At 40.1% G+C, this 144179-nt stretch overlaps 4 protein-coding genes across 4 annotated transcripts in view; 1 reads left to right on the forward strand and 3 right to left on the reverse strand.

Annotated features, from left to right (window-relative positions):
* Nucleotides 1-13979, reverse strand: part of gareml (GRB2 associated, regulator of MAPK1-like) — a 16383-nt gene extending 2404 nt beyond the window's left edge. Inside the window, exons 1-6 of the mRNA XM_078274644.1 lie at nucleotides 13711-13979; nucleotides 8909-9049; nucleotides 5258-5388; nucleotides 5007-5172; nucleotides 2867-3717; nucleotides 434-603 (exon numbers count right to left, since the gene is read on the reverse strand). Coding sequence (XP_078130770.1) covers nucleotides 434-603; nucleotides 2867-3717; nucleotides 5007-5172; nucleotides 5258-5388; nucleotides 8909-9049; nucleotides 13711-13822 — 1571 coding nt within the window. The 5' untranslated portion in view covers nucleotides 13823-13979. The remainder of the gene's footprint in view (nucleotides 1-433; nucleotides 604-2866; nucleotides 3718-5006; nucleotides 5173-5257; nucleotides 5389-8908; nucleotides 9050-13710) is intronic.
* A 5707-nt stretch (nucleotides 13980-19686) lies between these two features.
* On the reverse strand, nucleotides 19687-22714 carry atp5mj (ATP synthase membrane subunit j). The gene is made up of 4 exons (XM_078275248.1): nucleotides 22608-22714; nucleotides 20933-21056; nucleotides 20484-20504; nucleotides 19687-19824 (listed from the first exon to the last, which is right to left on the reverse strand). Exons 2-4 carry the CDS (start codon nucleotides 21054-21056, stop codon nucleotides 19811-19813), a joined length of 159 nt encoding a protein of 52 aa, XP_078131374.1. The 5' UTR covers nucleotides 22608-22714; the 3' UTR covers nucleotides 19687-19810.
* Nucleotides 22715-24802: 2088 nt separating this feature from the next.
* Nucleotides 24803-120305, forward strand: syne2a (spectrin repeat containing, nuclear envelope 2a). Its single transcript, XM_078274639.1, has 114 exons — nucleotides 24803-24971; nucleotides 25376-25484; nucleotides 27851-27912; nucleotides 29920-30015; nucleotides 30208-30285; nucleotides 30366-30458; nucleotides 30697-30893; nucleotides 31499-31698; nucleotides 32131-32231; nucleotides 32993-33106; nucleotides 33207-33344; nucleotides 33547-33711; nucleotides 33908-34020; nucleotides 34195-34363; nucleotides 34514-34610; nucleotides 34750-34955; nucleotides 35094-35246; nucleotides 35503-35640; nucleotides 35768-35869; nucleotides 36187-36354; nucleotides 36913-37071; nucleotides 37169-37939; nucleotides 38433-38567; nucleotides 38910-39065; nucleotides 39182-39336; nucleotides 40298-40619; nucleotides 41498-41613; nucleotides 42041-42161; nucleotides 42406-42572; nucleotides 43261-43411; nucleotides 43504-44420; nucleotides 44814-44972; nucleotides 45083-45233; nucleotides 45478-45636; nucleotides 46031-46198; nucleotides 46331-46432; nucleotides 46536-46739; nucleotides 47001-47206; nucleotides 48079-48186; nucleotides 50228-50525; nucleotides 50953-51131; nucleotides 52041-52356; nucleotides 53211-53375; nucleotides 53558-53884; nucleotides 54001-54137; nucleotides 54511-54640; nucleotides 56116-56283; nucleotides 56378-58102; nucleotides 61895-62065; nucleotides 62998-63153; nucleotides 63276-63517; nucleotides 64023-66057; nucleotides 66177-66511; nucleotides 66629-66773; nucleotides 67272-67472; nucleotides 67804-68063; nucleotides 68143-68293; nucleotides 68894-69025; nucleotides 69124-69255; nucleotides 69814-69996; nucleotides 70272-70409; nucleotides 71208-71393; nucleotides 71708-71830; nucleotides 74323-74505; nucleotides 74804-74905; nucleotides 76436-76537; nucleotides 77079-77156; nucleotides 77822-78226; nucleotides 78497-78600; nucleotides 78717-78858; nucleotides 79437-79523; nucleotides 79828-79959; nucleotides 80126-80326; nucleotides 80844-80936; nucleotides 81442-81627; nucleotides 81868-82038; nucleotides 82173-82304; nucleotides 84376-84575; nucleotides 85489-85621; nucleotides 85965-86147; nucleotides 87165-87314; nucleotides 87981-88157; nucleotides 88499-88654; nucleotides 88746-88901; nucleotides 89949-90113; nucleotides 90347-90480; nucleotides 91031-91220; nucleotides 92266-92448; nucleotides 92687-92800; nucleotides 93048-93199; nucleotides 93510-93657; nucleotides 94659-94753; nucleotides 96072-96303; nucleotides 96447-96644; nucleotides 98188-98298; nucleotides 99356-99511; nucleotides 102009-102167; nucleotides 103620-103786; nucleotides 106899-107061; nucleotides 107524-107714; nucleotides 108284-108434; nucleotides 109041-109223; nucleotides 109381-109518; nucleotides 110222-110413; nucleotides 111081-111369; nucleotides 111815-111883; nucleotides 113365-113501; nucleotides 113649-113775; nucleotides 113959-114161; nucleotides 114248-114424; nucleotides 114588-114716; nucleotides 114800-114991; nucleotides 118800-118861; nucleotides 118991-120305. Exons 2-114 carry the CDS (start codon nucleotides 25409-25411, stop codon nucleotides 119196-119198), a joined length of 23016 nt encoding a protein of 7671 aa, XP_078130765.1. The 5' UTR covers nucleotides 24803-24971; nucleotides 25376-25408; the 3' UTR covers nucleotides 119199-120305.
* A 1342-nt stretch (nucleotides 120306-121647) lies between these two features.
* On the reverse strand, nucleotides 121648-141618 carry esr2a (estrogen receptor 2a). The gene is made up of 9 exons (XM_078274640.1): nucleotides 141482-141618; nucleotides 134108-134921; nucleotides 133242-133408; nucleotides 131442-131558; nucleotides 129993-130301; nucleotides 126711-126849; nucleotides 124818-124951; nucleotides 123636-123819; nucleotides 121648-123378 (listed from the first exon to the last, which is right to left on the reverse strand). The coding sequence occupies exons 2-9, from the start codon at nucleotides 134515-134517 to the stop codon at nucleotides 123171-123173; spliced, it is 1668 nt and encodes a 555-aa protein (XP_078130766.1). The 5' UTR covers nucleotides 134518-134921; nucleotides 141482-141618; the 3' UTR covers nucleotides 121648-123170.
* Nucleotides 141619-144179: the final 2561 nt, after the last annotated feature.

Below are 144179 nucleotides of genomic sequence, written 5' to 3' on the forward strand. Positions count from 1 at the left end.
TTTGTGTGACGCCCTGTTGTGTACTCCCCCCCCCCCCAATGTAGCACAAGTAGACTTTATACTTCAAAATCATTGTTTTCCGTCAGACCATGCGACAGAGACGAGCGACTGTGTTTTGGGCTGGACCTTGTTGCAGTAGGCAGTAAAGTGCTTGTGTTTCGTTTTTTTACCCTTATCGGGGTTTTTTTTACTTTTTTGTGGCAGCGATAAAGGCAGGGAGGTTTACTGTTTACTGTACGAGCCTTTCACACCGCCTCAAAATGGGATGCATTTCTGCAAAAGTTGAATCCGTCTTAACTTCTCGCGCAGTCTATGTGAACCCAGCCTAAAATGTGTCGAGGCCAAAAAAGGCTGCCAATCCTTTCATAATTATACTAATATTTCCAAATAAATGTGATAATGATTAGCACAAGCTAAAACATTCACACTGTACCTGTCCTGAAGTCCAGAGGAGTAGAAGGAGAGGTTGGGTCTCGGGGAGGTGGAGGTTTTGGGGAAGCGAGGTGGGACGGGAGGGCTTGGGACCGGACTGGAGATGGAGCCTCCTTTAGAGCAGCGAGGGGGAACTGGAGGGGCGATCAAGTAGCGACACTCCTCTCTCACCTACACACACACACACACACACACACACACACACACACAGAAAATGAGAGCTACAAAACAGCAAAAAAGTAAACTCGTAAAACTTGACTTCTCAGAAGGCTTTGTGTGTGTGTGTGTGTGTGTGTGTGTGTGTGTGTGTGTGTGTGTGTGTGTGTGTGTGTGTGTCTCTCTCTCTCTGCTGGGTTGTCTCAATGCTCTGCTTGGTAAATGTCAAACTTGGTGACCTTTACACCTCAAACAAACTCCCTCACACACAGTAGCAAGCTCTTCACACACATACACACGCGCACACACACACACACACACACACACACACACACACACACACACACACACACACACACACAGACAGTGTCTTGGCAGGCTAAATATCATGGGAATGAAGAATGCTGTGTGTGACAGGGTATAATTCTGCTGCATAGCAGACATTAACACCCACACACTCTCTGTACCGCTTCTAGCTGCCATCACTTTGAAAGAAAAAAGTTAATTAAGCAAAACAAAGCGTGATAATTTCCCCCTTACAAACACAGATGCCATATACACTTGGATGTGAGTACTAACGTTGAAGAACAACCTAACAACTCCAAAGTGAGAACAGATCAGCAAAGAATACAACCTTGTTTTTAACTTGACACACCATGTCCTGTTTTAAAAAAACATTTGTATTTTGAAATGGTTTCATATATCTTATAGAGGAACATAAGAGCCTCCAGTTGAACATGAGAAGCGTGAAACAATAAGTGGATAGAGTACAATGTTTAGACTGAGCTTTGTCAGAGCACATACGATCCTGAACTCAACAAGTTAAAAAAAAATAAAAAAATAAAAAGAACTTCAAAGAAAATTCAAATTCAGAAATTCAGTTACACGTCATATATTACACGCTGCACTTGAGCACTATGAAAGAAAACAATTCCACAACTTTCTCATATATGTCAAATAAAAATCGATCAAACAAAGCTTTCTATCAAGTGATGTACCACAGTAACGTTACGACCACATGTTGTTTTTGAAGGATGGTAGTTTTACAGTTCTAAATACTCACTGTTTGGTTGCAACGTCATGCAGTGGAACACATTTTTGTAAAAAAAAAAAAACTATTAATTGTAATAAAGCTATTAATTCAAGTACTCTGGATTGAGTTGCCGTGCCTTTCCTCTACAAGAAATTATAGAATAATTATAAAATAATTATGAGGTGCTCAAATTGTCTATCGAGGTAGCTTAAAATACAGACAGGAGACCCCCGGGAATAGGTTTTAGCTTTTCATCAGGAAATCCTGATAAATGAACTAATGACTGAACTAGGGGTGCACGATTCAGAAAATGTCACGATTCGATTCACAGTATGTAAATGTAGTTACTTTTCCCGTGTGACTGTGGTAGACATACGATTTTAAAATGTTGTATTTAAAAAAAAAATAAAAATATGAATCGATTTTTGGAATTCTATGAATCGATGTTGAATCGGTAGAGCTTGAATCGCACACCCCTAGACTGAACCCTCCATGAGGCTGGGTAGGAGGAGGGTGTACCATTGTAGTGTTGTCATTAAACTAAACTCAAAATATGGTTCGATATGCTGCATTAATGCATTCATAATTACTCTATCAAATGAATTATGGACCATTTTTAGATTTGTCGTTTAAGTATTAACAAAATTACCAGCTGTTCTTTCTTGCCAACATGGCTGAGCAGACAAAAAAAAGAAAAAGAAAAGAGTGCCCACCCTTTTTGATTGACAAGTGATTTTCATGATGATCAATCGCCATCTTTTGTTTTCTGTTCTAATCATCAGAAATGGTTGTGGCCATCTTCGATCGTGAAATCGATAATAATTTGGTCATTCTTAAGACCAAAGGCTCCATCAGTATTCTACTCTACCATCAAGACTGAACTGGCTCTTTTCTATTTATTGAATTATTGTATTCCAGCGCACATGTACCTGCATCCTTGGTGATATGTATTCATGTGTATTGGTGTGTGGCTGTGAGTGTGTGCGTGCACGCCTGTGTGTGTGCCTGTGTGTGTGCCTGTGTGTGTATGTGTGTGTGTGTGTGTGTGTGTGTGTGTGTGTGTGTGTGTGTGTGTGTGTGTGTGTGTTTGTGTGTGTGTGTCCAGTGAGGTTTAAAAGCTGTAATGTATGAATAATTCAAACCAGGCATCCTGACTTCTAACAAGCGGATGCTGCTGTGGACCGATAAGAGGAATGAGAGACAGAGGGGTGAAAGTAAGGACAGGAGGTGAAGACTGAAACTCACAGCATCAGATTTGGGAGGTACGGGTGGCGGGGTAGACACTCTCGTCACCATGGTACCAAGAGATCCGTCCAATGAGGCAGACGAATGAAAGGAGATGAGATTTGGCTCCTTCCCCAAACCCTCTGCGTTCTGATTGGTCCAGAGTTCCTCGTAAGGGATTTCCTCACTGGTCCTCATTTCAGCCTCAGTCCACTCAGGAGTGAAATACTCCCGCTCCTCACCTGGTCCCTCCCCCAGCCGCTCTCCAAGAGAGTCCCTGCAGCGCTGTGATAAGCTGTCCGAAACCCCGCCCCCGTATCCGCACATGGAGAGGCGCTGCAGCGCCGGTGCCAAGGAGTCCTGACCCGACACACACATGCGAGAGCGCCGCGGGCTCACACACTCCTCTGTCATACACTCCAGCTCTGGCCGGGTTTCTCTAACAGCTCGAGAGTAGGCATCCGGGTCGAATGCGTGTCGCAATAGGAGGCTTTCCAGCGCTGCCGTGTGGACAGAGGCCTCGGCCACGTTGAACCGGGGCATGCAGCGCAGCAGCAGGAAGTGGGAGGGGGAGACTTCCTGCTGGCGGAGTACCATGCAGAGCACCACCGTCTTGCTGACGATGTTGAGCAGCTTGTAGCGGTGGCCCTCTCGGACCGCATGACGGTCGTAGGGGTTTCGTGGCGGTCGCGAAGGCACGGACACATTGACGGGGAGGCGAACCCTCTCGATGATACTGCGTACCGTGTGCTCCCCTCCCAGCATGCCTTGCTCTAGAGGGGAGCGTGTGCAAAAGCGTCCACGGCAACCAAAGGGTAGGCTGACGCTCTGATTGGTGCGATGGTTCATACAGACCAGGCATGGAGTTTTACCTGAAGTGCAGAGACATTTAGATTAGTCAAGGGTCTTCTGTTCAATGATATTTCTCAAATGTTAATAACGTGATGTACTAAGCATGGTGATGAAAAACACTAGAATGATTAACTTAAAGGTCCCATGGCATGAAAATTTCACTTTATGGAGGTTTTTTATGAGTTCCCCCAGCCTGCCTGTGGTCCCCCAGTGGCTAGAAATGGCGATAGGTGTAAACCGAGCCCTGTGTATCCTGCTCTGCCTTTGAGAAAATGAAAGCTCAGATGGGCCGATCTGGAATCTTTCTCCTTATGAGCTCATAAGGAGGAAGGTTACCTCCCCTTTCTCTGCTTTGCCCGCCCAGAGAATTTGGCCCGCCCATGAGAAAGAGAGAGACATCATGGCTTTCAAATGAGCAAAGTGGCAGTTGGTCAAGGCCACACCCCCACTCTCCACCTTGCCCCCCCCCCCCCCAGAAATGGCACATCCTAAAGAAAGCTCATTGTGGGACTGGCTCTAGTGGCTGTAATTCTGCACCCAGGCTGAATTTCGGGAAAGAGACTTCAGATACAGTATTAGGGGACCACTAAGGTCTATATAAAAGAGACTTCAGATACAGTATTAGGGGACCACTAAGGCCTATATAAAAGAGACTTCAGATACAGTATTAGGGGACCACTAAGGCCTATATAAAAGAGACTTCAGATACAGTATTAGGGGACCACTAAGGCCTATATAAAAGCATCCAAAAAGCACCATGTCATGGGACCTTTAATTTCCAGATACAGTGCATCACTGCTTCTATAGGCCGACAATGCACAGTTGCAAGTTGAACAAACAAGTCACTGGAACTGAAACAGGCAACGCATGCTTAGAAGTGAATGGGAGTGAATATTAGTGGGATGGAAGTGTAATGTGACCACAGTATATAGAAAAAAGTTTTAAATTTTGAACCGAAACCAACCAGCGTCAAAGCAAAAACATCCATATCAACTTCCAAAATAGACAAAAACTTTTTTTTTCTTATTTTTTTCTGTTTTAGGGCTTTTCCCTTTTAATTTTGATAGTGATAGACAGGAAATGGGGGGGGAGAGAAAGAGAAGGGGATGACACGCACCAAAGGACTAAGCCCACATGGGGTGCACGCTCTTACTGGGGAAGCTAGAGGTCGCCCCGGAATGAACGTTCTTTTCCAATACAGTATTACCAATGATGTCACCGATTGTCACCCTTTTCATTCTCATGTCATGAACAACCCCTGAAATAGGACTCCATAAAACATAGAACCCAAAAGTTTGGCCTCACGTACTTCTAGGAGTCTTTCCCAGGCGTCTCAAGAGCGCGCTCAGTCCAGTCTTGTCCTTAGAGGGCGTGGCACACAGAAGCTCCGCCTTCCCCATGAGTGACAGCTCATCTCCAGCCTGCAGAGTGAAGCTGTAGGGCTCACTGTCCTCACTGAACTCGCCTGAAACCACCTGCAGCATACACATGTATGGATGCGTGGATAGGATATTGCATGACAGAAACGTTTTAAGTATGATATTCTTATGTTACTCAAACCTTGACACTAAAAGTGATCGTCTCCATGACAAAGACCCGGTCAGGGAAGACTCCGGCAACTTCCTCCACACTGGAAAAATACTGGACCGGATCCCTGACGTCTCGGTCTTCATCCAACAACTTGAACTTCCCTACAGAGAGGATGGGAGCGGGATAGTGGAAAGAGAAGAGAAGGGTGAAGGAGTTGTACGAAGGGAGGTACAAAGATGGAAGGAGGAAGGGGAAGTGAGTTGGAAAAGGAAGTGAAGAAAAGCATGAGAGAAGAATAAGGTGGAGGGAGCCCAGAGGAAAGAGGAATATGAAGTAAAGGGGGGAAAGGGGGGGAAAGGGGAGGAAAGGAGGATGAAGGAATGTAGGAGAGAAGAGTAGAGGCGAGAGACGACAAGAAGGGAGAAGAGGAAGGAAAGAGAGGAAAAAGGAGAGGTGAAACCGTTTTTTTCCTACAGTCTTACTTCAAACTCTCTCTCTCTCTCTCACACAAACGCACACGCACACGCACACACACACACACACACACACACACACACACACACGCACGCACACACACACACACACACACACACACACACACAAACACACAAACCCTTGCTGGACACTGTTTGGACGAGAAGAATACAAAGACACCTCCGTGACCTATGACCTGGCACCAGCTCTCGACCAATCAACAGCCGACGGGGTTGGCATGGCAACCAATACAGGACCCCCATTCTCACGCAGAGCAGAGACACATCACCATGGAGACACTCACACATACACTCACACTTTCACCCTTTCTTTCCCTTGCTCATCCCCTCCTCCGTCTGTAAATTTTTCACCCGATCTTTAAACTGCTCTTCTTTTTGGTTTGTGCCACTTTTTGACGTGTAGAGACGTTTCAGGAATGCAAAATTGGCTCCAAATCAGCCTTTTTAAAATCACATTATCCTTTCTTCTTATTTACCAGTTTATCGGATTGCATTTAACTACTACGACCCCTCGAAGGATCCTCCTTTTTCTCACAGTCTAAATGTTTGTTTGTGTGTGTGAGGGAAAGAGACATGAGAAAGTTTTTTTTTTGTCTGGGAGGCAGAGCAGAATACCAAACTCCAACATCCTCCTCGCCAGCGCCTCCCTCCCTTTCTCTCCTCCTCTTTCTCCCACCCCCCACCTTCCAATTCAAACAGACCCCCAGGATCAGGAGCTTCCACCCACCGAACAATACCAGCAAGTGCTGATTTTCCGCACAACCCACCACCACCTCTCCTAAAGAAGTGAGACTCCTAACAGAACTGAGGCGTAACAAGCTATTACTACGTTTCAAGAAATAAAAACGGAACCACTCAGGCTTTTAAATCCCGACACACAAGGCTTTGGCCACCAGTTCCACATTACCAGGGTGGCTGTGGCGCCACTTACTTTGCTGAAACCCATTCATTCAGCTTTTCTGTCCTCTACCCTTCAGTCATCCTTGGCTCTCTCACTGATGGACAGAGGAGGATACAGACAGAGAGAGAGAGAGAGAGAGAGAGAGAGAGAGAGAGAGAGAGAGAGAGAGAGGTTAAGAAGGACGGAGCATCCTGTTGTCTATCCCCATGGGGAAACCTATATCGCTCTCCTCCTAAGCTTATTTAGACTTCCTGTATGAAGTCATCACACAGACATTAGCTCATCACTGGCAGTGGACTCTGATTCAACAACAACTCACCTGTCATGTTTAAAGAGACAAAAAGCGTCCTAAAAGTATGCATACATTTAAATTGTTTTTTTTTGGCTAGCTTTTCCTTTGCTACTGGAATGCATCAGTAAAATTGGTTCACAACTGATGTCGGGTTGATGGACTGCTGCAGGGTCCAGCGACAGAAATGCCCCCAACCATACAACTATCACAATGCCATATGGCAGCCCTTACAAGGCTGTTATTGAAACCTTTTTAAACTATGTTACAGTGAAGCCTCTTTTCCACCAGTGCAACCATTTTAGTTTCCTGTCTACAGTTACCGCTACCTAAAAAAAAAAAAAAGGTGGAAATAAATCATGGACCTGCTGCTTTGTATCTTTTAAAGCTGGTCAGACACTCAAATTCCTGCCAAGCCAGAGGTCCATCTGATCACCCAACAGCCACATGATGGTTCAGACAAGTAACAGTGACCCCCTAAAACTGGATGTCAAATGAGAACCAATCTGGCAGGAATAAAATTGGTTTGGGCGACCCATTCAGGGTTAAAATCGGGCTTAATCTGTACAGTGTCTGCCCACCTTTAAGAGAAGGAGATTTAGAGTGTGAGACATTAAATAAGGCTACAGTACAAAGGTTCACCTATTCCCAATGTGCTTATTCTTGGTAGCTCTTTTTGAATGTGTGTGTCTTTATGGAAGTGCAATACTAAATCACTGGAACGCCCTTTAAGATACCCTGGTTACACTACAGCCCATTGTTATGCTGAGACATCCCTTATTGGACTTGGACTTAATTAAAGTCCTTCTGCTATAGTGAAACCAAGAGAGCTCCTGTTGAGGCAGTACATCTGTTACATTTATATACTGTATGTTGGTTTTTGAGCTGTTTACTTCTTGCTGCGAACTGCTTATATTGCCAGTAATGATGGTCACATGATTCCGCAAGCGGAAATGTCTAAAATGACAATGACCTCAATGCACCCCCTCCCTTCCAAGTTTTCTTTCATTCTTCCGAAAAGGAGCCTGCGAGGCGGCAGCAGTGTGAGGTGACATCAGCACTCCATCGGTGGAGGAAATGAATGAAGAGGAGGCATTAGGATCCAGTTACACAGCGAATAATGTGACTGGTCGGACAGTCTGAACTGTGGGATTGTGGGGATTGAGCTCCGGTGAGATCATACTGACTGGACTCATTCAGCAGGAAGACGACAGGTCAATAGACCAGGAGGAGTCAGGGAAGGTCACATCTACAGTAGCTGGTTGGATGTGGGCATTTGGCTGCGCATCAATCAATATTGTTAAATGTAACCACTTACAGTAGGCCTACATGTTGAAAAATGATTTTTTAATTCATGATTTTCCAATTTCACCCAAATCAGTTTGTTTTTTTTTTTTGTTTTTTTTGCGTAAGCATGAGTTTGTAGTGCCTAGCTTGAGATAAAGGCTTAGACAAGATAAATGGCAGGGGTATCTCTAATACCTGGCATGCATGCCTTTTGGAAGAAGCAGCCAGAGGACGGTCACACAAACTCAGAAAGAACGTGCAAACTCTACAAAGAAAGATCCCAGGCAACCCTGGTGGGGTTTGAACCCTCGACCCTGCAAAATGCAAATGTACCATTTCACCGTTCAAATTACAGTAAATCATAGATTGGGATGATAATGCGAAACGCACCTTTCTTGATTCTGGGAGTTTACGTATATTTTGCTTCTGTGTTATGTCACACTGTTATGTCATAAGGTCTTAAGGTCTTAAGTTTTTGAATGTTATCTGCCAAGTTCATGATGAATCACCAAGGAGGAGACTGTTCCTCTATATTATAAATATGTGTCTCTGTTGTATTTAAGCTGGACTTACACAAATTCTTATCAACTACGTTTACATGAGAATAAAGTATTTAACTTGAACTTGTTTTATTTCATCTTTAGAATGTATCTTTAGAGCGTGTGCAGTGTGTGTGTGTGTGTGTGTGGTGTGTGCGCGCGTGCGCTCACCCTGGTATTGCAGAGGGATGTCTATCTTGGGTCCAATAACGTAGTGTCCCTCCTCTAAGCTGTGAGCAGTCACAGTGGTCCACTGACGGCAGGAGTGTAACAGCACCACATCCTCCTCCGAAAGCCCCTCCACACATTCACCTGGAACAAACACACATTAACACACAGAAATGGATTAGGATTAACAACAAATTTAATTCAAAAAACGGTTTTTAACTTCTAAAATCAGACTACAGTAGGTAGCTAAGCAATGAAAAACACTAAAACACTCCCCACACACAAACACCCACATGCATTCAGGATTCAGAGTCTGTAATTACCACTATCAGTGACAGTTCACCACCCCTAACCTACTCATCAGGATCCTGCTGTGCAACTGGCAACCCACTATTACACAGCCCACACACACACACACACACACACACACACGCACACACACACGCACGTCTCCCTCACAGACTCACACGGATGCACATCTGTTTATGTTGCTGACTGATAGCTGTTACTACCTTTTAATCTAACAATCATGTTGATGGATGGCTGAATACAAACACAGGACAGACGATGAGATGACATGTCAAAGGTTTTGCTGCATGTTAAAGGGTCAGTTCGCCCAAATCACAAAACAACACATTTTCCCTCTTATGCCTTTCCCCCACCGCTAAGACTACAGCTACCGTCCAAGAGCAATGAAGGGGACTTTTTGTGTTGTTACGCTCAAAGCAAAAATTGTACACAACAGTAATGCCTTTTTCCATAAACACATGGTTACTCTGGATGACTCACAGACGTTGCTGTCAACGGTTTTCAGGAGTTGCCGCAAATTACCACGAGTCAGAAGGATACTGGATGTAAAAAGAGTCAGTGAAAAGAAGTCAACTGCACAGTTGACTCCATTGCAAACACCCACAATATTATTTATATAAGTCCAATATTTAATGGTTTATTTTCATTGGATTTATTCCACACTAAAAGTAAAAAACAGTGCAGAGTGAGGTGGATATTTTAAGTAACCGCGAATCTGTTAGAACAAGTAGCAATACCACACAATAAAAATATAAGAGTAGTCCCACCTTCAACAGTACACGACTATTATCAGCAACATGTACTCAGGCTATTAAGTATCAACAGTGAAAGTACTCCTTATGCAGAATGGCTCCTTATTAAGTATTATCATTATAATATATTGTGTTATCATATTATGCACTTTACATACCATTGGGTGATTGAATCTATAACAATGCATTGTATCTTTAATCTTAATCTGATATGTTTTGTATGTAAAACCTTAATCTGCAAAATCAATGGTACCCGTCAAATGGAGTAACAAGTACAACATTTCCCTATGAAATGTAGTGGGGTAGAAGTATAAAATAGCATTAATAGGAATAGGGTACAAGCACCTCAAACATGCAAGTATGTTTACAGTAAGAGAAAATGTATAGTTACTTTCCACCACTGGTTACAGCCACAGATAATTCCACCTGGGTTATATGAGAGCATGTTTTCATGTGATTTGAGTTAACTGCCACTTAGTGTACGACATCAATTGCCTTTGTGTAGCATAATGTAGCCTACTTTTCCATCATGGCTATACATTATCTGTTATGCGAGTATGTTTTAGCATGCAGTCTGGATCATTCATAAATTGAATAAACTCATCACACTAAATTACACCCCCACGCTCACACTGAACCACAGTCTCTCCATGCAGACAAAACACTGTTGTTGTACTGTTTTTAATGTTAAATGGAGGGGTTAAAAGCTTAAACGAAATGCTGACATCAAGCCTTGTTGTAAATAACTAACCACCAACTGGGTTGGCTGGTTGTGCAAACACGTGCTACAGTGCAGTTAATGAACATCTACGGGTTCTCTTTCTCTCTCTCTCTCTCTCTCTCTCTCTCTCTCTCTCTCTCTCTCTCTCTCTCTCGCTCTCTCTCTCGCTATACAATGCACGCGCGCGGCCAGAAGTAAGGTGCGTAATTTTCGGCGAACGTGACACGGCTCGGGTGCGCGCTTTTGTCCGAGAAGGAAAGTCGGAGGTTTTCCTCCTCGTCGCTGCTCGTTAGTATTCACCACATTCACCGACAGATTACAGCATTTACATATGAAAAGAATTGAGCAGCACTTCAGCAGCACAACAGATACTTTGTGGCTTTCCGGGCCCTCGCTGGACAGGAACAACTTTGGCCATGACGTTCCCAAAGTAAAGACACCAAATCTGGTGATGCAGAGAATCATTTTGGCGGCAAAAACATGAAACAAATAAATAGAAAAACTGAACACAAATGTTACTCAATGGTTGGTGTGAACTAGGAAAGTCGGCGTCTGAGAGTAAATGCAGCAGCTGCGTCAAGACAGCCAGATTTAATCAAAATAATAACGGAAATAAAGCGGCGTTGATTTCAAAATAAGAGCACCAATTGTGCCGGGGCAGCTGGGCCAGTGTATAAAACGTGTCGTTATATTCCATACTTTAGCCCCCAATAGTGGCTTCTCCAATATTTTGTCGAACTACATCAATAATGTCCAAAATGTTGCCCGTGATGAAAAAACTCTATAACGATTGATTGACTGTGACAAATTTGCTTTGACAGCACAGCTCATTTTAAAAGAAACGTAATTTGACTAATGCCTGCACTGTAAAGCTATTTTAATTGAAAGCAAATCTGAGCTACATCTTTATTGAACCCGTCAGCCAAAATAATAATAAAAATGGTACTACAATAGACACCCGTACTACAATACACCCGAGATCATAGATTCAGGCGGCTCGATTTCAGCCAGTTCCTGGGGTCTGATATGGACCTCCCTGACGAATCCGCAAACTTTCTTTTATTGCCGTTAGGTTTAGGTTGCTGTAGTTGTTGGCTGGGGGGGGGGGGATATCAATAAATTAGGTCCCTACTGTATTACAGTGTTGCAAAGTGGCATGTAATTAATGAAAAAATGCTGCTATGTGGCAGAAAGATTATGTATTACTGAGTATAATTCTGTAACATTATGATTTACAATTACTCTCTAACGTCATCTAAGGATTTCGGGCGTTTCCCCTTTTTTGCATTAAGTAATAGCAACTTGAGGGGATAAAGGTTATATGACAGGCATCCAAACGACACGCTCCGTGTCATTGATAAAAATTACAGAATTTTCTGTGTTTGAACATAGTTGGAAACATTTGGGATAATGTAAGTACACAACAACAAAAGATATAACATATAGTTGTTTTTAGACATTTTACTGAGAAATATTACATATATCTTCAAAGGTATACTGTGTAGTGTTTTAAGTATTTTATTAGCTAAAATCAATGTCTTCATTCATAAATATGTCCTCATTGGTGTAAAATGACCTCTGCCAATGATCTGACTTATCCTCGTAAACGAAGAATTTTTTTCCTGTATTTACATTAGACGGGCAAGTCCAAGGAGGCTTCCATGTCGTTCCGCCATTTTGAAAAACTATAATCGCTGAGAGGGACATAAAGCACTAGTTGTCTAGCTAATCCACAACACGTTTTCGTTCAGAGCCAGCGTCACGTGACTGAAACCAGCTGAAACGGAGAAGGAGATCAGTGAGAGGTGCTTGTCACCGCCCAGGCAAATTTGAAAGCCTGCACTGCACTTTAGTTCATAATGGAAGATCATACTTATGCCGAGCCACAGGAGAAGGAATCATTGTCGCCAAAAAAGCGAAAATTGGAAGACATGTTTTCATAGCTTCTTGGTACTAACGGCTAGGGGTGGGGTGGGGGGGGAAATAGATACAACACAGTATCGTGATATTTTTCCGTGGCAATACTGTATCGATACACAGACGCCAAGTATCGATATTTTATTATATATGTGTTGGTCAGTTGTCCACTTGACAATCCCATTTTGCAGCAATACAACTGAAGTGAGATGAACAAACAAAGAAATGTATCTTTTTAGATAAAACAGATGTTGACAAAGTTTCCTTTTTGGGACGTCGTTTGAAATTGGGAAAAAAATTGAAGTGGAAAAAAAGGTCATAAATTGCAATATATATGTATAAAATTGAAATAATATGATATCGTGACATAAGTATCGTGATGATATCGTATCATGAGGCCTCTGGTGATTCCCACCCCTACTAACGGCTACCGTAGTTGCAACACACATTTGAAAAAGCAAGGTGCAAGAGAGCACTATTCGTTTGAATGCAAAATACAATTTCACCGCTAGATGGGAGAAATTCCTACACAGTGTACCTTTAAAAGACACAAGCCTTTTATGTACTCTTTAACTGTTTAAATTCATTAAAATTCCCGCTTTAAACTATTAGCCTACCACTATTATCTTTCTCAAAATGTCTGCCTAAATTAGCTAGGGTAATTTGATTTGTTTTGCTAATAGAGGCTGTTCCCTCAACATTATTCCCAACTAGGTTATGCTCTAAGCTACTGATAACTGATAATGATTATTTATTAATGTTATTATTCAAAATGTTAGTTAATCTCGAAAAAGTGGTTTCCTTATTGACAACGGCCAAGGTTAAACATTTATTTTGAAAACATTGACCGGAAACTGTGATTTCTCCTGCCAATCTTGACACTGTTGAGATACTCTTCAGTAAATTGTTACACTTGTTCTTACATGCCAGTGTCGTAATACTAAAAACCTAAGAACACACACTTCCCTCGATGAAAGTTTGAGTTGACCTCTTTTACTGACTGGAAAACCATATTTACCGCCATGTATCATCATTAGCCTGCTGTCAGTTAGCCTACTTTAACCCTGGTGATATGAACCGACGGAGGAGCGAGTTCTGTCTCTTACCGTGGGCCAGACGGACCAGAGTGGGCAGACGGAACTTGCTGACCACCGCGTCCAACGGCAGCGCCAACGGGCTCCAAGTGATCTCCGACAGGCTCGCCGACAACTTCTCCATCCTCCCGGGTCATCACGTTACCGGAGATAATGGTGATAGTGATGGTGAAGATAGTGATGGTGGTGGTGATGACGATGAACTGGAGGAAGGTGATGGTGGCGGTGGTATAATGGCAAAGAGTTTCGCCATGTTTGAATGGAGGAGAGGGAGCGCAGTCACAGTCGGTGCGCACGAGTGGTGGGAGGGAGCGCGAGCCCTCTCTCTTTCTTCCTCTCTGTCATTCAGTGTTTGTCGAGCACCACCACCCCCACACATAAACCATAACAGGGTAGCAAAGTCAGTCAAATTTTGATTTTGTAGAGTTTATCATTATAATGGAGATCATATATCAAGCATAGATGTCACAAAGCCTTTCTTTTTATCTTCCCACGCTTATTGTTTGATAACCTGCCCTGTACTTCATGTTTTCCACATTAATTATTGCACCGCTTTGTCCACAGAGGTTAATCTGAGCTAGTGTGTGGGCGGAAAGTGATAGATGCAGGGACTTTTTAGCCAGGATTTCTCAACATTTGGCCTGCTGAGGCCAGAAATTATGGAGATGGTATGCAAGTGATGAGATTGCGTTTGGCAATTGGGTGGAATGTAACGGGGACATGTACTTAAGGCGTGTATTGAAGTACAATGTTGATGTACAGTGCTTTACTATAGTGTTTCTATTGTATTCTACTGTATATTTCGAATTCACTACTTTTTTCCCCACTGTAGGCCCTAATACATTTATTTCACAGCTATAGCTAACCCTCACTTTGCAGATTAAAACTTTACATACAAAACCAATATTGAGCTCATAAAATGTAATACAAAATCCAATTCCAATGAAGTTAGGACTTTGTATAAAACGTAAATAAAAACAGAATGCAATGATTTGCAAATCGTTTCCAACCTATATTGAATTGAATACACTACAAAGACAAGATATTATAAGATATAATATATAAGATTATATATTTTTTTTTGCAAATATTCACTCATTTTGAATTTGATTTGAACACGTTCCAAAAAAGCTGGGACAGGGGCATGTTTACCATGGTGTTACATCACCTTTTCCTTTTAACAACACTCAAGTGTTTGTGAACTGAGGACACTAATTGTTGAAGCTTTGTAGGTGGAATTATTTCTCATTCTTGCTTGATGTATGACTTCAGTGGCTCAACAGTCCGGGGTCTCCGTTGTCGTATTTTGCACTTCATAATGCGCCACACATTTTGAATGGGAGACAGGTCTGGGCTGCAGGCAGGCCAGTCTAGTACCTGCACTCTTTTACTACGAAGCCACGTGGTTGTTACACGTGCAGGATGTGGCTTAGCATTGTCTTGCTGAAAGAAGCAGGGACGTCCCTGAAAAAGACATTGCTTGGATGGCAGCATATGTTGCTCCAAAACCTGTATGTACCTTTCAGCATTAATGGTGCCTTCACAGATATGCAAGTTACCCATGCCATGGGCACTAACACACCCCCATACCATCACAGATGCTGACTTTTGAACTTTGCGCTGATAACAATCTGGATGGTCCTTTTCCTCTTTGGCCCAGAGGACATGAAGTCCATGATTTCCAAAAACTATTTGAAATTTGGACTCGTCAGACCACAGCACACTTTTCCCCTTTGCGTCAGTCTATCTCAGATGAGCTCGGGCCCAGAGAAGCCAGCGGTGTTTCTGGGTATTGTTGATATATGGCTTTCGCTTTGCATGGTAGAGTTTTAACTTGCACTTGTAGATGTAGTGACAAACTGTGTTAACTGACAATGGTTTTCCGAAGTGTTCCTGAGCCCACGTGGTAATATTCTTTACATAATGTCAGTTTTTTAATGCAGTGCCGCCTGAGGGATCGAAGCTCACGGGCATTCAATGTTGGTTTTCGGCATAGCCGCTTACGTGTAGAGATTTCTCCAGATTCTCTGGATCTTTTGATGAGATTATGGACTGTAGATGACGAAATCCCAAAATCCCAATTGAGAAATGTTTTGGACTATTGGACTATTTGCTCATGCAGTTGTTCACAATGTGGTGAACCTCGCCCCATCCTTGCTTGTGAACAACTGAGCCTTTTGGGGATGCTCCTTTTATACCCAATTATGACCAATGAACCTGTTCATCTGTGGAATGTTCCAAACAGGTGTTTTTTTTTAGCATTCCTCAACTTTCCTAGTCTTTTGTTGCCCCTGTCCCAGCTTTTTTGGAACGTGTTGCAGGCATCAAATTCAAAATGAGTGAATATTTGCAACAAAAGAATAAAGTTTATCAGTTTGAACATGAAATATATTGTCTTTGTAGTGTATTCAATACAGGATCTGAAAATCATTGTATTGTTTTTATTTACGTTTTACACAACATCCCAACTTCTTTGGAATTGGGGTTTGTACATTTTATTGAAATGAAACAATCTGAGAAGGAAATAATCAATCTTTACAACTAGACACTGCTTCATTTTCAGGGGCCATAAGCTAGAAAGGTTACTAACAACTGAGGTATACTGCCAACGGTATGCAGTTGTTAAAAAAGCTCCACCTTGGCCAACTGCAATATTAAAGTGTTAATACAGCCTACCTTATCACATCAGTGAGATGTTACAATCCCTAAAAGACCACCATTACTCACATACAATACTTAAAGTTAAAAAAAACAATCTGTACAAGTTGTGGTAATACTTTATTTTTGCCGATTGACTTGATTAAGATTATATGTAGAAAATGTAACTTATAGGCCAAAACGTGTTTTTTCATGGGGGATCCAAGGAAGGTTAAAAATCAAGGGCATCTGGACTTGTTTAAAGCCGCTCGAAGACGTTTCGTTTCTTATCAGAGAGACTTCTTCAGTTTAACCAAGTCCAGTTGCCCTTGATTTTTAACCTTCTTTGGATAACTATGACCCGGATGACTGGGAAGCTTCACAGACTTCAAGGGGGATGCACTTTGTATATTTAGGCATACATGGCAGGGTAACCATGGCACTAAAAGCAGGAAGCAATCATGACAGCTCGTCCAGACACTCAGGCCAGACATTTACTTAATGATGTAGCATTACGTTAGAACATATTCATGAACGCCTACACACCAGACAAGCATCTCATCCCTCCCATCAAAAGTAGATTCATCTCAGTAATCTCATCTCAGAGCAACTCTACAAAGGATCTAAAATGTAATCAATGGACAAAGTTGTATGATTCTTAGATTTGAAAGGGTTATAAAAATGTTCATATTGTCGGTTTTGGAGTGGATTTTATGTTTAGTTTAAACACAACTAATGAGATAGTACAGATATATGGCTTCTAACTAAACGTGTTGAAACAAGACAATTTTTCAACAAGTTCAGAATAGAAAATTGACAGATTTTAAATCATTAGCTTTACTATCAGAAGAGTGGAAATACCATCTTCTATACACCAATATTGTGCAGATGTTTACGAATTATGGACACTGTTAATATTCATATAGTCCAATCACTAGACAGTAGTGATGTTGTGGAAATGGAGTCAGCTGGTCAACTCTAAACAGAAACTGATTTATTTGATATTGAGTTGACCAAACCAGTTGTGATGCTACAGTCCTTTGTGCCAAAACCCAGAGTGAGCAGTTCAAAAATAATTATATAACCGGTGTTAAATCTACCATTGTAAGTTAGAGCACTATTCAAATATCTAATGTAAAAGTAGGGTTTAGCGTGCAAATGCAGGTTATCTTATCAAGTGGGCTCATGCCATCACAAATATTTGGTTAAATTAGTAATGTCTGGCTTTCCAGTGGCCAACCACACCCACTCAGTTATGTGGTTTATTCTCATGGTTCAATTAGGTAAAACCCAAAATGTGATTCATTTGCTATTAATAGCTCACTCATTCTACCACAACTGGATATGGCAAACACAAATAAGTCTAAAATGATGACATAATCTGGACTAAACCAAAGAGCTTTAATAACAAATATAAAAAATATATTTCATTCTATAATCAGTTATTAAGCTCTTTGGTTCAGTCCAGATTATGTCATCATTTTAGACTTTTATTTGTGTTTGCCATATCCAGTTGCGGTAGAATGAGCTAGCTATATATATATATATATATATACAGTTGTGTTCAAAATAATAGCAGTCCAACATCACTCAACATTTGGTAGAAGTGATATTTCTACATGGCAAATCATTTACTAGTAAGTGTTATAGAGTCATAGAAAACCAACAGTCATGACATGCATGCTGCTCATTCTGTGTAATTGAATCTGTAATTGAAAGGGGCATGTTCAAAATAATAGCAGTGTTGTGTTCAGTTAGTGAGGTGATTGATTCTGTGAAGAAACAGGTGTCAGTTATGGCCCATATTTAAGGAAGGAAGGAAGCAAATGTTGTGCATGCTGGTTATAGTGCATTTCACACTGAAATACTCAGCAAAATGGGTCGTTCCAGACATTGCTCTGAGGAACAGCGGACTTTGATTAAAAAGTTGATTGGAGAGGGGAAAACATATAAAGAAGTGCAGAAAAGTATAGGCTGCTCAGCCAAAATGATTTCAAATGCCTTGAAATGGCATCCAAAGCCTGAACGACGTGGTAAAAAACGGTCAACTACCATTCGAATGGATCGAAGAATAGCCAAAATGGCAAAGGCTCAACCAATGATCAGCTCCAGGAAAATCAAAGAAGACTTTAAGTTACCTGTGAGTACTGTTACGATCAGAAGAAGGCCATGTGAAGCAAAGCTATCAGCTAGAAGCCCCCGCAAAGTCCCATTGCTGAAAAAAAGACATGTACTGAATAGGTTGAAATTTGCCAAAGGACACATTGACTGGCCAAAGGAGAAATGGTGCAACATTCTGTAGACTGATGAGAGCAAAATTGTTCTTTTTGGGTCTAGGGGCCGCAGACAGTTTGTCCGACGACCCCCATGCACTGAATTCAAGCCACAGTACACTGTGAAGACAGTAAACCATGGTGGTGCAAAAATCATATCATGGGGATGTTTCTCATACTGTGGTGTTGGGCCTATTTATCGCATACCAGGGATCATGGATCAGTTTCAATACATCAAAATACTTGAAGAGGTCATGTTGCCTTATGCTGAAGAGGAAATGCCTTTGAAATGGGTCTTTCAACAAGACAATGACCCAAAACGCACTAGTAAGCGAGCAAAGTCTTGGTTCCAGATGAACAAGATTGATGTTATAGAGTAGCCAGCCCAATCCTCAGACTTCAATCCCATAGAAAACTTGTGGGGTGACATCAAAAATGCTGTTTCTCAGGCAAAACCCAGTAATGCAGAGGAATTGTGGAATGTAGTTCAATCGTCCTGGGCTGGAATACCTGTTCACAGGTGCCAGAAGTTGGTCGACTCCATGCAACACAGATGTGAAGCAGTTCTCAGAAATAAATGGTTATGTAACTAAATATTAGTGCAGTGATTCAAAGTAAAGCAAACCCTTGAGACTAATACTCCTTTTTCTTCACTTTCTGTAAAAGGTATAACACAAACTTGATCAATTTTGGTCAAGTTTTAATTTGGAATTGAATGTGCAGTGTTCCCAATGCATTGATATTATGGAATTAAAAGCTATTCTAAAGGATTTTGAGCATTATTCACTTTTTTTAAACACACTATTATTCTGAACACAACTGTATATATAGCTAGCTCATGCTAAAATGATGACATAATCTGGACTGAACCAAAGAGCTATACATTTTATTTTTGTTGTGGGGACACTCATCTGCTCCCACTTGTTTAGAGAAGGGTCTAATGTAAGTTCCCATACCTTTTTGATAACATTTTATTAATAGCCTTTTCAGCCTACAGTCATTGATACATGAGAGCTCATGTGACATTACTCTATAGCCACAACAATATACAAATAAAGCCAACAATGAAATGATAAAAAAGTGTTGGATAGCAACTTTATTCCATATTAACAAAAATTCAAATATGAAGCTGGACTTCTGGACTAACGATTGGGCCTTATTTCACAGCAGGTGGAGGGGTGGTGGTCGGCATGGTGGAAAACTCAATGGGCAGGCTCTGTAGAAAGAGAGGAGCACAAAAAAATGGCACATTTAATGACAAATCCATCAAATAAACCCTGTCCAACCAAGCATGGGAATAATGGGACTATAGTGAATTTCTTCCAGCACCAAAATACCAGCTGTAATGACCTTTGTAGCACATCTGACACGTGGTTTTCTAGCCTTTATTTCCTGCAGTATACCTAATGTTCACTGCTGCAACGTTTCTCCATAAAAAACAAACATTGATTGCAGGATCCCAGGACATACAGGGTAATGACCGATGCTTACCCAACCACTCGTGTTTAAAATGAACACACCTTTATTTTATCAAATGAGTACACAAGGGTGGTGTTACTGCTAATAATGTTTGTTCCCTCAACACATTTACATCTAAGGTACATTCTAATATTGTGCTTATAGATACCATACCTGGGTAGAAGGGTATATTTAGCTACTGTAATACAGTTAACTAAATAGTTTATTTATGAAAACTCATAACTGCATATATCAGTTCTGCTCATTGGTTGCCGACAATGGCCAAAACACCCAAAGATCAGAGGTCATTAGGGACAGTTACCAATGAGCAAAATGTGATGGTAGAAAAATGCATATTGTCTCATAGTATATACAGTATGATCATTGCCAAAATAAACAAAATGTTTGGCTACTTACTGTCCTTCACAGCCTTCTTGCCTGTAATAGAAAGAAACACACGTTACATTAGTCACATTAACCCAAACCCCTGAGACACCATGCATTTAAAATATATCTAAGTAACTACAGCTGCTTACATGTATTCAGCACTATGAAAGCCAAATGCATTTCCTTTTTCCAACTTCGTTGAATGGACACTGAATACAGTTGCCTTTGTTGTGCTATAGTTATCGGTGATTTTTACAGATTCATCCAACTCTGCTTGCATGTACATGTAAGTACAAAGAATGATCGATTTTCAATCTTTTCCAACCACTAAAAGTTATTTCAACTACAATGCTGCCAAATTTGAAAGCAGATGTCATATTCTGTAATACAAGACCAGCTACATTACTCCACATTCAGTTTGCATAGGAGTGCAGCTGCATTTTCAACATGTTGTACAAATCATTCATTCTTGAACTCACCTCCATAGGAAACTTTGTAGTACAGGTATGTCATGATGCCAATGCCCACCCATATCTCCTGGTATGCCTTAGTGTAGTAAGGGCTCATCTTGCCCCACCAACTTGCCAACGCGCGTCCAGCCATCTGTGGGAGAAAGCAACAGCATAGTCTCAAAACGGTGCTCATGTACTCGGTCAATATAACACACCTTCAAATAGCAAGCAGTTTAATTCAGCGCAGGTATGACTGGAACAAAAGCCAAACCTAGCCAAAGTGTCATGCATTAATCTCAAAGTGGAGTCTGTGGCACTCTGCCGGGGGTTGGGGGTTACGTGAAAAGTCTACAAATTCATTAATTTAAAATATTTTTTTCTTCCAAACAGCTTCATAGTGAAACAAATATTTAAATTTGTAATCTATAATAGTTCATAGCTTCATTCTAATTTAACAAATCTATAAAGAATCTGCAAATACTGTATGTTTAATACATTACATACATTTCTCTTGTGTTGTTCTTTCACATAACTAAGACTATAGAAGTGTAAAAACATAGGCTACTTCAAATTGTTTCAAGGGACATAAAAGAGGGGGTCCCCAGTAGATTCTATCTTGAAAGGTTGACCTTCGCACACAAAACTGTAGTTCACAAAACGTACCTGGTAGACCTAAGTTTGGATCCTTTTTAGGAATTTATTCCTAAAAGTCTATACTTCAATATGCATAGTTTAATAAGTTAGGCTGCACTAATGTTGATTGAAGCCAAGTTTCAGAAAATCATGGTTCCTTCATTCAGACAATGTTGTCAATCAACATAAAGTTAACGATATACGTGCAGTTTAGTGTCCCAAATTCCCCATACAATGTCCTTAATTAATTATGAACCTGCTAAACCACTGTGCTACCCTAACCTTACCCCTAACCTGTCTCAAATAAGACCCTCATCATTTGGGACACTTAGCTTTCGGAAAATAACTTGACACTAAATTGCACGTAAGCCAAAGTTAACTTGGTTCCTTGGACTTGTTTTTTTATTTTCTAATTCTCTTTAATTATTGTTTTAATTGCTCTTAAATGTTTTATGTAAAGCACTTTGAAATGTGCTACATAAATAAAGCTGCCTTGCCTTGAATGCTCCCGTAACCCTCAGCTGTGTCAGGCCTAGCTAATGACTTTGGCCACCTAGGAAATACTGATTAAAAGAGAAGGCACCATTTTACTTTTCTTTACTGTTAGTGTTAAGAGACATCGGGGTTTTTTTTTCCATTGACGTGTGTAATAACTTATCTTTACAAAAGATAACGTATTTGGCTAATGTTAACCTTACAACCTCGTATCTTTAACGTTAATCAAGTCAGCCGAGCATTAGCATTAAATGTATACACGTCGGTTAAACTAAGGAAGATAATGTTAACAAGCCATATATACATTACGGATTTACATTGCGTTCATTTAACTTGACTAGCTTACTACTTTAATCAATGAATGGCTAGCATCTTCACTGCCGTAGAAGCATAACTATAACTAGCCTTAGCAGGAGGCTAACGTTAGCTAGCTGAGTACACCTGCAAAAGTAGCACACACAACCACAGTAAGTAGAGATGATAGCTTCATTTTAAATTGCTGACGTGAGCCAACTACTGTTTTTCTGTTATGAATGAAGCAACTGTACTAAATAAGCGTAAACGTTTCTCTTACCTTTTCAGTTTGTCACGCTGCAGTGAGAAGGTCAGGACAGACGCTGCTGCTAAACGTCAAAGTCGTGTCTACTTCTTCTACTCTCAACTGTGTAGTATTCCATTCATGTTTTGCTATGTAGCGCCACCAAATGGATGTACACAATTAACGCATTTGACACCTATCCAGCTATTTCTTGGCTCTACATTGAGCACTTGACCATACGTTAAACCTAGTAAACAGTTTTCCCTTATTTTTATTTAAATCAGGATGAGATTTATTGACAAAGTAAGTTTTCACTTGCATAGAATTTGCTTTGGCGTGTTTGGTGCTTACAATAAATCTATGAAAAGGGAATAAACATGTCAAGGACACTTCATATTATCACATAACACATCACTTTTCAAATATGTAGGCTACCATATAACTGAAGGCTGTACGGGTTTGTGCAGGGTGTGCACAAATGTTAATTAGGGAATATACAACAAATCACAATATATAATGGATTATTGATTACATCTGAAATCTGGGGATTAGCTCACAAAATCAGATTCATTGATTAAATATATTTAATACAATAATAAGATAGTGTAGATATAATGTTATAACCTGCTTAAATTCATTAATTATAGTTAAAACTTAATTTATAGGTCTCTGATTGAAAGTCATATAACCTATATATCACTAAAATTATAATACCTATCTGACAATGGAAAGTGTAATGATAAGAAGAAGAAGAATCATGGGTTTGAAGCTCATTTTGGTCATTCTCAAGATTCCTTCTAATAATAATTAACAAAGAAAAAGCCATACTTTATTAATCCCAGAGGGGAAATTTAATTGTTTCGCTCTGTTATTAAAACGCACATAACACACACATAGGCCAGACATACACACACACACACACACACACACACACACACACACACACACACACATGCAAACAGGACCTATACATATTCATTAAATGGAGAGATGTCACTCAGAGCCAGGGTGCTTCCCATGGACAGGCGGTTCTGTGCCTTGCTCAAGGGCACCTCGGCATTACCTGGGAGGTGAACTGGCACCTCTCCAGCTACCAGTCCACACTCAGACCCTCCAAGCCACCCCTATTACATATTATACCCCGATTACTGAGCAAAGCCAACAGTATGTTATAAAAAAATATTCTGTAGTTAGGACAATATCAGATGTTTTTTTTTTTTTTTTAAATAATTACTCTGGTGGCACACTTGAGCCTTTTATGATTTAAAATAAGGACATGCAAAATTGACATGTCAGGGGTACTAAGAGTTTGATGACTGTCACATAGTTGTTCATGCAATTCAACCTGAGATCAGTTTCCTTTAATTATGCTTTCTACATCTAAACACAGTGGACATACACTACAATAACCTTTTAAAATGAAATTAAAAATGTTTTTTTTCACAAAGTTTTTTTTCCTAACTTCTTGTAATGTTACACAGTTTTAGACTTTCCAGAGGGACAATTCAATCTTATATCTTGTTCTGCTTTTTGGTGCCTGTGCCACTGCCATAACAGAGGTGTGAATTTGAGGTGAGGGTGCAGCTGCTACATGGCACACAGACTGTCCACCAGCTCTGTCTGCTCACCATAGTGAAACAACAAATAAAACAGTGGCACTGCTCTCAAGGGTAAATATAACATTGTGGAACATGCTCTACTGTTGGTGCAACCTGTTTCTCTTCAAGTGAATGGGCATGTCTTAGAAGATTGCTATAACTCAATATGACACAGACTGAGAAAGTGAACGCAGAAGTGAATCTTTGTTAAATACCGTATGTTGCAGAGTCATGACTTGGCTCGACCCCTGAAAGGAACCTGAAACAGTTTCACATTAATGCATCAAACTAAAGGTCTTTCCCAGTGTCCTTGTTTCTCAGCTGTTACATTATTGCACTAGCTCACAAGAAATATAAAAGGAAAGTATGATATAAGTAGAGACACTTGTTGTGTTTGTGTTTCCTGAAATGTCAGTAACAAGGATCTGCTTGAGCAAACAAAGGTGGAAACCAAACGAATCAACTCTGGGATTTGTGAGCATATGATTACTCTTTAGCAAAGGGATACTAAGTTTGTACGAGAGCCGGCAGGAGGGATTTGGGCCTGCAGTGAGTGTGGGCGGGACTTTCCACCCTTGTTTGTCCTCACACTCCAACAGGCAAGAGGCACCTTGTTTCATTTATGAGCAACTAAGCCCAAGTCCTATTTGAAGGGACTCAACACAGTGAACCATCACAGAGTTGTGCCAATATGAAAGGACACAGCTGAGGACATTTATTGGACATGGTACACACTCTACTGGGTTCTTCATTGTAATACAGTATGCACTAGCTGTCTTCAGTGACTACAGCCCTACTACAGGTATGTTAAAGATTTGTGACCAAGCCATTTATTTTTTGTATATCTACGTTATGGCAGTGTGGTAGCCTACTGGCTCTTTCCATACTTCCTCCTCTTTGAGCTCTTTGTCTGAGTGTTTGCATGTGTGTGCTTGTGTGTGTGTGTGTGTGTGTGTGTGTGTGTGTGTGTGTGTGTGTGTGTGTGTGTGTGTGTGTGTGTGTGTGTGTGTGTGTGTGTGTGTGTGTGTGTGTGTGTGTGTGTGTGGTAATGTAAGGGTGTGTATAGGCATGTTCTTAACATGACTAATCACTCAGTGGCGGCTAACTCAAATGTTTTGGAAGAAACTATGACACTGCACTTTTTGGCATTGTGGATTTCTCTTGAGTTGATGATCTACTAATCCATGTCTCCTGGTCCTTTCTGAGGTTGATTTTGTGCGGTGGTTGGAGCACAAACACATGGCTTCAGGGGGAGCAGAGGAAGACGATGGAGGCATTCCATTGGACATCGACAACGTGCACATGCTCCTCCAAGGTCAGTCTATTCCTGTGCTTTTATACATGTTGTGATGTCATGTGCTGTAGTGGGGAATCACAGTGGCGACCAAACTTTGAAATGTGTTGAAGAGATACTGTTTTAATGTGTCTTGCGTCACTCTGATGTGACGTATAATATGTACTATAAATTTAAAAAGTGGTGGGAAAAAAAACACTGCCTCACTTTCACACAGTGTTATCATCAAGACGTGCAGAACCTTGTCATTATGTAGTGCTGTAAAATAGTGTGCTTTTAAATACAGCTGCAGTTTCATCAGTGTCCATAATCAGTAAATGTACTTACACATTTTTTGAAAGTAAGGTTTGTACTATGAATCAAGGAATACTGCTGTTTGTACTGGGCATGTCAGGTGAACAGGGTGGAGTGGAGTGATTAAATTGCTCAGGAGTTGCCTGCCTTGGCATGCTCTTAAACAAAGAGCACACTCACTTATTATGATTCATAGCCAAACCTGATATCTGCAATTGTGAATTCATAAATCTGAAAGTGACTGTGTGCTTTTCTGATTGCCTCAGACAAAACATCAAGTTTCTTTATTTACTGCAGACTGAGTCTAAAATAGACTCAACAGCTTGTTTGTAACCATAGCCATGTTCAGTCTGCAGGAACAGAGACAATTTTATTCATAATACTTAAAGTACTTTGAGTCGATAATTGACACCAATTATTTCTTGTGATGGAAATCACAAGATTGATAGAAATTGACTCCATTTACCCTGTCAATATACCCTTCAAGCTAAATGTGAGCAAACAGGCAATTTCCCAAAGTACTTGCGTATTTCTTTAAGATTTCTGTGTTTATAGTGTTACATATAGTAAAAGGTTCATGTTTTGGTAGTCTATATCCTCAACGTTCCACTTCCGGGATTGCTCCGGTGCCGCAGGAAATTCCGCCGGATGTGTGTCTTTTCGCCGATGACCGTTTCCTTACGCTTTCCTGTGTTGGAATTTTAAACTCCGGTGGATTTATGAGGACTATGGTTGACTCCTCAGATCTCTGCAGGGTAAATCCAGACAGCTAGCTGGACTATCTGTCCAATCTGAGTTTTCTCTCACACAACTAAAACAACTTTTGAACGTGCACATGTTCCACAAAAACAAGTTCCTTCCCGAGGCTATTTTGCAGCGGCTCCATGCGGAGCTTAGCGCCGCCCATGACGGTGGTGATTGGTTTAAAGAAATGCCAATAAACCAGAGCACGTTTTTTTCCCATCCCGGAATGCTATATGGACTAGCCAGACCCTCCTCCACAGCTCCGCAGAGTGTGGAGGATAGTCTGGCAAATCGAGACTAATGTTTTGGCAACAGAAGCTTAGGATCTGGTCTAGAACTTCTCAAGAACCATGTATGCCCAAAATCCCCTCACTGTGTGTGTGCATATGTCTGTCTGGGAGTTCATCATCGCTGTGAGTGTGTCTATATGTATATTTGCTGTGTGTGTCAGCCTCAGTATCTATGTCTGTCACTGTCTTGGAAGCCATCCCGTCTTGTAGCCAGATCCAGGCCGGTAGCCGGTTACTTCAGCTTAAAGAGGAAGCCTGCCACTCCGGGTCACCTAGTGTTTGAGAAGGCAGTTATACGTTGGTTAAAGTAGAACCTTCACTCATTATAAATGGATTTATTGACTATTAGTCCTAAGCATGGAGGGTCGGAAAGTCCTTCAGTCCTCTGATGTTGGTGAGTATCATATGAGAGAACTGTTGCTGAGATCAGGGTTCCCCCTGGTCTTGTGAAATTTCTGGATTATTATTGATTTGACTGGAGCATCAGGACAGAGAAAGTCAGGTTGCTTTTGATGAATATACTTTAATGAACTTGTGTGTGTTTTTTTTTGCATTTGTTTGCATTAGTTGGTGTTTTCAGTCCAGCTGGAGTTGAAACAATATGGTTTACAGAATTAGAAAAAACAAGCATTTTAGATTAAATGCTTTAATTATGAATGAGTGGAGCTTTTGTATAATTCAGTTTGATGGACTTATTCGCTGTTTGCAAAACATGATTGCATGCGTGTCACTTTGCCCAGTGTGAACCAAAATAAGAAGTGACACATACACTGCCATGTTAAGGGGACTGAAACAAACAAGGGGTGCAATTTAATTTACTAATTGATTTCTGTGTACACCTTTTTGCTACTGCCAGCAAACACAAGCTTCCAAAACCCTTAAAGAAATCATAGTTTACAGCATACTACAGCAATCAAATATCATCTGAGAAAGAGGATTTTAGTATCCAGTACTCAACATAACTGCATTGATGCCAGAGATCAGAAACCAGCTCATTTAAATACATCTTGTCCTGAATGTGTATAGACGACAATTTGTTTTTTCCTGTTTCCTCAACAGTGGAGCATGAACAGATTCAGAAAAGAACATTCACCAACTGGATAAATGCTCAACTCGCTAAGGTATGTTGAGAACTCATGTTTATGTGTGATGATAGATGCTTATAAGATACATTAATATGAACTTTTGTTGCATTTGAAAAAGCCCTGGATGGTTATTATCTCTTTTTCCCTCGTCAAAGCAGTATATCTACTGTAGGTAATGTCGAAGAGCTGATTTTTATTAAATGAAGCTCTGGTGCTTTATCAGAGACACCCCCACACAAAGGTTTACATTCAGCTGTCAAATAGGATACATCTTTTGGAGATTATCTTTATGGCAGTTGGAGTATATTAGTGAGTTTATTAAAGAGAGGCTGGAGTAGTGATGCAGAAAGTGACTGATGAGAAAATGTTACACAAGGCTGGAGGTGTATATGCTTTGCATGTATTGCACGGCTTTATTTTTCCTAATAGTTTAAATACGTTACCTGTTGGCCTTTTATTTTCACTTAAGCTTCAGTAAAGGTTTGAGATATTTTGTCTTCCATTTTTTTCCAAAACCTCCCTTTAATTTGGAAGACGTCGCACGCAAAACCTGTTCACAAGTGTGCATGTATTATGCTCATAGTTTACCTGCTTGCCAATATGCTCTATTTGGAAAAGAAAATGTTAATAAAAAATATTTTGGAGAACTCTACATGACATCATGCTGTGGTAGGGCTGTAAATGATATAAAGCAAGCTGTAGACATGCTGACTCATTGTTGAGACAGTGAGGTGCAGTGAAGAAGCTCACCATGGATTGTTGTAAAGAGACCTTGAGCTGCTTGTGACACTCGGCTGGAGTATAAATAGTGGTTGAGTGAAGCAGAACAGCACGTAATTTGAATCCAGCCAACTCTTCATAACCTCATGTCCATATGACTGCGCTCTAAAACTCACTGGTTCATAACCTGCCATCTGTTACACCAACCACTGACAACTTCCAACAGGAGATACTTCCTTTATGTCTAGAGGACAAGGTTTGCTGTTATGACTTGGCCTAAAGCTTTGACCCAGAAACATTTGAATGAATTCACTGCAGCAGGGGTCTTCAACGTTTTTTAAGCCAAGGACCCCTTAACTGAAAGAGAGACAGAGCAGGGACCCCCCTACTACATACTGTATATTGTATAAAATGAAGTTGCATATAAAACTGGGCCTAAAATAACATGTAGGGCGGCCTAAAACCTTTATACATACATTTTTTGCATATAATATTAAGCTGTTAAAATACCCTAAACATTGTTGGCATGATTTATGAAACCTGTATCTGTGGATGACGACCTTAGTGACTACCTTACCTACAGTATAGGCCAGTAACCCTATCATCAGTGGGGATTCATATTTGCTAATAATATGTTAGATTCATGTTAAGACTTAAGACTACAAAAATTAAGACTAATTTGGAGGCCCCCCTGCATTGACTCTGAGGATCACCTAGGGGTCCCGGACCCCCTGTTGAAGATCCCTGCACTACAGTTTCATGGCTGCAAGTTTTGAATGAAGGACAATTTGTAGGCTCTGACCTTTTGTAAAGGAGCTATATTGTAGCATTTCAAAAATCATGTCACTGCAAAAATAAATGTTGATCCATAGTACTGTGTTTACCACAAAGTGGATCACATTTCCCAGAAAACACTTTGCTTCCTGTTGCACTAAAGGAAACCTTTTCTTTCTATCAGCCTTTTACTTTTTACCACAACATCAGCAAACCCTGAACGACTTCTTGTTTTGTATAAAATTATGCAACACATTTCTCACCAAGTATGACCCAGGGTTATTTATACACAGCTGTCTCATTTGCCATCTATTTGATATTTTGCAAGGCCCCAAATGAATGTGGTGCAATGATACATTTATCTTGATGCTGTCATTGAACACAGCACAATTGACAATATGTGTATGGTGGGTGCTTCATGGCTAGAACTCTGTAGCATAGTTTAGATGCTTTTGTAAGCTACTTCCTACAGTATAAGAGTAGTTTTCACCTGAACTCACCTAGTCCTTTGTCTGTATTATTAAAACTTAATGTTGTGCGTTGTTACAGAGATGCCCTCCCTCATTTGTGTCAGACCTCTTCTCTGACCTCAGAGATGGGTCACAGCTGCTTGACCTGTTGGAGGCAATGAGTGGCCAACCTATGGTGAGTTACTACAATGTTCTTCTGATATTAGTGAGTTAAAAAGATTCTAAATTCCTCCCAGAGTTATATATTTAATCAGCAGACAAGTATTGGTGAGGTAAAAAACAAAAACAAACAAAAAAACAGCACAAAAATGTGCTAAAATGAACATTGCTATTACAATATATTTGATGTTGTGATTTGTCTCCACAGAAAAGACAAAGGGGCCGAGGGGTTTTCCAGCAGAGGGCCAACATTGAGACAGCATTGAACTTTCTCAGGAGAAAATCTGTAAGTTTCCACAAAAAAAACAAGGCATCTGAATCTGCAGTGTTTTTTTATTAACAATTTGTTGTGGTCGGTTGGTGTAGATCAAAATGGTGAATATAAACATCCCAGATATCATAGATGGACGGCCCTCCATCATCCTCGGACTCATATGGACCATCATCCTCCACTGTCATGTGAGTGTCAATGGTAAACTCATGCCAAAACATTATTAATCTGCTACTGCTATTGTGAAAAATAGTAGAAGGAGAAACAGAAGAAAATTAAGAAACAGACGCAGCAGCATCTTGTGACATATCATTTTTCCTTCAAATAAAATACTTGGGCACGGCACTGGTTTCAAATATGTAGGAACCATTTTAAAGATACTGATAATTTGATAGCCAGTATTTTGTTTCACTGGCTCTGTTTTAGATTGAGGAGCTGGCCAGCACTCTCTCCTACAGTTCTTGTCATTCCTCGCTCGACTCTCTGGCCAGCCTGGACTCCTGGTCTGGCAGCCCAGTTCCAGCTAGTCCAGTCCCTGCAGGTCGGACGTCGCCTCTCCACAAACGCTTCCGAATATCAGCCAAGAAGGCCCTGCTCATGTGGGTCAGGGACCAATGCCAAAAGTAAGATATCCACCATATATGTGAATGTTTGAACCAAAGGCATGACACAGGTGTGCAATTTATTTAATAAAAAAAACAAAAAACGTTTGGGGCGCTGTGGTAGCTCACCTTGTGGAACGGCCAGGCCCAGGTTTCGAATCCGGCCTGCGGCCCTTTGCTGCAGGTTTCCTCCTCTCTCTCCGCCCTTTCCTATCTACAACTGTCCTATTAATTCAAGGCTGAAATGCCCAGAAAATAATCTTAAAAAAAAAAAGGGAAGAAAAAAAAACATTGTTCAACACTGGCAACCTGAAAACTGTAATAGGCATCATGCTGCCTTCTTACAGGAGGAATGCCAGCCAGTCCTCCATCTTTCTTTGGAGGGTTTGCATGTTTTCCCTGTGTTTGCATGACTTAATCGTCCTCTGCCACCCTACAGTTCAAAGACATGCAAAACTTTCGGATAAACTGAATTGCTCATTGGCGTGAGTGTTACAGTCAAAGCAATGACTGAAGTTTTGCTGTTTCTACACGACGGACTGGCTCAGACCCTCTTTGGTTTTTCAAACATTCTGCTGGTCTTCATAAAAGTGTCGCTTTCTCTTTCTTCATCTTTCTCGCTCTAGGGTTGGTTGCTCCGTCAGTGTAAAGAACTTTAAGTCGAGCTGGAGAAGTGGAGAGGCCTTCTTGGCCATCCTGTGCTCTCTCAGACCACAGCTGGCGGATCTCTCACGGGTCCGGTCCAGAAGCAACCAGGAGAACCTGGAGGAGGCGTTTCACCTGGCCGAGAGGGAGCTCCACATCCCCCGCCTGCTGGATCCCCAGGGTGAGGCTAACTAAGTAGTATTGTTGAGTAGTTCTAAATAGTGTTTTAAACTCTTTCCAAATAGCAAGTAGCATAACAAATGACTTAAACCAATCAGAAAAAAAGTGTTAACAAGGATTCTTGATTTTTTAAATAAAATCCTTTGGCTATGGTAGTTATAACAGGGCATTTTCACTGAATATAACTTTGTTTAGTTATTTTACTACAGCCATAGCTGTGTTACCTTGTTTTTTGTATGTAGGAGAAGGTGCAGTAATTATTGTGAATAAGCAAATTACAGCTCCTAGGAAAGCACTGAGAAAAAGCTGTGGTTTTATTTTTCATTATTTTCTAATATATTACATTAGACACACCAAAAACTGAAAATGACAGCTGAGTTGCTGCCACACTGAACCACAATAAAGCCTTTCTGTGTATTTACCTGCTCCTCAGATGTGGATGTTACAGACCCTGATGAGAAGTCCATTATGACGTATGTGGCCCAGTTTCTTCAGTACTCCAATGACATGCCGGCACCTGATGACCATCTGCAGGTGGACAATCAAACCACTCTTTGGAGTCACAGTGTCACATTGACTTTCACACCTTCTAAAGACTTTACTGCAGAACGGATAGCATTGCTTTCAGTCAAGTCTACATCTTTTCTCTTTAAACTTGAGTAACTGCAGAGTAATAGTGCTACTGTTTCATGCTGCGTCCCTTCCCTGTTTAGAGCTTGAACCAACAATCTCCTGCATGAAACTTATTCATTTTCTCTGTTCTCCTCTGGTGGCGGTGGTGTAGCTGTTTCCTCTGGTGCAGCCCTTTTCTCTCTCACCTGTGAACTTGCCTGCTCACTTCACTCCAGCAATTGCTGTCTCACCGTTACGTCAGGTAGCTAATGCACCAGGCAAAGATATCCTCCTTCACTTGATATTTGTCTTCGTCTCACTCTGTAGTTTGCAATAATAATGCAAATTTAATTGACAAACAGTTCAACTGTTAATAAGATGCATGGCTATTCCTGTAAAAGACTTGCAAAAAAATGGTTTTCCGCAGCTGTTTCTAGGGGTCAAAATCTCAAAAACTGCCTATCCAGGGTCAAGTTACTGGGGCAGCAGCTCAAGCAAGCACAAATCTTTGTTGTCATGTAGCTGAAACATAGTTAAGGTTTATCTCATAGGTCTGAATGATTGTAGCACAAATCTCTCTTACATTTGTCCACTGATTGTGCAGCTCTAAATTGATTTATTTTTTTTATACCTCGGTTAAAACAGAAGTGTTGGTCCTAACAGTTTAAATTTTGAAAACGTAGGTCTCTCCAAGTGAGCGAGCGCTAGAGGTGACTCGCTGGCTGCAGCAAACCTACGAGGAACTGTCAGAGGCACGGACGGCTACAGAGAAATCAAGCTTTGCAGAAAAGTACCATGTAAGCACAAGAGCTCAAAGGAAGAAAAAAAAACATTCATTGGTGTGTATTTTTTGTATTGTACAGTGATTAGAAATTGTTTCTGTGTTTGGTTCGTCAGGTGTTTCAGAACCTCGCTGGCTCCTTCACAGAGCAAAGGAGACCAGTGATGACCCTCCTTGCTTCCATAAGACGCTGCCCTGAGCTGAGCCAAGAGCAGTGCGCTCTCAGGACAGCGTGGGATTGTCTGGAAAAGGAGGTGAGGAATAACGCGAAGAGCGTTTGCTCCCAAGTTTGCTTTCAGTCTGGAAAATGGCTTCTGCTGATTCACTTCCTTTGTCTCTCTCTCCAGAGGAACGAGAAATGCGTACAGAGCGTTCATTAAACTACATTACAATGACGAGGTTTTGTGTGTATGTGTGTGTGTGTGTGTGTGTGTGTGTGTGTGTGTCAATCCCCAGCTGAAGAGATGTAAAGCAGACCTGGACTCAAGCCTTCCTCCTCCTCTGGACTCAGTTGTCGCGTGGCTGCAGCGTGCGGAGGCAGCGCTAACAGAAGAGGGAGGAGGAGTGAAAGATCACGCACATGCTGCCAAAGAAGCGAGAGCTCAACAAGACACGCAAAAGGTTGTTTTGATTTTGAAGCCGCAAAACCAATGTGATCTTTCCTGTTCTCGAAAATCTAAAATGTTTTCTAGTGCTTTGAAACCCTGAAACAACTCTAGAACAAGAATGGAGCAAGACGTATACATAAACAGACAACATAACAATATTTTGAGAGTCATCATGAAACTTCTAATAATCTCGTTTGCTGTTTTTGCAGACTTTATTTAAGGACATGAGCCACCATGTCAATATCCTTGATACCTACCACAACACGGATGACTCCGGGAACATAGTAGTGCCCCTTGAAAAGTTTGATGAGATAAAAAGACGGTGCGTGATATCATTATTTAACTTCTATAACCACTGAATTTGATCAAAATCAATATTCCCACATGGATGTTTAAAGACAGAATTCTTCTAGTCCCTTGTATTAAAATGATCTGCAGTTTGGTTCCAGTAAAATGGTGAAATGATGCATTAACACCTTCTTTATTTTGAAAACAGCTTAACCAATATCCGAGTCACAGCCAAATATCAAGGGATCAAGTTGGAACACCAGGAATCCCGTCACACTGTGCTGGATCTCCTCGGCCGCATCGACGCTAAGGTTCAGACCTGGAAAGCTCCCTACAGTTCCCAAGAGGCAGTGCTTCTGCTTCTGCAGGACTGGCATGTACGTATCTGAAAGAGCAGAGAATGAACTTGGAAAGAATTCAGGAAAAAAAAGAAAGAAATTATGTTCTCGGCATTTAGTTAAAAAAAAGTCAGCATTTGTTTTTAAATCTAGTGAGTCAACAATCACTTCTGTTGGATTGTTGTCTAGGAAACAGTGGAGCGCCAAGGCCTGCTTTTAATTCTGGTGGATGCTCTTCAAACCCTGAAGGGGAAAGCCAATGCTTACACCAGCAAGGCAGCGCTAGGTATGAGCTAAATGCGTGTCTGTTATAAGAGGCCCGTAAGCATAAAATCCAAGCTTAATCATCGTCGTGAACTATGCAGATAATAGATTCTTATTTTTAAGAGGCAAGACTTGACCTCCAAACACTCTTCTCTCCCCAGGTGAAGATTCCCATCTTGTTACACGTCAGGTGAAGGAAGCAGAAAGTGAAGCTGAACTGCTCACACAGGCTGTGGCGGCTGTGAGAGGGACTCTGGAGAGAGTGTTTTCTGCGTGGGAGACTTACAACCAGTGCCTGACTTCTCTACAGACATGGCTGGCACAGAAGATACATTTGCACGCCCGGTCTCTTGCTGTGGAGACTGAGGTAACCTCTTATCTGGAATTCTGTCAATGAATTACTTAATACTCTAGATTCCTTTATGACTCTCACTACAGTATGAAGTCCAGTGTTTGAAAGCTGCATTGTCAAATTTTTTTTGGTCTTTTGGTTTGGTTACGGCAGGACATGAGTGAGTGGACGTCATGTCAGGCTAAGTTAAACGAGGCGGGGAACTTGCTCATTGAAGTGACAGAATCTTCAACCAGCCTCGCTCTGGCCGAGGAACTCAGCAAGGTCAACCTGCAGTGGGCCGAATGCATGAAGAGGACAATGTTTGTAAGTATGCGAGTTCTCACTGTTGTTTCCACAGCTGCACGAACTTAACATGACTGTACAGATAAGATTACATGAATACAAAAGATTTCACATGTTCTTAATGTACTAAATTAATCTCTAACTGTTAAGATCAAGCCCTATTATTTTATTTTGAATGTGACATAAAAGGTAACTTTAGACATAGGGATAACAGGACATACAGACATCGATAAATAAGAAATCAAAGGTTGCTAGTCACGAAGCATGTCTTTCTTAGGAAGTGTCATCGGAGCCTAGTGTTGGTCCTCTGTGTCTTCAAATGGTGCATTCGCTGACCCAGGAGGCCAGCTGGCTACTAAAGCAGCCACTGGAAGTGGCCTCAGTCCCACTGAAGGCTTACAGGCAGAAACTACAGGTTGGCTAAGTTACAAATGAATAAATGGATGAGCAGATAATAATCAGCTGCAAAATATAGGCACTGTTTTTAAAATGTTTACATGCCTAACGTAGTCTCTCTTTTACTTCTTGTACTTTTTTATCAGCTACTGAGTAAAAAGATGGCCGAGGTGGACCTTTCCTCTCTCGGTCCATCCACGGACTTTCAAACAAGCCACACAGAGAACCTGCAGCAAACTCTCCCACAGGTACTCTGCTGCAAAAGCTCTCTGACTTGCCGTGATGCATTTCAACAGGCCTCATTCCTTCTTCTAGTTTTTGACATAACCCATTCTGAAGCTTCATTAAAGCTTCAGTGAACACACATCCATTTTCTTTTTATAAGACTAGAAAGAGGAAACACTGCGGTTGTAGGGATTGTTACAATTACAACATTTGAGATGTTGATGTTTGAGAAGATTTGTTATTGACGTGTTATCCTGTGTACATAGAGCTGCTCTCCTGTGTTGTAGTATGACAAGCTAAGGATAGGGTTCAGTGCTAACTGTTTGTATATGTGTGACAGAGGCTTGCTGAAGCAGAGCGGAGCTGTGGAGAGCTGCAGCGGGCTGTGTCCAGGCTGGAGGGCCGTCTGGCTGAGCTGGACCACTGGAGCACAGAGGCTCTGGACTGTTACCAGCACCTAAAGGAGAAAAAGCACAGAGGGCGCTCTGCATTGGAGCCCACAGCCAAAGTCAGCAAACCAAAACTTTGTGCAATTGCAGATACATTTCAGAGTCCTATAGGTCTCTTGCATGGCTATTGACTGATATTATATTGATCTAGGTATAGTGTTTGTTTTGATTAGTGAAACAAAATTAGCTTGAGCAAATGGTGTCAATGGTGTTGCAAATTTGGTGAAACAGTCCCCAGATTTGTAATAATAATAATTATGATTCTCATGTTTTGTCACTCTGTTTTGTCCTCGTTTTATTTTTATTGTGTTATTTTTATTGTGTTTTTACACAGTTTCCCAGTGATTATTTGTAAATGTGGGTACTATAGTAGTGCGTCACCTTTCTTCCATGAATTTTCAGTTGACTATGTTGCCAGATATGCACATAAACTTATTTTTTTTATGGGCCAGGGGAAATAATAAAAAGGGGGCATCCCCAATTCCACTGAAGCGTGTCTTTGGTGTGACTTTAGGGCAAATATAAAGCATCACTGTCTCCGTAAACTTAGATTTAGGTCCTTAGAATTAAACAATACAGTACTGATAACACAATGTAGATTATATAATCCTCTCTAGGTGCTGATCACTCGAGGGTTGCAGCTGGAGAATCAGGTTTTAACTGAGGGACAGGATCTGCCGGACCTTGTGACACGAGTACAGAAAACCTCTCCTCTGCAGAACCTCAGTACCTCTGCTATGCAGGACAGGACCACAGACGCAGTCTCCCACTGCCAGGTGAGTAAAATCAGTGTAACTGGTGGTAACTTTTTTTTTGTTCTTCAACAGTTCTTATAAAACTATGCAATTTGTATTTGTTTCATTTCTTTTTTAGGAGATTCTTGGAATGTTTAGTTCCCTTGGGTTTCTGCGACATGTTGAAACAGCCCATCAGACACAGAGACAGCCAGAGGCAGGCTTATTTGTTGTGGCCAGAACCAAACATGTAGACCCGATTGGGAATGTTATGCTGCAAAGCCAGGACCCGAATCAGGCATCACCTCAGATTCCATCTCAGATGCCTCAACGAAGGACAAGAGATCTCCAGGGTTGGCCTAAAACCCAGCACGCGAACACACAGGATGAACCAACCATTGTTATACCACATGTTAAAATCCAAATGCTGCCTCAGCCGTTGAGGCGACCGGTACCTTATATTTACTCTCCTCTTGCTCAAACTGTAAAAGGAGCTGAATCTGAGCCCATGATCCAGCCTCAGTCGTTTTCCATATCCCACACCCAAACATCCCAAAATGACCAACTTCTACCTGCTTTGACCCAAACTCCTGTTGGACCAAAGTGTCCAAAAAGTCCAGTTCTGTCTAAACATGTAACAAGTCCAGTCCCAGAGGAAAAGGAAAGCTCACCCCCCTCGCAACCTCAAACATTGAAATCCAGAATAAAAGGGCAACCAAACACTGTACAGAGTGTTAAAACATCTCCACAGCCACCGGTTATGGTCCGCAGTGAAGTTCATTCAAAAGCCCATTCAATGGCGAGGAGCAGACTGGAGAAGGCCAGGTTTCATCTGCAAGGACGCATCCAGCAGGCCATCAAGTTATTTGGTGGCAAAGTGATTTCAGAGTCACAAGCCAAGAGGAAACAGGTACAGTTTTAAACGTTACATGATGAAGGACATCACTAACCCGTTTTTATTATCTCTGAATTCATTTATTCTTTATCCATCTTGTTAAAAGTCTTTCAACAAAAATATCAACAAAAGTAAATGTATGAATAGTGATTCACAGTGATTTACTTTTCAATTGTTTTTATTTGAACTTTAATCAAACATCTGAAAGGAAAGAGATTGAATCGTTTTTGGCAGTTGGCAAATTGATCATTTGCCAACAATCCACTTTTGCACCCGCTAGTGAAAGACATTTGAACGTGACAGTAAAACCAGCTTTCTAACCACGTGATGCTTATCGAATGCTTAAACCAGAGCAAATACGTTTCCTACTACAACATCCAGGCCTTTGGAAACTCAAAACGAAATCTCAGAATTAGGACACGATCTTTAAAGGTCTGTGGTGTTCTGCTTTGCACAGCTGCCAGTTTTGTTTGCGCATGTTTGTCCAGCTTTATGTCTTTCTGTGCAGAGGGCTTTAAAGATTCTGCAGCCTGCCATCCTCGATGAGTTCCTGGGTGCTGTGGAGTGTTTAGGGACCTTTTGCACTGGGCCCCAACTCCAGGACTTGATGCTCCTCTCTGACTCAGTCAGGAAGCAGTGGGAGGTATGACAGGGACTGTACACAGAAGACTGTTACACCCACTAGAAAGGAGAGTGGTATTAATCCTCTCATCTAACTCTCAGCAAGAAAGCGAATAAGCGTAACTTCGCAAAATGTCAAACTATTTCTGTAAAATAATGAAATAATAAATAATATCCATTCCAGTTAGGTTTCATTTAACTGTTTTACAATATCTTACTTTTTGGGTTATCCCACCTCTAACACTCTAGCACATATTCATAACTGAAGAGCCCAATTGGTTCAGTATTTTACTGGTTCCCTTAACAGCTATGATACACCGTGATTAACCTGGCACCACTTACATTTTGTTTGTGTCACACTCAGGATGTACGTAGTGAAATGGCGGCCTTTGTTCCTATCTTGTGGTCTATGATCAGAGTGGGAAAGCAGTCGTTTTATGTTGTGCAATGTGAAACGCAAACTAACGCTCTGCACGAAGCCACTGACCAGACTGACCATGACTCTTTGCTGCAGCAACAGGTATTCGTCATAACTCCGTAACATGGCATTAACATCTGACTGTGCTGTTTGGCAAGCTGTGGGATTTGGGCAAAAGATCAAAAAGATACTTGAGTTACGTTCACATTTACTCCCAGGTTGTCATGGACGGAACTGCATCTGTTGACGTCGAATCACTCCAAGAGCTGTGTGAAACACTCACACCAGGGAAATCCTCCTGCCAAGCAACAGACCAACTGAGGGAATCAGATGAAGAACCGGAATCCAGTGACACAGTGCTCCCATCTGACTTGTAAGATAATGCTAAGTAGATACATCATGAAGTGTCACATATTAGACATGATCTGCGTCTCTTACATGTATTTCGACATGCATATGCTCTGCTCTGAAGCAAGGGTTATGCATGTCATTCCTTCAGTCTGGTATGGTCTCATTTGGTTTTTGTGTTATGGTGCCAGACTCTCAAGTGTAGCCAGGGCTCTGATAAGCAAGGAAATGTATTGAAAGTCTGTGGCTTTGAGAAAAATACCATGAAAAGCACCCACATTTGTAAATGTACTGCAACTCCAGCAAGTCAAAAGATTAACTATACACACCCTAAAAAAAAAAAACGACATGACGGATATTTGGGTTGTTGATGCAATGGTTTTAAAATCATTGTACAAGCCTTTCTTCACTCGAGAAGATCATGGGTAAAGTCACCTCTGTCATATTTGGACATGTGTCAAGTGGTACCTCAAGTTAAGTTCAAGTTCTTGATTTTCACCAAACAGGGCCTCGAATAAGCTCTCATAAAGTCCAATCTTAATGCTGTAAGTACAGTATTTGGTACATCAATTTCAGCTCATTTCAAATGTAATCCCAATTCAAGTTGGAAAATAATCTTTCAGAAAGGGAGCTTCAAATTTTAATTGTGTTTTGGCTATGCTAAAGCTACTTATTGGTAGGTAACTAAAATCTGACATTCTTCCTAATTAGGAAGAACGTCAGATTTTAGTTACAGAAAATTTCATTTTAATTGGCTAATGTTGTTAGTTTTTTCCCTTAAATTACCATTCAGTTTACATTGTCTATAAACTGTGAATTGAATTTAAGTGTAACTGCATCTTTTATTTGAAGCAGATAGTTTATTTATTAACAATTGTCACTCTGTAATTCTTCAAGTCTGCTAATCTTAAAGAGATTCCTGTAGGACTGAGTGGTTCTAACTGACTGGCCCCGACCTCCCCCTGATAAACCTTTTTTTAACTCAGCAGGGGACGGCAGCTCCGGGGAACCACCCCGCTGAGAGCGACTGGCGCGTCGGCCGACAAACTCCCACAGAAACAAAGCGTGGATAGCCCACAAAAAGACCCCTCACCTGCGTGTGGTGCTGTGTCAGTGCAGCCTTGTGGCGATATCCTCCAAGTGCGAGCTCGGGAGGTCCCAACACAGAGTGGGGATGACCCCATACAACGTAGAGGCTGTGGGCCGGGGGGGAAACTAAAGCCCTCACTTCGAGTCAAAGAGCAGCCGCAGAAAGCTCGCCTGCTGCATATCACAGAGAGCAACCAGCAAACCCAAACTCATATACAGGTAGGAAGAGAGCCCATAGGTGCTTTTATAGAGATTCCCTTATTGATTTTCTTGATTTTCTCAGCTCCACTAGGTATGCTATTACTTTGTGAGCTCCTAGAAACATCTATTTGCATTTGAAGATTTTTTTTTTTTTAACCCACACATCATGCAATGTGAAGTAAAATTATCCCAAATAGTTTATAGTTGTGTGGTCAGGATCGAGGGGGTTTCAGTCCACTTTCCTTTAGATGTAGCACACACTCACTGTGATTTAGAAGATGTTTAGATTCCCCGTTTCAGTTTTAATTGCCACTTCCTTCATGTAAACATTGCATTAACGTTTTGTATTGTATTTTATATGTGACATGTTATGTGAATAGGATTGTCCACCAGTGTCTGGACTCAACAGTAGATCATAGTTTAAGCTAATCAGGAAGTTGTGATTTTGTGTTTGATTCCTGCCTGCGAACCAGAACCTTACTAGAATAAGTGTGCATTTTCTTTATCTCAACATTTTGCCTGTGCAGATAAGTTAATAAGTTAATATAATAATTAATAATAATTAATATAAGTTTTTGCTGCAACCACTCCAGCGAAATGGTGACACAATGTAAAATGCCATGATGTGGCTTGTAGTATAAAGCTAATTATATTAGACTGTGTATGTTGCATATGTTAAGTACCCTAAATTAATCTGATTTACTTTACACATTGCATTTAAAGTGGCTTTTCCTTAAGTCTTCCTGGTCCGAAAAAAAACTCAGCAGTGTCATTGGGTGTGGCTGACCTGTATAAGACACAGCACCAGCTGCACTAATCCTCAGTAATTGGATAGGCTCTCTTCTTTTCCTCTTTTCTTCACTGGACTGTTACTATGCCACTCTCTCATCTCCCAGGCGGTTGTCAGGGGCAACACTGTGGAGACCAAGCAGGAGGCAGAGTGGACCGTCATCCCAGAGACAGCTGCCCCACCACAGGAAGAGCACTCCCCTGCACAGGAAGTACTGGAAAGGTATGGGTTATTATCTCAGTACTTATTATTCTGTTGATTGAAGAACTGTCAGCATGTGAGCTAAAGTTAGCACTGACAGATTAGTGCAGAAGAACATAATCCAAAATTGAAATGTATTATTTCTTTGGCCTTAAGGAAGTCATTTGGATCAGTAGTCTCATTTGACAGTGACAGTTTTAGATATATTTTTAACAGATATTTACTATATAGTTGTTAGTGTACTACATGTTATTGCCTCAGAAATACCCTAACCACATAACAGTCTGCCGTGTACCTTGTTTTAGTATAGTAAAATAGTAGTAGTGAAATAGTAGACACTAGTCAGATGATCTTGATGCCACAGAAGTTGCAGCAGACTCTGTTCCCTTGTAGCCTTTCAGTGTCAGACAATGTGATATTGAAACAATGTGTAAATCTTTCACTGTAGGTACAGGAAGTCCTGCTTGGTGTTTCAGTCGCAACTCAAGAAGAACGAGCAACATTCAGAGGAGTTTCTCCCAGACCCTGTCACCATCTCCACCCTGCAGAACCAAAAGAAGCAACTACAGGCAAGTTGAAGCATCACTTCACCACTTAACAGCTCATTTAGCAATTGTTCGATACCATTAGAATGTCACCTTTTCAAATCATTCTCTTAACGCTGTGCATCACTTGTGCTTCTCTGCATCTCGGTGCATTTCTACAACCTAAAACCAAACTGTAGTTAAGCAGTCATTTGCTCACAAGGTCACACTTATTATTAATATCAAATTACCGCTGTGATTGCTTTGTGAACATTTCGCTCCTCAACAGACTTTAAAACAGGAGACAGAGGCACTATGGTTTGAGTTTGAGCTCCAGTATGCCCAGCTATCCCAGTTCTCCCATCTGATCACCAGGGAAGATAAGGGCGAAGCGGAAAGAGACTGGGAGCAGCTGACTCAGGAGTGGAGAGAACAGCAAATGTGCCTACAGAGCAGGTACAGTTTGTACAGTTGACGCAATTAAACAAAAAACAAAGAAAAACAGACATCACACAACTCTGAATGACTGTATATTTAAAGAATAAGTGATAATAAAACACTGTGCACACACAGTCAAAGTATTGACTAATCTCTGAAGACATAAGCACATTTGTGAACGTGATTTTTCAAAAAAAGTTAATTTACCAGTAGAAACCACACATTTTTGATAGACACATAACAATGGGTTTATTGGTTTTATTCATTAAACCCAACAGCTATATTGTATAATTGTATTGAGTGTATTGAGATGCAGAATTCAATTTCACCAGGACTGTAAATGTGCTTAGTTTCAAATTTCATTCTTGACCTTAAAACATCTTAAGGTCCATTTACTAGCCGTTCCAGAGCTTTTGATCATATCACATCATCTTTTCGCCCAGTTTTCATGGAAACATAGCTGTTCAAATTTCCATTTTGTTTGCGCACTTTAAGCACTTCTCGTCCATGTTGACTCAGGTTTAGTTTTAACATATATTCTTGACCTTGGAAACAAGAACAGTATCTCACTTCAAGGTACATATTGTAGTTGTTCTGGAGCTTTCAATTATATTATATGATCTTTATCAGCAGATGGAGTAACCAGTAACCATATTTTAGTACTATACATAATAAAAACATATTATTTACTTCTTTTTTTTGTCAGGATGACATCTCTAGAGAAAGCTGCTGTCCTAATGGAGTCTGCAGATGATCAGATGGCACTGATCACAGAAAAACTGGAGCGGATCATTAGAGAGTCTGTGGACATATCCTCCTTTACCTTGGCTGATCCTAGCCTGGTATCTGATTTAAAGGTACTGTACATCTATTTTTTCAAACAACTAACACTTCAATTTAGAGAGTAAAATATGCAAACATTATTATTCATCCCTCTTGTGTTACGCAGGAGGTGGATGATAGACTGCGGTCTGAAATTAGAAGGCTATCAGAAAGAGGAGCTGAAGAGGAAAGACAAGGGCCCCATGCCACATCCCCTTCATCCCTCTGCCAGGCTCTCCACAACAGTGTCCATCATCTTGAGCAGTTAAGACAGCGGCTGGAGAAGGTTCAGCCAGCTGCCCATGCTCTGCATCACTTCCTGGCCACAGTGAGGGAAGTCAAGGCCGAGATCACAACCCTGCTGGCCAACCAGGACCCCAGCAGACAGCAAAATGAGGCCGACTGGGAGCAGGAGAGACAGTCTTGGCAGGCAGCAATGCAACAGAGGTTGCAGACTGCTGCAGAGCAATCAGATAGTGTTGACAGCACTTTAAAGGCAGCGGGGATGACTCTGACCATGGATGGTGCAACAGTGACATGCCAGGATCTGGTGACATCATTGTCCCAGCAAGCTGTGGATGTCGAGAAAGAGCTGACGAGAGCCAGGAAGAAGGGCAGAAAACACGAGTTATTTCCAGTGGGAAGGGAGCAGATCCAGGAGTTGAATCCTATGGAGATACGTCAGACAAAAACTGGGGAAGATTCAACACAGGAGAGGGGAGCACAGGAGCAGGAGCATCCCACTCCAAGTAGGATGGAGGAGGAGGCAGGGTTGAAGGCCAAAAGGAGTAGGCTGGAAGGAGATAATGATACAAAGACACAAAGGGAGGAGGAGCACAAGGCTCAAACATGGAAGTCTGAAGGGGATGTCGTAAAAGCCAAGGACCAGAGAAGACGAAGAAGCAGCCAGGTTAAGAAAGAGGGAGAAGAGAAGGAGAGTTTGGCCCAGAGGAGAGTTGTCTTGTTATGCTCTCTGAAGGAGATAAGGGAAGCAGCTGAGCAGCTGAGGTTACAGGAGCCCACCCTGCCTGCTCTGCAGCACAGGTACAACACTGATCTGGGGCCATTAACAAATATTTCTTAGTGTTTGTTAGAGTTCAGTCCATCATTTTACCAATATGAATCATGAGTTCTCTCTTAAATTTCTCCCCTACATAGCTTTAAAGTAAAAAATATACATTTTCTATTCATTACATTTCATACATACAACAAATACATTTCTGTATCTGCTTATTACAACAGTCCCTTGGAGCTATGTGATGCTTAAAGATGCCATGTTTCCATGTTTTTATAGCTGCACCACAACATCAAAATCAAAATACTCTAATTGGATTATACATTATTTTATTGTGCAAGAATTGCCTGAGTGGTATGATAAAACAATAATAACTTATAACAAGTGGTGTAGAATGTCATCTCCTGTTTCATCTCCTGCAGGACACGTGCATTGACAGAGCTGGAAAGTCGCCTTGCTGGCGGCCTCGCTGAGCTACAGCACATACAAGCTGCATCTTCACAGTCAGGAATACCCGATGTGAGTCAAACCAGAGAGGTGGAGGGTGTCTGGGAGGAGGCCACAAAAGCTGTAACTGAACGGTAAAGGGAGAAGTTTCAGTCATTTGTGATGTACTGCTATGCCAAATTATACAGTGCTTTGCTGAGTTTGGTGAATGTGAGTGTTGTGTTATGGATCACATACATTACAGGCTGGAGCGGTGCTACGCCCTAACAGAGCTGCTGAAGAGGTTTCAGAGCATCCGCGGGGAGCTGAGTGGGACACTGCAGAGGGCTGAAAGCACCATCAGTGAACAAGCCTCGTACATGGGGAAAGACAACCTGCAGAGACTGCACACTACGGTATACCGCACTTTTCATTTCATTCAGGTTCATTAAGGAAGACTTCTGTTTTGTAAGTTTGAGTTGTTGGTCAACCAAATCATTTATGTGTCCCTGGTACATCATTCATAATGATAGTTACAGTTTGGTTGAGTGTGTTTCATATGTACTCTGTGTGTGTGTGTGTGTGTGTGTGTGTGTGTGTGTGTGCGTGCGTGTGTGCGTGCGTGCGTGCGTGCGCGCGCGTGCGTGTATGGTTTCTTAGGTCCAAGAAATAAAAGCAGAGCTGACTGGTCTCGGAGACGGCATAGAGGAGGTCCGTATTGTCTGCAGGCAGCTTCACACTCATCTACGCCAGATCCCAGAATGCACCATCATTCCCTTTGAGGACGAAGCGGATGCTATTATGGACCGCTGGCTGGATGTGAGTTCAGTCACTTTCACACTTTCAGTTTCAACTCGCCATTTTTTTACAAAACTTACAAAGCTTTTATTGTTTTCATGACTGTGGTATTTTATATTTCAATTCATCAAAAGATCTGGTTGTGTTTGTTTTCACAATTTGCCACCACGACAAGTGTCTTTTTCTGTCACAGAATATTTTAGTTTTTGAATAATCATTTTGCCTTTTTAATGTTAATCTTTTTTCATTATGTTTGCAAGTATTTTTGAAAATGGTATGTACAAAATATGTTATAGCTAATATCTTTCAGGTTGTCTTGCGGATTATTGTATTAAGAGTGTATTTCTTCAGCATTTTACCTACTATTCAAGCAGGATTTGCTACATAAAAAGTACCTCTCCTCAAATTCTTGCAGATATCAGAAAGAACAGATTCCCACTTTGAAAACCTACGCATTGGCCTGACTTTGTGGGATGGGGTCCTCCAGCTGGGAGCAGAGGTGGAGAGCTGGGCAGCCAATAAACTCGCAGTATTTGCTCAGTCTCCATCCTTTCAGACAGAGGACAATATCAGGGCCTTGGAGGTAAAACTGTCTCCCTGTTTCATTCTGTAATACACAGGTTTGGACCTGTCTGGGCTAAAATGGGAGGTTAAGTGTTCTCTAGATTTCTACAGTTGTGTTAAACAATGATCGTCTCCCTCTAACTGTGTCCAGAATGAGATTGCGAACCAAGAGGAGAATATGGAGCGTTTCCACCAAAGAGTCACTGAGATTCAGGCGCATCTTCAAAGCACAGAGCCCCCTCTGGAGCTGCAGGTACAACATATAGTGTGGCTGTTTCAGGCTGAAATGATGCTGACAGATACAGTTGATCAGATGGTGTTACAGCAGATCTCATTATTGACTTATTGTTTTCTAGGTTGTGGAGACCCAGATGAGGAAGAAGATAGAGCAGCTGAAGGAGCTTGTTTCTGAAGCTGAGGACGTTAACAGGCAGATGGTGGCTGCTAAGGGACAAATTACTGCCCGGATGGCTGAATGCTTGAACTCCCTCCGGAAGATTCAGGACTCCCTCCTCACTCTCAGTGGTTCAGATGTTGCAACCGTCCTTGCAACACTCAAGGTAAATAGAATTTGTATTTAGTTTTTGTGTGTTACAAAGTGTACTACGCACTTGTACAGTGTACTGAGAAACTTGTGATTTTACACTTAAAATAAACATACTTAACACTACTATCAAAATAATTTGAGAGAAGCTATAATCATGTAAATATTCTACACATAGTGGATTTAAAGTTTGACAGCAAAGCTCTGGTTTTAGTAGACGGTGATAACTTATGCTTTAAAATGATAATCACTAACAGTAACTTGTTTTCCTCTACAGGATCTACTTTTTGAGCTCCAGACGCAGGATGAGCAGGCAGAGAGTCTGCTGGAGGATCTGCATGTTATGGCCTCCATAGCGAGTCCAGCCAGCCTACAGAATCTGTCTGTGGATGGGGTTCTGCTGCAGGATAAAGTCAGATACACCCACCAGCTCTTCTCTGAGGTGGAAGAACAGACAGGAAGGAATATACAGGCTCTGGACAGGTAAGTTCACGTTCATGTTTCAATTCAACTGTCATGTAATGTGTACAGAAATGTTGATTCACGTCTTTTCACAACCATGCAGCATGCATACACACATCAGTCAACACAACATGCAACATTTACACACTACATTATTTTCAAGAGAGATTTCAGGAAATCAAGACAACAAAACGTTGGACAGTACTAATAGGTGAAAGCAGACCACAGGGTCTGACCACAAATCCAAATTAATTTGTAAGTGCTCTGTTGCACTTCTGTTTTGCATTTTCACATTTTAAACATATTGAAAGTTTACACAGAAATAAATCTACTTCGTGTGCTGGGTCTTTAGATTTTAGTACTGTATATACTGTGTATACCTCCAATTGATTTAAAGGCTAACAGCTTGTCACTGTAGTTTTTAGCAAACGTTACTCAAGCAGGAGTAAGTGGTACATTTGTTGAGCTTTATTTCAGCTGCAGATTTGGTGGGTTACTGAATATTTAAAGCAGCAGGAAGATGCCCATGTTCTTTTTAATTAAGGAACATGTCACTGAGTGCAACAGTGTGGCTCATTTATACAGGCAAAACTTAGTTAGTAAGATCATTTCATTGTTGGTTTTGGTCTTTTTTTATGGATTATGTCGAGAAAAATACAGAATATCACCAGATTTATCCTTGAAACTCGTTTTGAGTACAAAAAGTCTTCATTAGGGATTCATAGAGTTCAAACTCTAAAGATAAAATAAGACAGAGGGACAAGTTCAACTTGTTTTGTCTGTTTTTTATTCTGCATTTTCTCACTGTGTCACTTCTACAGTGTATTGTGCATACTGTACATATGTGTCTGTGTAATGTGCATGCCTGCATTGATACTGTATGTGTGTTGTAGGCTGCAAAGGGAAGGTGAGCATTTGGAACAATGGTTGCAAGGTGTTGAGGAAAAAGCAGCAAAGGAGGAGGATCTTAGTCTCCTGCAAGAGGAAGCACTTCAACAAAGGTAAACTGTTTTCTGATTCCAGATGTATGCCCTGTGTGGAAATAAGCAAATCTTGTGCAGAGGTCTGGATGTCAAGACTTTATGTTTATTTATGTTGTAAGGCAGTGTGCACCCTTATATTCTGCATATTTAGTTTGTAGTGCCTACAGTTGATATTTTCACTAACTGATAGTAACATCTTTCAAAAGATGGAAAAATTAAATTATAATGTACATGCAAATGTGTTCAGTTAGACCCAGAAGGCCGTAGTAAGTAACAACTAAAATCTGTAGAATTAAAGTAAAAAAAGATCTGCAGTAGGAAGACAGTTTAACCAAGCACGCTCAAACAGCCTGCAGGAGTTCAGTGTTGTGATTTGGATTAGTCAGGTATGATGGAGGTTGTACAGCCTGTTATTTCCTAAAACTGACTCATCCTTAACTACATGACTGTTTGTTGTCACACAAAAGGCTGGAAAATTGTAGATCGAGGTATATAATTTAGAGATAGACCAATTATCGGCCCTGGCAGATTATCGCCCATTTTTTGGCAGTATGCAGATTATTTGTATCTGCGTTTTATTTGCCTGATAACCGATAAAGTTAATTAACTAAAAAGTGTGCTACTTTGGCTCGGCTAAAGCTCTGTGTCTGTCCCTCTGCTTCGGTTTCACTCACCACTGAGTCTGACTTAATGTCCCGCCCACAACACTATCTGACTTTGACTTTTACTGGGTATTATTTTGAAAGTTTCTAATGTATTAAATAATTGCTTAAAACATTTAAACAAAGTTTTGTGTTGGATTTTGTAACATTCCAAAATCTTAATTTTGACTTAAAGATTTTCATTTTCATTGTATGTGCATATCGATTGCAAATATCGGTTCAGTAACTACTAATAATCGGTATCGGTCTTGAAAAAACAGTATCGGTCGAATTTCCATTAATGGTGCAGGAGCCAGCAATTTTAAAAGCTGTTAAATATTCAAATAATAAATTCAATAAAATGATGTAACCCAGATTAAACACACTGTTTGGAGAGATAAGGTCTAGAGCTCACTGCTAGTTAAAGCTTTTAATAAGGTGCAGCGTCACATCACACACATAGCAGTACAGTTACTGTATAAGTGTGTACTCCATGTTGACTGATGCAGACTATCACGCAAGCCAAAAAATGGACCCACAAATGCACGACTCAGGTGAGTAAAGTTCAATGGTTTTATTAGCACGCTAATACAACTTTCAGGCAACAGTGTCCAAGAAACGACAGGCAAAGGGCAATCCAAAAAACAGGCAATGGTCAAAAATCCAAGGGAAACAGGAACTCAGGAATACAGGAAACAGGGAAAAAAATGCTCGAAGGCTGCACACTAGGAAAACAGACCATCTCGCAGGAGTAAAGGAAAGACTGAACTTAAATACACAAGACAGGAAGGAAAAGAACAAAGAAGGAGGTGAACAAAGACCAGGAAGACACTGGACCTGAAATGAGACGAGACGGTAAGTTTCAAAATAAAACAGGAAATGGAAAACTAAACAGAAACATGAAACAAACTAAAAACAAAAACTTGACACAGGGACGAGACATGACAGATAATCTCTCATCCTTAACACATGGTTTCATTACAAAAGTATTGATTAGGTGTAGGTGAAATTTATTATTTAGTTTTCTTCTTGTACAGCCTGAAGAAGCTGCAGGTTGTGACAAGTTTTTCCCTCTTTACGGTACAACTTTATTGTCACTTTACACTGAAATTAATTTTGTGTTCCCGAACAGCTCCGCTCAAAAAGAAGAAAAATACACAGGGTTAGACAACAATTACACATTGAGTGCAAATACATATCAAAAGCCATGCCAAAGAAACATATTTCATGATATCCTCGGATCCAGATGTTATTTGACAGCACACTGATTTTGGTTTAGCACTTATACTTATTTAACATGCTAGTACATCCTTGATATTCTGGCCCTGGAAAAGACAAAGCTCAGTTTTAGTCCCCTCACTAACATTTGAAAGTGTGAATAACTGAGCATCAACACTGCCCATGTTTTTCCCCTGCAGGGTGAGGACGGAGGCCTTCAATCAGCTTGTGTCATCCTTACAAAGCAGCACACTTCAGCAGTCTGCTGTGGTGGAGGAGAGCAGAAAACTGCTGGAACGATACCACAACTTTCAAACCAACGTACTGCGTGGCTCCACGGAGAAGCAGAGCTCTCTGAGCATGGACGTCGAGGTGTTTCAGACTCTTTTAAAGTCCACTCAATCCTGGGTTGGAGATCTGAGACGAGCTGTTGACTCTCCACTTGGTGAAAACCTCGGTATCCAAAGTCCCGTAGAGCAGAGACTTCACAGTGCTCGGGTAAGAAAACATTAACCACTGACTGAGCTGCTCAATTTCTCTGCATATCTTAACTTCTTTAGTCTCAATCACGTTAGCCAAGTACCTATTTGGTCATTCTAAAATTATAAATAAATGTAGGAGTATTTTAAATAACAAATGTTTTTTAGTTTGTACATATGTCATTTTAAAAGGCAGTTGTTACAGTGGTGTGTAATGTCATACAAGGGTGTGACCACACAGAGCTCGTCTTTCTTTCCATCTACATTTGTTTCAACTTGTTCTTCAATAAGGAGTGTCCATTTGTTGTTGTTGAAAACCTTTTGGAATGGTGGATTTGAATGCACGGATATAAAAGACAATCAGAAACACGTTCTTCAGTCCCTGCAGTGACAGATCGGTGTGATAGCACTGTAACTAATATAATATATAAAAAAAAATATTTCAGGCTGTGGTAAGTGTGACGGCAGAGGTGGAGGCTCGTCTTGAAGAGCTCAGAGTTACTGGAAATTGTCTGAGCCACAGACTGTGTGATGGAGATGACCTGAAACAGGACATTCAGGAAAGCATTCAGAAAACACAGGAGCAGTGGAGGGACCTTCTCCAGTCAGTTCAGCCTTATCACAGGTGAGTGGAGCCAGGGAAAACCTTTAAGACCGCCTTTTTTGAGTCCTCAGCTATCCATTTAATAAGATTTTAAAGGAAATGGAAGCACGTTATGCATCCATGCACCACACTTCCCTCCAGCTAACTTTTTTTCTTTCTTTCTTCTTTCTTTTCAACGCATTCCCAACTCATCCACTGGTCCTGCTTTGCCTGAGAGACTTATCTTGCACATTTAGCAGCCTCTTATCTCTGTAATTCTTCTACTACCAGTTTCCTCCTGCCAACTGCTGATGCTTTGTTCCATGTACAGTAGGCTGTGGACGGCTTAGTCCAAACCCCCCACTCCCCCACTCCCATGCTCTGCCTGCTTTACAAAATCCCTATGTCTGAGTGCTGCCAGAGTCTGTAAAACTGCCTGGCTTGGGTTCCACTTCCCCCCCGCCTCTGTACTCAGTACTTCTATCTCCTAGACTCTTACATCATCTCCAGCCTTGCTTTAGAACATTTAAACTCTGTTAAAGTGGTTATAAGGAGCTCCAAAAATATCTTTCTCATATAGGACCACACTGCTGAGGCAGGATACGGCTGCCAGCCACTTTTTAATAGCTTCTCAAACTTTGAAAAAGGCACATCATACACACTGTCAGGGGCCACACAGTTTGTCTGGAAGGCCAGACGTCTCTGTACTCTTAATGCCATCCGCTACCTGCTGGGTCAACCCCTGGATCTGCTCCTTATCACTAAGAGCTGCATCATATCACCTATCTGAACCTTTAACTTGCTTCTCTACCACTGTTGTAATTTACTCCTTATCTATAAACCATATTTTTAGTCAATAGCACAACAAAATACTCCTCAACTGCCATGGTAAGGTGTTGCATGCATTCTGAATGGCCTGTTGTGCTCTTTTTGTTTCTCTTGGTGCTTCAGTGTTCTACAAGCTGATCCAGACCTCACCTCCTCCGACCTGGCCCGAAGACAGCAGGCCTGCCGCAGAGTGGAGGAGCTGCAGCACAGAACTGCTCAGCTCCCCACTTTATTCCCCTGGCCCGGCTCCTCTGAGTGCAGGCAAATCTTCCTTCTAGCCCGTCAACTGCAGGATGAGGCTGAATCCCTGCGAGTAACTCTTACCAGCCCGGCTGAACAGAAGACGGAGCCGGGTGCACGAACCTCCGACGCCATCTGGAAAGATCCCTCCCCGGCTGAGCTGGAGACCCGCTGGTCATCACTGATGGATAAGCTGAAGGTAAAACTTATCCTATTCAAGTTATAATCATGTTTTAGTACAGTGATGCCCAACCAGGGGTACTTGTACCCCAAGAGGCTCTACTGCAGTGGCCAGGAAGTACATGGAAAGATTGTAGAGTAGATAAACTAATTAGACAAAATATAAATTATGATTTGATTAAAAAAAATGTATCCACCAGAGGAAAATAAACATACAAATGTGAGTACAAATTGGTGTGATGCTGATCTTTAGTAAATGTATTGTCACAGTAACCAGCCACCAACTGCTAATAGGTTTACTGCACGGCACATGCCTCCCACTAATCTGAGACAGCTGTAACACCAATGTGTTGCCATCTAGATCGCATAAAAACTAGTTACTAGTTAGTTGACATAGTTAGCTAACATAAATGGATAAACCGGTCAAATAATTACCTAAAAGTAATGTTAATGTAGTTACATTGATTAGATGAAGGTATTTTAACTGAAAGAATTAGCCAAAAGTAAACAAGTTAAAGTAATGGATACAAATTTTAATTAATTAGGTAAAAGAAAGTTGAAATGTATTAAAATAGATATTAGTAGGAATGGGAACTTGACGTAAACTAACCTAAACATTAACAATTCAGTTGTAACAAAAAAATATTCAAACAATATTCACTTTATGTAGCCTAATGTTAACATCCACTTTAAATTCAATTGAAATGAACACATTCAGGACATGACAGGTTGGGCTGCTGAACGGATACTTGGGCTCATCTGATGGGATGTAGGAACCACCGGTTTAGTATAATCAAAATAATAAATAAATAAGATGATAAATAATCTCTCCAATAATCTGACTGTTGCTTGGTGTGCCTGAAATGTCCATAGGGTGTGTGTTCCCGACTCGATGAAGGTGTGTGTATTGAGGAACATTTTGGCCAGTCACTGCAGGACTGCCGCTATAAATTGACATCCCTGCAGGAAAGAATGTCAGCCTGTCAAACCCAGACAGAAAGCTCAGCTGGACTGGCCACTGATGTACCAGCTCTGAAGGTGAGGTCCATTAAGTAAACTGACCTGATGAATCATAAACAAGCTCTGTCACATTTTTCATTTTCACATTCCTTCTGCATTAAATCCATGACATTTATTTTATGAAGGGGGATGAAGAATTTCCCAACATTAAGCCACCCATATTGTATTTCTGTTTCTCTGTCGCTCTCTCCACTTCTCAGGCTTTGCTACAAGAAGTAACCGACATAGAAAAAGACCTTGTACAAATTGTAACGCTCCAGGACTCCATCAAAGCCAGTTCCACAGCTGAGGCCCAGGCCAGCCTCTCCCAGCAAGTCAGCAACCTCCAAAACCACAAGAGGGCACTAGACAGTAGCGTCAGAGAACAACTGGCACTCACAGAAAACAGCAACCAGAGAGTTCAACGAGTGAAGGAAGAGGTCACCAGTGTACAAACAGCTCTGAAAGACCTGGCGGAAAATCTGTGTGGGATCCGTGAAGTGTTGCCTGATATCAGCCAGCTCAAACAGCAGTGGCATACAATACAGGTATCGCTAAAACATCCTATAAAATGTTGCTATATCCCCAAATAATAAGTGTATAACAAGGTAACGGGGGAATATGGAAGCATAGAAGCATCAAAGAAACATCCGCTCTCTCTCAGGATTGTGATACCAGGCTGACAGAGTTGGCTGCAAGAGTTTACGACCTGCAGAGGACTGGAGATTCGAGCATCGCACAAGAAATGCTTCCTGCAGATGTCACTTTAACTGTTGATGCAGTTGCTAAAGACCTCGACAGGTACTTTACCTCATTATTTACTATCAGGAAATAATCTGATTTCATCACATATCATTTTAGAGTTTTCTGGTGACTTTTTATTTTTATTGTAAGATTACCTTGAATGGCGGTACAGTATATTGACATACATCCAGCTAAAAATGTAATTGTTTTATTCCACAAATCAGGAAGAGGGCCTCTTCTTCCAAAAAAAAAAAAAAAAAAGCCTGAGGTGTCTGGGCCTATGGTGGGATTATTGAGAGGTTGATAGAAAAGTAATTTCCAGTGTAATTATTCAAAGGGAGAGACAACTATGTTTTTGAACTCAGTCCGTTCTCCCGAACTCATTGCTTGTTCTCTCTCTCTCACTCTCTCTCTTGTGTTCTCACTGTAGCCTCATGACCACTTTTCTACAAAGGAAGCAGGAGTTTGCCGAAAACACTGCCAACAGGGTGAGACAGGTCATCAATCAGCTGCAGAATTGGAGCCAAACAGTACAAGCTGAACCAACATCCAACAGCCAGGTGAAACACACCAATGTGTCAACACATCTGTCTATTAGTCTATTAAACTATTTATTAAGACCCAGAATGTTAACAATTATTTCACATTTATATAACAAGCTTAAAAAACTTATTTCTTTCCTTTTTTATAAATCTGATATTAGATGTATTTTCATTTGCATAATTTAACAGACAAATTGAAACAAAGAAGTTAATGTCATCAAAAATATGATCCCATGTATTAAGCTCAATTTGAAGGATAAGGCATCCTTATTCTTTACTTTTATTGTAAAAAAAGGCCATGCAAAGTTCAAACCCAACAATGGGCTTGTTCGTCTCTTAATACTTTCAGACTCTCAGCCCCAAGCCAAGATTCCTACAGACGATGCAAATCTGTAAATAAAAAAAAATAAATAAAAAGAAAAAGGGTCACATATATAGTTTCAATTTTTAAAAAGATGCAGTAATTTCTAGCTGGGCACAGTAGTTTTTCACAAACATTACTCAAACAGGAGTAAATAGTACATTTGTTTTACAAAATCCCTATGTCTGAGTGCTGCCAGAGTAAATGTACATTTGTCATTTGGCTATTTGGTCTTTTCATGGGATTTTTTGTCAATAAGAAAAATGTAGAATATCCTTATCCGTTATTCCTTATCCACCCTATGAACCACATCAGTATACTCATATTCTATAGCCATCCAATCCCATCTCCGCCTGCACTTTGTGTTAATACCAAGACTATTAACTATCTGGCTTACGACAAAAACCTATGGTTTCTTTTACCCCGCAGGACTTTAACATCTTATGTAGAGCTGCTCTTAAAATGCCACGGGTCCATCCTCTACTCTTAAATAAAACTACAAGAGGAATACCGTCTCTTCTGTTTGGTACATGGTTAACATAATAGATAGTCCTCACAGGGAGGATTTGGCAACTTTTTGCAAAGGTTTGCTCTTTGGCATTACTAAAGATCATGAACATGTTGTGACTCATTTTTCCATCAGCTTTACCAGCTGCTGCTGCCAAAAGCTTTACTCCAACTTTGCTATTTGGTTTTGCCAGTCTTTTATACCAATGTCTATTAAATAATATTGCAACCATTTATTAACGGTAAAATACAAACTTACGTAAATGTTCAACTTGTATATGTAACCATTTTATCAATTATATATGATTCGGGGTTCATTCTTGGAGGTAATATCTCAACAACTATTGGATTGATTGTCGGAACATTTTGTACAGACATTCATGGTGCCCAGAAGATGAATCCTAATGACTTTGGTGGTGCCTTGACTTTTACTCTAGCGCCACCATGAGGTTGACTTTTGTGGTTTGGAGAGAAATGTCCTAACAGTTTTTGGATGGATTGCCATAAGATTGTGTTTTTCTCAAAGGATACATTGCAATTACCTTGAATACTTCAATTCTAAAATATATATTGTACTTATATTAAAGTCTTTTCTAACTTTATATATCTGTCTGTGCTCTCATAGACAGCTCTGGATGAGGGTTTGTGGCTTCAACAAGGTCTTCATGAAGTGCTCACAGAACGCGATTTTCTTCTAAACTGCCTGGGAGCAAAAATGACAAAGAAACTGGAGAAAAGTGCTTCAGATGCTATCAGTGAAAGTACACCTGCACTCGAAAATGTAAAATGCCTGGTGAGTTTCTCCTCGGTCACAAAATTGTCCCATCCAACGTAACTATAATGATAAACATGCATTTTGTGGTAAATATTTGTGTTCAATTTAACAGGTTTCACAGATGAGTAAAGTTCATTCTGAAGTGGAGTTGGACAAATATTTGTCAGGCAGAATTGTTGAAGAAACTTTTAGAAGTGAAAGTGACGCAGTTTGCTTAGCTTCACCTGATGGAACTGCGGCCATGTTTCCTCCTGCTTCTCCGTCTGCAATAAACAGCGAGGAAAACTCTGAAAGTGATCAGAACGACAACACAATTAAAACCAAAGATACTTTGGAAACAGCCAAAGAAGAGGTCCAGAATCAATTCTCACAACAGTTATCATCAACTCCACCAAAAATAAACTCCAAGACTTACTGTGTGCCAAAAGATGATACTGGCACATTGAACACTGATAGCAATCCTTTAAGCAGTGGGCACAAGATAGTTTCTGGAAATAACACTTTAATCACTCATAACAGGAGTTTAATAGATCGGCAAGACAACACTGAACCATTGCAGGAAGACATTACCTCAACCCAGGACTCAGAATTATCCGCTATAAGTACAGACAATGTCACACCCCTGGTTGGATCCCCAGCGACAAAGCCTGACACCGTCCCTCTTTCTACCCCTGAAAATGTGTCTGAACATCTAGCAGCAAAATCAGAGACATTTAAGGCAGTTAGCGATTCTCTGGAACAAGAGAAACACTGTGAGGACCTCAGTGCAACCCCAAAGAAAGTGTTTTCAATAATGTTGGACATGGAGCCACAGGTCATGCAGAAAAATGAAAATGTTGCTGCCAATGCACTCAGGCGTTCTCAGGGAGCAGAGCTTTGTGATGTGATAGGTGATGTGAAGGTTAGAGACGTTTCAAGTAAATCTGGACTCTTAATCAGTCCAGAATCAGACAAAACAGACGTGAAAAGCCTTCATCCAGCAGCACAATCAAAGACATGTGAGGCAGTTACTGATGCTCCAGAAACCGAGGAATACCGTGAGGATATCAGTGCGAGCCCAGATAAAGTATTTACAATAGTGTTGGACCTGGAGCTACCTGAGTTCCAGACACAGGACAGTGTTGGAGCCAGAAGTCCAGATGTACTCAGATGTTCACAGAGGGCAGAGCTTTGTGATTCACAGCTCACAGAAGCTTTAAGTATTCCTGAGAAGAAATGTGAACTCTTTACACCATTATTGAGTCCTGAATCAGATGAGACAGACTTGAAAATCCATTATTTAAAGAGTTGTGTCTTAAACGATTCTCAAGTGGTAGACTCACTGTCAGAACACCCCTTGGCGTTAGTTAGTACAGAATTGGAGGAGGTTGAGTCTACGAGTGCCAAATTATCATGCAAAGAAAAGTCAGAACGCCATGAATTAATGCACAATGAGCTGTTGAATTCCTCTGAATCATGTGGCACTGTTGCTGAATGTCAGCTTACCGGCGCAGCAGGAACAACATTTCTGTACGTCAAACAAGAGGAGACGACGGATTTCTGTCACGCTAAAGAGCAAACAATGAGCTCAGTCTTGTGCACTGTGGAGAGAGATGCCTTTACTGAAACACAAATACCTGCTAAACAGCTGACTGTTGCTGACACTGCACAGAGCACAGGTTCAGGGCAGTTGGAGATGGCAGAGGGAGACACAACAGTAGAAGCGAGTGACCCTGAACGCACCAAGTCCAAACTTTTAAAAGTGCCAGAAAGACGAAACAAAGCTACGCTGCTATTTGAAGAAAGTAAATGGAAGATACCTGCATCGCTGGAGGACGCAGAGGTGACACAGAGACAGGTAGATGTCATATTAAAAATAATGGATGTTCTACTTATCTTTTCTGAGTTATACTTCTTTTTCTTCTCAGAATTAGTCTTTTGTCCCAAACCATTTTGGATTATGACCCCTCAAAACAAAGCAATGTCTACTTGCCCTTCGTCACCTGTTGCCTATGTCTGCCACTAGTGAACAGTTGCACCAAAAAGTCATTTTCTTTCTCTTCTTCCTATAGGAAGAAGGAAAATGTGAAAATGCATCCTGTAAATGATTGTGACCCCTGAAATGTATCTTAACGTTCACTGTACCGTGTACGGTACACCTTGTGGCTGTGGCGTCGCTGTAACCTCCATTCATAAACGTTTATAACTTTAAAGCATTAACCCTTCAAAATATACAGCCATGCGACACACCAATTGAAAGCTTAGACTCTCAGGATTCCATTAAGCCCACACACAAAGCATAAGATGATTTGGTAACAGTTACACAACTGCTACCAAGTTAAAGAAAATAAAACAATACAGCGTAAACAGCGCAGCTGGTGTGTAGTGCATCCATAACTTTTTCCTTGTCCCTTTAGCCACTGCGGGGATTTTTTGCCCAAAACTTTTTTTTCTTAAATCCCCAAGAGTCCAAGGAAATGGAATATCCAAGCCATCATATCCAAAACGCGCTGTTTGCCTCACAATCTTGACGTTTTCACAACGGAAAATCGCTAAACTGTTTTTCATTTCCGCACTTGTAACACTGCTCGCTTCTCTCCTGAGGCTCCTAGCAACTTGATGTGGGAGTCACTGTATTCACTGACTTCTTAGGTTTCAATAGACATCTGGTATAAGCCAATCGGTGCAGGTTTGCCTGTGAAAGCTGAAGAGTCCTCTGACACGATATGAGCCCACGTGAAAACGATCGACATTTGCTCGGACCAGTTAGATTTAAATGCTATAAGACCCGTCCACATTTTTTAGCCAATGAGCAGACAAGAAGATAGATACCACATTTGCCTCTGAAATGTTAACCCTGTAATGGCTGGCGCTGTGTCAAAGCAAAAACAGGGCCTCCTATAAGCATATCACACCCTGTGCAATTTATAATAACTTATTTCTATATATTTTTGTATATAGTTATTTCAAGTATGTGTATGATTGATGTGGGTGTGTTTGTGTATTTGAGAAGTGTTTTATTTTGTACTTTATTGGCTTTTTTCTTTGCACTTTTTAAATGGAAATCAGAAAAATGCATAGACATATATGTAGAAAATTTCTTTTGAGTCTTTTGGCTTCTGGATCTGTAGTAATCTGAGACATGTGGCTATGACATTGTGTTGTCTGTATCTCACTAGATGTGTTTACAGCAGTGTATTTTAATAATTTTACAGATGTATGACTTGGACGGAAATAGAAACCCTCCATTCTAGCCTCTGTAACTCTGCGTCAGTAAGGCCTAGGATCACCCTGACCCTTGTAACAGAAACTTGAGAGTGTTTCCTTTCCAATGATACCAGGCACATCCCTGAGTGTCAAAGTATATGGGAGCTGTACCACTTTTAATTTGGGTATGACGTTTAGACCAAAAAAGCTTGAAAATGATCCTGATAAATCTTTAAATGTTTAGGGCACCATTTTAGCCTCCAGCATTAGTAGTACACAGTGGAGAGCTAGCAGGAAATGAGAAGGCAGGGACAGAGAGAGACAGGGAGGACATGCAACAAAATGTCGCAGCTGGACTCAAACATGCGACATTGCGATTTCATGGTCAGCGGCCAGTAGACCTTTAAGCCATCAGGATGCCCTATTAAAGGTCCTGATATATAACATGATCATTTCCAAAATCTATATCATTGATGACTGCTGTCCAGCTTTTAAAATCAAAGGTTATTGAACTTTTTGAATGAATTTGAACAGTAGACAAAGGTTTGTCACCTATGGTGGCAGAGGGGCCAGATGCCCCGGCTAAATCCACAGTCCTTTCTTTCCTAAATTACACTTACCAAACAGGGTCTTCTGTGACATTTACAAACCATTCTTCTTTCCTTATCTTACCTTTAATCAGAGGGTGTGTTCAGTGATACGTTGGTTTTCCTGACATTTTGCAAGTGTTATTTTATCCTAAATTATCCTAAACTTAGTTGCTTTTAGTATATTTATTCCTCCCACCATTTGGCATTTCAATGTCAAACTTTTGCCAAAGTCCATTCATACAGTTTTGGGTTTCATCTTTTTGAGGCACATTATTCATTCAGTGTTTTTTCTCATGGCAGATGGATGGAATCCATGTTGCATATTGCCTTGTTTATTGCACAGAATGAATTATTAACGGCACAGAACAAAATGATGCAATACAGTATGCAACAAAACACAAAATTGCATTTTTAACAGTGAAAACCCTTAGTCAGTGAAGACCCTTAGTCGTAACAAAGAAAATCTACCAAAAAGAAAACATGGAAAATATAGAAAGGATCCTTTATCCTTTACGTTTCCAAGACGGATGAAACATTAGGTATGAAACCAAAAAAAGGCAAAAATAAAGATGATGAGGCAGAAATATGACAGCTAGGCCTGCACTGACATATAGAAAAAAAACAAAGGAAGTGCCTATATTCACTACCAGGAAAAAAAAAAAAATCAAAGCATGCCAGCATTTTCTTTGGCCTTTCTATCAACAGGGGACCACTTAGAACCAGACTGCCACGTAACAAAGTAGAGTTGCCTGAATGTTTTCATGTAGAACCTTTCAGTCATTAGATGTTTTTAAAAGTACAAGCTACCTGCTCAAAAGGAATTGAGGAATTTCACACTAAGACAACCTGTGATTATTGTGAGTAATAACAGTGCACCTTCTCTCTGTACAAGCTGGCATTTGTTTCCCCCCTTATGAATGCTGAGTGTCCAAAAATGTTCCTCCAAATACCAAAATATTTGAACTTAACGAGATCATTAATTATAAATGTACTGACTGAATTTGACTGCTGATTAAAGAGTGCTGCGTTGGGGAAGTGAAGAAGTTCAAAGCTGCCCGATCAGAGTGATCACAGTTAAAGGGACAGTTCCAATAGATTAGAAAATAGAAAAAAATAATAATAATAATAACACAGATATCTCAGAGTTCATGTAATTTTACAACTTACATTGCTTGAGATTTAACCGTAAATACAGGTACACTAATATAGTGTCCAGAAGCTGTAAAAACGTATTCATAGATTATATAAGAGAGGTTTTAACTTTAATACCCCACTAAGGAATGCTTCTTTCGGACGGCTGTTGAAAGGCTTCTAGAAAGAAAGAATCGTTACCTTCATCGTCTTCCACCTAAAGTTGTTATAGATATATTTACACTTAAACAGTAGAAGATATTGTTCTTTGTGCTGTTTTTTCCCCCCAAAGCCAATCAGAAACCTGCTGTACTTTTTCAAATCCTCTCCCCGCTCTACCTGCACTGCTCTAAGGCACACCTTGGTCTTGCTCAAAATATTTCAAAAGTTACCTTCCCATGTTTGTAATCCAGTAACCTAGCAGTTCATGTCATGTTGGTGTTTGCCCTGTCTGACCAAGTTATAACAGATCACTTATTCCTTAAAAGAAGCAAGGGAGGAATCACTTCATAGATAAATTAGAGTCCTTCTCCCTTGGGGCAGACTGCTCCCTGCTTAGGCACATTCTTGTGTTAACTGTACTGACTCGCCAAGCCACCGGCAACATAGCAATATTTAGCTCTGTAGAGCAGGAAGAGAACAGGATGCTCTTATTTTCTGTGGACAAACACAGGGAAGAAGGAAGCTAGAATGTGACACCACCCTGTCTTCTGTGTATGTAGCGTCAGAGCCAAGAAAGCATGGAGCCTGAGAGGACAGCGCAGGGCTTGACAGCTGATCTGCGGACCGGGGAGGCGACAGGTGGATCTCCAGAGTCCTACAAACACAAGTCCACCATGCAGGATGTTCTGTCTGAGGTCCAGAGCTTGGTGGAAAGAAGTAACATTATAAATGTGAGTATGAACTGGTTAAGAAGAAAGAAGAAGAAGTTGCTTGCCGCACGTTTCTCAAAGTTAGATCTACTGTTGGAAAACATGTTGTGGTGGGTTAAAAAACGATTTGTCACAGTCTGAGATTTAGAGTGTGTGTACAAAAGGTTACATTCTGAACCGAAAAAAAGATTATTATTTCACAGTTCATGGCACTGATTTCTGTTTTCTGTAGTTGCACAATATTTTGGACATAGAAATGAGTGGAGTTTTCTGATTTTAACAGCATAGCTTCAAGTATCCAAAAAGAGGAAGAGGTCAATTATAATTGCATTAAACAGAGACCAGATAAGAGCAGCAGTGTTTTGATTGATGTTTGTGTACTGTATATTCCCATGATGCTGCTGACAGGAAGGTCCACAGGATGGACCTATGAGATACAATGACTTCCTGCAGGGTCTCTAATGGGTCTAATTACTCACGGCATAACGTCTGTCACTTGCACAGTTTGACTCTTTTTTGATGCCAAGATGCCAATTCTGGAAAGGCTATTCACCATGAGGACATGTATAACCTTGAACAAGCAGAAGACTAAAAGTAAACCAAGCAAACTAAGCTTAATAGATTAATGCAACTTTAGTAATCACTAAATTAAATCACTTTTCAAGCAATAATACCAAACATTCCCCAGGTCCAGCTTCTCAAATTTGAGGATTTTACTGTTTTTCTTTGTCTTATGTAATAGTAAATTGATACGTTTTGGGTGTTGGTTGGTTGGTCAGACAAAACAAGCTATGACAGACATCTGCTTGTGCTTGAGGAAATTGAATCAGGCATTTTTTTGTATTTTCAGACGTTTTCCAGTCCAAACTACTCAGCAGATACATACAGTGTTTTAACGGCTTTTTGTTTCATGAATAGTTTATCACCCATTTTTATTGTCTTTGCAATCATAGCGGACCCCACACATTAATTTGAATTGGTACCTGAAGTCCTCTCTGTGTGAACCAGAGATTCGATTGGTACGAACTGTCCAAAACGTTCTGGCATGTCGTTATCAACCAGCACAACTCGATGTGACCGCAGTGGCCAAACAACTCAAGGAGGCAGAGGTATGATCTGTTAAGCCCTTTTCCCTTCTTTATAAAAATGTACTTCATTTTGGTGCAACTGACCTTTTTTTCTAAATGAAGTCAAATATAAAATAATGTACAAAAATGTCTGTCTGCTGTAGGACTACAGGCGCTGTGTGCAGGAGCAAGTGGCTACTATGAAAACGGTGAGCGGTGCCAGCATTTGTGACCCTGATGCCTTGAAAAGACTTGAGGGACAGTGGAGTGCTGCACAGCTGGATGCCTCTGCCACCGTGCAGGTGAAAGCAGCACAGCTGGATCAGGTCAAACAGTATCACAAACAGATGAAGATCACCAGAGCTTTTATGGAGGTTGTAGCAGCTGAGAAGGACAAGATGAGCTTGTGAGTAATCCTTTGATGTAAAAGTGAGCTTTTACTTTAGTTAACATGAAAGGTGCAGTAAGTGATGTTAATCCAATACACTTTTTGTCAAATTCAGTGAATACCTCCTCATGGTCGCCTAGCTCTCTATTTTCTGTGTGCGCTGAAAAAAAATCCGGTGTTAATACCGTAGACTGTTAATACACAGCCCTGGCTGTGTAAATGGAAAACAAACAGAAAGTAGTGCACGAGGCACAAAACACTATTCCAGCCTATCAGCAACAGGCGGCGTCAGATGATGGTAGGGGGGGAGGGGGGAGGCAGCATGTGAATGTAGTTCTCCAGTAGTTCTCTGTTTGTGAATCTTGGGGGCGGAGCTTCTGAAGAGGGTGGGGGTTGTATTTGTTTGGCAGTTGAGTTCAAATATCAACAATCTTTGCGCAGCATCGCTTACTGCACTTTTAACTTAGTATTTGCGTACCTGAAAAACGATACATTCATATTATTTTGCTATGGTTTTTTTCAGAAGTACTTTAGGAAGCAGTGCTCTTCAAGCTAACAAACTCCACGCCCTGCTGCAAACCATGGTACAGAAAAAAGACATGATGGAAGAGCTCCTACAGTTAAGTAGTCAATTGTCAGTCCACTTGAGCGACGTTGAGAGTTCAGGTGCTCTTCTCGCCCAGCTTGGAGATGTCCAGGAGGAATGGAGGCTTTTAGAAGGAAGCATCAAAAGAGCTCTGCAGCACGCCTCAAACTCCACCTCTCAGTCCTCCCTTCTAATAAAAGAGGCCGAACTGCTTAAAGCCAAGGTCGAAGCTCTTCAGAAATCCACTTGTCAAAGCCATGACAGCAAAAGTGCTTTCGAATTTGTTTGTCTGACCACAGACCTAAAACTGTACAACCAGCTTTATCTGCACTTACAGTCCCAGTCAGATGGTCTTGTCCATTTCTCTCTGGGTCAGAAAGAGAAGGATGAGATCGAACGTAGTCTTCAGGAACTGGGGTCCCTGCTAAAAGTCACCAAGAGCAAGCTTGACACTTCCACATACAGCTGTGGCAGCATTTCTTCAGCTAAGATCAACAAGCAACTACATGACCTGATCATATGGGCCAAACAGGCAGAGATACACATCTCTACTGGGAAAAGGTTAGCTCTTTTCCCCGAGGAGGCTCGTTTTCAGATTGTCGAGATGAAGAAATTTCAGACTGATTTTTGGTTTCGAAGATCCAAGATGCAAGTAGAAGTTGAGATGAAAGATGTAGCCTCTGATGTGGAGAAGAAGGAAAGTGACCAAGTATTGAAGACAATTGAAGACCTGTATGAAGCCATTTCTGACAGATTGGAACATGTTCTTGACACCATGAAGAAAAATCTGCAGGAGAGGGAGAAACTGTTATGCCAACTTGCTAGCATAGATGCCTGGCTAGCAGAAACACATGCCAAAAGAGACCCCTGCACTCATGTTGACAATGTTTCAAAAGCTGACATCAGAAAGCTGGAGAGCGAGCTGAAAAGTCACAAATTAGCCACAGTTGAGATAGAGAGCCAACTAAAACTGGTGGAAGCAATGGCAGACAGTTGCAGGGAAATAGCTGTATGGTCGAGTCCAGGAGAGAGCCGCTACCTTGTCAACAGACTGTCAGGCCTTTGGACAGAATTAGACGGATTGCTAGCTCATGAGAAAGCAACCAGCTGGGAATTAGAGGAGCTAATTCATGAACGAACCACTTCAGATGAGGAGTTATCGACGATCCAGGCTAGCTTAAAGCAAATCTCCACAGATTTGGATCAGCAAAGGTTCCCTTTAACACAGGAAACCCTTTCAACAATTGTACATTGGAAGCACATGCTAATGGAGCATCAGTGTCAAGTGCAAGAGCTTCAGCACTGCCATGATGCCAGGCGAAGCTCCCTGCTGTGCACAATTGGGGAACTGCAAGACCAGTGCAAAGCTCTTAGTCTTAATGCCATTGAGCAAGACAAATATCTGCACCTGAGGAGACAAATGGAGGAATCTAGGGACATTGCCAAGGAGCAAATCCAGCGAGCCAAAGATAAAACAATCAGTGTGGGTGAGAGGTTCAGACTATGCCAAACACTCTTGGTCGAACTTCCTTTGGTGAAGACACAGTGCCAGGAAGCAGCGGACCAGTTAGAGGCCATAGCTCATGAGTTACACGCCTCTGAGCTTAATTCAGAGAGGCAGAGGATTCACCGCACTGTGGAAACTTTAGTCTCCTGGGAGGATTCTGTCACAGACGACGTCAAAAACCTAGAGACCAAGCTTCTGCTAGGTTTGCATTTTTCTTCCGAGCTTCCTGCCTTAATAGATCTTTTCCTAACAACAAGGGTGGAGCTGGAGGGAGCCGAACCAGTAAATCCAGATGAAAAAGCCATAGATATTGCACTAAGAAGGAACTGGATTTTTTGGAGAAATATGGAGTCTGGGATGAGGATGTTGGAAGATCTGGGACGGAAAGAAAAAATTAACTTAAAGAACTACAAGGAACTTTACTCTCTTAGGAATGCAACCATGCAGGAGTGCCATTTACAGATGGTAAGCTTAAATATTCAGGATTAATCTATCCTACTATTGAGAATTTTTTACTTTACAATTGATCCTTTTGTGTGTTGTTTCTCTAAACTGTGCTTGATCATGTAACATGTGTCCAACAGGAGATGTTATGCCAGGCGAGAGAATCCTTGAAAGATTACCAGTGGGCTGCTCAGGGAGCAATAGGCTTCCTCCATAATGCCGAAGCCACCTTCTTATCAGCCCCTGGAGGGTTTTTGGACTGTACTGAGGAACAAAGACAGACTCAGCAGGCTCTAGAAGCTCTTGAAGATGGATTTCAGGCTCATATCTGCCACCTTGTGGATCGGGTGCCCCAACAACCCTGCCTGTCCCGTCCAAAGACTGAGCAGCTCCACGTCAGCATCCTTAGTCAGCTGTTGGTGGGAAGAGCCATGCTGGAGGCCCAAGCCCAGCTCAGGCTGGAGTCCTTGCAGAGGTACTGGCTGTTCTTACCTCATTGAAGTGCTTCTGTATAGATTTTGTTATGATGATTGGTTTTTCTTGTTCATAATTTTAACAAAGTAAAAATACCCAAAAGTCAAATTTCTCACAGGTGTGAAATAAGACAACAAAGCCACAGGAAGTGCCATGAAGACATACGTCAGCGTCTTTCAGGGTTTGAAGCCAAGCTTTCAGAATGTGCTGCAGAACAAGTGACCTCCTATGACAAATGTGTTGCCCAACAAAAAGGAGCTACGGTAGGTTTGATACAGCACTATTTTGATGGTGACTAGCTAATGTCTCAGCATGCATTTGTCTTCATACTGTATATTGCACCTTCTTGAACCTTCTTGTCATAGATTTTGACAATTTACACTTGTTATCTTTTAAGCCATGCTGACATAATTTCTCTATGGATGCCACTTTGGTCCAGACTGAAATATCAACATTTTCTTTTACAAATATTCATGGGCAACAAAAGATGAATCCTGCTAACTGTGGTGATCCCCTGAATTTTTCTCTAGTGCCACTTGATGGATGGATGGATGAATGGCATGCTGATGTTAGCATTTAGCTATTAAAGCAGCTCTTTGCCTAATTACAGCATCAAAGAGCTGCTAGCATTTTGCTTATTTGGTGTAACGTGTACCTGTCACAGGAATGCACTGAAGAGTGTGACCAAAATGTGGTACATGTAAAAGAAATACTGCCTAAATCAAACTTTAATTTGAGCTTCATTTCATCATCCCATAAAGCTTCTGATGGAAGGTCTCCGCAGCCTCGCAGGTAAGATAGACGAACTGAGAGCTGGCTGTCCGATGCAGGGCTGTGGGGTTGGAAAGGACGGTGAGCTGGCTGCCCTCTGGAGGCGCTGGGTATCATTACGCCGTGGTGTCGGCCTCCTGATGGCACACACAGAACAGAGAGGAGAGGAATGGAAGGACATCACTACAAGTGTGAGTTTTACCAACAATAAATCATTTTACAGCTTTTGCATCTAAACATCACCTAATGTACTCTAACATAAATTAATTCAAATTTTCCGGCTGTTAAATGTGCGCAAGGTTACAGAACTGAAGGATTAGTGCTTCATCAACCTACAGTGTGTCACTTTTTGTTAGAGCTGCTCTCAGAGTTCCCACTTTTCTTAGAAACATTTTACTATGTTAAGTGACTTCTATTTCTTTCTGATACCGAACTAGGTTATTGCAGCATAACATACATGACATGAAGCACAGAGAAAAGTAAAATGTAGATATACTGTGGATTCAATTTTATTTTCTTTAGATTGAGCAGTGTTGCAGCTGTTTGGCAAGTCTCCAGGCTGAGGTTCCCGACTCCTCCACCATGATCTTCACTCAAGAGGAACCCCTGGAGCTTCTGGCTCAGGCTGAGATGCAAAAGACTGGGCTGGAGCAGGAGCAGCAGGCCTTAGCTTCCCTGGCACATCGACTGGAGCACGCCCTGAGCTTATCTACTTCCCAGAAGCCCATCAGCCCCGGACCTGTTGGCAAAACACTAGTGAAGATCCAAGAGAATGTCAGAAGGTGGGATTTATTCAATATACGTGTGGAAAGTGATTACCCATTAATGTCAGAGATGCTGATATGATACTGTTCTCCACAGCTTGAAAGAGAGAAACCTACTGGTGGTAGCTGCAGCTCAGGCAGAGGAGAAAGAGAGAGAGCAAGTCCGAGAGGAGATAGGAGAGTTGGAGAAACACATATTTGCCATTCTTTCCCCACTGGAAGCCTGTTCGAATCCATGCAAACAACAGGTCAGGCTCCTTTTTATGTTTTATAGTCCAAGCTTGAAAACTGCAGCTTGAGATGTATAAGAAGGCAGTTGAAAAGCAAACTAATGACAGACAAAAACTTGTGTCTTTCAATCTATTTTACTTATATGTTTGTGTATATGTTTGGTCATTTATCAGTGATGAAATTGTAAAGTTATAATTTTATGTAATGTTTAATGATAATGTCTTTTAACATCAGGATCTGCTTAGAAGGCCTTCGCAGTGCCAGTGAGAAATATACATACATTTTTATTCAAAGGCCTTGTTTTTGTCAGTTGTAGCTGCAGACCACATGTAGCTTCAATAATTAGATTATAGACCGTAAGTGGTCTTTTCAAGTCAACGTCGGTCTAAACTGTCTCATTTGTGAGAAATCAGCAGTAAAGTGTTTACTGTCAGTCATCCTTCTCATAAAGAGCATACTATACTTGTGAGGGGCTACTGTAAGCTTACCTTCAACCTTTAACTGGAAAATGAGTTAAACTAATTTAGATAGAAGGAGGTTAGAGCTAAACCCCACCTCTTGTAGTCTCTCAGTCTTTCATATATCTTGTCCTTCTGATTTTATTCTCGTGCATTCAGGATTTGACCTCCCAGAAGGCCAAACTCAAGTGTATCGTGGACAGTGTGCAGAGTCGGTACGCTGAGATACCAGCTGATATCAGCAGAAGGTTACAAGAAGTCCAGCTGTCTGTCCAAAGAGAAGAGGAGAAGGTAACTGGACAGGAATTCATCCGTAGTGTCACATGAACTATCTCCCACCAAAACCTGTTACATGTCTTTAAATGTGTGTTTGTGTGGTCATTCTACAGCTCATGGAGGAGAGCAACCCAGTGCGGAAGCTGGCTAGTCAAGTGGTGGAGTTGGGTTCTGGCCTGGAGAATGTGAAAGCGTTACTGGAGCAAAGAAGTCCAACAGTCAATGATGCTCAAAATGCACTCAAGGTGTGTGTGTTTCTTGGTTTATGTTTGTGTCTGTGTCTGTGTGTCTGTTGTGACACAAACCTGTTGATATGCATGAGTGGAGAGTTTGTACGTGTTTCTATATTCTTCATGAATGTCTCGTAAATGTGTTTTTAACTTCATTTATTTACCTTTTGAATAAATCACTCTTTACCAGTATAAAAAATTTAAAAACTTTCATTTATCACTTTTGAATTTCACATTTACTTTGAACAGTTAGCATAAATGACTGAATGGTAAGGTAAAAATCTGATGTTTGCACACACAGCTGCCAGCCACTTATATTAGCCTCAACTAGCTACAGTATGTTAGCTATTGTGCAAAAGTATGCAGGCTATAAGCAAAATTACAGTGTAGAAAGGTTGCAAAACTAACACAATACTAAACACAAAATGGCAGACTAACAGTGTCCAAATGATCACTTCCCAGTAAAAAAAGTAATACACAACTTAACAACAAATCCACTGAAACAGTCTCTGCTTCCTAAGACTACTTGTCACTTCAAAGCTACTACATACTCGTACATTGTTTGTTCTCCAGCGTGTGTGGGATGAGCTGGATGCATGGCACAGCCGCCTGATGCTCCTGGAGAGCGAGGTGCAGGATATTGCGGAGGAGCACCCTGATCAAACCCACCTACTCATGGACCAACTCACCCAACCACTGCAGCTCTACCAAAACGCATCGCAGATGGCCGAGCAACGCACCGCCTTCCTCAGCAAGGTCAGGAATACATACTATGTTATATTTACACTGTAATGAATGCAGGGAAAGTGGTGATGTGAGGTCATGGAACAGGAACCGTTGGTTTGACTTATTATGTATCTTGGAAATGCACTACATGGAAGGGGGGGGATTTGTTCATGTTGCGAGTTTTATGTTTTGTATTGTGTAAAAATAAAAAAAAATAAGGTACATCATTGTGGAAGTGGCTTCTATAAATGTGTTCATAAAACTTCCATTGTGCTTTCTCATATTTTTCTCTACTCCATTGTCAGATCCCAGCCTGTCTTCAGGAGTTTGAAGACATTCTATACAGCGCCACCTGCTGGTTGGATGAGGCCCAGTCATGGCTCAGTGCTCCCTGCTCCTTCACAACAGCCAGAGGCCTCCAGAATCATGCAAACTCCCTTCAGGTCAGTGGAACCAAGTAACAAGCAAACAAACACAAAACAACCTCTGATACAGATTTTTTTCTCTTTATTCTGATATTTCGTTTTGTACTTTATCCTAAATATGTCTGTTTTGTTTTGTGCATTTGTTTTACTAGAACATATATTTTCTGTGATGTGTTTTCATTGATAACTTTCGTCATTGTGGCATTTTTGCACACCCTGCGAACATGTATGTACATGTATTTTGCTTTATTTATTTATTTTAACAGTTTATTCATTAATAACGTTACGTTTTACACCCACCGTATAGTATAGTTGTCTTTAATGTATCTCATCACTATTTCCTACTGCACATGTCAGGCTTTATCAGTCACCCTAATATACATGATTCAAAATGGACCACAGGGTTTCCCCCAGAAGAGTTATTTAGCCCCGTGGCAAGTGTCTTTTTTCAACGGGGGCCCGATTGGGCCCAGTCAAAGAGCATTGATGTAGAGCCCAATAGTTTCTGTGATAACAGAATCATGGAAGGAATCACGAAACTGAGAATTAAAAAAATCTATAAGACCGATTTCATAGGGCCCTACATTTAGTCAGTAACTGGAAATTTGAAAAATGACTACGTCTAAGTTTCCCACCGAGGCGCCCCCTGTAACTAGTTTCAAAATTTTAAAATCCCAGTGGCTTAGGCCTGGTGGGGGGAAATTTATGCCTGGTGGGCTTGCAATACACTGGGAGAAACCCTGGACCACAGTATCCACAAGCACTTTCACAAATGTCATTGTAATGATCAGTTTCATTTTAAATCCTGAACTACAGCTGGTCCTGGACGACTCTGAGAGGATCAGACACACCCTGCAAGACTTCAGGCCAGTCCTGGATGAGATCTCTGCTGTGTGTGACATCAGCACCCACGAGGAGAGGGTGAAACAGAATGACCAACAAGTCCACAACATGCAATGCAAGATCCTAGAGCCACTGCAGCAGCTCAAGCAGACTGCTGTGGTAAGAATTTACAGAAAGAGAGGAATTTCAGGTTGTGCGTGACCCTAAATGGCAGTGAGAGGACACCGAGGACAAAAGTCCCCTGACAGAATGAAACCAGGGATATTGTGGCTACACAGCGTGTAGCTCCAATTTTAAATAGTTTTTACATAATATTAAATCAAGAGAAATGCAATCAGTAGCATCCTGAAAACACATTGATCCACAAGACAGTTTTAAGAGCAGTTATATTATTGTACTGTAGGTTTAGCATGTGAAATCTTGATTTTAGAGTTACAAGTCGCTGAAAAACTTGCTGGCAATCTTCATTTCAGGTGGTGGAGTCAATAGAAGCAGAGCTGAAGATCATGGAGAAGAATGTACCGAAGATCAGAGCGATTTTATCCTCCGCCGACAACTCCAGCGTTACTCTGACGGAGCATCTTCACAATCGACAGGTGATACAATGCATTTATAATTCATATCTATGAATGAATACTATTTAGTTCAGGTGCATGTAAAATAAGTTAATCAATGATGATTCATAAGGATGTAAAATAAAGTAAAACATCCTTTTATGAGCAAAGTAATGCACCCTGACTTTCAAATGTGTCAGTCAACAATATAACATACAGTCAGGGCCATAAATATTGGGACATCGACACAATTCTAATCTTTTTGGCTCTATACACCACCACAATGGAGTTGAAATGAAACGAACAAGATGTGCTTTAACTGCAGACTTTCAGCTTTAATTTGAGGGTATTTACATCCAAATCAGGTGAACGGTGTAGGAATTACAACAGTTTGTATATGTGCCTCCCACTTTTTAAGGGACCAAAAGTAATGGGACAATTGGCTGCTCATCTGTTCCATGGCCAGGTGTGTGTTATTCCCTCATTATCCCATTTACAAGGAGCAGATAAAAGGTCCAGAGTTCATTTCAAGTGTGCTATTTACATTTGGAATCTGTTGGTGTCAACTCTCAATATGAGATCCAAAGAACTGTCACTATCAGTGAAGCAAGCCATCATTAGGCTGAAAAATCTAAACAAACCCATCAGAGAGATAGCAAAAACATTACGTGTGGCCAAATCAACTGTTTGGAACATTCTTAAAAAGAGAGAACGCACCGGTGAGCTCAGCAACACCAAAAGACCCGGAAGACCACGGAAAACAACTGTGGTGGATGACCGAAGAATACTTTCCCTGGTGAAGAAAAACACCCTTCACAACAGTTGGCCAGATCAAGAACACTCTCCAGGAGGTAGGTGTATGTGTGTCAAAGTCAACAATCAAGAGAAGACTTCACCAGAGTGAATACAGAGGGTTCACTACAAGATGTAAAACCATTGGTGAGCCTCAAAAACAGGAAGGCCAGATTAGAGTTTGCCAAACAACATCTAAAAAAGCCTTCACATTTCTGGAACAACATCCTATGGACAGATGAGACAAAGATCAACTTGTACCAGAGTGATGGGAAGAGAAGAGTATGGAGAAGGAAAGGAACTGCTCATGATCCAAAGCATACCACCTCATCAGTGAAGTATGGTGGTGGTAGTGTCATGGCGTGGGCATGTATGGCTGCCAATGGAACTGGTTCTCTTGTATTTATTGATGATGTGACTGCTGACAAAAGCAGCAGGATGAATTCTGAAGTGTTTCGAGCAATATTATCTGCTCATATTCAGCCAAATGCTTCAGAACTCATTGGACGGCACTTCACAGTGCAGATGCACAATGACCCGAAGCATACTGCGAAAGCAACCAAAGAGTCTTTTAAGGGAAAGAAGTGGAATGTAATGCAATGGCCAAGTCAATCACCTGACATGAATCCGATTGAGCATGCATTTCACTTGCTGAAGACAAAACTGAAGGGAAAATGCCCCAAGAACAAGCAGGAGCAGAGCATCACCAGGGATGAAACCCAGCGTCTGGTGATGTCTATGCGTTCCAGACTTCAGGCTGTAATTGAATGCAAAGGATTTGCAACCAAGTATTAAAAAGTGAAAGTTTGATTTATGATTGTTAATCTGTCCCATTACTTTTGGTCCCTTAAACAGTGGGAGGCACATATACAAACTGTTGTAATTCCTACACCGTTCACCTGATTTGGATGTAAATACCCTTAAATTAAAGCTGAAAGTCTGCAGTTAAAGCACATCTTGTTCGTTTCATTTCAACTCCATTGTGGTGGTGTATAGAGCCAAAAAGATTAGAATTGTGTCGATGTCCCAATATTTATGGACCTGACTGTATATTGGTTACTTTTTCTATGCTTCAAAATTTAAATCCTGGCAGTACAGACGTACTATAACACTTAACATTTGTTCTGTTTTCTAAAGTATAAGGGTAACTAATTGCAGTTTTTCTGCCTCCAAAACCTTACTGTCATTAAAGGTTTTGTATTGCAGCTAGTCTCACATTGCCAGACCTTCCTCCACAGTGCTGCAGAGGAGGGTCTGGCTAGTCCACACAGCTTTCCGAGATGGGAGAAAAACGTGCTCTTGTTTACTGGCATGTCTTTGAACCACTCACAATCGTCATGGGCAGTCTCTGCAAAATAGCCTCGGGAAGGAACTTGTTTTGGTGGAACGTGTACGTTCAAAAGTTGTTTTAGTAGTGCAACAGAAAACTCAGATTGGACAGAGAGTCTAGCTAGCTGTCTGGATTTACCCTGCAGAGATCTGAGGAGCAGTTAACCACAGTCCTCATAAATCCACCGGAGTTTAAAATTACAACACAGAAGAAAGAAAGCGTAAGGTAACGGACATCCGGCCGAAAAGAAGGACATCCGGCGAAATTTCCGGCTGCAACTGAGCAATCTCAAAAGTGGAAGGTCGTGGATATAGACTATATTACAGCCAACTGGTACATAGGTCTAACCTTAGTATGTTATTCATATGACAAAAAGTCTGTCTTAACCAGTTTATTCTGTTTCAACCTAAAGGTGATCCTGGCCAACGTGCAGTCAATGCGGAGGACATTGGAGGAGATGGAAAGATGCAAAGGAGAGCTTCACCTCCCACAGCCAGCAAAGGAGAGCCTGCTGGTTTTCTCCAAAGCCAGACTGCTCCTGCAGCCGCTTGAGGAGCTGGAACAACTCACCCAGCAACAAGCCACACTGCTGGAGGTACTGCATGAAGTTTGAATGCCACTGCACAAAGAAAAAAGGGGGGGGGGATTTCATGAATACGTACAATGACATATTACATGACATAAATAAAGCAATCAAGGATGTTTCTTGTTAGCAACAGGGAACTTTAGCTAAAGTGTGTATCGTTATGCAATGTTTCTTTCCAAAACACACTCAAGGTTGTTCTGTATCTTTGTGTTAATGGAACCATTGTGTTGTTCTGGTATGTTTTTCATCCGTTATTGTCACTTGTCACATTCTCTCTCTGTTTCTCTTGTTTCTTTGACCAACATAGAACAAGATTAGGGAGGAGGAAGAAACCTGTAAGGATCTTGGCATGACCGCAGTCCTTGATACTCCTGAAGAAATGCAGCTGCTAGATAGATGCCTAGTCCAGGTAATAATAATCACGATCATAATAAGGTAGAATCCATCATCACACACCAGCTAAGACAATAACAGTGTGATGTTTGAATGTTGGAATGATCTTCTAATTAAACCAATTAAGCATTTCCTCTTTAATCATTTTCTGCTGATTTGCCACAGACCACCACTTTTTTTCCCCCAACTGTTCTGGGAAATTAAAGTGACTGTCACCAAGTCCAGGATTCCTACTGGTTGCCGAATTTTAAAAGATGTATTTTGAATAAGTAACATCAAGTAAAATTGGTGAATTCTTAATGGAAGTCAGGCTTGGTGACTATAATTTATTCCCTCTGTAATCTGAAATGGGTTGGACCTGCCTGGTTCAGTCCTGTCTCCCTCCTGCATGCAACGTCCATTCTACTGAGCAGTGAAGCAGACTCAGCTAAAATCCTTTATTGTTTGTTTTTTTGGGCAATTATTCTATTATTGTCCCACTGTGCAAACCCAATGAGTGGCAAACTGCATATTGTATGTTTTGCATGCCATACAGAACAATCATCTAGACTCAGTTTATCTTAGTTACAGTAGCATAGCTTTTGGATGGCTGTGAAATCACATTCAGATAACTTTAAAACTGCACATAGCAATTGAAAAAAAAAGTTGTTTCCTGGGTAAGTCATTTATTTATTTGTTTGGTATAAATCTTCCCCAAAAATGTAACAATCATTTCAATGAAATACGTGTTTTGTAACTTAACATACATTTCTTCATTAGACTCCATTAGTCAAGCTTTTTTTGTTATACAGTATAGTTTTAAGCAGTGAAAATGCTTCATAAGAAGTACTTAAAATCAGCTTCCACATAAAATGAAAAGATGAAAGATGGTAAATAGCGCACAAATGAGTGGATGAGTGCTAATGGAGTCGTGGTAGTATGCATCCTGAAAAGCAACACTTCTCCTCACCGATATTGCTTAAAGTGCTCATATTATGCTTTCTGGCTTTTTCCCTTTGCTTTATTGTGTTATATATCTTTTTTGTGCACGTTATAGGTTTACAAAGTGAAAAAGCCCAAAGTCCACCCCAAAGGCACTTACCATCTCCAACAGAAAACACTGTTCACAAACTGCTCCAAACAGCTCTATTGTAGTCCAGCCTTTACTTCCGTGCTCGCCTAGCTGCTAGCATGGCACTCCCTCATACTCTGTAACTGACAAGCTAGCAGTACTTACTGAGCATGTGCGACTCCCAACAAAGATGGTACAGAAGTGAGATGTCTCACTCTGTAGCTAAAACAGAGAGCTCAACACACAGGGTGAAAAGAGGAGCTGCACCAATGTGCAGTACAACAAAAATATGGTGTTTTCTGAAAATTAAACCACATAAACCTATTCTGGTACAACCTCTAAATACAATTATGAACCTGAAAATGAGCATAATATGAGCACTTTAAACATCACAATAAGGAAAGGTATGATCATTGAGGGACGTGAAGTCATTAGAAATACAATTTTCCTTTAAATCACAGTTTTGATTGTATCATCCACTGTTATCACTAAAAGCAGGACACTTTTGAGGTCTCTCATTCAGAGGAAGAGGAGGATGAGGAAAACGAGAGTTGTCACTCTTCGTCCTCTGACACACTAACAAGCAGTATGCCAGAGGTAAATCTGAAATATAATTACAGCTCAGGGGAGCATGTTTCTGGGTACCTCTTTTATTTTGGGTTTCATTCCAAAATGTCACACTCAACAGTGTCACTGAATTTGACCTATCATAATCCTCACAAAGATACATTTAAGACGTGGTAAAGGTTTTCAAAAATACACACTATACTAAATAAATGTGTTTCGGAATGAAACTAAAAATTACTTGGGCTCCTTCCTCTTTTCCTCTATTTTTCCACCTATTTACATTTTGATTCACTTCATAATTTTCAACTCAATTGTTGATTCTCTTTCCTGTGGTGTGGAGGGTTTTAGCATATTTTTGCATGTTTATATGAAGCTCTGTCAGGCAGGCACAGTCCTGAAACTGGATGAATCCACTCTGTCAGAAGCAGCTGCTTGAAATATGTTCCTCCTCAGAAACCTGTCCTTTCACACACACAACACACACACACACACACACACACACACACACACACACACACACACACACACGGATTCCATTTGCATTTGTATATTAATACGATTCATGTGTTAGGACCCAGAGGAAACACTCAGCGCTTCAGATGTGCAACGTGAGGATGTTACAGAAATTAAGCCACTATCAGAAATGAAGGTAAATAACATTTTTCACTTCAGAGATTTGTTTGATTTGATGATTACTTTGGGCATTCATCACATTTGTTTTGAATCCTTAAATTGAAATGTTTGGGTTTTTAAAAAGGCTTTGTTATTATTGTATTTATTTCCTCATGGTTAAAGTACACAATTATTCAGATAAATTATTATGGCAGTAACGATGATAATAACAAATTATGACAGATTTTTTTTAATTCAAAGATGCGTCTGCCCTTGTCTTTTTTTCCCTGGCTATTACAGAGACTGGTCATTTTCAGTCAGTTCTTAATTAAAGCTATAGTGCATAGTTTCTGTCGCCCCCATGAGGAATTCTAAGTAATGACAACAAAACTGTTGGCGCGTCCACATGATACAAGCCTTATGTGATTGAGAACGCACCCCCCCTCCTCCACACAGTTGCCTGTAGCCAAGGAGGACACGGAGGATTAAAAAAACATGATGGACTCTTCAGAAGAAGTCATTATTTTCACTCGAGCTTCTGCGCAGGAAAGTCACCGGACACCACAATCTTCTGAACATAGTCATACTGAGAAATACAGAGAGAGTTGTGTGGAGCTGATAGTCTTCAATGGCCACGGCTTGAATGTAACGGACGTTCATTAATATCAAAACGTTACGCACTAAAGCTTGATTGTCTTTCAGGCGCTGAAGAGTATGCTTGGTCAGTTTTCCTCTGAAGTGGAGACAAGCTCAAAAGGTGCAGAACCTGGGTTTTCATCCGTGAAGCCTGGGCTTGATAGAAAAGAGCCTGGATCCATAAATGTTCCTCAAAGTGTGACAGCTGAGCCACTCATCGTTGCAGCCATTCCAGCAGCTAAAGATGAATTTTCTGCTGCTGTCACACTCTGTCAACATGGATCACCAAAACATGAAACCCTTTTAACCGACCCTCTTTCAAAGTCCCTTCTTGGAGCAACTGCAGTGGAAGACACAAGAATGATTCCTGCAAGACCTAGAACTCCATTCACACCCATAAGAGGATCAGATGAGTGTATAGAGGAAGGGGACAAACAACTGTCTTCGTCCTCAGCTCCCAATCAAGATCTGGTAAGTGTCTGAGAAAGATAAGAGAAGCTCTTTAAAATAGATTTCCAACTTTTTTTTACTTTAAAAATAGTAGAATATTAGCCAGTCAGTGACATCTGTCTTTGAATGAAGAGAATGGTAAAAGCTTGATTGTTGACTCATTAAAACCCTGAATATAATTTATGTCTAATGTGATGTTTCCTATAAGTGACATTCAAATAATACACAACAGAAATCACAATGAATATATTTGTTTGTTTGCATTTTCCCTTGCTTCTCTTCTTTGTCCAGGATACTCCTGATGTGTTAAAGGAGCAAAGGAAAGTTGGCACCAGTCATAGTGATTTGGTGGAAGAATCCCAACAAGCCCAGGAGTCGTCTGAGGAGCCGATGAGGTAAAGAAAAAAAACGGAGTGCCAGTCACAGGAATTGATGACTGTAAGTTTTACAACACACTTGCACATAGCAGACCATAGACTCAGGCATACTGTGTGTTCCTTTTGGTCCCTAGCTTGGTTGGTCATGAGGAAGATGACAAGGAGCAGCTGAGGTGGAGTCGACTTTATACCCAGATCTCTCAAAAACTGACCACTTTGAAAAAAGTTAAGGAGGAGCATCAAATCAGCTCAAAGGATGGAGGAACTCATGAAAAGGTAGGGGAAGTCTCACTCATGCTCCTCTGAGAACCGGGGTTACTCAAGTAACCTAAAGTTACTTTCAGTAAGTTGATTTCATTTTTTCTTTTTAAAAGTTGAGCATTGGAGGTTACATGATGCGGATGTTGGGTGAGATGGGACCATAATACCAAATTCTAAGAAGTGGATGCTAGGCTACTAACTTCACCTTCACATTGGTTTTCAGGGCAACAGTGCGCTAAATCTTTGGAAAGCCGGAACTGTAATAAAGGAGGAGGAGAGGATTTTGTCCTCTGTGCGGACACTCCTTTCACTTTAAGAATTCTAAAATTCCTAGTTGTATACACTGTAGCATAATGAGAGCAATAAATAGCAAAACCTTGAACATTTTGCAATATTATTGTTTGGAATTGAAGGAAAATTATGGTCAGAAAATTATGGTAAGAAATTACAAGCGAAAATGTATTTGTCCTGATAGGAAAAGAATGAGCGCAGCAAGTTTTAACTCCTTGCTCTCTGTCCAATTATTCCCTCCATGCATCCTTTTTTCCCTTCTCTCTGTGAAACTTTAACTACTAATTGCTGTTTTTGTTTAGGACCCAGAAAGGGAGCCGATATCAACCGGATCTGCTTCCGCTGTTCTCCAGCGGACACATCAGTCCATCACCATGCTGAGACAAATGGTGTGTACAAGTACCACAGGTTCAATCTCAGTACACATGTGTGTCCCTAATCAAAAGGACTTGTTGGCAGATGCAGAGATTGTTGACTATTTTAAATAATACACTTTTTTATTATAGATTTGTCCCACAAATTGCTTAGTGCAAACATGTAAAGCTATATGGATGTATTTTCTTATACTTGACCTAAACAGCAACCCATGTTTAGAAGATCGAATTTGTTAAATCATATCAGTTTGACATCTCATCATTTAAGTAAAACATTGCATTGAGTGATAGTGATCACATGCGTTTGGTTATTTCCCAGGTGAACTCTCCAGGTGTAAATGAGGAGTTGTACGAGGCTGTACGGAAGGTCCTCCTCTGTCTCGACACTTTGACTGACCTTTTGTTGACTCCTGGTGAAGATGACCCACAACTGAGGCTGCTACAGCAGGAGGTGACAGACCATAATGCTACAGCACTAAAGCACACAATGTTATACCCAACATAACTGCACATTTAGGTGGTTCTGTATTATGAAAGTCTATTGTTTAAAATTTAAAAAAAAATAGCCCACCTTCTAAACGCACCACTTTTGTTTTTCTGACTAAATTCCTGCGTAGTGTGTATCGACTGAGCTGGTGACTCTGGCTGAGCTGTTGAGTAAAGTGGAGTCAGAGAACAAACCTGCACTTCTGAGAGAAAAACCAGAAGCTCTCCACTGTTTGACCTCACTTCAGGATTGTCTACACACGGTCCAGCTGGTCTTCACCTCTTCCCACAACCAGCTGATTGAACATCTGGGACACACATACCAACATCAGGTTTGAAATACAAATCAGTAACAGAGTTTGATATATTTAATGATTATTATATCACAGTGATAATTACCATTAAAAATGTTTGTGGGCTGAAATTTGACTTTTATGACTTTGGATGTGATGTATAATTTTTACGCTAAATAGCTGTATACGTTTTATAAATCTACAATTGTTTTTCTAAATGGCAATGCAATCATTTAGATGCCATTCATTTTTAATGTATTATAATGCGTACATTGTCTGATTAAACAATTAGCATTAGCACAACCAGCTACAGCATTAAAAATGTTTTACACCTCAGTGCATCAGCAATAATAATCTGATAATAAAGCAATTCTGCTGCACACATGACTACTTTTATTTTTGATACTTATTACATTTAGGTGATAACATTTAGTTTAACAGTAAGTAATATTTTGAATGTCAGACTTTTACTTGTTGCATTGGTGCTTATGCTTTGGTAAGAAAAAATGCATCCATCACTGTTCTGAAGCCACACACAGTACTCTTTGTCACATAGGAGCTCTCCTCCAACCAGCTGTGTATTTTGGACGAGTTTGAACTGGGACAAAATGAGATATTCCCCAGCATAAAGGATGCTCCTAGTTTGGAGGTAACCAGTGCTTTGTAGCTTTTTTTGTGTTTGTTTGTGCACATTTGCATTTGTATATGCACACTTGTATAACATGCCCGGTAAATACAGTGCATGTCTAAAACATTCTAATTAACTCTCATAACAACAATATTTACATTACAAGAAAGGCTGAATTTAAGATCTGCTGTCAAAGAGCAGAAAAAAAAATGAAAGTCCACAACTGCTACATTATGATTTCTGCTTTTAATGACACATGGAGAAAGAGGAATTTGAATTAAAAACATATCGAACTAATGTGGGTGCCATAATTAATGGCCAATATTTCAGTCTTCCTAAACAAATAGAAAACAAACTTACCTTATAAGAGCCAGTAAAATATGGCTTTCACTACACCCTTAGAAGAAAAAGAAACCAGCAGTAAACCAATCCTAATTACAGACTAATATCAAAGTAAGAGTGGTGCAGGATCTGTATAAGTAAATAGTATTTTCCTTAAACTTTGTGCTTTTCCTGTATCTCTCAGCAGTGTGTGCTGGGCCGACATCTGAGGGAGAGTCCAGGGGAAAACGCCAAGCTACAGCAAGCTTCCCGGTCCTTGCTTCAGGGGATAACTCGCCTCCTGGAACTGGGTGAAGAATGCATAACAGAGGGGCAGATGAGCCACGTTCACAACCACAGCCAACTTCAAGCCGTTCTCTGCAGACACAAGGTACCGCACTGTGCTTTCAGCAAGTTCTTCTACAGGCAGGCAAATACTTGATTTAAAAAAGCCACTTTTCCGAGTGCCTCTTGGTGGTTTTCAAAGAGACGTCCAGTGCTAAAATAACTAATGATTTGACTTCACATAACGTTATTTAGACCTCAGTCTCCCTTCCTTTATTCACAAACGGCTAACTGTGCAATTATTTCACTTCACTTCTGTCATAAATCTGGTCTCTTGGTGATCCAGAAGCTCCTGCGGGTCCTCAGGTCTCAGTTAGCTTTTGTGCAGCATCTGTTCCAACGTGAGCCAGAAGCACTCAAGTGCCAGGAGGATGAGCGGGTACAGCTGGAAGTCAGAGCCAAAACTTTGCAGCAACAGGCTCTGGAACAGGAAGTGGCTTCTCAAAGGAGGATCCAGGTTTGTAGTGCACATTTGCTGAGGGCCATATGAATTCATACATAAACAAATGTGAATGTATCTTGTGGGAAATCTCTTGTATTTTGGTGTTTGTTAAAATGGATGCGTGGGTTTATGGTTGGACCCCGTTGCAGGAGTGGACCCGGTGGGAGGATAATTGCGGTCGACTTGGGACGCTGCTGGATGATCTCGAAGCCTTCATCAGCAACGGGGAACCAGAGGGAGACGACGAGGGGTTAGCACAGCACCGACAAAATGCCTGCCAGGTAAAAACCCCGTCACATTGCTCACAAACATTGAATGTGTTTGTTGTCTCACCTACAACACACAGCCTCTAGAGAACATGCATGAACTACTGTATATATAGATAATTGTAATTCTATGGGAAGGTGAAGGGAGCATAGTGAGGGCAAGAGAGGAAACCTCTTTTTGTGTTGATGTCTCTCCGTCAGCTATGATGAGCTTATTTTGAACATTTGTGTGAAACACCCTAAAAAAAAGAGCCCTTATATTTTCTTTACATTTTAAGGGACACATTTATACGGTGGCCGACAGGGGCAAACGCCCTGCAACTTAAGAAAACACACACACCCAAATAGACAAAACACAAGCAAATTAAGAAAACAACTTCATTCATTTGACAACACATGTGCAGCATCTGCTGCAAATACACACAACACAATCAAATACATAAACAACGATGCAAAAAGAAAAGCACGCAAACCCCGAAAAAAGAAGCGATGCAAAAAGGAAAAACAACTTCATTAATTTGACAACACATGCGCAGCATTCAGCAAACACGCTGCAACACGCAAACCCAGAAAACAAATGCAACAAAGAAACGCAGCATCCAGATTGCACAACGGAAGTTCTCCAGACCTCTAGAGGGAGCAGCTAGTGGAACAGCTGGATTTTCAACCCCACGGGGAGAGAAGGGAGAGAGAGAGAGAGAGAGAGAGAGAGAGAGAGAGAGAGAGCAACTGCATGGACTGTAACTATTAAGTCTATGTTTGAGATATGTTTTCTCTTGTTTGGTGGGTGTGTCTTGGCTCAGGTCACAGGTGATACTCAATCAGCAGAGACGTCTGTAAACTCGTGGTGATAAAACATTTAAAACTGCATCAGCGTTTAACGTTGACGTTTGTTTAAGCCATATTACGTGAGAGGGTTTCATTTCGAGGTCCGAAAGGCGCACCACTGAAGTATAGGCCTCCTCAAGTGTGATATTGTGATTATACAACAACGGTTACCAACAAAATAAATGATCAATCTGTATTCATATTGTGGAGCAATTCGCTCTTGAAATACAAAAAAACAGACAGGATTTCTAGTTCCTCCCTGTTTAGTAAACCAGCCAATTTACCGTGGGATTTATCAATCTGAATAAATCCCACTCGCACATATAAACACAAAACTGCTTTGCTAACTCCATCGTGTTGTAAGTAAGACATCTGCTGAAAAAGTTATTGTATTCATTAGCATGATTGCCATACTGTTTAGTTCACAAACATCCAACACACCAAAGTACAAAGACATAGCGGACCAGACGCAAGCTTTTATTTTGAAAAGCCGAAGCTCGGGGACGGCACCAGCCGGGAGGGCATGAGACGGGAGCATAGACTGTATATTATTAATATGTTATGTTATTAATAATAATAATATGAATTTAATATACAGTCTATGGAGTTCTCCAGGCTGCAGCCATACCCGACTCTAATAAAAAGGCAGAGAGCTCTCTCCCCGTGGGGTCGAAAATCCAGCTGTTCCACTAGCTGCTCCCTCTAGAGGTCTGGAGAACTTCCGTTGTGTAATCTGGATGCTGCGTTTTTTTGTTGCATTTGTTGTCTGGGTTTGTGTGCTTTTCTTTTTGCATCGTTTCATATTTCATATTATGTATTTGGTTGTGTTGTGTGTGTTTGCAGCGCGTTTGCTGAATGCTCCGCATGTGTTGTCAAATTAATGAAGTTGTTTTTCTTTTTGCATCGCTTCTTTTTTCAGAGTTTGCGTGCTTTTCTTTTTGCATCGTTTTTTATTTGCAGCGCGTTTGCTATGTGTTGTCAAATGAATGAAGTTGTTTTCTTAATTTGCTTGTGTTTTGTCTATTTGGGTGTGTTTTCTTAAGTTGCAGGGCGTTTGCCCCTTTTGGCCACCGTACATTTACTAATGTTAACAAATTAATGTTAATGTACCTAAACAAACTAAATTGTATTAATAATAGACTCAAAAGGCATGTTGTCTCTTCAAACGTTAGTGTGGAATTGGCTTGTCAAAAGAATCTCCCAGAGTTTGATGTAAACTCAGCATAATGCGTACGGTTGGCTCGTCCTTTTCTCTTAGCAAACTTTGGTCCAGCTGGATGAGAGCAGAGTTGCTTTAGGACTGCTCCTGGATCAGGGGAAGAGGCTGCAGACAGAGCCAGAGTTTGCTGCCACAGTCGGTTATGCAGGAGGCGCTCTGGAGCTGCGATGGCAGAGCGCCTACAGGTGGACTGAGCAGGAGATTCAACGCTGCAGAGATCTCCAGGACAGCCGGGCCAGGTGGGACAGGCTCAAAAATACCAACTTCCAATTCATGTGGGAAATAAAGACAGATTATTGGCATGTCAACAATAGAAGACTTTATTATCTATCAATGTAGACCAGGCAGTTTTAATTATTGCCTGAGCAGTGGAACCACCATGTAGGTGATTTTATTCATAGATATTGTTTCGTTTAGGGTTTGCAATGTGAAGATGCTGAGTTTTGTATTTATTTGTATGCATGTTAAAATATACGACAGTCATTTTTTTTTTTTTTACAGGTTTAGTATGAGATTGAAACCTTATATGTGATAGTCATTGTTTTTTTGTTTTCATTTCATGCCCTAAAAGTATATTTTGCCCAAAAAGAGAGAGATGGTGAGAATTAAAATCTCAAATTTCTGGATTTCTGTTTTCTTTCACAACTTTTCCTTGGTTTAAATGTTTTTCTTTCTCCTTAGAAAACGATGGAGGCTGCAGTGAAAAGTATTAATGAGAAGCTTTGATAGCACTTTGAGTAAAATTGTGTAGCAGTGAGGTCCATTTGGAGAAGAGCAAGCTTAAGCTCAAATCCATCACAGTTTGACATCTCTATGTGCACATATCTACAGGCTTAATGCAACTGTTAGATAGATAGATAGATAGATAGATTAGATGTATTAGAAGGATATTCCCTGGGATTTAGTCAGTAAATTTGAGTGAAACACAGACTTTCCACGCAAAATGTGCCACCTGAAAAACAAACATGGGGAATGAATTATTTATATCTAGCGTTTTGTCCATGACATCACAACAAAAAGAAAACACACACATCTTCGGTCGTGTTTAGCAGTATTGGACCCAGGCCTAAGTCCTCTATTCACTCTTTATTAAGGAGCAGTCATGTTCTGCCCCACTGGATGAGATATCTCTTTTTCTCATCCTCCCCACAGATTCCAGACTGACTTTGCCTCGGTCAGTGAATGGCTGGTTGGTGCCAACAAACACCAGAAGACTTGGTCAAACCTGGCTGACACCACTGACCTGAACGAGGAGTCTATTCACAGCAATCTGATCAAGCTGCTGGTAAGCCTTTCTTGTCTACTCAGCACATTTATGTATCATTAACAGAGAATGACTATTGTCAACTATGGCTTTTTCACCCAGGAAAAACAACGTTTTTCATGTTTCCTCAGACCTTTTGGTGATTTGTTTACAATACTGTACACACTGTCAGCACTCATATTAGTGACAGTTCAGAATCTTAATGTTTAAAACACATGTATTATGGACTTTAGCAGATGCTGGTTTCAGCTAAGGATGCACAGGGTTGATGCTGAAATTAAAACCCAGTCAGCAGTTTAGAATGCATCAATCACACATGCTAGACATGTTTTTGGCAACCACCGGTTCTGTTCTCATCCCCCAGGACTTCTCCATGGAGATTGAAGCCATGTCAGTGCAGAGGGCGTCTGTTTCCAGGGAAGCCGCTCGGCTGCTCCACCTGAGGGAAGCTGATTGTCCCGGGCTGAGGGCTCAGCTCGCCCAGCTGGACGGCAACTGGAGCCAGCTGACCTCTGACCTGTCTAAGATACAAGACCTGCTGCAACAGGTACAGTATAGACAAAGAGCTTTCACCTTTGCTGAGAAAAAACAAATACACGGTGGTTGCACCGTAACTGTGAAATGAATAGTTCCACTGTGGAATAATTACCTTAAATAAATGATGCAATGGTCAGCATGATCCCCAACCTTTATTGCATCAAATGTCCTTTTATCATTACTATTTTTCATTAAATTGTACTGCTCTAAATTCCACTGAGGTTCTGTTGGTTTTCAAAAAATAATGAGGCGTTGGTAAATCCCCTGCAGTGAAGGGGAGTGTAAACCCTGTTTAAATCTGTTTTGGGCTGATTGAGGACAGAACATTTGGGAGGACAAATGTTCTGGAGGCGAAGGACACTTTTATTTCTTCCTCACCATTTCTCACCAGTGAACGGAACCAGACAATCTACATCATAATAATGATTATGCCAGTCCTGCCAGGTTTGCCTTTAGAAAGGTTCATTTTACCTTTTAGCAATCACCCAAGGAGAGGATTCATTCATTCAACCTTTATTTATCCTCGAGAGATCATTGAGGGGCGACCCTCATTTTCAATGTCATCGAGTCAGATTACAAAGACAAAAACAGAACAACACAGAAACTACAATCATAAGAAATAAAGAGAGACAACAAAACATTCTGAATTGGAAAATTATTTGAAAAATAAATTACGATGACAGGGATGCAAAAGAAAATACAATTATGTAAAGCACTTACAAGTAGAAGTTTGCAGGTTTGAAAGAGGTTAAGAAAGTGCTGTAATTTGTTCCAGGAGTCGGGTGCACTAAAAACTAAAAGCAGTTTTTTCAAGTTCAGACCGAGCTCGTGGAGTATAAAGTAAAAGCCGCTCAGGATGAAAGGATGAAAAGATCTTAACTACCAAAGAAAGATTAAATGAGTTGGACAGGCACAAAAGATCACATTGAAATTACTGTTTCATCACCTAGCTGGATGAATGAAATAATGAAAAAGTTCAGGTTTTCATGTAAAGTTAAAATCCCTCTTCCTTTCTGGTGTCTGTTAGCGGCTGCTGGCAGCATGGCCACCGGTGAAGCTGCTGTCTGACCTGGAGGACTGGCTGAAGAAGCTGGATGCTCAGCTGAACCAGGAAAAAGAAACAGTCCTCGAGGCCAAAGATGCTGCTCAGATCACTGACATCCTGCAGCACTACCAGGTAGTCCTACGTCCACTGCTCACTTTAGACTTTTCATTCTGTGAATCTCTTTACTGAGTGGTTTTAATTCATGGTTGTGTCAATGTCAGGGCTTTTTAAATGTTGCCCATCTACTAAATTTAGAGAAATTTGCTTGACATTCAGTGAATAGGTATCTTAAAATTTCACATTTGTTCATCCTTATATGATGTGACTGTGTTTCAACATTAGCCCTTACATTAAGTCAACAAGATAAATCAAACAACCCTATTCTGCACAGCGAAACATAAATGAAAGCTTGATTTTTACAATATTTTCTTTGAGATGAACTAGTTAGATTTTGCACAGCATTTGTTTTTAAATAAATATTTACTTTGAAAGGCAAAAAAATAAAGGACAAAGGACATATGTATAATGCAATAAAAGCACTACTAATGATTTACAGTGCTTAAGAACAATAAGGAAATGTATGAAATACGTATATTACACTGGAAATATGTTTCTGGACACCTCCAATTAAAATGAAATTCAGAATCAAAGTAAAGGGTACCTTTATAATATAATAGAGGAGGATGATGCAAACTAATTTATCATAGCAATCAAATACGCAAGAAAACCTCCTGTTTTTTTATACTGTATGAGTGTTTGTATTGATTACTTGTTATGTACTGTAATGTTCTGCATCAGGAGTTAAAGGCAGGCATGGTCAATGGGAGGCTCCTTCTTGATTTCCTGTGCCAGTCTGTGCCTCGGGTGGTGGGAGTGGACGTGCAGCCTCTCCGCTCCGAACTCACAATGTTTGCAGAGAAACTTGGCGCTCACAGACTGCAGTGGCTGCACCTTCAGACAGAGTTGGAGAGCCAGGTGTGTTCTTCAGCTACCAATATTATTACATTCAAATGCCACAACCTGTGGAATCTGAAATTGAATGATGCAACTGTAACCTCATTTATTTTTCTGGTCTGGTATTTGTTTGGATGCATGTTTCCATACAACCAAGTCAAAGAATCTAAAACCCCAAGTGTTTTTTGTCTTTAAAAGCTCAAATATGTTCTATCAGCACAAATATCAGCTAATAGTTTATATAATCACTGGAACCCATTAGTCAAGCCACAAAAATAAGTCAATTTATGCCAACAACAATGGAAAAAGCTTGTACTGTGTGACTCTCCAAAGTAACTTAAAATAAACATATGCCCTCTCAGACTCGTGAAGCTGAACAGATGCATCACACTTGTGCAAACAGAGAGAGGCGGTTACAGCATCTTCACGGCTGGATACAACAGCAGAAAAAGCAGCTGAATCAGTGGAACCAGCCCAGCAGTCAAACTCTGGCTCGTAGGGCTCTGCTGGAGTGGGAGGTACAGTAACAGGATGTAAGCAGGCGTATGTTTGAACTGTCTCTACTGCTGCTGTCCTCTAATCTTGAGGCTGCTCCTGTTTTTCTTCCAGGCTGCTGTGGGCAGAGTGAAGGAGGTGGCTGCAGCTTTGCAGGAGTTGAAAGCCACACGAGTGTATGTTGAAAAGGAAGAGGCTCACCCTTGTGATATCGCCTTCTCTGGCCGGGCAGAGAGTGTGTGTCATGCTTGTTTGGATCTTAGTCAACAGGTAAAGATAAATCTGTTATTGCAATCAGAGACATGGATAAATTAGAGCCAGAAAAACGTTCATTAAAGTTATTTACCAAGATATTTATGATGCCTTTTCTGATAAACAAATGTGCCTCCTTGATTTTAAAATTTTGAAAATCCAAAACCATCCGCTTGTCTCTTGGAAATGACAAGATATGTTGCCCCATGCTTGTATAGCTTTTATACACACATTTATATAACATATCATTAAAGCTTTGCTAATCAGTATTTTAATATGAAAAATGGCCTTTAAGGAACACTATATTATATAGCAGTAACTGTCCAGTATTATTTGAAAAAGACTTAATTTGTGTCCATGTCTTGCAGCTTGTTTGGTAAAATTTACACCAAATTCATGGCTGGGTTGGCTCAGTGGGTAGAGCAGGCGCACATATAGCCTACTGAGAGGTTCAAATCCGACCTGTGACAATTTCCTGCATGTCTTTCTCACCTAGCTGTCCTATCAAATAAAGGCAGACAAGTAAAATACTCTTAAAAAATGTTTTTACACCAACTTGAATACAAATAAAAAGCATTATGCTACCAGTTTTCATAAAAAGTGTTGAAAGTGTTGGATAAGTACAGCTAAAATCAGAAAATATGCAATGTTCTCACCTGCAATAGTCCAAAAAAAACGTTCATTGTAACAACAGAAAATGATAAAATGTATAGCTCTCCATGCCAAGTACAAACCACTAATCCTGACTAACTCCTAACCAACTCATCTTACTCAAGTCCTCAAACTTCTGATAATACAAGTTACCTAAAATTTTAGCATAAAGCACATTATTATTACAATAAAAATTGGCATAAAAAGTAAAGAACCAGAACCAGTGATCTGCCTGGATGATTTCTTGCCAATAATCTTAAGTATTTTATATTTAAGCAAAGTAACAGTAAAGTGCTATATTTCTTTAAAACAAGGAACGTGGTCCTAAAAAATATTAAGTAAATCCTCCAAACTGTCTGATGCTTTATCAAAAACAGCAAACCTCATTCTGTCCTTCTTTGTGGTAATTTGCAGATGGAAGCTCTGAGACCAGCTCTACAGCAGACTGTGGAGGAGTGGAGTTGTTTTGAGAGAGATCTGAGGGAGGTTTCTCTGCACACCACCAGGGTGCGCTGTGCTCTGCTGCATCAGCCTCTGTTTTCACTGAAGCAGGCAGAAGGACACATGGACTTTCTCCAGGTGAGCAGAAGCACTGACCATCAAAACCTGTACACATGTGCATATACAGGCTTTGCTGCTTTGCTTACTCTAAAACCAGCCAGCCAATTGTAACTGTATGAAGTTAAAAGCCCTTCCATCTAGTTCTGACAGATTCAGTATAGGTGTCATCAAAGGCTGTCATTGTACTTAGCTTTTGGGGAAGTAAATGCACCTCTGAAGTGAAAATATAAAAGGTGTTTTTTTGTGCACAGCAACTCCAGGAGAAGGCTGGAAAAGAGGAAGAGCTTTGGGCGTCCATGGACAAATTCTATCAGCGCCTTGTAAAGACTCTTCATCATGGAACAGCACAGGCGCTAGATGATCAAATGAAAGGAGAATGCAAACGGTCAGTGGCCTGAAATTACAAAACAGAATCAGCGATATTCAAATTTGAAGGAGACAAAAAAGTCTCTCTCATCACTGGCGTCATGTACAGCTCAATAAGACAATTGTAGTCACACTGTATGCACACAAAGATTATAGAGGTATAGAGTAATAAGTCTCTGCCAGACCTTCCTCCACAGCGCTGCGGAGGAGGGTCTGGCTAGTCCACACAGCATTCCGCGATGGGAGAAAAACGTGCTCTGGTTTATTTGCATTTCTTTAAACCAAAGCGCAAAGCGCTGGACAGCGCCGCTGTGCCGTTGCAAAATAGCCTCGGGAGGGAACTTGTTTTGGTGGAACGTGCACGTTCAAAAGTTGTTTAATCGTGCAACAGAAAACTCAGATTGGACAGATAGGACTGGAGTTTATAATTCCATCACAAAGAAATCGTGAGGTAACAGACATCCGGCCGAAAAGAGGTACATCTGGCGGAATTTCCAGCAGGAACAGTGTAATCCCGGAAGTGGAATGTCGTGGCTATAGACTATAGAGTAACAATCTATTGTGTTCAGGTGGAAGGACGTGGTGCAGGAGCTGAAGGATGAGCACATGAAGACTGTAGAGACACTTTCCCTATGGCAGGAGTACACTCACCTGTCTGATCGCTGCTCCCTTCACCTGCAAACTCTGTGGCATCAGTGGGAGGAGCTGTCGACATCTTCACCTCAGCAGGACACACAGGCCATGGTTCGCTCAGTGGAGGTGAGTTTAAATGTGCAGTCTAGTGTAAGTGTGTCCACCAAAGTCCAGTGGTTGTTGATTATCATCGCTGATTTAATGCTACTGTGCATTCTTGCAACGTGGAAAAGATTAGAACCTGATTGATTCCTTTTTATTTTCAAGGCCAATTTCAATGTATGAGTCGGCTGTTGATAACAATTTATTAACATGACAACACATAACATACATACAAAACATTTTTTGTTAAGGACAGAATTGTGTGACAATATGTACTGAGTGGGACATTTTACAGTAACAATTATTTAAAGATAATGTTTTGATCACAGCTTTTGAAAAACTGTTTTAAGTTGACATACCTGTGTTTTGTTTGTTAAAAAAATATCAACATATATCAAACTTAAGCAACTAACCTTAAAATTAATCTTGACATTTAGCATTTCAGATTTGTTTAATAATGCAGACTCACTGATGATATGATATGATATGATGATATGTTAAAAGTGTGCCACATCTTTCTACATTTATTTAGGGCTCCTAAACATTTGAGGATTTGTTGTATTTTAAGTATTTGAAACTAATTTCTGGCATTGTTAAAGGTCACAGAACAGACAGAACCAGTTTGATAACATGGTTATTAGACTGCTTGTTTTTCATACAGTAATGCCAGTATTATTATTTTTTTTTTTTTAGAATTCACTCGTTTCCCAATTACTGGTCTCCAATTTTTGAAAAGAAACAGACAGCATGTACTTATGGCTGCATTACGTGTTGTTTTGCACAAAATGTGAATTTATGAAGTGGGATCGAAATGGAAAAAATTTCATTTTTTCCATTTCCATCCCATTTCACTAAAAGGTGTATTTTGAAATACTTGCGTCAGAACCATTTGTGGAAAACAAGATTTCCATTTTTCAAGAGGATAAAAAGCAGCTATGATGTTGTGATCTTAAGTTCTTTAAGGTACATCGATGAAAACAGTTGGAAAGATGATGGAAAGCAGGAAATACTTATTAATACAATCCAGTTAAATCCAGTGATTATAACACTCTCACGCTCTTAACACCAGAAGTTGCAGGATGCTGCTGAGGATTTGCAAAGCTGTGTGGGAGATGTGCTCGCGGCTTCCAAGCCTCTCGTTGGACGGCTACAATCAATGGCCACAAATTTAATCCAATCAGATACCAGACTGCTGTCACGTGATGTCCTGCTTCTGAGCCGGGCGATGTCAGGGAAAAAGAAAAGTCTTCAGGTGAGGAAATTAGTCGAAACATCACCTTCATTTTACAACAATTGCAGAAATGTTGTTTTTTTTCCTGCTTCTGTCACAGTTCAAGAATTGATAGAAGATCATCCGTACAGTGACTAATACAAATAGCTACCTATCAACATGAAATCTAGTTCATCAAGTGTCTAATGAATGAAGACCAGTTTTCCTGACATTTAATTTGAAACGTTATTAACATTATCACATTTTTCTCTGTGTGCAGGAGAGTTTGAAGCAACAGAAGCTATTTCAAACTGGACTACTGGCCCTTGAAAAGCACACACAGAACACACAACATAAACTTAAGACCAGCTTGATTGACACAGAATCTGTGAAGGTTGGTCAGAATCCCTTTAGTTTCCCATAAATGACCTTTCTTATATATTACTTCCAAGCATCCTCTTTAATTCTAAAGCAGAGTCTTTCACACTGTGAAGAAGAGTTGAATGTTTAGTGAGACGTGAGGCATGAACTGCAATGTGCGTCATAACTTGGTTAGACAGTTGTCTCAATTTTGTTTTTGAGGGCCCCTCAGTAAACTGAAAATGTGCTATGTTTTTTTTTATTTCTTGGATGGGCAGCAGGTTCTCCTGGGAACCAATGATCTGTTTCAATTACTGGTTGACGTCAGTGACATTAGTGATTATTTGACCCTTAACAACCATGAGACGGAGAGACTCCACATGCTCAGCAGACAGTGGGTTGAAAGCCTGACTCATACATCTGACATGAACAGGTGAGAAAGTTCAGATCAAAATTATACACAAATGAAAATCCATAAAGTGTGCAATTGAGGTTTGCAGTTTGAAGGTTCACAAAACATTTAGCTGGGGAAAAATAGAGCTGTATATTTCTTTGTGGGAGCCTTTACAATCATTGCAGTTATTCTGGCCTTGTGCAGAAATTCACAACATTATCTGTTGTTTTACAAGATGTGCAAGGCTTTAATCACTAATTTAATTTTCTGATGGAATACAGTTGATGTGTCCATTTTGAAGCTTCTGGTTGTAGGTAATTGTCTTTTATCGTGTCCTTTGTTCCCCCAGAGCGCTGCAGGCTGAGCGTCAGCGCTTCCAGAACTTCCAGGAGAAGTGTAAGAACCTGTCGTCTATCCAGAAGAAGCTTGAGGAGGAATCAGTGTGTAAAAAACCTCAAAGTTTCTCCAGCCTCCAAGAGATGCTGACTGTCCATCAGGTACAATACACTTTTCAGATTCTCTGCATTTCTGTCATTTCAGGGACATTGATAAGATTGGTATCTGAACAACTGGGACCAGTGTCTGAATGGCTTTAGGACTAAAGTCATCTGGGAATTAAGGAATTTAAAGTGCTTCAAGTTTTTTGACAAATTTAAAGTCCAAATGACAGATTATCTGAAAAGGTCCTATATTATGCTTAGTTTCAGGTTGATACTTGTTTTATTTATTTATTTATTTTTAACATTAAAGCATGTAAACATGTTCTAGTAGAAACCCCAAATCATTTTTTTCCCTCGTACTTTCTGTCTGAATAAACCTGTACTGCATTGTACTACGGCACTGTAGCGGCACCTTCTACCTATACATGTAGTATATGGTAGAGTTGTGACATCACAATTGTACATTGTACATACAAAGGCACAGTTTCTAAATACGAGCTGTGCGCATTTCTCTGTGGATTGAGCGTTTTTTTCATACTTTCACAGTATTTATATAGCATCTCAACCTGCTTTATACTGAAAAAAGAAATTAAAATCTCACTTTTCACAATATAAGACCTTTAAAATCAAAGCTAACTCTCCCAGCTATTCTAACTTTTTAGAGGAAAACTAGTGTTACATTATTTGTTATGTATTGTTGTAAAAGGCTTTCCCTCCCCTGCATCTGCAGATATGACTGAACGCTAGATAAACCGTTCATCTGTATTCTGCCCACGTGTTGCTAGATGACAAGCATGTTTACAAAGAAGTATTTGGTCATTAAGGCAGCTGAATTAATGACCTCATCAGCATAAACGCTGTGATTATGGCAGAACATTAGGAAGCTTAAGTGCCATTTGTTTTAAATAGTGAATGTTATTTTAAAACAAAAAAAAATCCTAATTACTCTACAATGGTGTCATTTAAAACGTCTTGCTTTTTTTGGTGTTACGTGGTACAATAATGAGTCATGCGTCACCTATGAAACTCTCCTGTTGTTGTCTCTCTCTCTTCCACAGAGGCTTGAGGTTGAAATAATGATTGGACACCAGCTTCTGCAGGGTCTTCTCTGCCATGCAGTGGAGTCCATGGAAACAGAAACAGGAGAGAAAAGGTAAGTGATGGAAAAATCTTAGAAGACATGTAATACGCTTAATGAGCTCCAGAGTCCAAAATACTGCGTACAGCGTCGGCTCATCTCTCTCCTTTTAAGCCCTAGTTCCCCCTGGTTCTTCCTTTCATCTATGTCTCCTTTCAGGACAAGAATGAAGTTAAAAAAAATCACAGAGGATCGAAGCATTTAGCAGTTTAGCACACCATATTGGCACCAAAATGGAACCCATAACTCTAAGTTAGTAATAGTTTATGAGCACACATTAAAGTTGCCATATTTTATTGTCACTCTTGGTTTCTTCCTGCTTATCTCCCTCTATTTGTTATCAAGGTTCAAGGTTTGTCTGCTTCTTACAGGCTCATAACTAGACAAGACCCACCCTTTTGACATTCAGCAACTAATCAATAGGACAATAACAACAGTGATGTCACCATGACAGTTTCTGTTAAAAAGGGGGAGATAAGACTTAAAGATAGTTTATAGGTGCAGTAAGGCAAAAAATGTACTAGGTAGGACAGAAATGCAGTGTGTGCAGCTTTTTTCTTACCCTGGGACATTTAGATGATAGAATTCCCCAAAGCTTCCTTAAATCATTTTTTACAGTCTTTGGAAAGCTTAAAAAGCTCTTACATCTTTTAGGAGCTAAAGGAAAGTTGACACAGAATCTGTATAGGTTGGTTAGAATTCCTTTTGTTTCTTGATCTTTCCTGTATATTACTTCCAAGCATCCACTTTAATTCTAAAGCAGAGTCTTTCACACTGTGAAGAAGAGTTGAATGTTTAGTGAGACGTGAGGCAAGAACTGCAATGTGCGTCATAACTTGGTTAGACAGACACAGTTTGTCTCAATTATGTTTTTTTACCCTGGGACATTTAGATGTTTAATTCCCTAAGCTTCCTTAAATCATTTTTTACAGTCTTTGGAAAGCTTAAACGCTCTTAAATCTTTTAGGAGCTAAAGGAAAGTTTCTGCTCTTGCTGGGATTGCTACTTAAAGCTTTAAGACAGTCTTAAAATCCTGTTATTGTTTGTATTGATTTAGCAGTTGCCTGTGAAGGGACAATGACAGACCCACTTGTAATTTTTACTTTTTTTTTGTTTTGTTTTATGTTGCAAGGAAAGTGTATTATGCTTAATTCTACATACCCTTATATAGACAACTGAATAATTCCACTTATTCCCCCATTTTATATTGCTCTCATTGCATGTTTTTGGATGGATGGCAACAGGTTTGCCAACAGATGTCAACAGTTTACAGCAGGTACCATTGTTTTTCTCCAAAATATAATAAAGCAACCTTTGTGATGCTTCTTTACAGATCTGAACTCATGGCACAAGTAACTTGCATGAGGGAGAGCTGGCTTAACTCCGTGGCTGTGGCTAGCCAGCGGAGGTCCTTGACAAAGGAACAAGTGAGCCAGTTGAGAGTCTACCAACGTGGCTTGAAACTATTGTGGAAGCTGTTGAGGGACGTTGACTCTTTGCTGCCTCCAGCTGGACCTGCTCTGTGTACACTACATCAGCTACGAAGCTACGTGGATGATTACCAGGTTAGTGTGTATGGGTGACAGTGAGAGTGTACAGACATCTTCCTACATTAATGAACAAAAATCTTTCTTTGTTGTTGCGGAAAAGTGCAATTGTGTGCCAAATCTAATATATTAATTTGTTAAAATCTTAACATCTTTCCAAGTGTGTTAAAGACGCTCTGGGTCAACACTCCCCCGTGTACACCCGGGTGCTGCAGGCTGGCAGACAGTTATGTGAAACCATGACAGACTCTGAGTGTCAGAGCCGACTGCAGTCAGAGCTCCAGGCTGTACAGGAGGCCTGGGAACGAAGCACCTCACTGCTGGAGAGGAGACGAGACCTGGTCAGCACAACTGTTCAGGTAACAGTCATATATAAATACCAACACGGAATTTCCGGCGGCACCTGAACAATCCCATTGTATAAAATGTCACACTTTATACAACTAAATAAGAGCCCAAGAAACCTAAAATATGAAGCTTTTCAAAATAAAACAATACAAATAAATAAACATGGTATAATCCTACCGATATATCTTTTTATGAAAGATATATTGAGGACTACAGCGTTTGACTGACAAAATCCAAAAGAAGAGCATGTGTTACAGTATTAACAAGAGAGTAGGAGGAGTCAGCTTTACATGACCCATATCCAGGACTTGATCCTACCCCAACACACACACACACACACACACACACACTCACTCACTCACTCACTCACTCACTCTCTCTCACACACACACACACACACACACACACACACACACAGAGCCTGGTGTGTAACCCCGGCACCAACCTCCAGCCAAGAGGAATCAAAGAGAAGCTGAAATCTATCCATGACCAATGATCCATTTTCATCCATCACTGTACAGAGCAGTGATCATATATCACACAAAATAAAGTAAAATGGTAAAGCAGGCAGACAGAAATGTTGTACTGATTAGTTAATACTTTAACTTACTTCGCCAATTACTGATATTTTAGTTAAATGATGGCCCCTTTTCATTCCAAGCTCTGACTGATCACTGTAGCTTAATGAGCTTTGTTAAATACAGAATCTGAATGTTTTGCCCCGCAAGGTCAGGGAAAGTTGTGTTAACTCCTTTAAGCTAAACAGGATCTACCCGGGGAAAGGGAAATCACTCTGAGCAACATGTCAAAGATCACACATAGAGTAGCATTGATGCACAAAGTAGAACTGACAAGCAAGAGAGACCAACTTGGATAATCATATCATGGTCAAGTGAATTAAGATTTGTATGAAAAGACAGGTGTCGTGGGTACTGTGCTTATGTTGTTTGGATTTTTTGAGCTTATGACCATACCTTGGACTTTAGTTACTAAAACGTTTAAGTTAAGCAGTCCTGGTCCTTTCAGCATTTGGCATGAATGATTTAGTTTCACAAAGCATTTGTGGAAATATTTAAACATTAAGAAAAGAGATAGCATTGTACAATTCTGTCTTTAACATAGTTTTACAAATAGATTTTAAGATGCACAATTTCTCTTCCCTTACCTGCAAAGGCAACAGAAAATAATATATTTTATGATATAACTTTATAATATCAGAACAGAAGAATATTTTACACATCTATTTCATGAGACGGGTGCTTCGGAGAAAGATGAGTTTTGACGAGAATTGAAAACAAACTCAAAATTTCACAAAAGATTTACAGTACGCTGGTGTTTGTTTATAGCTTTATAATATGGCATGTATAAAAGCTGGTTACCTCTGCAGCGATTGATTGAGATGTGATTTTCAAAATGTAGTTCCCCAAAGTATACTATGAAGGTTTTCATAGCAGCTCTTTGTGGTTAAACATTACAGGTTACTAATCATAATGCGTCAGATATTTATTAAACTGGCCGCTGAGATCTCCTTCCTCTGTGTTCTGCTGCATTTAGAAGTGGTCTCAGTGTCAAAGCGGGATAACCAGCATGACGTCTGAACTGGATGAGCTGAACACCATGCTGAAACAGCCGCTGCAGGACTCGGAGGGCGAGAAACACATTCAGGTAATTACGAAACAGCTCGTTGGTGTGTAACCTTGGATGTTACTAATAATGTAATGTAATGTAATGATGTTAGTAATAATACAGAAATCCTGTATTAACTGGGCCCTGAATAAGAGAACATTGACACAGAAATGATCCATTTGTCCCTGGCACATAAATTGGTGCTCTGGTGCTCCATGCCAAACTATAATATACACTACTATGTTGAATGGTAGTAGCGCACTAGCATATTTAAAATAATGTGAGAAATCTAAAAACAAATAATGATTTTATTATATTTAGATTAGATTTTTACAAACTTCGCCTATTACTACTAGGCTACTACTACTACTACTACTACTATTTGCCATTAGGGACACTTGGACTCATGACCTTAGTAATTCTAAAATCCTAGCTATGTCCCTGCGGCTAAAATGTTTGTCAGGCAATCATCTAGCAGCACACAGAGACAGTCTCCAAAACAGCTTTGTATTAACAGAGCAGGATCCCATTTAGGATGAATTTCCTGCTTAAAGCCCAAAATCTGCCATCTAATGCCCAAATTACTTCTCAGCATCCATGCTTGCCAGAAAAACAGGCACTGAGGCTGAGTAACAGGGTTCATTGTGTAACCTGATATATTAATAGTCTTTAGACTTCATGGTTTGGGATGGAAATTGCAAATGAAAAATGGTATCACACTGAAGATTAGTAATCAGTGAACAATGTGTATGCGTTAAAGCATAAAGGTTGGCACACCAGTCCCGATAAATCAGCAGCATGAATCTGTTGGGGGGTCAGCTGCACTGAAAACTGGCCAAAGTTCCTCCACCCCTCAACTCCATCCAGTAGCCACCCCCCGTCCCACCAGAGTGCCCCAGAGTTTACCCCCCTTTCCCTTATTTAATACCCCCATGCTTTCACTCCCCTCCCCCTTTCTACCCCTTCTACCCTCCCCCTGTCCCGTCCACAGCCCTTTAATCTGGACGGTCAGAGCGAGAAAGAGGTATAGAAGCGTGTGCATGCAGCCTGTACATGGCTGTCTGACTGGCTGTCTGTGTATGTTTGTGTTATGCAGGAGACAGACCTCTCTCTGCAGCGTTTGGCCAGTGGATTTAGGGAACTGGGCACCATGAAGACGGACCTGTCTCAGTACGTTGCGGCCGGTGACTCGGCTGTGCTGGAGCAGCAGCTGGAACAACTCCATGGTCAATGGGAAGAGCTGTGTATGAAGGTGAGAACTGACAAAGAAGAAATAGAGAGAGAGAGGCCATACAATAAACCAGAGAAAGTGAGAGATTGTACATGGTGCAGGTGGAGAGGAAGGACTGGGAGGAAGAGAGGGAGAGAAGGAGAGAAAAGTTTCTACCAGCAGTGTCTTGGCGCTGACCAGCAGCACAAAGCCTCTGCACCAATGGGGCTGAACACACACACACACACACACACACACACACACACACACACACACACACTCATTTGTTTGAGAAAAGAGCAACATGTGCTGGTTCATGGAGGGAAAATTATAACAGCTCATCCTCTTTTTAACACTTTAGCAACTTTCCCCCATACAGGTCAGCTTAATTTGTTTTCTTAACATCTCAACATTCTACTGGAAAAGTGCCCAAACTCATATGTATTGTTTGGGTTAGATGCATACTGTATGGGTCAGCTCTGGCTTTGGTTGCCTTTCTGCTTGTATCAGCATTGAAGAAAAGTCAGGCCTTTTTATGTTCTTAAAAAGTCACTTGACGGCTTTTCAGGTTGTGATTAGCTCCTGGCTCGGATGCACTGTGCTCACAGAACAATCACATGAAACTCTCAAACGGTACAGGCTGGTAATTCTGTTACTGTATTATTGGTGAAAGTAGCTCTACTGTATAGACTCAAATTCCTACAGGAATGTACAGGCTTAAACACAAACACACAGTTGTTCTTGAAAAAGCAACGGTTATGACATGCTCGGGACATTTTTGTCAGTTATTAGGGTTATGGGATCATTTGCAGACATGCTAATTGGGTCCCCAGTTAGGCTGGCTGCTTCCACCTGCTCCTGACTTGGCAGGAGTTACTGGCATTCACAGATGCAGCAACAGCAGCCAGTATGCTTTCTGTTAATTGGGTTGGTGTTCTGTATGTAGTACTCTTTTTGTTATCTGTAAAACCATGGTAGCATCTCATCCTAACTACTTCATTTTTCTTGTGTTTGTCCCAAAACAAACCTGAAACATAAAACATAATTTCCCAAAAACCATGAGATGTCTTCAAGGAAAGACGTACCCTGTTACTCAGTGTTGAGGATCAAATGTAAAAGCCTACATGCATGCTGTACATAGGTTATTTGAGAAAAGCACAGACTATTTCAGCTGTTAAATCACACAAGATTTTTCATCCCTATTGATTCCTGACATGGCCACAGGGCATGGATCTGAGCCACAACAGTTTCCTTCACATAGTTAACAGGTTGTAGTTGGGGGAAGCCACTGGAATGGGTCAGCTGAGCAGATGGCCTGGCTGGGCTAAAGGGATTCAGGGACAGGCTCTATTGTTCCAGGGGAAGCACAAAGTCCTCACAGGGTGACATAAGCTCACAGTGCACCCTGAATTCTCCAGAGTCCAAAAGGCCCAGCAGTGTTAGTACATTAAAACCAAAGCAAGGATCATTTAAATCAAATAAATGCCACTGAGCAGTAAAATATAGCTTGTTCAAACGAGCCCCGTGGGCTCGCTAAGCCCTTTAACCTCAAAAAGATCATCAGCCCCCTCCTCAGCTATGTAATGGGGTGTTTTCATGGCATTAAGCTGTCATTAGGAAAATGGACCTTGTTAATTTTTTCAAACAGCCAGAGTCCCTTGGGGATTTCTCTCAATTCAGTTGATTACTAAGTCTGATAGAGATTACTTAATATTCAGTTCATTTTTTTATTCACTTGTACCATGTAATCTGTTGTATCGAACAGTGCTTTTATTCAGTAATTCACCAGGTTATGTGTCCTTTGCACCACGCTCAAATCTACAACATGTACTGTTGTGTAGTACAATTAGGTCAGAGTATCCTGGATACATACCAGGAAGCATCATAACAAATAAATCTGTTTCAGACTGGATTGATCAAAATTTAAAGCACCGCTGTTTTGAAGCTTTTGTTTGTGCATGTTAAACAGTTAAGACCTTTTTGCATTCCATTGTTCGCAGCAAGCCCATTTTATAACTGAGACACATTTGTTTTGTTGCTTTAAATGTTGTCAGTTTTATGGTTTGTTTGAAAACTATAAATCGTGTTTAGTGCTTGGTGACAAGGCACCATAATCCCTGGTCATCTGGTTACCCTAGACTAGCAGATAGTGGCATCAAACGTTGCTAGTGTGAATATAAAACCAGCACTTATTTGCTGTCTGTCATTTACAATTTCAGTTTCCATGCAGCATTTGTAACTTGTAAGTGAAGGATCAGTAGATGTACCCTTACTGGTCTATTTCTAACTGCAGCTTCCACCACAGGTGTCCTGCCAGCACTATAAAGGTTTGTATTTCCTGAAAGTGAAGTATTAGAATAGCTTTAGAAATTGCACCAGGCAGTTTAATTAGTTTAATATATAAATACACCTGTGTGGTCAACGTGAAATCATAAAATGGTGATTATTTGAGTACTACTTGATACTTTGACATGTGTCTGCTTGCCAAAACGTGCAAAAGCGTGTAAAGTTGCTGAATGCCACTTTTGACTCTTCCCAGGTATCCTTGCGCAGGCAGGAAATCGCAGACCGTCTCAATGCCTGGACCATCTTCAATGACAAGAACAAAGAGTTCTGTGAATGGCTGACTCAGATGGAGAACAAGGTGTGCGACCGCGGAGATCTGAGCATTGAGGAAATGGTGGAGAAACTGAAGAAGGTACGAGATTGAACAGATGTTAATGTCTTCCTATTAAAACATGTGGAAGAGGAAATGTTTCAATATGTTTACATATGAAAAACAGACACAGTAGGGCTACATCTGATAAGATTTTGTGTAAGAGACTCTTGATTGATGATTGTTTTTGAGTATATTTGTACAATGGTCCCACACAATACTACATCACGACATAACATTGGTTGGCGTGACATTCATTTTTTGGATGAAATTGGACTGTTAAACTGTATGAGTTAAGTTCCCTAACTTCAAATATGACTACTGCATAAGAGTTTACATTGCAGGTATTATTTGATTGGTAAGCTCCTGTATGCACATTATAAAACTTTTCATACAGGATACTACTTGCGCATTATTCCCCATAAATAACACATTCTGTAATCCCCACAATCACCCCATGTTTTGGGGCATGGACACCACTCGTGTAGGTTAAAATCCATACATGAGCAACATGAATTATGCTGTTTACAACAGATGGTGACCTGGAATGGGATGGCTGTGCTGCCCTTTGTTCACACACAACAGTTGTACTTTCAGTGACTGAAAGCCTTTTGTACTTTCCTGTCTCATCATGAAGCATGCTCATTTAGTCAACAAGATAATAATTGGTTTGAATGTTGCATGGTCGTTGTTTAGGGTAGTTAGATTAGAAGAGAAAATTAGTGGCACTTGAGAAAAGATGGTAAATCTCACTTCCTGATGATAACGTACTGCTCCTTGTTATAGAGGTGTTTGGCAAGTTGAATACATGGGACACTGAGCAGGGGAGGCGTGTTCTTGATACATTGAAGCATTCTTCTTTACTTTAAATTGAACTGAAATCCATATGTTTGTGTTTTGCTGGTCATTTAAAGCTGTAATAGACACGATTCTGTCAAAATTAACATGCTTTCTTCTCATCCTTTTAATGTCCTGTGCTCTAAAGTGATCACAGATTGGCCAAATGAGCACACGCAATATGCAGTTTACTCATGTTATGCTTCATGGTAATTGGGCATTAATGTTTTTTACTCCAGCTGAAATGTACATCCATATTGTACAGGGATTAAATCATGTATTGTACATAATAACATTACTGAAAAATGCTCCATATGAAATCTGCCCATTTTACTATAAAACAGAAATACATACAAGAATCCAAAGAGTTTAATTTTTTTTTGGGCTTTTCCGCCTTTAATTTTTGACAGGACAGCTAGGTGAGAAAGGGGAGAGAGAGGGGGAAGACATGCAGGAAATCGTCACAGGTTGGATTTGAACGCTGGACCTCTGCGTCGAGGCATAAACCTCTCAGTACATGTGCGCCTGCTCTACCCACTGAACCAACCCGGCCACCAAAGAGTTTAATTTTAAATTTGATCTGCATTGGATAGATGCTGTTTGTGAGGTTTTCCTGATTTTTCTTCAACACACATTCATAATGTCATGTTTCCACAGGACTGTATGGAGGAAATCAACTTGTTCAGTGAGAATAAAAGCCACCTGAAGCAGCTGGGTGAGCAGCTGTTGTTAGCCAGTGACCAGGCCAAGCAGACGCAGGTCCACGGCTCACTGCAGGAGGTCAACCTGCGGTGGCACAACCTCTTCAACCACATCGAAGCCAGGTGAGAGCAGCCGCAGCTGTCACAGGAGCTGTAAGCAGTGAATAGTTTAGTTGCCCACTTTTTTTTTTTTTTTTTTTTTATCAATGAAGCACTTTCCAGAAGACCCAAAAGGAAAGCAAACAATTCTGGACTTTTCAAAGGCAAATAGTAAATGGATTGTGTGTGTGTGTGTGTGTGTGTGTGTGTGTGTGTGTGTGTGTTTATTTGTTTGTGTGTGGTTTTTCATTACCATACACTTAATTTCACCCTATTATTAGGCTTCCACACAAGCACCTTTCACAGCAAAGCCACTCCACACTAGAGAGCAGCATTATGGACTATAAGGCTTTAACTGGGAGCCTGTAATTAAACAATAGCTCTAATGTGGATCCATCCACCTGCTGTTGTGTTAGTCGTGCTCTGCAGCTGTCAGGAATACATAGCTTCTGATGTACAGACTGTAAGTTTAACCACTGTAATGGTAGACTGTTACTGCCTCCGACCCCCCTCCCCTCAGACAGATGGACAGTCCTGTGGAAGAGCTGGAAAGACAGACCTGCACATCCACCCCCACCTCTCCTAAGCTGTGCCTACGTCTCAGACAGTACCATATGTCCCCGTGTCAATTCTGACCCCCCCCCCCCTTTGAGTCTGTCAAAGTGGGATGACGTGATGGAGGGTGGGTTAGTATGGGAGGGGCTGGATCTGTCGGCATGCATTAATCGCTGTTTCTCAAAGTGGGGGCTTGATACCATGCAGGCAAGATGTTGAATATTGTAACCCTGAATTCTTGACTTTTTAACATTTCCCTGTTATTTTTGTCTAGAGGTTCTTTAAAAATGTGAAAAAGTTAAGAAGCAGCACTTTTTTCTAAGTGGACATGTACAGTATGCCTGAAAGTATGATAACCCTTAAATTAGTTTTACATTACATTTTACTACACATTTTGTGACATTTGCATCCACAACAAGCATCTTTGGGCAGCTAGCAACAACTAATTACATGTAATTTAATAATCACATCTAAGTCTAAGCATGTATGTAAAAAGCACATGTACAGTAACGTGAAAAGAGTTTAGTCTCTGAGTAACTTTAAGCCCTCCTGTGGTCAGCTGTAATTTGTGAACTCCAACCATATATTCTCACTTTTCCTCAGGCTATTTTCTGCTCTGTTTTTCTCCGTCCATTCTCCTCTTGTCCTTTTTCCTCTGGGAGGACCCCTGACCGGGTTTTGTGTCTTTGTTGGGCCTCTGCATGAAGCTGCAGGTCTTTGTTAGGCTGTCAGAGGTAGAGAGGGAGTGAAAGAGACACAGAGACAATTTAGTTGACAAGGATGGTTGTATCTGCAGAGGGGAACAGTTTTCTCCACAGAATTTACACTGACTCTATTATGTCTTCATTACATGGCCATAAACATCTAGCCACATCAACTGCACGCACACATTTCCACTGACTATACATTATTCCTGAACTTTAACTAACTTGAAATCCATTGAATTTTCCAACACCAGAGTTTTTTTTACAAATAGTTTTTAAATCCATTTTATTTATTTTTTTAAGGAATCCTTTTTTTGCATTCAACAAAATATGCCACATTTGTCAGTGCATGATTGTTTAATATTGGCTTAACACGAGCTGCTATATAAGAAATACATCTACTTAAAAACACTCATAATTAACCATTAACATAACCTTTTCCAAGACTATCCGTGAACTTAAACGTAATCATAATTCTACTCCGAAATCTAAACTAACCTCTCCAAGAAGTAAGAACCATCCAAAAAGACACATCCCAATCGGATCTCATGACAACAGCTCTAAGAGCGCTCTCACACAAGCACAAACTTAACATCTATAGTTGTCCCAATGTCCAGCATCTGTTGGGACCCTTTCATTCCTTTTTTAGCCTGCCCCTTACACTCGCAGCTGTTTTTAGTGATTATTACTTTGGTAGAGAGCGTCTCCCTGCTGGACCTCGACAGGAGAGGAAGGATCAAATGGGGAAATTAACTCAAACTCCCAAAAGGGGCACACTTCAGGCTTATAAGCGTCAGAAGAAAGCTCTTATTGTCCCAAGCGTTGCTATGACACCAGTCAGTGGGGCGCGACGTGTGTGTGTGTGTGTGTGTGTGTGTGTGTGTGTGTGTGTGTGTGAGACGAGGGGGGTCAGTTGCCATGGTGATTTCAGAAGTTCTACTGTAAGATACCTGAGAATGTAAAGACCGGTTTCTTAGTTTTTTTTTCTCTTTTTCTGTATTTTTCCTTTTATGTGTTCTCCTTCCTTTCTGATTGTGTTGTATTGCCTTCATTTCTGTCTTATCATTCTCTATTCCTTCTTTTTGTCTTTGTTTTTTTTTTTACTTTCTTTATTCTTCTCTCTTTTTGTCTTTCATCCTTTGTCTTTATGTTTGTCTTTGTTTTTCAATCGGTCGTTCTCTTTTTATAATTACATTTATTTGTCAGGGTTAAGCACAAAACATTAATATCATACAAAGAGAAGAGATGCTTTGTACTAGATTGATCTACTAGTTTCTTTGTTGTTCGTGTCTTTTAATTTTGTGTTTTTAAAATAAACTGGGCAGTCCTAGGTTGCCCCAAGATAAATATGAGCACTCAGGGGACAATTAAAAGTGTAGAAAAACAGAAGGAAAGAGTATTTGCCACACAATTATATGTATTTTTTATATTCGGACATTTCTTGCAAATGTACCTCTTTGGGCTTCAAAAATTCAAATTTGACTAAACTGATGGACAAATGTTGTCCACACAGCAGTTTAAAAGGAGACTGAATGTGATTTAGAGCCTAATGTTCAATCAGAATTACAACACAGCTATCAATGTGCGTACTATTGAAGTTTAACATTTGTTAAAGTCAAATGATCACTTTTAGTTAACTTGATTATAACCCATACACATCCAGTATGCAGCCATGGGCGATGGTTCGCAGGCAGACATAACTTCACCTCAAAGGGTCGCAAGCCAAAAGGGTTGAGAACCTGTTGGCTAGATTTAGGTTATTCCACACAATATATTAGTGCAAATGTTTTAAATACTTGTGATTGTTTACTTCAATATGGTTTACCAAATATGAATATAGGATGATACAGTTTATAAAACAGTGTGTGTGTGCTTAGGGTGAAAAAGCTGAAGGAGACTCTGGTGGCGGTGCAGCAGCTGGATAAGAACATGAGTAACCTTCGCTCGTGGCTTTCTCGCATTGAGGCCGAGCAGTCCAGACCCATCACCTACAGCGTCTGTCACCACCAGGAGATCCAGAGGAGGCTGGCCGAGCAGCAGGTACACACAAACACTAAGCCTGTCCACCAGTGGTTTACACTCAGTTTGTCAAAGTCCAATACATGTTTAAGTTTACGTCTTTTTGAAATTGCCTGTCTTTTGTATAATTTGTTCTTTATTGTCTTCATTTTAATGGTTTCTTTGTGTTTCACTCGTTTATCCATTATGCGATATTTGTTGTTGTTGTTGTTGTGTTGTCTCTTTGTCTTCACAGTATTGTCTGTATTGTTAAGTTTTATTTGTATATTTCTTCCCACTTCTTTCTGCTACACTATCACTCCCATTCACTCTATTGTCTCTCTTTATAATAAATAATTCATACCTGTCCTTTGTTTAATTTCGGGAGTGGGTGGTCTCATGCAGGGAGCCCCTGTCCTCCATCTGTATGTCTGTGGACTGATGGTTTCACTGCTATGTACTGATGCGATGCCCGTCTTTGTGTCTGTCCATGTGTCTGTCCAGGAGCTGCAGAAGGACATTGAGCAGCATACGGAGGGCGTTGCGTCAGTGCTCAGTCTGTGCGACGTTTTGCTGCGGGACGAAGATGCTGCTGGTGGCACCCAGGCGGAGAGTGACTCCCTGCAGGAAACCAGCCACAGCCTGGACCAGCGCTGGAGGGCCATCTGCACCATGGCTCTGGACAGGAGGCTCAGGTAGGAACTAAAAAACACACACACACACACACACACACACACACACACACACACACACACACACTCTCACACACACACATACTGTATGGTGTCCTCACACATTTCATCACATATGAATCAGTCAGATCGGAGCATACACCAATCCCTACATGCAAGCAAGTTTTACAGATGTTACTCAATAGGAGAACTTAACTTTTTTGGGTTGTTTGTCTATCACTATTACTGCTGATATTGCTATATATTGAAATATATATGATACATTGCACAGCTCTGTTAAATACCTTAGGCTGATTCCTCCATAAACACAATCTGAGGTTGTAAGGCAGTACTTCGTTTACATCCGATATATCTCTCTGCAGTCAAGAATCCTGGCCTATTTAGTTAATTTCTAATGAAGATTAAACATATAGATTTTTATTTCAATGATTTAAATTTTAAAAAATCTGATGATTGCAGATGATTAATAATGTCACTGTTTTTTTAAGATCCAGGCATGTAAGTTATTGGTTAGAAAAGCCTTTATCAGTGTCATACAGTAACTGTAACTCCAGTACAATGTCTCCTCGTAGGATCGAGGAGACGTGGAGACTCTGGTGCAAGTTCCTCGATGACTACTCGCAGTTTGAGGATTGGCTCAAGATGGCCGAGCGCACCGCTGCCAACCCCAACTCTGCAGACGTCCTTTATACCGTCGCCAAGGAAGAGCTCAAAAAGTTGGAGGTCAGTTGTGAGGTCGGCAGATGGAACAGACTTGAAGTAGCTCTGTTTTTGTTTGCTTGTTGGTTTTGTGAAATATTCTCATTCAGTATTATATTCTTGTAACTAAATTCATGAATTTTGAATTGGTTATTCCACAGACTTGAGGGACCTTTTTGCTCTTGCACAACCAGAACTATCCTTAAACTGTCAGGATGCAATTTTCCACTGCCAAAATATCCATTTAATAACCACTTTTACTCTGTGACCAATCTTTGTCTCTGATATCTTTTTTGCCACAATTATTCAGGTGTCTGTAAAATTATTCTTTTTTAAAAATGTTTTTGGTTCTACCTCTCTATTGCATTTGTCTTCCAACAGCAAGCAAATAAAGACACATGTATAAAGTAAAAATGTATACAGACCAAATAATTTATTTAACAAAAGGTCTATTCTGCTCTATTTGACATTATGAGGATGGTGAGTCACATACAACTAGTAGAAAAACATGTAATGGCATACAACATTTCAATGTGTTCACATTACATGTTATAATAGTTGGAGCAATATTGCCTTTTTTATTATTTTATGTTTAACAAGGTTCATCCCATCTTCCCCTGCTCTTTTTAGGGTTTCCAAAGGCAGGTTCATGAGCGGCTGACCCAGCTGGAACTGGTCAATAACCAGTACCGCCGCCTGGCCAGAGAGAACCGCACTGACCGAGCCAGCCAACTCAAAGCCATGGTTCACGAAGGCAACCGGCGCTGGGACACCCTGCACCGCAGAGTGGCCGCCATCCTCCGCAGACTCAAGGTACAGTAAAGGACAGAGGGCATGACATGTCCGAGGCATGACATGTCCGATGCTATGTAAAAAGGAAAAGTCATAAAATGCCAGAATAAATCCTAGTGTTAAAAGTATAGTCTTCCCTCTCTCCCCTAAGAAATCTGTTTCTTCCCCTTTCTCTCAGCATTTCACCAGCCAGAGGGAGGAGTTTGAAGGCACCAGGGAGAGCATGCTGGTGTGGCTGACCGAGCTGGACCTGCAGCTCACCAACGTCGAACACTTTTCAGAGAGTGACGTCCATCACAAGATCCAACAGCTTAATGTGAGGACATACTGTAACCACACAGATGGTCACATACAGACAGATACAAAACAAGCATATCTCTTTTGAAGGCTTTAGATCTTTTTGAGGAGAAATGTATTATCTATTAAGACCAAAATGTTGTATGGAAAGAAATATTTCCTTTTTTTAGGAAGGTTTTTCTTTTCATTTACCGGAGCTCTATAATATAAGATATACTTTATTGTCCCTGAAGGGAAATTTATTTTGGACTCTGTTCGTTCCGCAGCTTTACAAAGACAACACAAAATACAGAAAATAAGCATCTCTCAAAACATACTCTCATGCAACACAAAACATGCTGCTCTAGTAGGTACCTATATAGTAAGCACATTAACTACTCCTTTCATTGGCATTCTATAATTGACCAACCCTGTCGGCTGCATTCTCCGCAATAAGTGTAGCACAGCCCTTGCACAATGAGATATTGCACAACTAACATATTGCCCAACCGCAATAGCCTACATATTGCACAAATGACATAATGCACAACCCAAATAGCCTACATATTGCACAAATGACACATTTCCACAAAACCTATGCAGTACACAATAAAAATAATATATAAGATATAATATAACGGATACTATTAGCAGTCGCGTTTGGTTTCTCCTGGTTTTCTGAAACATTCTTCTTTCCTTTTCCTGACTCTGTTCATTCAACCATCCAACCCTCTTTCCTGCAGAGTTTCCAGAAGGAGATCACCCTGAACACAGAGCGCATTGACGGACTGATAGTGTTTGGAGAGGGTCTGATCCAGAAGAGCTCACCGCAGGATGCGGCGCTGATAGAGGACGAGCTGGAGGAGCTGCACTCCTACTGCCAGGAGGTTTTCAGCAGACTGGTCCGCTTCCACCAGCGCCTGAGCCAGCCCCCGGTGAGCGGGAGCACATACACTGCGTCCATTCTTCCATTCATAACTTGATTTATGCAATTGTTTCAAACAAGTAAATCTCAATATATCTTTTCTTTTATTGATGTAGTACATTTTTGATTCAACTCATACCTGTTACCTTTTGCTATTCTAAGCTAGCTTTGAAGAACCAGCGACTTGCAAATGTAAGTTTTGACAAACGATTCTTACAAAACTTAAAACCCAAAACAGATTGAAAACATGGTTAAATCTAAGAAAATGCTTTCTACAGATTTTGCTAGCATGGGGCCCGTTTCACAAAGGTGATTTGAAAGTAATGCTGGCATGCAGATCGCACATGGTGGCAATGTCACGTTTCACAAATTATTGTTTTCAAATACCAGATACATTTCTGAGTCCTACAGAGCTCCTGATTCCTCACACATGTTTCACAAGTAAGGTGTTTGTTTTGCTTAAAGTGAGTGGTTGGAACAACCAGGACAACCCTGCACCGAGGATCTCGAGCTGTGCTATGATTCATTCAAAGCCTTTATCAGAAAAATATTAAAATCAACAGTAACACTCACAGGGAGTCCATTGACCAGACTTCCTGGCGTTTGTTTAATTTTGAGTTTAAGAGAACTTTATTGTTCACACATCTGGCTAAATACCTGCTATTTCTTCACCTTAGATGATCAAAGAAGAACCGGAGCTCTCTGGTACCACCTTTTCCTTAGAGTCAAGCTTGGAGCTGATTGGCCGACCATGGCTGGGACGGAGCCAAGGTAGCCTCCCGGCGACACCCACCCACCTGCTGGCCTCTTCGCTGGAGCGCTCAGGGCGCGAGACACCGCTGAGCGTGGACTCTCTGCCGCTGGAGTGGGACCACACCGGAGATGTAGGAGGGTCATCATCACACGAAGATGATGAGGAGGAGGAAGAACATGAGGATGACAGAACTTTCTTCAGCGCACTATCAGGTAGATTTACAGAAAAACATATTGATTCATGGTACGGTTCACACACTCTTTTACATCTCCTAGTTTTTATTGCTGTAAGGGTTTTAAATGTCACAAGGTCATAAAACGGAGATGCCATCTTCACGCATTACGGACCACATCCACTACAACTGGACGGGTATTATCCCTTACGTAACTGTGATTTTTGAACCATAAAAGGAGACTGTGGCAAAGGATTACTTCAGTTTTGCTGGTAAAAGCAAAATGATGTGATAAACATCTAACTTAATGGGATTTCTAAGATGGTGAAGCTAAACAAATACATTAAAAAAAAGAGACAAAATGTAACATCCATTTTACACACACACACACACACACACACACACACACACACACACACACACACACACACACACACAATCTTAGACATCCTTACACCTCTAGTCTGACCCCTCTCTCCTCCCAGAGGTGGCGTTGACTGAGAGCCAGGAGGAATTTGTCAAAGCCCAAGAGGCCCTACTAGCCTTCTCACTGGGTAGGCAAAAGAACATCTTCACCTTTTGTTTAATAAATCCACTCACGGCTCTTCACGGTGAAATAAGTTTCAGACAAACATCTTCCAGCAGCTCATATATCACTTTGCATCTATTTGCTTGTTGTGCCGCTCTGATACTTTGCTTCTCATAGCTGTGGTTTGGTAAATCCTTCTGTTCATCCACTCGTCGACATCGATTTCTAGACACATCTCTAATAATCCTAAATGAGACCATTGTCTTAAATTGCTTTTTTCTTTACCATAATTTGTGTACAGTCTTTAAAGTTGTTGCCTTAATTAAGGACTGATGTGAACTGGTTTCTAGCTGCTGCTGGTGCCCTAAACTCTATCTCCTCCTGCTCAAACATTTGAAATATGTCAACAATTACACCATTTCCTGGGGTTGGCGATTTATGCTTGGTTCGCATCTTTACTTGGCTATGGAATTCAGTATTGTAAAGTGAAGTTTTACAACATGGAAGTTGTCATCACTGATCATAAATGTAAAATTTCTTCCAGTGTCTGCATGTTTCCCTCCGAGGCATTAGTTGACAATAGTAAATTGTGCAACATGCCATATCCTGGCATACAGGGAGTGAGTCATAATCCTATCCTGATGTTTTTATCCTCCAAATAGAGAGCTGCAATTAGGTATAAACATATAATAGTACTTGTCTAAACCAAAAACTCCTATCAGGGAACATTCAGAACCAGAAGAGTCTCATAATAATAATAATAATCATAATCATAATAATAATACATTTTATTTGATGGTGCCTTTCAGTACACCCATGGATAGTGGAAAAAACATGCTCATACAGATAAAAAAGCGAGACATGCATGCATTAGTCACACTGACCAAGTAATGAGTTATTATCAGTCAACAAATTTAAAAGATACACTATATCCAAATGATTTGGTAGGAAATACTATTAGATACAATAGGCCTGTAAAAATGATTACATAATTGTCTAATTGTCAATTTTTTTACATAATCGCAGTTTCTTTGTTTAACCGCAATTAATTGCTAACATTAGCTAAGGTCTTAAGGCGTATGACTGGTCATTGTTGATTTTGTGTAGATATGCCAAATTGTAATTATATAAGTGGTCTGACTATATATTTTTATTATTATTTCAATTGTTAGTTGTTGGCACTTGACCCTATACACGTTCATAGCAACAAAAATGACAAGGGGGGATACAGTTAGAAAAAATGTTTTCAGATAATAAAGAGGCATTGTTTACTCCACAGGCTGTGTAGCTGTGCTATTACATTATCTGGGTCACATAGAAGTGATATAACCAAAATATGTATCTGGAATTCATTCAAAACTTTAATTTGTTTAAAAAAGTAATACATAAAATAAATATTTTTAAGTTTGATTGAAAGAGACTAATTGAACAGCAAGATTTTGAATTGTTACACCTCTACTTTTAGATTGAATTGGTGGTTAAACTCATTTTTTCTTTGTGTTTCAGTTTCAAGCATGGCCGCACACGAGTCTCCAATATGGCGATCACAGGGAGATGCAGAAACACGGTCACTCCAGCTGGACTCAGAGGGCCACACTGAGGCTCCACCCACCCTCACCAGCACCCCTCTAAAGCAGGGCTATGTACGTTAAGTAAACCAATAACATTTAACTGGGCGGATATGGAAAGAATACAGTAACTGTGAAATATGAGTAGATGCTTCATACAGCGTGTGCAGCTTGTTTGCAGCTCCAGCTGTCAGTTTAACTGTGTCTTTGTTGTGTCTGCAGTTGCGTCTCATGTCTCAGTGCAGCGGCAGCATTGAGGACATTAAAAGAGTCTCGCTGATACTGGATGATGAGGAGCAGCCAGAGGAGCTCGGTCTGACAGGACTGACTGCCTCAGACAAACAGTCAGGTGAGAGACGCTGTGAATAATGACTTGATGTTCACAGTAATGAAACGCACAACTCAATAGTCAACACAATACATTTGCTGATAACTAAACGGGTTGAAAGATTAGAAGCCTTTAACAGTAGAAAAATGCGTGGTGACAAAAAAACACAAACTTCTACGCAAGTAAATGTTTTTGCTCTCTCAGGTGTGATTGAACGCTGGGAGCTGCTCCAGGCTCGGTCCAGGAGCGACCTGCACGCCAGCTGTCAGGAGCCCCAACATCTCACATCTGACCTCAACGACATCACTTCCTGGTTAGAAAACGTGACCCCGGAGCTAGAGCGTCTCCAGCAGTCTGACCCAGCAGCCGGTATTAAGGACATGGCAGCCAGAGCCAAAGCACTGAAGGTGAAATTTAAGACCAAATACCAACAGATCTGATGATAAGTATTCAGCCTTTTATTGTGTTTATATTTGTGGATGTTCTCTTGCAGGAAATGCAGAAGATGTTTACTCGCTACAAGTCCATCATGCTGTCCGTCAACCTGCGAGCTCAGGAAGCTCCAGATCTACAGGAGCGACTGGTTGGTATGAACCGAAACTGGAGCAGAGCGTGTACAGGCCTCCAGCAGTGGGACAACAGTCTGAGGAAGACACTGATGTGCTGCCAGGTGAGAAGAAATGATCAGTAGGAGATTAATATACAATGCAACCTCAAGTATTGTGTTGTTTTCAAACAGGGATGCCCATAGTTGTAGTATAAGTATAGATGTTAAGTCATGTTATGCATTATACCAGAAAAGATTCTGATTACCTTTACCCTTGTCCGCACAGGAGTTCAATGAAACCCTCCATTCTCTGCTGCTGTGGCTGGCCCACGCAGAGAGCAGACGCTATGCAGTGGACATCAGAGACCCAGACACACCTGTCCGAGCCCTGCAACAACACTGCAGCACGCTCACAGTAAGCAGATAATCATGTTTTGTCGAGGATTCACTTTTCTGCTAGGCTGCACCGTCATCATCTCTTATGTTTGTGGCTTGAAGGATCTGCGGAAGGAGCTGCAGGGCAGGCAGAATCAGCAGGCCTCCCTCCAGGCTCTGTGGTCTCAGCTGCAGCCTGAGGACGAGGCTGAGGAGAGCTACGAAGCCCAGGAGAAGCTCCACGTGACGGGTAACAAACTGAAGTTGCTGCTGAGGCAGGTGGAGCAAGACCTCGGCACCCTCCAACAGCGTCTGGTGAGAGTTTAAACATCACATTTTTTCAGCATGCTATACTAAGACTTTTTTTGACGTGCTATACTATGACTTTTTTATTACTTTTTTCAACAAGCTATACTATGACTTTTTATGATTTTTTTTCAACATACTATACTATGAAAATTTTTGACATACTATACTATGACTTTTTTCGATCACTTATTTTCGACATAATATACTGTGACTTTTTTTATGCCTTTTTTCAACATACCATACTATGACTTTTATGACTTTTTTTCGACATACTATACTATGACTTTTTTATCACTTTTTTTTGACATACTACAGTACACTCAGTCCCTCCAGAAAAACGTGATTATGCAATCGCATAATTCAATGCATAATCAGCCAAAGTCTGCATATTTATGCGGGGGCCGCATTTTTTCAAATACGGCGCACTTTCACCGCATAAATTGCCGATTTATGCGCAAAATATGCGGGGCTTGCATGATTTCATAATCCCCGCATTTTCTTTGCAATAAAGTCACATATATCTTAGCAGAAAGTTGAAAAATGTTGCGTTTACTTCACACAAGAGCAGCCATTTTCCCCTGTTGCCATGGGAACGTTATGAAGTGACGTAATTACGCAACGTAAACATCATCAAAAAGCTGCAAACCCCGCGATGAAGCCATGATGAAATCACAGTTTTTGCAAGTTCCCGCAATTTCATCGCATAAAATTGCATAAATATCCCACATATTCCATCGCATTTTTTTAAGAAAACGTGCCGCATAATCAAGAACTTTTTCCCGCAACAATCACAAAAAAACTCTGCATTTTTCTGGAAGGACTGTATACTATGACTTTCTTAAGACTTTTTTCAACATACTATACTATGACTTTTATGACTTCTTTCAACTTACTATACTTTGACTTTTTTCAACATACTATACTATGACATTTTTATGACTTTTTTTGACATAGTATGCTATGACTTTTATGACTTTTTTCAACATGTTATACTGTGACTTTTTTATGACTTTTTTCAACCTACTATACCATACTATGACGTTTTTCGACATACTATACCATGACTTTTTTATCACTTTTTTTTTACATACTATACTATGGCTTTTTTCGACATACTATACTATGACTTTTATGACTTTTTTCAACATACTATACTATGACTTTTATGACTTTTTCCAACATGCTATACTATGACTTTTTTATGACTTTTTTTCCAACATGCTATACTATGACTTTTATGACTTTTTTCAACATACTATACTATGACTTTTTTATGACTTTTTTTTAACATACTATATACTATGACTCTTTTTATCACTTATTTTTGACGTGCGATACTATGACTTTTTTCTAAACATTTTTTGACATACTACAGTATACTATGACTTTCTTATGACTTTTTTCAACATACTATACTATGACTTTTTTATCATTTTTTTTCGACATACTACAGTATACTATGACTTTCTTATGACTTTTTTCAACATACTATACTATGACTTTTTTATGACTTTTTTCAACCTACTATACTATACTATACTATGACGTTTTTTGACATACTATACTATGACTTTTTTATCATTTTTTTTCGACATACTATACTATGACTTTCTTATGACTTTTTTCAACATACTATACTATGACTTTTTTATCACTTTTTTTCGACATACTCTGACTTTTTTATCACTTTTTTTTACACATTATATGATTTCTTATGACTTTTTTCGACATACCATACTATGACTTTTTTCAACATGCTATACTATGACTTTTTATCACTTTTTTCGACATACTCTCTATGACTTTTTTATTACTTTTTTCAACATACTATACTATGACTTTTATATCACTTTTTTTGAAATGCTATACTATGACTTTTATGACTTTTTTTAACATACTATACTATGACTCTTTTTATCATTTTTTTTCGACGTGCGATACTATGACTTTTTTATAATCTTTGTTTTCTACATACTACAGTATACTATGACCTTTTTATGACTTTTTCGACATACGATACTATGACTTTTATATCACTTTTTTTGAAATGCTATACTATGACTTTTATGACTTTTTTCAACATGCTATACTATGACTTTTTATCACTTTTTTTCGACATACTCTATGACTTTATTACTTTTTTCAACATACTATACTATGACTTTTTATCACTTTTTTCGACATACTACAGTATACTATGACTTTTTTATTACTTTTTTCAACATGCTATACTATGACTTTTTATCACTTTTTTCGACATACTCTCTATGACTTTTTTATTACTTTTTTCAACATGCTATACTATGACTTTTTATCACTTTTTTCGACATACTCTGACTTTTTTATTACTTTTTTCAACATACTATACTATGACTTTTTATCACTTTTTTTCGACATACTCTGACTTTTTTATTACTTTTTTCAACATACTATACTATGACTTTTTATCACTTTTTTTTCGACATACTCTCTATGACTTTTTTATTACTTTTTTCAACATACTATACTATGACTTTTTATCACTTTTTTCAACATACTCTGACTTTTTTCGACAAATCATACTATGACTTTTATGACTTTTTTAGACACACTATACTACGAATTTTTTCGACATAGTATATAATTTCTTTTTTATCATGTTTTTCGACATAATCTTTATGACTTTTTTATCACTTTTTTAACATACTATACTATGACTTTTTTCGACATACCATACTATGACTTTTTTACCACTTTTTTTCCAACATACAATACTATGCCGTTTTTCAACATGTTATACTATGACATTTTTTATGACTTTTTCAGATGAATCAGAATCAGCTTTATTGGACAAGAATATATACACAGAAATGTGTTGCTCTTAATGTAATTACACAAAAATAGAAAATCAGCATGAAACCAAGAACAACAAAGCTGAAGAAAAGGAAACCTAAACATTTAGCTATTATGTGTATACAAGTAGATGAGAGAACATAAATATAAATAAAAAAGGTATACATGTATATATAAAGAATCAATAATGAACATCATATACTGTCTTTAAGTCAGACGGTTGGTGCACAGTGCAAATATGCTGGAATAAGTATTAAATGATTAATGTAACAGGTTGCTTTATATACATGAAGCAGCAGATTGCCCATGTTGTTGGCCAGTGAGTGGACATTTGCCAGATGTATTGACAGGAGCACAGTTAGAAATCCCAGCTGTCGCAGTTTAGCGAACGCTCCGGCTCATTTCCTGCAAATCCCATAGAAAGCTGCTGCTCCTCCAACTAAAAGCTCTGCAAAACTTTCTGGTTGGATGAAAAAGTTTGATAATTGAATTGGAATCGGAGTCGGCTGGATCGGATGTTTAGATGTTCCTCCCTGGTAAATGTAATTAGAGATAGAACGTCATCATAGTATAGACGTCATATATAGTATATTATGTCACAAAAAAAGTCATTAAAAAACATTCATATTATAGTATGTCATAAACATGTCAAAGTATATATAGTATGTCATAAAAAAGTAATGAAAAAAGATAGTATAGTATGTCATAAAAATGTCATAAAGTCATATTATAGTATAGTCACAAAAAAGTCTGTATTATAGCATGGCATTAAAAGAATGTCATAGTATAGTACATAGTTTCCTCAAAGTGCGAGCAGCATTAAGTCAGTGTGAGCAGTTCTCCTTTTCAGACGTCAAATCGAGCAGGATTCCATAAATAAACCACAGAGAATCCCACTAAGTGCCTACGCAATTAATAAATCCATGCAAACTTTAGCATACAACCACTTCAGACCAAACTAAAATATTTTTCATTAATACAGGATTGTGAATCAGACGTCCAAGGCGCCTCTGTAGATCCAAAGAAAAGTTCCTCTACTCAAAGGTATGCAGAAAGACATCAGTATTTTACCTATAATACAATGATTGTATATGAAAAGTTATCTTGATTGCTTACTGCTTTGTGTATTTTCTATAATCCTGTAATAAACTTTGTTTCTTGTGTGTCGTGCAGAGAGAGGAGGGACTTGTCCCCGCCTCGTTCCTTCTTCCACCGGGTCCTTCGCGCTGCTTTTCCTCTCCACCTCCTCCTTCTGTTCCTCCTGCTCCTCCCCTGTCTGATTCCCCAGTCAGAGAGCGACCCTGGCTGTACTGGGGCCAACAACTTTGCCCGGTCCTTCTACCCCATGTTACACTACACCAATGGCCCACCACCCACCTAATGTACTTTGGGAAGAACATACTGAGAAACACAATCCACCTTTTTCTCACACTGAAACAAGTGAACAAACATGTAATATTGATATGTTAAGCTGATGAAGTGATTGTCTTCTAAAACAAAAAGTCCAAAGTGCAGAAATTGTATTTCTATTTTTCAAGATTTGATCTGAGAACAGATTTTATTTATTTCACGAACAAAACCACCCATATGACTGCATTTTAATCAGTAAAAACACCACATGTAAACAAAAATGCAGATATTTCTGTTTAATAATGCACAGAGCTCTTTGAGATCTCCCGGTGAGGAGGGACACAGTGGATGGGTTGTCTTGATACTTGTGACAGGGGTAAAGCAGCTTACATACTGTAGCAGTGACATCAAAGAGGCATACAATAGTTTAACTATCTTTCAGCTACTGTAGAAGCCAGCAAACATATTCCATTGCATAATAATGAGGTGGAAATGACGAAAGATAAGATTTTTTTCTTGCGCGAACTTATGCTAAAAGCTCAATTTAATAGTCTAAACATCACCATCCAAACACAGTATAATAGTGGCCATCAGTATCAGATTTTTTATTTCAAATGCACACATTATCCTTGTCATGTACATGTTATTTTATGAACTGTTGACATTTCATTTTGTCTAACTTGACCCTGTAAACAAAAAGCATGCTTGACCTATTTGTGTGTTAGACTGAAGTTTATTTTTTACAACAAAAGACACTGGTTCAATTTAAATGTAATCTTTATAAAGCCAACCGTACAAAAGTATGGCAGTTTTATACACACAATTGTATATCCATATTTTTTTTTAGATGCCATTTGTCTCAAGTAGATTGTAAGCAAACTCCCAGTGCACTGTTGAAACACTGTAGATTTAGCAGGATGATGTGTATGTACAGAATGTGATTATATAATGCTTATTTATAACATCAAATGCTGAATTTATGCTCCAAATCTTCTGGTAGTAAACACTGATTGTCTTAACTATTTACTCAAAGCTTATTTTTTTCTCAATTTGCAAAAAAAAATTAATATATAAATATACCATTGACATAAACATACAGTATATGCTTTGTTTAGTGACGAGGCCTTTAAAAAGAAAATTCAAATCAGAACAAGAATCAACCCCAAAAAGTTTCTCTTTGACAATCAATAACCCAAAACAGTGCTCAGATGGGGTTTTTTAGGGGTGAACCTTTTAAATCCCTAAAAATGTAAAGGAATGGTTTTATAATTTTGGTAAATGATTGTTTTCTTTATTTGGATCTTTCTGAGAGTCAGATGAGAAGAGGATTTGCCATCTTGTGACTATGCATCAAATATGAAGGCAATAAGCTTAGTTTATGTAACATAAAACATGTAGAAATCGTCTCTCTGTGACAAGACTCAGACAGTCACTGCACTCAGCTGTTGCCAATACATAGTTACAACACCTATTTCCCCCCCCCCCCCAAAAAAAAAACACATTGTTTTACATTAGTGGTAGGCTGATTTTTAAACTTTGGAGAGAGAGTCAGGCTAGCTGTTTCCCCCTGCTTCCAGTCTTTATGCTTACCTAATCTAATAGTATTCAACTCCATGTTTAACACACAGACATGAGTGGTACCAATTTCTCATCAAACTCTAGTTGGGGGAAAAAAGCAAATACCGTAAGCATATTACCAAAACTATTCCTTTGATGAAATATTATTCTGGCCAATTTTAATATTAATTACGGGATTAAATTAAACAGGTATGTATTAAGCCACACCCAATATATATGTATCCCAACTACTGAAAAACTACTCAGAGGTAAGAGCAGTTGTGGGCGTTTAAGGTCATTCAAGAAAAGTCTTAGCTCTTTTTCTGGAGCTTTCAGCTATCAACAATCACTAAAGATACAAAAATAATTTCCTTTTCTTAAAGCAAAACTCGACAGAAGTGCAATTTTGTCTTAAGACCAATAGTGGTTATGATTTTTCTGAAACGTTCTGGACAATTAAGTGTCGCTCAGGTGTGAGTGTGTGCTGTAAAGCGCCCCTTAGTGGTCAGCAGGAGGTCTGCTGTGACAAAACGGCTGGTTTCAGTTCTCAATTACTTTTCCAGTCTTTCAGTGGCCTCAGTGAAAAGGTTTCTGTCTAGAGTCTAAGCTAGATGGGTATCTGCTACTGTACTGAACAGTAAAAATGGTCTTGAATTCATTTTAACAAAGATAAAAACACTATTAGTATTTTTCACAGGCAACTGTGGATGGTGAATGCTAACAAAATAACTATATTGTTTTCTACCAAGTTATATGTAATCTTGTATTTAAGGAATTATTTAACATTTTAGGAAATGCAGTACACCTGTTTGCTTTTCTTGCCAAGAGTTGGATGAGCGGCTCAAAATCATTCATATCTGTGCATGTTAATTATGAAGATACAGCCAGCAGCTGGTTAGCCTAGCGTTGTTACCAGCAACCATCACGTTGATTGGTTTTTGTACCGATTAAACAGACACGACATAACATGTTAATTAGTGAGTTTTAGAGGTGCTGATAGCAAGCCGTTTCCCCGTTTCCAGTCTTTTTGCTAAACTAAGCTAAGCTGCGGCAGGATCCAGCTACAAATGGGCGATTTTAGACCCTTTATGGGGGGGGCTCATCTCAGCCCCCTTAAAAATTATAATAATAAAAAACTTTTTTTTTTTTTTTCTTTTTTTTTAAATCAATTTTGGTCCTTCAAGTGAGAGTTTGCAAACTTGTCTGTTAGTGACATAGGACAAACAATTACAGGTTTAAAGGGCTTAAAACAGTTTGTCCTGTGTCGCTGAGTCTCGCTCTATCTAATCTGTCAGAGGGAGAGCAGGAGTGCGGTTGTGAAATTGGTACGTTGGTAGTCCCCAGAGAAGAAATTGGTAATTTCATGGTGCAGATTAGAACCCAAATTGAAACGTAAGCAACTAAAATTGCTGAATGTTAGAACATTGTGTGAAATTGGTCGTTATTACTGTGACTTATGAAGTTAGTTTAGTTCCATCATAGTGTCAAAAAACGTTAGCGGACGTTGTTGTTCAGTAGCTAGCTCAGAGATTATCGGCTAATGAAATTACTGAATTAGCGGGGGGGGGGTTAACACTTTTGCAAGGCACATTATCCGTGTCACATTCTCATTAGGGGCTGAGCCCCCCTGAAGGTCTCATCCTAGAATCGCCACATATTTATCACATAGATGGGAGAGTGGTATCAATCTTCTCATCGAACTGTCGGCAAGAAAGCGACTAAGCTTATTTACAAAAATGTCAAATTATGTCTTTAAGATGGAAAAATAATCCATTAAAATAAGTTCTTATAGGTTAAATGACTGGATGGGAATGTTTGTCTAGTCCGGTGAATTAAACACCAGACAAATCAAGGTATTTCATCATATTGATAAAGAAAATCCTGTAATACATACCCAGATATATTAAATAAATAGCTACCTTAATAGAAGCAGTATAACAAATAATCATATTGTCTATGTATATATCCTCATAATACCCACATCTATGCTGCAACAGGGGGCTATTTTTTGCTGGTTTGGTTTGGTTATTTACACACATCATCTCTGTGTCCAGAATAATACCAGACATGGACAACGAAAATATATGAATATTATCAGATATGAAATTAGCTGCTCAACCCAAGAGAATCATGGCAGTGGCATATTACATGAACATTTGAGCGAGAACTGGTGCTACTGGCCAAATTATGACATTTGTTTTTTATCAATATGTGGGGATGATAAGGCATAGAATACTGCGAGTTTGGTCTGTCTGCAGAGTGATGTCTTAACATTCAAAAGTGCACTAGAATAAGTGAGCAGTGTGTCAAAGCATGAGCTACCTATGAGAGTTCACAAAATTCAGCAGAATGTTCCAGTAAAATGTCTCATCAGTCAGAACTAGTTTTGTGCAAAGCGGTGACAATTCATTGCATTCGACTGCTGTGGTTCACCTCCAGAGTGCCGCTAGGGAGTCCAGGTATTTGAGGGGCCGCTATGAGAGCTGTGTGGCCGAGCGGGAACCCCCGTCTGGTCCCCGGACTCCTGCTGCAGAGGCTGGCGAGGCAGACGGGAGCTGTGCATGATGTGGGCATCCAACATCTCCAGCAACAAGTCATACAAAGGCACCACGTTCTTCATTTTCATGCAGTGGAGGTGGTCCATGCCTTTGTTACTGCACGTTTGGAGAGAAAGATGAAGAGAGTTAATGAAGGCAGGCAGTTTCTCTGTGGCACAGCAGTGAGCATAATGACTTCTGATTATGAGAGTAGTTTGGAGAACATGATGATTTGGAGTCACATGGGAGCAACTTTGTATAATAACAGTACACAAAATCAGTATATTAGCCGGGACCATTTTCTTCCAACACTGAATGAATACATAGATTAGCAATCTTCCATTTAGAACATTTATGACATGGAGTCCTTTTACCTGGCATGGCGGATGTGTGAGAGCAGCATGAGCAGGTGGGCGAGGCGGGTGTACTGTTGGCGAAAGGTGAGGCCTGTTTTGGCAATGGCCCACACCAGAGCGTCCGTCACAGCGTCCAGAAGTCGTAGCAGCTTGGAGCGACTCTGCAGCTCCTCGCTGCCCTCTGTTGCGCTGAGGCACATGTCTGGTAACACAGAAAAAGGCAGACATTTTGGCTCTAACAAAGCATTTTTAAAACTGTATTTATTGTCTTACAGTAATATTGTACAGCACATACAAAGATCTACACATATGTACAGACACAGTATAAAGACAATAACTTAAAATAGCATAAAATAAAAGAAAGAAAAAGTAAGATGAAGAAAAAAGAAAAAATATTCCTTTTCTTTATCTACTTGCTAGGTCTAAGGGGCCATCTTAACTCTTGATATAATTGACAATTACACAAAAGGTTGCCAAATATTGTAAAAATGTCTCTTGTTTTTTCAGAGAGAATTTCATTTCCTCTGGTTCCAAGTGTTTCATTGCATTCGTTGGTGCAGTTCTCTGTTTATAATTGAGTACCATCAAACTTCGTGCTAGTAGGTTGCAAATGATACCATATTACATTCCACACTATTTTCTTATTACAGTATGTTAGAGTCTATAGTCAAAGTGACAAGTAAAGATAATGGCAGCAGAAATAAGCCACTGTATAAACTACTCTGCAGCTAGTGAAAGCATATTGTTTTTACATTCTGGGTATAAAAGGTTAAACAGAGTCCAACCTTTCAATTTTGCTGGAATGGAAGAGATGGTGCACAAATATAAGCCCTGTTTGACTACGCTGGTGGAGCCAATTAAAAAGAAAACAGAGACATTAGTCGGATGGTAATTACTCCTCACCACAAAGGCTCTGACCCTGTTCCTCCTCAAACAGGCACTGCCTGTTATTCTGAGCATTCAGAAGAACCAACGAGAGCAGGGACCCAAGCTATACACAGTGTTCCCACTCGGGTTTTCGCTGGTAAGTTATTTAGCTGGTCCACTTGCCAACCCTGTGCAGACTCACGCATAGACACCAATCAAACACGCGACACAGGCTTCAAATAAGAGGCCTTACAAGAGAAAGCGCGCGCACGCGCACACACACACGCACACACACACACGCGCACACATGCACGCACACACACACACACTTACTGGAGTTAAGGAGGATCATGGCCTTGAGGCAGATATACTCCTCCTTCTGGAGCTTGAGTTCTCTCACCCTGGATGTAGCAGCCAACAGCATATCAAAGATCTCCGAGAAGCCCTGGACACAGTTCCCCTCTTCTCTACCATACGAAGACACAAACGCAACTAGTTATTTATCAAACCCCACTCTATATTATTATTTAGGCAAATAAGGCAGAAATCATGTTCCAATCTCCACCGAGATGCAAAAGATGGAAATAAAACAGAACTTGTTTAGCACTTAGCCCAATTGTAAAGGAGAAGAAATGAATCCTTCTGTAACTGCAGCTTTGACTGAAAAGCAAGTACATTTACTCATTCAAGTACTGTATTAGGTGCAATTTTGAGGTTTTATTCTACTTTATACTTCTACTCTACAACACTTTAGAAGAAAATATTGTTTATTATCGACAGTTTTAGTCTGTAGTTATTTTTCAGAATAAAATCTTTTCAGAATAAAAATATACACGTTTATAAAATATGATGATGCACTACAATAACTAAGTACCGACAAGACGTTGGTATATCAATATCAATGATCTAGTAATATAAGAGGGGCATTTCTGCATCATACATACTTTTGCTTTTGATACTTTAAGTACTATTTGCTGATGATATTTTTTTGTTCTTTTACACAAGTTACATTTTTGAATGCAGCTGTTTACAGCGTGGTATTGCTATTTTGTGTAAATTACCAGAATACTTCTTCTTATACAGGAAAATAAATGTTCTTGTGAGCCGCTGGCTGTAGAGCATGCACTGCAGTGCAGGTATGATGTGATAAAAAGGGCCACCACAAAGGAAGAGAGTGGTTAGGACACTTTGTTCCAGATTAAGAAGCAGCACCAGCAGATATCTCTTGTTGGAACCAAATGCAATCACAGATGAAAGCAATGCAGCAGAGCTGCTCGTTCACAGTTTCTGAATGACAATGCTGTGGACGAGTTACCAGTTTCCACTTCCACATGAAAAGGAAGTGAAGGTGCATATTTTTTATTTATTCATCACCAGCATGTTACACATCTGATTGTGGAAGGCCTTGCACTGAATGTGGGATGGATGATCAGTGATTTCAGTGTCACATAGGTGCGAGCTGGGGCACATAGTGTACTGTATTTTTAAGGCTAATACTGATATTGATAATTGAAATGCTTAAGATTCCAGTCCTGCTTGATTTGGTGACTCCCATGGATACTGTGGTATCAGCAAGTTAAGCCGGCAAACGCTCCTTGAGCAGCTTCTTTGTCAGAAATACACCAGTAATGCTGCAATACATACAGTTTCCTGTGAATCACTTGTGTGCGAAGGAAATTTTAATCGAGTGCAGGAATGGCGGACTCCGCCACTAACAATGAAAACAACTATATAGCGAGGTTATTACAGAATATGAATGCATTGAATGGCTACAGCTGAAAAGAAAAATTAACATCAATAGTATCACAAACAGGGTTTGATTTCATGAACATCTAAAGATTTATAACTTTAAATTTTAGTTGTTTTTTTTGTGACTAAGATATGTTTAGGAATTACATTTTATAGATGAACAATAGAAACAGTCAGACATTTTTGGAGTGTGAAAGCATGAGGCAATCTCAAAACAAGCATCGTACCAAAGTGAGTTAGCCATCCTGTGGTTGGCAAAAGTTTCCAGTTTTTACATCACGGAACAGTGTGTTTGCAATAAACACTGGGTATGATGGGAAAAGGCTGAAACAAGCTACTATGACCACAACAGCTATTTGTTTTTGTGTGCTTTTATAAATGCAGGTAATAGTCAACCTAACAACGACAATAATGATGGGAGATGTTCCCTTCAAATCAAGCTGGTGCAGTAGATATGCGAGATGTTGGCGGTGGTACCTGCTCAGGCCGAGGTCCGGGGAGAAGATAAGTTTCCCTGGATGGTCCACTGACCTCCACATCAGTCCGATCATCAGCACCTCCAGCCAGCAGCACTCCAGCAGGTGCACCTGGTCCAAGAGGCTGAGCTCTACAAACCCTGAGGAAAAGATGAGGTGATCAAATAGTATGGAACTGTGTGCTGGCAGGGCCTGTGCCATAATGTCTGCCTGGAGCACAAGAAAGGTTTTTTTTTTTAAGCCACGGCTGAAAATCACCTGAAGTCACGGCCTGTCATATTGTGCAGTCTGAATCAATCGACAAAAGCCTGTCGGGACGCTAAAATGTCCCGGTTTACACCACGAGCGGCGTGAGCCGATTTTGCCGGGGCTTCAGCCCCAAATAGTAGGCTTAGCGCCGAATGTAACTTTGTCCAGTTTATTTTTCAGAGGCTTACGTGCGGGGTCCGACCATGATGTATTGTTGCTATCACCTAGCAACCGTATTTACGTGAGGAAAGCTGTGAAAGGTGTTTCGGAGGAATCATAGCCACGTTAATGTATTGATGCCATTAACACAAAGTTTAGGAGCGCAATACTAATGATTTAGTTTGAAGTTCCTGTGACGTGACGTTTCAAGTCTATGGGTCAGACTCAAACACACGGAGCTCTGAAGCAGACCTGTGCGTCGCTTAGTGTCCACTCTCGCTGTAGAATGCAGGGCAGCTTCAGGTTTATAGCTGAGCGGTTTATATACCGCTCAGCTGTCGACATGCTGCGGCAGATGTGTCCCGTTTGTGCTCCGTGTATTTCTGCAGTAGTTTCGGTTTTCCACCTCCGATGTATAGCAGCGTACAGCCACTTCCCTAGGTAAACTATTTGTCTCATTCAGAGACCCAAACGGGGCTCTGTGCCTGTCAGAAGGTCTGAGATCTACCGCATCAGCAGAGCAATCACGTAATGCACAGCAGTGCAGGTATAGATTATTTTCTGAAATATAGTGACTTTATTCTTGTAATAGCCTATTATAACTTTATTTTTCTTAAAATATATCACGACTCCTCCAAATCACAGAGAACACAGATATATTGTATTTTGTATGTGCACAAAGTTTTGGATAAGAGCAGAAATCTTGCTCAAACACATCTGAAATATTACAATCCAGGGGTTTATTAATAAATGAAATACTAATTCATGTATCATTGAGGTGAATAATTGTCATATACACATTTAAGGAGGTTACTTCCCCAACAAAAGATGCCTAACAGGAGGGAGGAGTAAATGATGCCTAGGCTACATGTGTGCTGACCCAGATATAACTAGAAAAGTCGATCCAAAGGAGAATATATAACTGAAAGCAATGCAGAATGCCTGAGAGCCTTACTGCAATATATCCCATTATGTTTTTATATTTGGATTGTAATCTATGTTTCTCTTTACATAAAGATATTTGCAGCATACATTGATTCAGAAAAAATGTAGTAGTAATATGTGCATACAAATTCACCTGAATGCAGGAAATGAAGTTTTTAATGCTCAACATTTTCAATAAAACATTTGAATTATTTTGGTGTTATTGGAATAAATAACACTTCAAAAAATCTTTTTTAGAAAAAGTCTCAATATAAATCTCGCACTAAATTGAAAAAGGCTGCTGCTGCAATTTTTAAAATTTTGTTTTTACAGGAAAAAACACTGTTATTAGATGAGGAGCCTACGATATAATAAGTATATTAGTATAAACGAATAATGAAGTTACTGTCTGTGTCTATGTCTGACCTGGGCTGGCACATGTTCACGTTAAAAAGCATGTGTGTGCACGAGCACTACGGTCACGCGCAAAGTGTCCCGGTTTTAGTTCCGGGAAATCTGGTCACCCTATTATGAGGGGAATAAAAAAACATTGTTATATAAATATCATTAAAGCAATTTTATCTTGCTGCATTTTTAAAAGAGGTATTTTGCATAATCTTAAAGTAAAATCAACAAAATACGGCATGCTATTTAACCTTGGACAACTGTGTCTTTTAGTGATAGAAGATTCTTGAGGTTTTTGATATGCGTCTAACATTTTACTTTTTACAGTTTGAATGCGATATCGGTCAAAAGCTTAACTCCGTCACTCTAATGTAACATCAATGCAGAAGTGTTGAAAGAATTGTTTGAAATTGGGAAATACTTTCCAAGAGTTAGATGAAAAGATTTTTACCACACTCATGTCTGTGCGTTAAGTATGTAGCTAGAGCTAAGGGACGATTAGCCTAGCTTAGCGTAATACTGTAAGTGAAAGCAGGTGGTAACAGCTCTCTTGGCAGTCCAAAAGTGAAAAATGGCCCACAAGCACCTCTAAAGTTTAGTAGTTAACATGTTGTATCTTGTTTCCTTAATTCCTACACAAACAGAAATGTAAAAAAGCCAAGGTGTGGTTTTACGGGGGGGTTACGAGCTGTAAACCAATTATTTATTGGCGCCAAGCTAAAGAGATACACCATGCTCATTAGTACGCTTTAGAGGTGTTGCTAGGTGTTAGGGCTGCACGATATGAGGGAAAAGTGCGATAACGTTGAATATCACCATGATATTACTTGCGATAAATAAACAGATATTAAAGTGTACTCAGTTCTGCTTTTCTGCCTCCTTCACTATTCTGCTAAAATGCGACAAATTATTGTTGAATTTAAAACAAACGAAAGGAAATCAAATCACATTCTTTGATTGAACAAATTGAACTGAACCCAAATCTACAGATTTTTTCCTTCTGAATTAAAAAAAAATCTCTGAGTGGCTTTCGCGATATGTTGCAGCCTTTCGCAATGTGTTTATTACGCAAGTTGATGTCACGATGATAAAAAAAAAATATATATATATATATATATAGTGCAGAACTTTGGACAGAGCTAGGCTAGCTGTTACCAGTTTCAAGTCTTTACGCTAAACCTATTAAGCAAACCTGTAGATCTAGTTTCATATTTAGCATACTACTATATTAATCGTCAGTGTAAGAATAAGGACAATTCCACTGTGCAATCAGGGTTAATCATGGTATGAAAATTTCACTTCTTCTTATTAACAGTTAACTGCAGCACAAAGAAACAAGCACAGAAAAGGTGTCACTAAGAAATGCACTCACAATTCTGCAAGATATCTACAGTAAGCTCTTGCTCCTACAGTATGTGGTTTCACTTATTGTTAGTCACTTTAGACAAAGGCATCTGCCAAACAAATGTAATGTAATGTCACTATACTAAATAGTAATTGTCCATTAGGCTTTTAAAAAAGGAACCCTGGATACCCCGACACACACCTGGAATCTTCTTGGCCCAGCTGATCATGTGAACCAGCTCCCTATCAGCCAGGTTGGTGAGCGACATCATGACGTTGGCTTCAGTCAGCGGCCTCATCATGTCCTTCATGAGGTAGATCTCCGGCGGCTCCGCCTCCATTATCTGCCCAATCAGCTGTTCTGGGGTCAGTGCAGGAGGGTGGGGTGCGGGTAACAAATCCACCGCTGGTCCGCTTAACGCCTTTGGTCTGGTGGTTCTGCCCTGTGAGGACAAACGGGTCACTCGCCTCGTCTGGGGGTTCCTGTAGTTCCCACGCTCCTTTCGCATACCTGAGATGAAGAAATATTGTTTTGTTGATTTTCTTTACATTTTTAATTCTACTTAAACCTGCGTTTAAGTAAACCTGAGTTGTGTTTCGGACAACCTGATGAATGCACCAATATTCACTCTCATTTTAATTGTGTTTTTGGTCTCCAAATATCTGGCTCTTTAGCTGCTGAATGCTCCACTATGTTCACCAGCTAGTTGCCAACTGTGTCTGTCTGCTGTTTGGTGCCGAGCCGGTAGTGTATAGTGGGTTTTTATAGCTTTTTTTTGCTGAAAACAGCCGTCTATAAAAAATAGCGCTATGAGAGCTGTAAGAGTGAACCAAAACAGTAAAGTTGTGAGACGGACAGCTCAACAATGAGCTGAAACTCACTACCATATTATGAATCTTTGCTGCTTTAAATACACTTAAAAAGAGGAATACAGTGTGGGTCACTTGAAATCCCCTACAGCAAACAGCTATCTCCTTCTCTTTATACAGCTGTTAAACAGATTAAGTGTACATGGAAATGAAGAACCACCTTTCCTGGTTGCTGGAGCTGTGCTCTGGGAAAAGGAGGGAAGTACTCTAGAACAAACAAAGCCACGGGGAAATTGTGATCACTAGGGTTGGGCATCGTTTGGATTTTAACGATTCTGATTCCGATTCCAATTCCAATTCTTCCTTTCGATTCTGGTTCTTATCAATTCTCGATTCCAATTCTTTGAGGGGTGGAGTTGAAACGGGTCACATGCCTATTTTCACAAATAAGAGGAACGTTTTATTTTGATTCAATGGTGGTTTGCAGTTTTACAGCTTTTTCAACGTAAAAGAAAGCCACATTAGAGCGCTGCTTACTGCGCTCCAAGGCTGCAACACAACAAGCGCCTGGCTGCTTCGGAAACCAAAACTTGGGCATATTAAATTGGGAAGTGATGATCGGATTTGAAACCAAATCCTCCAAACGATTCCAAACGATTCCAATAATGAAACGATTCCAAGTAGGAATCGGTTCTCGATGCCCAACCCTAGTGATCACCTGCATTTTCATACGGTAGATGACATAACAACATGTCTGTTAAAAGCAAGTAAATATACATTGTCTGGTTATGGTTTCTTGTTCCTTTGGCACAGAAAAAAAGAAAGACGAAGAAACACTTACCACAATTGGTCATACCAACTTCGCAACATTTGCGAAGGCGACACGCCTGGCAGCTCTTACGGCGATTCTTGTCTATAGTGCATTGATTGGTTGCTGGGCAGATGTAGTCATTGTGTCCTGAAACGAGAAGAAGAAAGAGAGAAGACAAAGGAAAGGTAGAGAGGTAAAATGGATGGGATGGGACAAAGGGCGTTTTCACACCTGAAAGACCGAACCAAGGTTCATGTTTTTGTTACATTGTATACATTTGATCCGGTAAGTTTTGGTTTCACACTGCAGTTATGCAAACGCACTAAAGATCTATACGTGACAAAACTAGTAGGTCCTGCCGTCATCACATACGTGAGCTGCGTTTCCAGATACTTATAATTGATTGGTTTGTAGACGGGCTTCCTCGTCCTCTCGTATCCTCTTTCTGTGTCCGAGTTTTTTTAACTGACTGCTGCTCTCCCCTACCGCCGCAGCTCTTTTTGTTTTGTTGTGATGTTGAGAAGCAAGATACGGGAACTTCCTTTCTGGAGCATTTATTCAGAGACAAACGGAAACCTACACTGTACATTTACTACCACTTAAATAAACTGCTGATGTATTCTCAGCTCTGATAGTCGACAGCTGTCTGCTCCGAGTGCATTCACCGTCACTCTCTCTCACGTACAGGCTAAGCACCGAGCTATTCCCCGGTCTTGTAGCACAAGGAGAGCCTGCCATAGCTTCTTGCATTTGGTCCGAAAGTCCGAACCATCCAAAAAATGCTTTCACACTATAAACGAACCGGACTATGGTTCAGTTTGGTCCGGACCGAGACCACCTCTTTTTATCGGACCAAAATTTGGTCTCACACAGGTTTCACACCTGTCAGTGTTTCCTCTATGTTGATAGCGGTCCGCCACGGTAAAATTTCCAGCGCCAGGGTATCAGAAATAGAAATAGAGCAGACGCACAACAGGGTTTCCACTATGTACACCACGCACCACCGCTCCTTCAGCTGTTTATGAAAAGTCATAAAGTCGTAGCGCCGTCTGCTCTACTGAACTCAAGCGAACTGTCATCCGCTCTCTCTCCCCCTAGGGTGAGCAGTGCAACTGGAACAGTGATCACTCACAAAGTTACGGCAACCAAATAAACAACAGGGTGAGTACTACTTCACTCAATAAGTGATAAACAGCGGTGAAAGCCGCGACATGAAATCCGCACTCACGCCTGTGAAATATGACAGCTACAGTTTATTGGAAAATAGCACTGTGGAGACTAAAGTTAATGAATTTACTGTTTATCAGACCCCAGATGAGACAAGAAGCTAATGTTAGCCACGCTGCTGTGGCGGTCCCTCTGCCTTTGACTCGCCGCTGCAGGAGACTGTGTGTATTCCTCCGACACGCTGTATTAATGTTACGGATTTAAAACCATTTTCCAGGTTAGTGGGGGTGCATACCCTCAAAACCAACATGAAAAATGTAGCTAGTAATGTTCATTCAGCGTTTTGTTTTGTTGTTAAACTGTGTGTAAAATGAGCGGTGACGTTAAATCACCCTACGGTACCGTCTATTTTCTGGATGGTTTCAAGGTAACGGTCGGTAGCTAACATTAGCAGATAAGCCCGTACTCCAACGTCCAGCACCCCTCCCCTCCCTTTTAATGAGACTATTGGGATCAATAGGGATCGGTGGTGGGGGGGGAAATCCTCCAAAGATACTAAATGACTCACAACGGCCTAAAAATGAACACGGAGGTGATTGAACACATGTGACAGTCTCAACAAAAACTGAAAACTGAAGATAAGTGCATGTGTTTGTGTCTCACCTTGGATGCTCCTCTTGAAGAAGGCCTTACACCCCTCACACGACCAGACACCGTAGTGGTAGCCCGAGGCGTGGTCGTTACACACAGCACAGTAGTGGAGGTCCGCCTTCCCGACGGACGACACCACTGCCTCCTCGCTCTCCTGAGAACGCCTCTTCACACTCTTACTAACAGATAAGTTTCAGTCATCATTTCAAGACAGAAACACATGGAATAAAAAAAATATAGCCTCAGTATGCAAAGGAGTTTATTTAAGTGTGTAGCATGTTCCATTTTAATAAAAAATGTAGTATGAGTTTGCAGATTGTTTTGGCTAAAATAGGGATTTGGGGATAGGATAGGCAAAAATAAGCCTTGGCTTCAGCATAGTTCTTTTTCGGTTAGCTACGGTGGCAAATTGTGGGGAAAAAATTGTTTCTTTCATGTATGTTAACCAAAATAAAATTATTCATCATCAACTGTAGCATTTCTTAAACAGGTAATTTTTTCGAGCAGAATAGGGATATATATTTTGATTGGTAAGTCAGAATTTTATGTCTTAAAAATTAGTCAATCGGTTAGTGGGTCGACAGATATTCATCAGTAATTTAGTTTTGTTGATTAATCAGTCAAGTCATTTATCAGCAAAAAATGCTTTACAATTGCAGTTTAATTTGTGTAAAATGTGAGGAATTGCGGCTTTTCTCAGTTTTATATTGTTGATTTAATATTTTGGGTTTTTTGGACTGTAAACTAAACAATCATAAAAATCATCAACGGATTAAGTAATAGTTAAAATGATCATTAGTTGCAGCCCTACTAGTGAAGAGTAAGCTCGGGTGATAGTAAAAACAGTATGCTAGTCAGGAAGTGATACACTATCCTACCTGGATGTAAAGACAGTGTCCCGCGGCGACAGTTCCACCCATGGACTCTGGATTGGCTGCCCGTGCTGAGGCCGAGCCGGGGAGTGGTGCAGGGGTATGGGTGGTCCCACGTGGCCGTGGCTGGGCCAGAATAAGGAGGGGCTTAGTGACTGATGGACAGAGGGGCCATCTGGAATGCCCGGACCGGCATAACTGAAGATAGCTGGACTGTAGAAAGGTATTGTCGTGAAGTCGTGGCCAAGTTCGGTGTAAGGGGAAGCGATGCAGATGGGTTGGCTGGTTTCCAGGGACAAGCCAGGAGAGGAGGAGCTGAGGACCGGAGTGAGGACGCGACTACCAACTTGACTGGAGTCCACCTCCTGGAGCTGGAGGAGGGGCTGATTCTTCTCTAAAGAGGAAGCAGCAGCCATCGCAACTACAGACGGTCTCAGTATCGCGAGATTTACCACAACATCGATAAAGAATACAAGCCTGGTGTCGAGTTTACTGAGGTAATGATGTTATCTACGAGTACTGGCCCTGAAAAATAAAAGCAAAGGCCAGCACAACTACCTACACAGGCCGAGGGTGGTTTAATGTTACTCATGAGCTCACATTGCAAATTCCCAGGGTGACGGATGAGTCCAATCCAACCTGTTGCTGATTGTAATTTATATTGTGCTCACTGTGAGCAGATGGAGTCGAAGATGTGAAATGATCCAGAGAATAGTGAACACAGCAGGGAAGATGTTCAGTGATCAGTCTCAATCCAGCCATGAGTTTCACATCATTAAGTGGTAACAGGTTGAGTCAGATGTGTTCCGGGCCTTTCCACCTGGAAGACGAAGAGAAATGCATGCAAGTTGAAATACTGTAATACAGATTGTAATATCTCATGTACCGTATTACCACGGTCAAGAGAACCTCAGATATTTTTTTTAAATCACAGTTCAGGTCATATTTTGGATAGTCTATATCCTTCACATTCCACTTCCAGGATTGCTCCGGTGCTGCAGGAAATTCCACCGGATGCATGTATTTTCCGTTTCCTTCCGCTTTCTTTGTGTTGGAATTTTAAATTCGGTGGATTTCTGAGGACTATTGTTAACTGCTCCTCAGATCTCTGCAGGGTAAATCCAGACAGCTAGCTAGACTATCTGTCCAATCTGAGTTTTTTGTTGCATTACTATTTTGCACCAGAGTTTAACAACACCCATGACGATTGTGATTGGTTTAAAGAAATGCGATTAAACCAGAGCACGTTTTCCTCCCATCCCCGAATGCTATGTGGAGTAGCCAGACTCTCCTTCAGCGCGCTTTGGAGAAAGGTCTGGCAAAGCGAGACCATATTTAGGACAATAATGACATGATTGTCACATTTTTCAAGAGATTACATATTTTGGTGAATTAACTTTTGGCCATTAGATGAACGTCAATATTGTGACTGACCCTGTCCTAAAGTTGCCAAAGAACTACAGATTTTGTCTATTTTGGTAGTGTAACATACCATTTTAATGATGCCTTGAACTATTAATGTCCATCAAGGGACTGGTGTATAGCTTCAGCTATATACACGTGCACAGTCGGACACTGCTTCTGTAACCGTCTTCTCTGTACTAATCCCTTACAAATAAACTGAAGAAATATAAAAGAAATATTATTTTTTCCTCACATTTGTATAAAACAATATAGTGTATGGCTGTCTGTGGTCAAAAACCTTTAGAAAACATGTCATAATAATTTAGATTTGGTCAAATAGTGGTTATATATTTCATGCAACATTCATGATATGGATTTCAAACTAATGATGGCCATAATTTAGACACACAAGACTAACACTGTTTGAGAATTAGAGCTGCTTAGAGTGAAAATCCAGGCTGGATTTATATGTTATCCCTTCAAGGTGGAATATTACTTCTTTTAGAGGCTTGCAGTGTCTAAAAAATGAAAATATATTATTATAATGTACTGTAGACAGAGACAGCTAGTCGATCAATAAATACAACAAACACACTAGTACAGTCTAAGGACATGTTGGTTTACTCTTATGACATCAGATGAAGCAAATCCAGCAGAGTTAATCATTTCTGGGTGACAGGAGTCTATCTTTAGTTAAAGTTGGTACACACTGTCTCCACATTTGTGGTCACTGCTTGAAGTTAGTATTCAGCCAGAACAAAAAAGGTCAATTCATCTTCCCAAATGGCTGAGAGAGGCTTTGGTTTGGCTCGCTGATAATCCGTAGAAGTAGCTGGAGGCTTGTGCTGTAAGCGTAAAATGAGCACCGCTGAAAACTGGCAGTAATTAAACTCACAAAGCTGCAACGAGTACAGGTGACCATTAATTATTTTGGAAACCACAGAAAGCGGCAACATTAATTTTCATTTTTATGGTGTCACATTAAAATGTTACCGGAGAAATCACTCTTACAGCTGTGAAAACACCTGGAAATGGAGTACTGATTATTATTTTCATTGTCAACAATCTTCCAGCTATCTTATTTATACCACCAGCTGACTGCTTATTCTTGAGTTACTGTATAAGTTACGCTTACATGCATGTGTAGGGTGTGGTATTAATCAATTGAATTCCAAGAATACTAATAAATGGCTTAAGATTGACATAAAAATAACAATCTTGACACATAATAAACCCAACAAATTAGCCAAGGGTTGGAAGAAAGCAAATTAGTGGTAAAATGGAGGGGTGAAGACTGGCTTTGGATTAATTGAACATTACATGTAGCAAACTGTTGCTACATGTATCCCCTGTAGCAACAGTTTGCTAACAAGTTGGCCATATCAACTGTTGAAGGTGATAATGTGTCAATGTTGTGTTTACAGCTTATTACACTGCCCCACAAAGTATCTAAAAACATCAGTTAATGCAGTTTTTAGGTTAAAATCCCATCAGCATTTTCACAGACAAAAAATACCCAGTATTAATTTAGTGTGTGGTGTAATAATGAGGCTAATTATTCACAATGCGGTCTAAAACTACTTAGATTCAGACTACCACTGTTTTGACAGTTGTTAGTGATGATTTTTCACACAATAAACAGTTTGAAAGTACATTACTCTCGGCAGTTACGACAGCTCAAAGGCAATTGGATTTGACATTTGGTTTCACAAACGATCCATTTCTGGCTGATAATACTGAGTGTGTCGTGGCAGTGCGAGGATGGCTTTACCTCCATCTTCAATGGGTTTATCAATTCCTACCTGACATCTAGACTGATGATACGCCAGGAAATCAAAGAGTTTGAGCTATTCTGTTTGAGGTTAAATAGCACAGCCTGCCAGCTCATCTGTTTCTGCTTGAATCATTGTGAATGATTAATCATATAAAATAATACCCTGGCTCATCAACATATGCTGCCCTGCGATCAGTAATATGCCAACAGAAATGAGAATTTATTTACAATTATTGTGAGGATATCAAAGAATCTACAGGTAAGATGCTGCTGAAAGCATAAACAAGTAAAAAGTGCTGTTTGGCTTCACCTAGTTTCCAATGACCTTGTGTCTGTTACCAATTAACTGACTCCTAAAACAAATGAAGTCACTTTAAGAGAAAAGAAAAGACACTGTGGCAACATCTAGCTGCTTCAATAGCCATTTGGGGGTAAAAGCAGATGTGGAAGAGTTTTTGGTTTCCTTTGAAGCTTTGACCTTGCCTTCAACCCTCCTCACTGTCACACTCTTCAGCAGCTGGAAGCTCATTGTGAGAGAAAACCTCCCAACTCTCCTCCACAAAACAGCTCATCATGCTATAATCACATAAGCTCACACAGACAACAGATGCTAAGAAATAGGCAATACAGTTGTTCCTTTATAGAAACAGAGTTTTAAGGTGTAAGATTCAGCTGTGTGTTAAATGTCTTGATGAAGAGCACCACAATAGTTGGGAAATGTTACTCAAAGACCTCAACAACCAGTTTCATGGCCCCTCTGATCTCTAACCATTAGTGCCTTACAGGGCTATCACAGCAATCGCACAGCATCACACGGAGCAAGGCCATTATTTCCAATAGGTGAGCCTAGGCAGCTGTATTTAATATATATAGCACATTTTAAACACAGAGCCAATTTGAAGGGCTTCAATTAAGATAGAATTGAGATTTTAAAAACTATATGAAATGTAAATTAAATACATAAAAGCAGCGTAAGCCATAGCGACATACACAACATTGATTTTCCACCAGGTTGTGCAGAAAAAGTTCAACTACATTGACCTCCAAATACACGTCCGATGAGATTCAGGCATCAACGGGAGCCAGAAGTTATATCAGCGAGAATTTTACTGTAGAAAATAGTGTCTCTGAATTCTCTCACACAAACATTTTGCTATTGTACATGAAAGGCAGAAACAAAGTTTGAAGGTTCTTACTTAAACTGTGCACAGATTTATAAACTGTAAAACCTTAATTTCATGTCTTTTTAGGCTATTTATAATTGTAACAGACCTTGCCTAAAGCAATCTTTGTTTTAAAGAGCACAAAAAAAAAATCTACAAACAAAATATTCTTGTTTCTTCAGGTTTGTTGTCTATTGCACCAACTAATTAAAAAAGAAAAAAGATCTTTAATTAAATATAATATGCGATATCTTAACCACATCCAATCACATGAACTCCACAAGAGTCAAAGGTGTCAGTTATTGCTAAGCTAGGCTAGTTAGCTTTTAGCAGTCTTCTAGGTTTGCTTTGTTTTCTCCATTATATGTAGTTACTGTCTTATTTATGTGGAATAGCAAACTCAAATACTGAGTAACCAGATTTTGAAACTGCAGGAAACAATGTGGGTAAATTAGCTTTAGCTTAGACTAGCTCACGAGCTAGCCGTACCTAGTCAAAGTCACTGTAATTTAAATGCTGTATTGATTCATTTCATTAGACATTTCTTAACAAACTATTTTGTTATTGGTAGAAAAAAATTCTGTTTTTCTTAAATATTTCTGTTCTTAAATATGTAGTTAGAGTGTTTTGGCTTTGAAGGGCAGACTAAACACCAGGGACCCTACTTATTTATTCAGTTAGCAAACATTCATGTAGCTTATACACTAATACACACACACAAACCATGTATTACAAAATTATACACGAAAGTCAAAGCCAAATAAAGATCTGAAGTGACAAAACTGTTCCTGGTCATAAGCCAGAAGTGCATGCCTTTTACACAAAAGCTCAAGGCCATGTCGTTTTCCCATCCTAAAAATCTGCCTCCCTAAAATCAGACGGAAACGGATGTGAACCAGCTCTGCAGAAAGAAGCCGTCCATATACAGTAAGGGAGTACGTGCAGTGGTTAGCACCAAAAAATGTGAAAAATCTCATTGAATTGTTTGCCCCGCTGCTGAAAAACCTCATGTTGACAGAGACATGTATGTGCTCAATTTATGCTTGACATTTACTGCAGTTACTTTTGAAAGACTAACTAAACTAACATTAAACATAAAAGGCAGCGTGATAGTATAGTATACTGTATGCATTTCCTGCATTGCACTATATACAGTACTAATGTACTGTATATCTCAATACATGTAATTAGGGCTGCACAATATGAGTGAAATATGCGATAACGTTGAATATCACGTTAACGATATTACTTGCGATAAATAAACCAATATTAAAGTGTACTTAGTTCTGACACTTTCAGTATTCTGCTAAAATGCGACAAATTACTTGTTGAATTTAAAACAAACCAAATCAAATCACATTCTTTGATTGAACAAATTGAACTGAACACAAAAGGCACCACTAAAAAAAAGGAATTAGTTATATTTCAAAGTGTAGTTTTCTACTGATGTTTTCTTTCAACTGACTCAAAAAAATCTCTGAGTGGCTTTTGTGATATGTTGCAGCCGTTCGATGTGTTGATATTGCGATGATATAAAAAAAAAACATGTATTGTGCAACCCTAATTGTAATATAATATAAAACCTTCAGTAATTAGTCTACAAATAACCACAGAGTTGAATCAAGACCTCTCTGACACTGTCAAAATATCAGCAACATTTTTAAATATGGTAAAACAGAATGCAATACAAACAATGGCATTTTAGACAATTCTTGTACTTTAACCTCTTGTCATAAGTCTTTCTGAGGGAATGTTGTGATCTGAAATATATCTGGAGAAAAATGAAGAAAAAAAAAACTTTGGTAAATGCGAAAGTTGTGCAATTTATCCCTATTTATTTTGTTTAAATAATGTGAATGTCTACAGTTATTGTGAGCTGCATTTACTGTAATACAGCCGGGGCTAAGTGACACTGATTGACAAGTGATCTTAAGAAAATGCTGTGTAACACTAGAAGAAATGATAGTTAGCTTTGCCTTTAAAAGGTACTCAATTCATTGAGACCCTGTAATGGTAATTTTGTTGCGGTATACTATATCAGGATATATGCCTTTAATGATACTCATTTCTTAATGACAGGGATTAATTCTTTTCTTTATACACAAATATATTCTAGGACGACGACTTCAACTTCAAGTACGACTTCTGCAAAAATCTTGCAACTTCTCGAAAACATTCTCTGCAATACACGGTACTACAACTCTGTGTACATTTGAAGATATTCACAGTGAAGGCAGGCTTTAAACAAGTTCCATCAAACTGACTCTGAAAAGTTATCCATTTTCTGTTTTGTTGTGTCCAAAATAAGCATAATAAATGCAATCAACTGTTTGACAAGAGCAGTGTGCAACTATTAAACAAAAATAAATCAATGATGGAACTGGATAATGTCGTAGTGATCCAACATTCCATACACAGTTCAAACAGCAGCCGCTTGTTTACACAGAGATAAGCACTTTTTGAAGTGGGCTAACATTCACAGTACGCTCTTTTAATGTAAAAAAAAAAAGCCTGATTCTCAGACCACATTATAGACCCTCAAATCAGATCAGGGATTAATGTGGATATCCAAATGTGGTTAGGGATATATCATAAGAGCAGGAAATGATGATTAAGGAGATAATTGGGGTGAAATACATGTATTATTAGCAGCATGATCTGCCTGCATAACTCAATCATATTCCACATGATCCCTTGTTATAGCTTTGCAGTTATCCATCTTGCAGATACCCTTTGTATAAAAAGTTTTCAATATGCTGATTATGTCCAGGCTATATCTAGAAATGATTAAATAAAATCCAACTGTCATGGTTATGATTTCTTGCAGGACTTTGGATTCTGTCACCCATTAACAAATCTACTATTTCATACACACAGTTAAATGCATTATACTTGTTGCTTGCAGCCCAATTTTGGTAATAAATCAGAGGGACAGTTAAGACGTAACCCCAATGTCCTGTCTGCAGCGCTGTGAGTCACTTGATATACCACAACCACAAACATAAATTGTATTTATAAATAAAGAAGAAAAAATCCTACCCCTTCTTCCACAAACAACAAGCGCAGACACGGTCTGACACTATGAAGTCCCGCTGCGGTGTCACATGCTGGTAAAGTGTGAAATCAATAGTTTGGGGAGCTGTTGTGAGCTGCAGGAAGGCCAAACACAGAGTAAGTTCCCCGATAGTCAGATTGTGTTCATATAACAGCCCGGAGGCAAACCACCAGATGCGTTCAGGAAAATGGTGTCAAGTCAGACAGAATAAGAAGCTCAAGATCCGGTCAGTACCTTCAAAATAAAATCCTCCCACATGAACACTTTGCTAGGTTTTCGAAATCATTCAACATCAACATTGGCATCAACTGCAACATAATTGTATGTAAAAAAATTAAAAAAATTTAAAGTATTGTTCTTTTCTATCACTGGAGAATGATTTTGGCATCTAACGGTGAGTTTGCAGATTGCAACCAACTGAATACCCCTTCCCTTTAGCCCTCCCTTTCAGTTAACGTAAAAACGTAAAATGCCTGTGGCTGCCCAACCCATACCAGAAACCCAAAATATTCAACACATGGCATTGACCCGAATGGTTATGGTCAGGATAGCCTATTGGTCAGGGGATAGGTTAAAAACAGATTGGGCAGTGACAATGCCCTATGTAAAGCCAGTGTTTGGTTTGTCTGTTCTGGGATACAGTAGAAACATGGCTGTGCAACATGGCGGTGGCATTCATAGAAGAGGACCCGCTCCCTATGTATGTAAACATTTTTTTTTTTTTTAAAGTTACATGAATAAAGTGTGCTTGCTTGTTAAAATATCTAAAAAGGAAGACAATGTATCAATGCCAAACCACTGCATGATGGAACATATTTTTTACAGCTAGATTTAACCAAAGGTTCCACATACAAGAGTATAGTTTGAGGATTCCATGATTTCTAATTTTCCTTCTAGTTTTGAATGTGGTGTCCATAAAGAATCAGTTTATTTTTGATATGAACAGATATTTTGAAGAAATGTTAAGAGCGCTACCCCCCCCCAAAACCAAACTTGACCTTCAGTACGAGATTATTTTTATTTATTTATTTTACTTGTAACTATGTGCTTTTATTTTTTTTGAAGGAAATCATTTTAGTTCCCTCTTTATTGTCATTATGTGAACTTCACAGCTGCTTAGGGGAAGAGGTCCAACAACGTCAGAATAGACCACACCTTTGTTTCACCAAGCCAATCCTAATCGTGGCTATTTAGTTTGACACTGTTCCTTCTTAAATAAAGTCAGACACAAGCATAGACTGGTCAGGTAATCTGGACAAAACACAATTTGTATAATTGTTATTTAGTTATTTGACTAAATATTCCCTTCCACTAAGAGCACATTTTTGAGGCTCTCCATAATCACTGCAAATACTGTCACTGTTAGTTTAAAAAAAAATCAAAGTTATTTGGGTACCAGTTAGTATATAGCAAATATATTATAAAGTGATCATTTGTAGTAACATTTTATTGTCTGAGAGTTCTAATGTTCATGTGTTTACCTCCTCATGCGCTTTCCCATGCACCAGTAAGGGTTATCCACCAGAGCATGTTTGGCCTTACAGCGGTCTGGACCAGTGCTGTGTTAAATGCCGATGCTCACGGAGCAGTGCTGTGAAAGTCTGACCTCTGCTTTCCTCTGCGCTCCTTAGCAAGGAGTCCAGAGAGGAAACTGCTTACAATTCTGCAGCCAAGGCAGAAAATAATGCATACTATTACTTCAAGAGGGATCGTACAAAGGCAAATTATTCAATTAACACTGTTGCGAAATCAGGGAGGCTAAATCCAGCTAAACTTAGATTCTCCCTTGCCTCGTAAATAATATCAAGGATACATAATGCTTGATTAGTTCTTTTGCTTTCTTTTGATCTTAGATTTGTTATAAAAGGGCTTCAGAGTTATAAAGCTACTGTGCTTTGCAAAAAGCCTATACTTCTTTTCCAGAAATGCTGGTGGTTGTTCAACAAATGAGGTTCACCAACTGGAGACCATCACCATATTGCATAAATGGGGATGTACACATGTACTCTACTGTTAAGTAAAAACAGTGGATATGAAACAAATGTATACAGATAACTGCAAGTAGGGCTTTGTTTTCAATTATTCAATACATCAGTTAGAATATAAAATAATGTTAATCATAATTTTCATAATTTCCAGAGCCCAAGGTGGCATCTCCGACAGTCCAAAACATGAAGATATGTTTACAATTATACAAAAAAAACAGAGAAAATGTGCAAATCCTTCTAATTGTTAAGCTTAAACCAGAAATGTATATTTTTGTATAAGGTATTTTTGCTTGAAAGTAACTTCTTTCAAACAATGTTTTTCTTTTTCAAAAACACATTATGCATCCTTGAAGTCTAACAAATGTGTTTACATTTTTCAAATAGAGCAAAGCAGATTTAATCAATTAAATAGTGCTTTCATTTCCATCCATATTGGCTTGCTAGCAGTCTTCTTCTTCCCTGCCTTTGTTCATGCATGGCTACGTTTGTCAACACTAACTGCAACAACAAAAGCAATTCGGGACTTCTTTTTTTAAAACCGGATTAATATTCACTTGAGATTTCTACTGTGATTTTATGTCATTGTCTAGATGTGTACCTGAACACCAAACCAGTCACATGCACTTGATTTTACATAATGTACTTTCAAAGGCAAGCACATTAAATGGACTTCACTCTCCACTCCACAAAGATA

The sequence above is a fragment of the Sander vitreus genome, chromosome 18 (assembly GCF_031162955.1).
Source record: "Sander vitreus isolate 19-12246 chromosome 18, sanVit1, whole genome shotgun sequence".
NCBI lineage: Eukaryota > Metazoa > Chordata > Actinopteri > Perciformes > Percidae > Sander > Sander vitreus.

Excerpts from the sequence above, each read along its gene's own strand:
- syne2a (XM_078274639.1), top strand. The coding sequence starts at position 25,409 with ATGGCTTCAGGGGGAGCAGAGGAAGACGATGGAGGCATTCCATTGGAC. Across the intron at positions 36,355-36,912 it reads CATTGGAGCCCACAGCCAAA|GTGCTGATCACTCGAGGGTT; the intron begins GTCAGCAAACCA and ends AATCCTCTCTAG. Across the intron at positions 41,614-42,040 it reads GCACAGGAAGTACTGGAAAG|GTACAGGAAGTCCTGCTTGG; the intron begins GTATGGGTTATT and ends CTTTCACTGTAG.
- atp5mj (XM_078275248.1), bottom strand. The coding sequence starts at position 21,056 with ATGGCTGGACGCGCGTTGGCAAGTTGGTGGGGCAAGATGAGCCCTTAC. Across the intron at positions 20,505-20,932 it reads CTACAAAGTTTCCTATGGAG|GCAAGAAGGCTGTGAAGGAC; the intron begins GTGAGTTCAAGA and ends TTTCTATTACAG.
- esr2a (XM_078274640.1), bottom strand. The coding sequence starts at position 134,517 with ATGGCTGCTGCTTCCTCTTTAGAGAAGAATCAGCCCCTCCTCCAGCTC. Across the intron at positions 123,820-124,817 it reads CATGATCCTCCTTAACTCCA|ACATGTGCCTCAGCGCAACA; the intron begins GTAAGTGTGTGT and ends CTGTGTTACCAG. Across the intron at positions 123,379-123,635 it reads TCACACATCCGCCATGCCAG|TAACAAAGGCATGGACCACC; the intron begins GTAAAAGGACTC and ends CCAAACGTGCAG.